The sequence below is a fragment of the Phalangium opilio genome, unplaced genomic scaffold, assembly GCF_054372755.1.
Source record: "Phalangium opilio isolate 3A_F unplaced genomic scaffold, DU_Popi_V2 ptg000041l_1, whole genome shotgun sequence".
Lineage (NCBI taxonomy): Eukaryota > Metazoa > Arthropoda > Arachnida > Opiliones > Phalangiidae > Phalangium > Phalangium opilio.
Window position 1 is genome coordinate 1620381 of NW_028324165.1, and position 144179 is coordinate 1764559.

Genomic DNA, 144179 nt, shown 5'->3' on the forward strand with positions numbered 1-144179 from the left:
CAACTTTCTCGAGTTGTTTAGCCTTTTCAATGGCTAGCTGCAATGTTATACCCTTAATTTGGAGTAATTGCCTTTGAACGTGATCATTATTTATTCCACAGACCAGCCGGTCGCGTAGGGTAGTGTCCAAATTATCATTGAACCCGCAAAACTCTGCAGCCTTCCTGATAGCTGCTACGTACGTGGCGACTGACTCGCCGGTTTTACGGTCCCTCTTGTAGAATTTGTAACGCTCTACAATTTCTGTAGGGATAGGCTCGTAATGGTCGTTCAGAAACTTTACCAATTCAGTAAAGGACTTCTCTGTCGGTTTGCTGGGATGAGTGAGGGAACGTAATGTACAATACGCGTCTTTGCCGATTACAGTCAGTAATATGGCTCGTTTATCCTCCAATACTTCAGCATTCTCGATATCGGTATTTGTAGCTCGTGTGCGAATGCCATTCGCGATAAAATATAACTCTAGACCTTCTATATAAATTGTCCATTGCTCCGATTCCGAATTAAAAGGTGGATAAAGTCCGAAATTACTTCCGTTGTTGTTAGCCATGCTTTGTAAGGGCTAAAAATCCAATATGGCAGCGGCCAGTCCTTGTAGAAGCGGAAGCGTGAGCGCGAGGCTTAGCGGTGCCTTGTTATACGCGGTAGTGCGGTAGCGTACAGCGTGTACGCGAGGCTTACGTTAGGCTTAAGTTCGTTTTCCTCGATGCGGTGGTCGCGGCGTGGTTAACGGCGCGATTTACTTTCCCGAAAAAAAAAACAAAGAGCGCGAGGTCGTAAATATCTCCGTCGCCAATTGTTAGGACGTTAACTATCCCTAATCTTAATGACATAAACGACTAGTATAACAGATTAATACTTTAATGGTAATCAATTCTTATAGTTACATTGGTTAATAGTTCAGCATGAACTGCTCGTTATCGAGGCGCGAGAGAGAGTAAAGCGTGCTTGCTTTAGGAGCAAGTATTAGGTTTTGCGTATGGTGGCGCCCTCACTTATTGACGGCGCGCTCTGGAACTAACAATGCAAACAATACTAACACCGCGTAACATTTAAGCTTTATGATTCAACCCTAACCAAGTGTCAATTGAAAGTTATTAAAAATCCAGGTTAGTTTTTTTTTTAAAGAACAACATAATGCAGATATTTCATACGGGTGGGCTCAAGTATTATTAAGCTTTTAATGTCCACATAGACAGGCCAATTAGAATAGATAGGTGCGTTGATGACTACATTATGAAGTCGGAAGTACGTATGTGTGCAAAGTGGGAAGTGGAATGTATCGAAATCTCTAAAAATGGCGACAATAAAATTAACCTAAAAACTTGACAAAACAACCACCATACATTTCATCATCTGGAAACTATACCAGAAGGGGATAATAGAAGAAGGATGACACACTCTGTATCCTCTTAATACTTCAGTTATGCATCATGATTCGGTTAGTAAGCGCTGTCATCAAAGAGGGTTACTGAATGTACCCTTAGTTTTTAGGGGCGTTTCATTGCAAGAAAAGGGCTAGAAAGAAAAAAGAATTAACTGTTGATTGACAAGAGGTCGTTTACCAAAAAAAAAGTATCATTAGGCTACACCGCTACAGAGCCTTTAAGTTTAATAAAAAAATTTTAATAAGTTTTATTATTAAATGACGCTTTTTACCTCTCCGAGTGACGTATGTCACGGAGAGGTTCTAATTTCGACGTGTCTGTCTGTCTGTCTGTGTGTCTGTCTGTCTGTCCGTTGTTACACCCACGTGACCGCGTTCGCAGTTTGCAAATCGGAGCAAACGTGTATTCAATTTCCAGACCGCATTTACAGTCCCGGAAATTGTATTCGACTTACAGGCTATTACTCCATTGCCTGTCTAACAACTCTGTTCATTTGTCCAGCCCACATGGACACCAGTCTGAACTTACTGGCTTCTAAACACCACCATCTTCTAGTCTTTCGCCCATTCCACATGGACACCAGTCTGTACTTACTGGCTTCTAAACACCACCACCTTCTCGTCTTTGTCCATTCCACATGGACACCAGTCTGTACTTACTGGCTTCTAAACACCACCACCTTCTCGTCTTTGTCCATTCCACATGGACACCAGTCTGTACTTACTGGCTTCTAAACACCACCACCTTCTCGTCTTTGTCCATTCCACATGGACACCAGTCTGTACTTACTGGCTTCTAAACACCACCACCTTCTCGTCTTTGTCCATTCCACATGGACACCAGTCTGTACTTACTGGCTTCTAAACACCACCATCTTCTATTCTTTGTCCATCCCACATGGACACCAGTCTGCACACCTGGCTTCTAGCACCACCATCATCCTTAAGGTTAAGACATACGCGGCGATCGGCTAGGGTTACGAGAAACGTCTAGCCTTCCATTGACGGGGTCTTCCGCCAAGGTTCACGCAATTGCGATGTTCTTATCCATAGCTGCGATTCGAAACCCTTATATACTACCTATTTGAGTAAGGCGAAGAAGCAGTCATATCCTTCAATTCAAACGTCAATATTAGTCAAGTCTCTCAAGGTTGTTTAATTATTCTTTTTTAAAACGATGTAACGCACAATAAGGCGAACAACTAACGAAGAAAATATTTCATATTAATTATATTTATTTTAATATTTAAGATAATCTCTTTTCTCAATTCAAAATTAATACGGAAAGAGTTAAAAAGCAGTCTATTTTTTTGTCTGTGTGTGTCTGTCCGTTGTCACACTAGTGCGCCGAGTTAGCAGTTCGCTTTGTTTTGATGTGTTAAGAAATCCTACAGAACCTTAATATTCACTTTTTCTATAATATAAAGTGAATATGTGGAAATGGTTTTCGTAGTTACGATGCAATTAGCACTTTTGTAGCTTTAAAGCTCTGTTTCATTTTGATATCCCAAGAATATTTTTTATAATTATTATTTGAAATGGATGTTTATATATTACTTAAGCTATACTACATCTGTTTATAGCATAATCCTTTCGTTACTGATATCAAGAAGAACGCTACTAGGTCGGTCAAATGAACTTTTATTAGTCAATAGGCCTAGTGAACCCAAAAGTAAACGCTTGGGTTTGGTTCTCGTTTCTGTAATGCAGAGACATTAACGGTTCAGAGTGGGCCGAAAGTTAAATACACTTTTAAATAATCGGGCTTAGATTTTATAATTGATAAAGCATCATGGTGAAAATCTAGGCCGCGTTCAGCAGAGCTCAGCGCTGTTAGCAGTGTCGTACAGAAGTGGATTTAGTATTTGAATTTTGACGTCACGGTGCTCAGCGCTGAGCCAGCGCGGTCACCAAAGAAAATAGTTGGGTTTTTGGATAACGTGACGTAAAACGCTTAGTTCTCAGCTTGGCGGTAAAAACATGGAGGTATTATTACAAATAGCTCTTGCCGATTCTGATGGGACTATACCTATTTAATTGGCGTGAAACCAGTTGATCAGGCGAGAATTTTAAGAGACATGTTAGTCTTTCTAATTTTAATTATAAAAGTTGTTCTTATCTATCACTATAAATATGTTATACAGGGTGTTTGTGAAAAGTCCATCAATAATGAAAGGGCGTATTTATTGGGCCATTTTGAGTCGAAAATGTTCTATGACATTTTGCCGTCCGAGCCACGGTTTTCGAGTTATGATTTGAATATTTTAGGGATGACCCCTTCATTAAATTAGCGCTGTCTTTCAATTTCTTAATTAAATTTAAGGGGTCATCCGTAAATTACTCCAATCATAACTTGAAAACAGTGGCCCGAACGGAAAAATGTCATAGAACATTTTCGACTCAAAATGGCCCAATAAATACGCCCTTTCAATACTGATGGACCTTTCACAAACACCCTGTATATGTATATCCTTATAGAGTAATTTCTTTCCCATATACGGCAACGTCCTAACCCTCTTTCTCTTACCTTTGTGATATCCCCCCTCCCCTTCCGGGGGCAAATAGTATTCTCTAGTACAAAGTTGCCCCTAACGTAGGGGATACACAGTTCACTCCCCCTTCAGTATTTGTTCATAAAAAAGAAACATTTCCATATCTGGGTAAATAAGTTTGAAAGTAGGCTTCATCTCGACTCGGAGAGGTAATATTTTGGTTTTCCCAACTTGTTTAAACTGTTCTAGAATAGACTCTTTTGAAAACTTGAGGGTAAAATAGATAATAATGTTCAACAACCTTGTTGTCTTAAGATGAATGCAAAAACAACTTGAGATCGCCGTCTTTAGATTAACATACCTGATTTTCCGTTGTAACCCTATATGAAGCATACTTTACTTTGCCCCTCGCCCTTTTTGAAACGGGTATATTACTGAAAATTCGTTCAAATCGTATATGAAAGGTTTTTTAAAACGCTGACAATACGATTACATTAATATCTTAAATGACCACAGGCTTCTAACAATTAGAAACAGATTAACTTACCTGAACTTGAGTTTCTTAAATAAGTTAGTAACTTTTCAAATAGATTGTAAAATATTATTAGAAAAAATACATTTTCAATTATCGCGCAAAATTCTCCGTGACTACAAAACATTTTACATAGGCAACTGGAACAAATTCATATTAAAGGGACTGTAAAGGAGCCATCGGCGGGTGGGTAAAAATTATTTGAAATACGTCACAGATATCACGTGATGCCAAGGTACAAAGGCTCCTCATGGAGTGGAACTGGACATCTAGTCCTTGTTTTTCGCGAGAATGCAGCGCCAATTCCACGAAGTGGTAGTTTTCGAAATGAAACGAACTAAGCTTCTTTGAACCACGCCTCTCCTTGGTCACGTGCCTCTGACGTAATTCAAATAATTTTTACCCACCCGCCGATGGCTACTTTACAGTCCCTTTAAATTCCATAAAAAGAATGCAAAAGAAGTCACGTTACTGAAAATAGACTGAAAAAAAAAAGACTCGCTTTACATGTAGCTACTTTAAAATTGTTAATACAAATACCATTAATGATATATTTTCGTGAATAAACTTTTCATTTGCACAAAATATATGAGTATTTTTAAACTCAGATTTTCTCTTAAATTTAAATAACGCTAAATTAACAAAAATTGTATTTTAAAAAATTGTGTTAATCTTTTTTAACTATGAAAAGTAACATTACTGTTACGTTGTTTTATATGATATGAAAATGAAACTCAGTTCAATTCAAATTAGTTCTGAAAATGGCGCCACAGTTTTGGCCCATTCATTCATTTCAGAAAAGGATGCAATACGGTTTTTGTCCAACACATTTAAAATGTAAATCCATCTATTCATGTATGTGTCTTCTACGTTTATGTACGGTCAGATTACTCTTCTGCGTAACTTTATGGTCGCACTGATCACATTTGAAGGGTTTTTCACCACTGTGAATGCGTTTGTGTATGATCAAATTAATCTTCTGAGTGCATCCATAGTCACACTGATCACATTTCAAGGGTTTTTCACCACTGTGAGTGTGATGATGCGCGATTAAAAGATTCTTACGATTACTAGCATATTCACACTGATCACATTTGAAGGGTTTTTCACCACTGTGAATGCGTTTGTGTATGATCAAATTACTCTTGATTGTGCTGGCATAGTCACACCGATAAAATTTGAAGGTTTTTCACCACTGTGAATGCGTTGATAAATGTTCAAAGAACTCTTCCGCGTGCACGCATAGTCACACCGATCACATTTGAAGGGTTTTTCACCGCTATGCATGCGTTGATGTATGATCAAATTACACTTCCACGTACTTTCAAAGTCACACTGATCACACTTGAAGTTTTTTTCTTTACCCATTCTAATGAGACGTTGTGGAGCATTTTATGTTCAGTTGAATATTTGAGCCCCTTTTTACGTTTCTTCTTCTTTGTTAACATAAAAAAGTGTGAACGTTTTGTCCAACGCATTTAAACATGTTACGGGTACAGAAGAGTACGTTCTTAACAGGCTTAATGTCTAGGGGTTCGTCGCATTACCAGTGTAGAGAAGAACTCAATCAAACCACTCCTAAAACTTCCCTATGTGTTACCGATATAAAGGCAGCTTGGTCATACTCGGAAAGAAGAAAAATTCATACCAACAACTTGCGAAAATATATATGTAGAGTAAAATTTGATCACTGAGACAATATACAAAATGCAAAGTTACATGAACTCCTGGTTATACTAATAAACGCATGATGAAATAAACGTTACAATATGATTGAACAGAAACATTCAGCCAATTAAACCTATATACGTCATATACCTACTAAGTACTGGAAAAATAAGTTTGAATTTGACAGTTTTCCAATCTCTGTTGTTTTAAGCCGATGAAGAAGTTAAAGTAATTAAAGAAGCAAATGAAGATCCAGGACTAGAGTAAGTATGTCACGGTAATTTTGCAAAATGGTAAATTATGCGGCGTTACAACAGCATATAGCTCCAAGAGTATTTTCTTTCGTTAATACAATTTAGAATGGATAAATTTAATGGATTGTTACATACATAGTTTCGGCCCATTCAGGTGATCAAATGTGGTTATTGTCCAACACATTTAAAATGTAAATCCATCTATTCATACAAGTGTCTTTTACGTTTATGTAAGGTCAAATGACACTTCTGCGTACATGCATAGTCACATCGATCACATTTGAAGGGTTTTTCACCGCTATGCCTTCGTTGATGTATGATTAAACCATTCTTGTTAGTGCTGGCATATTTACACTGATTACACTTGTGGGGTTTTACCCCACTGTGAATGAGTTGATGTGTGATCAAATTAGATTTCTGCGTGAAGGCATAATCACACTGATCACATTTGAAGGGTTTTTCACCATTGTGAATAAGTTCATGTCTGATCAATGAACTCTTCTGCGTGAATCCATAGTCACACTGAGCACATTTGAAGGGTTTTTCACCACTGTGAATACGTTGATGAATGTCCAAAGAACTCTTCTGTGTGAATTCATGGTCACACTGATCACATTTGAAGGGTTTTTCACCACTGTGAATGCGTTGATGTCTGATCAAATCACTCTTCCACGTACTTGCATAATCACACTGATCACATTTGAAGGGTTTATCACCACTGTGAATGCGTTGATGTATGATCAAAATTCTCTTATGCATGCATCGATAGCCACACTGATCCCATTTGAAGGGTTTTTCACCACTGTGAATGCCTAGTAGATGTGACTTCAAACGACACTTCCGACTGGATCTATATTCGCACCGATCACATTTGAAGGGTTTCTCACCGCTATGCATGCGTTCGTGTCTGATCAAAGTACTCTTCTCTGTACATTTATATTCACACCAATCACATTTGAAGGGTTTTTCACCACTGTGAATGAGTTGATGGATGTTCAAAGAACACTTCCGCGTAAATTCATTGTCACACTTATCACATTTGAAGCGTTTTTCTTCTTTACCCTTTCTAATGCGACGTTGTAGACCCCTTTTATATTCAATTGAATATTCGAGCCCCGTTTTACGTTTCTTCTCGAATTTACCTACGGAAAATATAAAAACCACAAATTTAGTATCAAAAATACAATTCCATTCAAGCGAATTTCATAAAAAAGGTAATGCGCACGAAAACGCAGAAAAAAGGTGAGTTATTGATCAATTGAGGCCTAGAGTAAACGAGCATATCAACAAAAAGGGGATGAAGATAAACTTAAATAAATGCAAATCCTAAAGGTTGTACTTTTAAATTTTCTTTGCTCGGAAATAAATTTTCGTTAAATCGTTTTAAGATAGGTTCATTAGAACTTTCTGCGAAATGAAACTAATTCTAAAGTATGTAGGACTTGTTTAATTACAAAAATAGGAGGTTCATAATTGTTATGAATCATTAAAGAGCAGATGCGCGAACATTTGTCGTAAGTCCCGCCATGTGGAGGTTAGACAGTTCCCCTAATCTTACCCCTAACGGTTATAAATATATAAAACATAAAAACGACATATATCATATATCATATATTTAGTATCGAAAATACACTAATACAGTAACATTCAAAGGAACTTCATTAAAATGTAATGCTGAGGCGACCGAAAAAAGTGTGTTTATGAAAAGAAGCCTCGTTCATAAAATACGTTAGCTGATGAATAAACGAGCATACATCAACTTAAATGGAGAAACCTTGGCTCAAAAATCGAACGGCCGTATTTTAAACTTCTCTTTGCTCTCACCATTAACGACGGATTTTCAGTGAATCAAATGCTAGGTAACGCCGCGTAAAGACAAGTTACCAATTTATTTATTGCGTTCTGGCTCCCCCTCTCTGTTAAAATAGTTTTGGTCGAAATAACTACCAGCGATAATAAGAAATGAGTAAAGACCCTTTGGAAAGAGGGTATTTTATTATTTTCCTTATTCGAGAGGATTAAAGGTCGTAAGTGATACAGTTCAAATATACGCTACGCATAGTCTTAAAAAAAAAAAACATAAAAGTGTGAAAGTTTTGTCCAACACATTTAATATGTTCCATATAGGATATAAATGAAATTTTACGCGGCCATCAAATCCTTTCTATTTGCCTATTCTTATCCCAAGCCTTCAGCGTTCTTCCTAAGGCACATCCAACACATATAAGTTTTTTTTACAAATTTGCAAATAAATCGAGGTGCGCTTCCAAAGAAACGCCAGGACAATAATCACATTTGAATATTTTTTCTGGTCGGCGTGTTAATGTTACGTTATAGATTTCATCCACACTAAGTTTTATCTTGAACTAAATATAACCTGGATGAAGTAAAAACATTTTGTGGTAGAAAGGACCACTCTTCACAAAAAGTTTACAAAGAGCTATTAAATATGTAGAATTGTGCAGGCGCACTTCTTAAAAGCTAGAATGCCGAGTTTTTAACTAGTTAAAAACCAACAAAATAATTTTAGACCCGGGTCCTGATTTAACCGATGGGCTGCTTAAAATCTGCGTAAATTTCAAAATCATAGGATTTTCGACGAATTTTGCCAAAACATTGGATTTTATAGGACAGTAATAAAAATATAGGCTTTTATAGGACGTTTTGGGGACCTGCAATGTGAATGCGTTTGTGTAGGATCAAATTACCCATACGATTACAAGCAAAGTCACACTGATCACATAAGAAGAGCTTTTCACCACTGTGAACGCGTTGATGATTGATCAAATTCCGATTATCTATACTGGCATTTGAATCGTTTCCCACCACTGTGAATAAGTTGATGCGCCGCTAAATTACTCTTCCACGTGCTTGCAAAGTCACACTGATCACATTTGAAGGGTTTTTCACCACTGTGAATGCGTTGATGCGCGATCAAATTACTCTTCCGACTGTATCTATGTTTGCACTGATCACATTTGAAGGGTTTTTCACCGCTATGGATTCGTTGATGTATGATTAAATTACTCTTTTTAGTGCAGGCATATTTACACTGATCACACTTGTGGGGTTTTACCCCACTGTGAATACGTTGATGAGCGTACAAAGAACTCGTTTGCGTGAATGCATAGCCACACTGATCACATTTGAACGGCTTTTCACCACTGTGAAGGCATCGATGTGGTTCCAAATGACTCTTCCGACTGCATCTATATTCACACCGATCACATTTGAAGGGTTTTTCACCGGTATGCCTTCGTTGATGTCTGATTAAACTACTCTTGTTAGTGCTCGCATATTTACACTGATCACATTTGAAGGGTTTTTCACCATTGTGAATGCGTTGATGAATATTCAAAGAACTCTTCTGTGTGAATCCATAGTCACACTGATCACATTTGAACGGTTTTTCACCGCTATGAATGCGTTTATGTTTCATTAAATCAAACTTATAGTTGCATGTATAGTCACACAGATCACATTTGAAGCATTTTTCTTCGCTACCCTTTCTAATGCGACGTTGTAGACCCCTTTCATATTCAGTTAAATATTTGATCCGAGTTGACCGTTTCTTCCTGAATTTCCCTACAGAAAATATACAAACCCCAAACATATAATTTAGTATCAAAAATACAATAATATTCAAGCGAAATTCATAAAAAAAGCCAATGCGTACGAAAACGCTATGTTGATCAATTAAGGCGTTAGCCTATGAGTAAACGAGCATATGAATTAAAAGGGAAGGAAATCAACTTAAATGGAGGAGAAACCTTGGCTCGAAACCCGAAAGGCTGTACTTTTTAGGTTTGGTTATGTTAGGTTAGGTTAGGTTTTCCTTCCTCTCAAACTAATTCAGTTTAATCGTTTTAAGATAGGTTCATTAGACCTTATTGCAAGATGAAACTGTATGTTTTAGTATGTATAAATATAAATCTTAAAAAAAATGAAATCATCAACTAGAACTTAAACAGTAAAAGACAAAAAGAGAATGAAGAGTGGTAGTTTTATGGTTATGGGTTTAGGCAAAGTTGTCGCACTTGCCAGGGCCGTCGAGAGGGGAGCAATTTATGTTTATGGTTATGGGTTTAGGCAATGTAGGCTAATAATTTAATAACAAAAATGTAGTACAGACAGCGTCTTGCAGTCGCTTAATTGTAAATTGATATTTTGTGAGTCAAAATTATAGAAGCGTAAAGAGCATCATAATTTTAATTAACCAAGCTTTGCATATTTTTGTTAGGATCTCACTTCTTTTTACCTCTCCGAGTGACGTATGTCACGGAGAGGTTCTTATTTCAGAGGTTCTATCTATCTGGCTGTTGTTATTGACTTACACCCCAAGGGAACGCGTTCGCAGTTTCCGAATCGAAGCAAATGTGTTCGCTATTTTCGGACCGCATTCACAGTTCCCGGAAAATTCAAAACTTGAAGCTATCCACAATTCAACTGGCCATTATTACTTCATCTGACTAGTCAATTGTCCATTCCACATGAACACCAATCTCCACTTATTGGCTTCAAACACCACCATCTTCTGGTCTCTGTTTTTGTCCATCCCACATGAACACCAGTCTGTACACCTGGCTTCTAACACCACCATCTTCTGGTCTTTGTTTTTGTCCATCCCACATGGACACCAGACTGTACTAACTGGCTTCTAACACCACCATCTTCTGGTCTTTGTTTTTGTCCATCCCACATGGACACCAGACTGTACTAACTGGCTTCTAACACCACCATCTTCTAGTCTTTGTTTTGATCCATCCCACATGGACACCAGTCTGTACATCTGGCTTCTAACACCACCATCTTCTGGTCTTTGTTTTTGTCCATCCCACATGGACACCAGTCTGTACTCACTGGCTTCTAACACCACCATCTTCTGGTCTTTGTTTTTGTCTATCTCACATGGACACCAGTCTGTACACCTGGCTTCTACTCCATCATCATCTTTAAGGTTAATAAGACATACGTGGCGATCGGCCAGGGTTACGAGAAACGTCCTGCCTCCCAATGGCGGGGCTTCCACCAAAGGTTCACGCAATTGCGCTGTTCTTATCCATGGCTGCGATTCGAAACCCTTATATACTACCTATTTGAGTAAGGCGAAACAACAGTCGTATCCTTCAATTCAAACGTCAATATTAGTCAAGTCTCTCAAGAATGTTTAATTTTTCTTTTTAAAAAGGATGTAACCCTGAATAAGGTGAATAACTAACGAAGAAAATATTTTATAATAATTATATTTATTTTAGTATTTAAGATAATCTTTTCTCTCAACTCAAAATTAATACGGAAACGGTGAAACAGCAGTCTATGTGTTTTTGTCTGTGTGTGTGTCCGTCCGTCCGTTGTTACCGTTGCCTACGTTAATCAAGGCCTGTGCGCGGCGTCTTTTTTTAATTTTATTTTGGCTATTTAAGTTACCAAATTCTCTCACCTGAGGCGCTATTAGCTGGACCTGTGGCGCTAATAGCTGGACCTAAATAATTTGAAATGTTCATTTTCTCGCGCTTGGAATTTAAATTTTCATTTTCTCGCGCTTGGAATTTTAAATACTCATTTTCGCGCGCGTTTCGGTCCAGCTATCAATGAAATCTCGCGCTAAAATAGGGAGAAAAATAAGAAGTCGCGTTTCTTAAAAGTCCCCCCCCCTTCGAAGCCACCGAGCACAGGAATTGATTAACGTAGGCAACGGTTGTTACACTAGTGCACCGCGTTAGCAGTTCGCCTTGTGTTGATGTGGAAAGAAATCCCACAAAACCTTAATATTTGGTTTTCTCATAATGTAAAATTAATATATGGAAATATTTTTCGTAATTTCGATGCCTTTAGTAGTTTTGTAGCTATAAAGCTCTGTTTCATTTTGATATCCCAAGAATATTTTTTATATTATTATTTGAAATGGATGTTTATATATTACTTAAGCTATACTACATCTGTTTATAGCATAATCCTTTCTTTAGTGATTACAAGAAGAACACTACTATGTCGGTCAAATGAACTTTTATTTGTCATAAGGCTTAGTGAACCATCAAGTAAACGCTTGGGATTGCTTTTCGTTTCTGTAATGCAGAGACATTAACGGTTCAGAGTGAGCCGAAAGTTAAATACACTTTCAAATAATCAGGCTTAGATTTTATAATTGAATAAAGCATCATTGTGGAAATCTGGGCTGCGTTCAGCAGCGCTGTTAGCAGTGTCCTACAGAACGGGATTTTGTTTTTGAATATTGACTTCACGGTGTTCAGTGCTGAGCCAGCGCGGTCACCAAAGAAAATAGTCGGGTTTTTGGATAACGTGACGTAAAACGCGTAGTTCTCAGCTTGGCAAAAAAAGAACATGGTGGAATTATTACAAATAGCTCTTCTTAAGGGACTATACCTATTTAATTGGCGTGAAACCAGTTGATCACGCGAGAATTTTAAGAGACATGTTAGTCTTAGTGTTTCTAATTTTAATTATAAAAGTTGTTCTTATCTATCTCTATAAATATGTTATGATACAATTTTTGTTAAGCCTTGGTACCTTGCACGCTTTATTGCGCTAGCGTCATTTTCAAAACACCGATGACCGGAGAAAAGCGGTCAGCAAAGCTATGACGACAGAGCTCACCGGTAAACGTTTTCCAAAATCCGCTGTCTTTTTGGTGCGCTCTGTCGAAGGCAGCCCAGATCAGTGAAAGGTCTGATCGTAATCGGATTATAGCTTCGTGTTTTCATGCTTTATAATGTGCGCATTTACTTTCAGTGCGTTTAGCCACAAATAAGCTTTGGTGTTATGTAACGTTAACAGTCATGTAGACAAACTAAGAAAATCGTTTAGGTGAAACGAGAGGATAGTGTTTACACGGCAACCCTGTTGTGAATATGGCTTTGAACATGGAGGGTATACAGTTGAGGAGTAGAAAATTGGGCCTTTACAAACATGTAAAGGTAATATCCCTCCGAAGTTTTATCTCTTCATTTCCCGGTTTTTCCCCATCGGATGATTTTAATGTGTACAAGTATATCCTTATTGGATGTAAAATGTCGTCTGATTTACAGTATCTTCGCTATGCTTTGTGTACTTCTTTAATATTTCATAAAATTAACTTCAGTATATGTTCATAAAAAAAGAAACATTTCCATATCTGGGTAAATAAGTTTGTAAGTAGTCCTCTTCTTGACTCGGAGAGGTAATATTTTGGTTTTCCCAACTTGTTTATTGTTATTTAAAGGGTATGGGAATTTACAATTTCATATCATATTTTAGCACGAAAGTGGTATTATATTACACTTTCAAGTCTCTACTTTCAAAATATCAAGTTTTTAATATAATTGAACCAAAGTCTCTATTTTTAAAATCCATTGGAAAATCACGAAAACTCAGTTTCAATATATAAATCATTTTGTCTTGTCAGCTTGTTCGGTTGGTTTATGACATCACTATGACGTTGAGGAAAAAAGCGCGAGCTATACGCGTCTTTGATAGCGGAGAGAGTGGCACCATCTCGCGTGTGTGACGTCAGAAACAAGAAAACGTTGTAGGCTTTGTAGCCTTTCTTAAAAAGTGGATTTTAAATAATTTCATATGAAGCATTTTCAAATGCATATTGCCAAATAACTAGAAATCGGAGAATTAAAAGCTTGATATTTTTGAATTCACAGTAATTAATTCTATCTTTTGCTATATATATCAGAGGTTTTTCAAACGAAGCTTCTCATACCCTTTAAGAAAAACCTCTTAATTTCGTCTCAACTCGGGGAGGTTTAATTCGGTATCCCAACTTGTTATAGGTAGCTTTTAAAGTGAGAACAAAAACCCATTTTAAGAAATTTCAAAATTTTTAAATTTTTTCTTACCAAGAAGTGATTTACTATAAGAAGGCATACGTCGCAATGTTTTACGCTTCTACTCTTACGCCGGTGTCGTTGGACAAGTATGCCCACCCCTTTCATGGCCGTCACTGCTCTGCGCTTTCCCAATGGATTCCGTGGGGATAGGTCATACAGACACGAATGACGTATCCCGAGTTTCCGACTAGAGAAAAGAAAAACTTCGAGCAAAGTAAACAGAAAATGGAGGTTGCCCGCGGTGCTGAAATGGTACGGCACTTGTTTTAATTGCCATTAAATAGTTGGTTAAAGGATTTTGAATACGTGTCTCTACGTGAAAATCGTTCGTTCTATAAGTGTTTCTAAATTGAATCACGTGTAATATACTTATGATTTCGTGAGTTCCAAAAACCAAACCAAGACTTAACGAAAAGGTAAAAGAGATAGCTGGTGGAAAATATAGAGTAAAATAAAATATAAAGTCTTGCCTCCGTTTCCAATTCCCATCACTCCTGAGGGGGCATTGTCGACTATCACGCGAGCACCGGACGTTATTTAATGCCTTCTTGTAGTAAATCATTTCTTGCCCTTACTTTATGATTTAAATGCTAAATAAATCACAGATTTTAGGTCTCTACCACTTCTAGAAGTACGTTAGAATTTTTATGATCGGCCCTTGAGTGAAATAAAAACGATTTGACGTAAGGTATTTCATAAACTATATTAGGTAGATACTTGAAATTTGGCGATAGAGGTAGGCTTATTAAGAACTTTTAGTTAATGGAAAAGAGTGTTAGTAGTGCTTTTGCCGAGTGCACGAAATCCTTAATTTCGCGGACCCACGGCTGTGAACCCAGATAGTTCCCTCCCAATGAGTTGGTGAATTTTTCTAGGGGCCCGACCCATAACCTTTCCCGGGGCCCGCAAAGTCTCTCGACGGCCCTGATTTAAATACACTAATACAGTAATATTCAACAGAACTTCATTAAAATGTAATAATGAGACCACCGAAAACAGTATGTTTATGAAAAGAAGCGTTGTTGATCAAAATCGTTAGCTGATGAATAATCGAGCATATCAATTAGAAGGGCATGAAAATCAACTTAAATGGAGAAGAAACTTTGGCTCGAAAATCAAACGGTCGTATTTTAATCTTTCCTTTGCTCTCACCATTAACAACGGATTTTCAGTGAATCAAATGCTAGGTAACGCCGCGTAATGACAAGTTACCAATTTATTTCGTTCCGGCACCCCCTCTATGTTGTCCATGATTTTTGGTCGAAATAAGTAGTACCAGCGATGATGGGAAAGCGGGCATTTTATTATTTTCATTATTCAAGAGGATGAGCAGTCGTAAGTGCTGCAGTTCAAATATACGTTATGTAGAATCTTAAAAGTAACATAAAAAGTGTGAACGTTTTGTCCAACACATTTAAATATGTTCCATATAGATAGTTTTTACACATGGAGGATTCATATCATTTACACCAGGAGGTCGGGCTGTCTGGCGGACAAAAACCCGTCTGGTTTTGTCCTCCAGATAGCTCATCGCAGGGCTCCCACCATGTCCCTAAAATACCTAAAACCCCCTACTTTTTTTGAGGTCCCTAAACCACCATAGAATTGTGATTTGGTCCCTAAATCACCATATTCATAGTTTAATATGCCATCAGCTTATAATATTCAACCCAAAGTCCAATTTACACATTTATATTTCTTATTTCGTTGAAAAACGAAAAAAAGACTGATTGTTAAGTGTGATAGAATTGTGATAGATAAAACGTAGTAATGTAATAAACAAAAACTAAGTCAGTTTTATGATAAAACATTTTTACAAATATCTGACTTTGTCTTTTTGTGAAAATATAAGTTCAAATAAAGATCCCATTTTGGTTCCTATTTGGTCCCTAGTTTAGAATTTTTTTCTGGTTGTGTAGACTTCAAACCCATTCAAATTGCCCATACGTTTTCCAAGTCAAGAGCGTTCTTCCTAAGGCACATTGATCACGAAGAATGGTTTATTCCACACTTGTAAATGGCTTGTTGTTTGACCAAATTAATTTTCCGTGTGCTTGCAAAGAAACGCTAATCACAATTGAAGACTTTTTCTAGTCCGAGATTCAATGTGACATTAAAGATTTCATCCATACTAAGTTTGATCTTGTATTAATATAACCATGAATCTATATAATAAATGAATATACAGCTAAGTTACGCTGTCTAACCTCTCTATAAGGTTTGGGCGGGGCTTAGCGAAAGGAATCAGCAGTCACGTGACTGCTAGTGTTAGGAGCGGGAGAAGGAAAAGGAAGGGGGAGTCCGGGGGTGTGTACATAGATTCATGATATAACCGGAACGAAGCAAACAACTTTTGCGGTAGAAAGGACCACTCTTCACATAAAGTTCACAATAAGTTTAATTATTATACATAAAGAATTGTGCAGGTGCAATACAGTTAAAAATGTAGAAATTTTATGGATTGTTACATACACAGTTTCAGCCTATTCATTACAGAAGAGAATGAAATATGGTTTTTGTCCAACTAGTTCAACAATGTAAATCCGTCTATTCACACATGTGTTTTCTACGTTTATGTTCTATCAAATGAGTCTTCTGCGTACATTCATAGTCACACCGATCACATTTTAAGTGTTTTTCACCGCTATGAATGAGTTTATGTCTGATCAAATTATTCATCTGAGTGCATCCATAGTCACACCGATCACACTTGAAGGGTTTTTCACCATTGTGAATGCGTTTGTGTGTGATCAAATTATCCTTACGAATACAAGCATAGTCACAATTATCACATTTGAAGGGTTTTTCATCGCTGTGAATGCGTTGATGTGTGATCAAATGAGCCTTCTGCGAACATCTATAGTCACACCGATCACATTTGAAGGGTTTTTCACCGCTATGAACGCGTAGATGTCTGGTCAAAGAACCCCTGTCCGTGCTGTAATATTCGCACTGTTTACATTTGAAGGATTTTTCGCCACTGTGAATGCGTTGATGTCTGATCAAATCACTCTTCATTGTGCTGGTATAGTCACACTGATCACATTTGAAGGGTTTTTCAGCACTGTGAAGGCGTAGTAGATGTGACTTCAAATCATTCTTCCGACTGAATCTATATTCGCATCGATCACATTTGAAGGGTTTTTCACCACTGTGAATGCGTAGATGTACTGTCAAAGCGCACTTCCGCGTACTCGCAAAGTCACACTGATCACATTTGAAGGGTTTTTCACCACTGTGAACACGTCGATGAATGTTCAAAGAACTCTTCTGCGTGCTTGCAAAGTCACACTGATCACATTTGAACGGTTTTTCACCGCTATGAATGCGTTGATGTTTGATGAAATCGTGCTTATACTTGCAAGAATAGCCACATTGTTCACATTTGAAGCGTTTTCCTTCTTTACCCTTTCTAATGCGACGTTGTAAGCCCCGTTTATATTCAGCTGAATATTTCAACCCGGTTTCACGATTCTTCTTCAATTTCCCTATAGAAAATATAAAAACCACAAACATCAATTATAATTTAGTATCAAAAATCCAATAACAGAAAAAAGGTAGTGCGTTCGAAAACGCAGTGCTACAGAATAAAAAAGGTGAGTTGATCAAAGGCGTTAGTCGATGACAGGGCTCCCACCAAAATCTTAAAAAAAAGTAGGGAAATAGGGGATTTTTCAGAATAGAAATAGGGTGAAATAGGCACCGAATTTTTTAAACTAGGGACCAAATAGGAACCAAAATGGGATCTTTATTTGAACTTATATTTTCACAAAAAGACAAAGTCAGATATTTGTAAAAATGTTTTATCATAAAACTGACTTAGTTTTTGTTTATTACATTACTACGTTTTATCTATCACAATTCTATCACACTTAACAATCAGTCTTTTTTTCGTTTTTCAACGAAATAAGAAATATAAATGTGTAAATTGGACTTTGGGTTGAATATTATAAGCTGATGGCACATTAAACTAGGAATATGGTGATTTAGGGACCAAATCACAATTCTATGGTGGTTTAGGGAACTCAAAAAAAGTAGGGGGTTTTAGGTATTTTAGGGACATGGTGGGAGCCCTGCGATGAGTAAACGAGCATAGCAACAAAAAAGGGGTGAAGATCAACCTTGGCACGAAACCCGAAAGGTTGTACTTTTAACTTTTCTTTTCTCTCAAATTAATTTTCATTCAATAGTTTTAAGAAAGTGTTATCAAATCTTATCTTTCAATATGTATTTTAGAGATTATGCCACTGTAGACTTTTCACCTTTGACCTCGTAATGTTTATCTAGTGATAAGCTTAAACTATAAAAGCAACGGTAGTAAAACCAACAGGGTAGTCTTTGTACAAGTCGTAAATAATGACGCTTAATAAACTATACTTATTAATGAGATCCGTATTAGTTTAACGTCCTGACAATCGCGAAGTCGCGAGTACGCTAACATTTCAGAAGTGGGGTAAGAAAACCCAAACGCGAATGAAATTAGGAATCAGTCGGTATAGAATGTGTCCGGTAAATACGAGTTTAGTCGGTACGTTTGTTCGGTAACCAGTTCGGTAATTACGGGACACATCGCAACCTGTCAATGTGCAGTGGAAGCAACATGAGGAGAAACGAATGAAGAAGAAGGGTCCATCGAAAGGAATACGAACCAGTGCAAGACTAGCGGAGAAGAATAAGATTGGTATTCCAGCCTTGAGTAAGACATCGTTTAAGTCTGTACAGGTTAAGAACAATCTTAAAGAAATTCGCAAGTCCAAGAAGGTTAAACATCCTAACGTCACGAAGCCCGACCCAAGCCAACCTCAGTCAAGCTTACAACCAAATTCAAGTTCTCAAGACATTAACGACGACTATTCAAGTAAATCAAATCTATCCACGCAGTTCGAAGAATTATCCAATAACGAATTAGACATAGAACAACGGGCTTACCAGCCAACGCCAAGAGATACGCCTAAAAGTCTTGCTCACGTTATTTTCAACAACGAAGTGATGGCTCAAGGACCACCACCAACTGGATTCGTTGCGATGGCGGATTTCGAGAAAGCCATGCAAGTAGCGGTCACCACTGCAGTACAACAAGCCTTAGCAGCAGTCATGACCACCCAACAAGTTCAACAAAATCAAGTTCCGATGCCACCGCCACCAACTCCAGTTCAACAACCATGGAATGAAGCAAACAAGTTAATCCCAGTATTTGATCCTGAGGTGGCCCCTCAGCAGTCTATGGAAACGTGGCTAGCGAAGGTAGATGAAATCGCGAACGCCTATTCCTGGTCGGAAAAAACCACAATCAGTCACGCTCTATCGAAGCTTGAAGGCAATGCAAGGGTATGGTATGATGGACTCGCCACGGTCAATCAGAGCTGGGTAGATTGGAAGAGCTTGCTTAAGGAATGGTTCCCCGCAACAAAGTCGATGCAGAGACTCTATCGAGAAATGGAACACCGAACCAGACGGAAGGGAGAAACGTTTGAGGCCTACTACCATGACAAGATTGCGAAGGCTGGTCTTTGCAACCTTTCGGAATCAGATATGGTGGAGTACCTAATTACGGGATTGATGGATGACCAACTTATTACCTCTCTGAGTGTTAGAGAGTACGCAAATCCTCAAGAACTTCTACGATTTGTCAAGCAGATGGAAGAACGTCTCCGTCTCTCCTCAAGCGCAAGAACAGGAAGGACCCAGGATAGGACTCAAGATAAATCTTATCTAACAAGATACCAAAATGGAGATAAACCTACAGAAGTTAACCATCAACGCAATCAGACGAGATTTCAAAAAGGTCCCAGTTCATCACGAAAGCCGAAATTCAATTCCAATGGAGAACCGCTCTGCTTTAATTGCTTAGAATATGGCCATTTCGCCAAAGACTGCTCTCAACCGTCAAGAAAGCCTCGTTGCAATCATTGTTCAAAGACCACTCATGAGTCCAGGAATTGCCCAAGCAGAGGATCCGCTCCGAGAAGTCAGCATGACGGGATAAACCATAATCTCTGCATCGAAAATCGGCAATCGGACCATGACAAGAATGAGAAATACTTCTTCGAGGTAACCCTGGATAGCAAGAAAATTCACGCTTATCTGGACCAAGGTAGTAAATGTGTGACTATCAGAGAAACAGATGCTCGAAACTTGAAATTCTCCTATGAAGAACCTCCGGCAGGATGTATCATTAATGGATATGGGGCTGGAGTTGTCAAACCCATAGGAAGAATCAAGGCCCATTTAAAAGTCGATCAAGCCGACGCCTCGGTTGAAGTTTTCATCGTTCCAGACGCAACCCAAAGTATCCCATTGATGATCGGGCAACCTTTCACGGAACAACCGCATGTCACATTAATCAGGAGGCGAAACACAGTAAGGCTCTTCAACGAGAAAAATGATGACGGCGACGACGACGATTGCCTACGTAAAATCAACATTCCGGAGTTACCAAAACCACCGCTAAATCTTTGGGCCACCAGAGCTACTGTCATCCCACCGAATTACATCGGTTTCGTTGATATGTATACCAACGAAACACGGGAAACGAGCCAAGAATTATTTCTCGATAGCCAAATGAGATTTCATCCGGGTCAAGAACACTGTATACCTCGCAGTATAATCATGGTAGACAAGGCTGGGTACACTACAATCCCGATTATCAACGTGTCAGAGCACGATCTCTTCATCAGCTCGGGTCAGAAACTCAGTCGAGCCGAAGCTTGTCGAGAGACGGAGTCGCAAAACTTAACCGTTCTCTTCAGAGATGTCAAGACTGTCAAGCCCATTCACCCAGAAGATGTTAACATTGGTCCCGACGTCTCCAAAGAAGAACAAGAAACTCTTGTAAGGCTCCTAAACGAGTATAGAGACTGTTTCGCGGAAAACCTCGGGGAACTGGGAAGAACAAACCAGGCAACCGCTCGGATTGAAGTCGAATCGTCAACGCCAATTACCTTCAGGCCATATCGATTGTCTCACGCAGAACGACAGAGAGTTCGAGAGAAGGTCAACGAATTGAAGGAAGCTGGGATCGTGGTCGACTCAAATTCGCAATACGCCAGTCCCATTCTAATCGTAAAGAAGAAAAACGGGGAGGAGAGGATCTGCATTGATTATCGAGCACTAAACAAGATAACCAAGAGGGAACCCTTCCCGATGCCGTTGATAGAAGATCAGCTGGAAAGACTGAAAGGGAATAAATACTTCACGACACTAGACTTGGCATCAGGCTTTTATCAAATCCCAGTTGACCACGAGTCCCGAAGCAAAACTGCGTTTATTACTCCTGATGGTCATTACGAATTCTGCTCGATGCCGTTCGGGCTAACGAATGGGCCGGCCATTTTCCAACGGATGATAAACGGAGTTTTGGGACCGTTACGTTACACCATCGCAATGGCTTACATGGACGACGTTTTAGTTCCCTCAAGCGACGTCTCAATGGGATTGAAACACTTACGGCAAATCTTAGATGTCCTGAGAAGAGCCAACTTAACCCTGAACCTGAAGAAATGCTTTTTCTTAAGTAAAGATATCGAGTATCTCGGTTACGAAGTTAGCGAGAATGGAATCAAGCCTGGGACCCTATTCTGTAATTTTCTCGATCCTTCCCGTAAACATTACGGTTCCCGTTAAGTTTACAGTTTTCCGTTTTTGGCATAACGGCCAAATGAAAATTCGAGAAAAATGCTATTCTATAACTTTTCCGTTAAGTAAAAACATTTTCCCGTTAATTTTTAAATTCCCGTTGAAATTTCATCATACCGTTTTCGTTAGGCTTAAGTTGAACTATTGACAGATTGTTGGCTTGGTATTTCTTCACTATTTAATTATTTATAAATTGTCAACTTAATTAAATTAACTTTTATTTATCACGAAAAACGCGTTGACACGCAAAGCATTGCATTCTTTCTTGCACAGCAACGCGAAGAATTTCCATTTGTATTAATCGGTAGGCCCATTTAAATATCACTCTCGAAACGTAATTGAAATTATTGCCAAAAATAAACACATATGTAAACAATTAAGTTTATACCACTATAATAGTGTTTTTGAAATAGGCTTAACAATGCTTTTTTAAACCGTAAAATCCCTAACGGATGCCTTCGAGCTCACGAAAAGTTAACGTTTACCGTTACCGTTAAGTTTTCGTCCAAAAAGTTACAGAATAGACTTTTTCACCAAACGGTTTTTGCCGACCGTAATCTTTACGGTTCACGAAAACTTTACGGGCAAAAACGCTTACAGAATAGGGTCCCGGGACTAAAGAAGATAAACTGCGTGAAGAACTTTCCCCGTCCAAGTAACGTTCACGACTTACGAAGATTCCTTGGACTAGCCAGTTACTTTAGAAGATTCCTTGCGAAATTCTCCATTAAAGCGGTGCCTCTTACGTCACTTTTGAGGAAGAATGTATCTTGGAGATGGGACGAGGATCAGGAAAAGGCCTTCAATAATCTAAAGGAAGAATTATCGAGACGACCAGTCTTAGAGCTTTTTCAATTTGGAGCTCCCACCGAAGTCCACACCGACGCCTGCCAGAAAGGTTTAGCTGCAATCCTCTTTCAAAAAGCTAACGATCAAAAACTTCATCCAGTCAGTTATGCGAGCCGAGCGACTACCGTCGACGAACAGAAATACCACTCTTATGAACTGGAAACACTTGCTATTGTATGGGCACTCGAGAAGTTCCGCACGTATTTGATTGGAGTAAAGTTCACGATCGTTACGGATTGTAACTCTGTTCGCAAGGCACTTTCCAAGAAGAATCTAGTCCCAAGGATTGGCAGGTGGTGGCTGAAACTGCAGGACTACCAGTTCGAGATCATTCATCGACCTGGAACGAAGATGGCTCATGTCGACGCATTGAGTCGAGCGCCAGTCGATTCTCCGGAAGAAACAGAATCTTCCGATGGGTTGGAAATTCTAAATACTCACATTTCGTTCGAAGATTGGCTTACGACGGCTCAGATGGAAGATCCGAAGATTAGCAAGATTAAGGATCAACTCACAAAAAGCGATGATTTGACACTCGAGGATCTCGACGTACAGCGAAATTATGTCCTGAAACATGGTCGACTCTTTCGCCGTACACAAGATAATAAAGAACAGATGGTATGGGTCGTTCCTAAACTTATGCGATGGCGAGTGGTCAAGAAACATCACGATGATTAATCAAAACGCGTCTTGGATTTAACCAAGACCTAAAAATATCGATAAGAACAACGTTAATCACTTGACTGAATGCGCAGATATTGAAACTTTTTTTTAATTAAAACTTACATGTTTAAGAAAGTAATGTTCCATCACCCTATTCCATTGAATAAACTTATTTTACTGGTAGTAAATTTTTCCCTCTCAATAATTTGAAAAATTTACTTATCTCGGGTTTTCGAGCACAATTCCATTCCCCGAAAACATTTTATAACTACATTTATTATCACTTTTAAGAGAGTACGTGTATGACATTGTGTCGTTAATAGGTTGCTAACATATCCCCGTTCATGCCCTGTACGCTTCATAGTGAAACCTTTTTTTAGTGCAAATTTCAACAATGGCAGCACATTCAATAGCGACGTTATGATATTTACTCTTGGTTAAACTGATTTATGTAATAGACCACTTCGACATGGGGTAAAACTTTGCCTTCCATCTCGCTCGATGGAAAAATCATAAATAGAACAGAGACGGCGAGGGGTGAACCCCCTGTATGTCCTGATACTGAGGATTGACATCTCTTTTTTTTACGTAGAAAGGGTCTATAGCAGCGACGGTTCTATGCCATGGCGTTTCTATGGTTCGCAAGCAGTAGGGGCGTGCATGATATTCGTAATTTTTTGATTTTCTTAAATTTCTTTGTTGTAATTGTTAACTTAAAGGGGCTGTCCGACCCCCTCTCCTTTTTTACCCACCCGCTATGTTAAGCTCTATGAGGAAGATCGTCGTTTGTCCCACTGTCCGAACAGCCCCTTTAAACGCGGTCGTAGCCTGAAAATTCTGACTTGGTTATTATGCAATATAGCCTGCGTCCACCGAGTCGCGTGATCTACGACGCTGTGGCTCGACTCTGCTACTTAGTCTGTATATCTTCTGTATTAACAGAAGTAAATCAAGTTCATTTACTTCTGGTATTAACGTTTTTTAAAGGAATATGGGATTTTTAAACTTGTCGCTGTGAATCTTCCTATAGTAAATGTAGTATTTCTAGTAGCCCCAGAGACTTCTGGTAGCACTCTGTAAGCATTTGGTAGAATAGTTTTATAGAAATTGAAATGGTAGAAGTTATTTATAAAATAAGATTTGTTCGAATATTTAAACTTCAATTTGGTCGAATTATTTCGTAGTTGTCCTATTTCAAGGCGAGGAATGCTCTCAAAAACAATTACAATTTGCTGACGAAAACCTTAAAAAGTACTATTCACACAAAATTCTCGAGCAGCTTAACGCGTAATTGAGTGGGCTATTGCCTTGGTGACGAGGCCAGCGAAAGACAAGGCATGAGAATGGCACAAGGCGCACTTCTAGCAAGGGGGATGTATACAACTATACATAATACATCCTCCTTGTTCGAATCGGGCGCAGCAGAGGCTAAAGCAGACTACCCTAAATGGTTTTGTCATTGTTACCGTGTAGCAGGGTGGGAAATAAGGATATTTTTTAAACTGGACACTGGGCCAGCGACCCCCCTGGCCTGGAATAAATAAACTGGTCCATGACCATTGACCAGGGCGCGTCGTCTGCTAAATTAAAGAAGTGGGTAATTAAAATAGTTGAGATAATGTCTGGACTCTGGTTACCCTTGAATTTTCTTAGTGGTCCCGTGGACCACTGACCCCCCTCCGATTTAATTTTTAAACTGGTCCAGGCAATTTTTAAACTGGTCATTTGCCCTGTGCCACCGCCTTATTTCCCACGCTGCCGTGTAGTTATATGGTATTTTCCACACGAAAACTCTTAAAAGTGATAATAAATGTAGTTATAAAATGTTTTCGGGGAATGGAATTGTGCTCGAAAACCCGAGATAAGTAAATTTTTCAAATTATTGAGAGGGAAAAATTTACTACCAGTAAAATAAGTTTATTCAATGGAATAGGGTGATGGAACATTACTTTCTTAAACATGTAAGTTTTAATTAAAAAAAAGTTTCAATATCTGCGCATTCAGTCAAGTGATTAACGTTGTTCTTATCGATATTTTTAGGTCTTGGTTAAATCCAAGACGCGTTTTGATTAATATCTGTTACTTCGGTCTTAATTTTTATTAATTTTGCGTACATGCGGTGGTGATTAATTTATTTCAGTGCTCATTCCCGCTAGCTGCAGAAAAGGACATAGTTTGTCATTCAATAGACTGAGAGTCAGTAGCTAAGGGGACGTCACATAAATATTTTTAGTCTTAATTTGAGCTGATGAAATTCGTAGATATATACGAGGGTGTGATGTCATGACAAAGATTTTAGTTCGACTATTTCTGATGAACCCAGACCAGAATATACCAGTTGCTTTCACGCTAATTTTGAACCCCATTTCCAATGTCATTGTGTCAAAAAGATCTTATTCAGAACGGATATTTCTCTTAACCTTTACACGAGATTCAACATATAGATTACCATCTTTTGTGATTAACTTTAACCTAATTTAAGAAACTAAAATAGTTATTTTTTTTTGTTAAAAATGACATTAAATAAGACAACTAGCAATAATTTGGCAATATTTCGGAGGAAAAGAAATACAGTTTTGTAGTATTTTGGAAAAGCTGGCAATATCATAATAATTATATAATATAAATATAACGCGTCTTAAAAAGATTTTCTATTCCGTACAGTGTGGTAGTTTGGCATATTTTACTTTTCGCTCTGTCCTTAAGTACAATTTTAATTGGATTTAGCCATTGGGATAGATGACAAATGATTAGCCAGCGTACTACGGGAGTCTGGCAATGGAACTGTGCTTAGATTTTTCATTGAATATAGGAAATAATAGGATCAACAATTTGTTAGTAGTATTTATGAAACTAATGGTAACTATTTTACCTTTGATAAATAGAGTCAAATGAGAGTTACAGTAGTTTATTGATGTCAAATAATAGTATTATTTATTTTATAAAATATAAATTGTAATTTTTTAAGGTTATAGCTGTTCAATAATTACTTTCAAATCATTAAAACAATTGCTTTAAGAATATTTTGGTTAAACCTTTTTTTTTAAAAGTTAAAACACGCATGATTATTATTTTATTGGAATGTGCTAAAGATTTATTTTAGAAACACATTTGGTTTGATAATTGCTACGTTTATTTATAGCATGCAATTTGGAATTATATTTCCCTGGTTGTTATTTATTTATGGTACTCATTATAATTATTTTCCAGTAAATAAAAATGTTGTTTTTCACATTTAAAGCTAATAGTTACGTATTTTTTAAAGGGTTTCATTCATAACTTTATAAGGAAAATTATTTTGGACACCAGAAAGGCTTTTGAGAATAATTAGTGATTGCGTCCTAACTGGCAAAAAATAGACCTTAACAGGGAAAAGCTATGAATAACTATAATTAATTTTAACTGAATCTAAAATGTAAGTTTCACTATGAATACATGAGAGGGATTAAAAAAATGTTCAAAGACAGTCATACGTGAAGGTTGGACATAAAAAGTGTGAAAAGTTCAACATAAACGTTAATCATTTTGTTAATCTCTCAAGTGAATAATTCGATGTTGAAAAAATATTTATACACATTTAATCCTAGGACTGTAAAATTGAGAATATATAATAGCCAGAAAAATAGTAAGCATGGGTTTTAATGTTAAATTATTTTAGGTATAAAAAAGGGAAGGGGGAGTTTGTTAAATAACTGCTAATATACTTAAAGATGCTTTTTAAAAAGGGTAGTGATTTGTTGGTGTAGAATCTGCAGTTTAGCTCAGAGAGTTAATGAAGCGCCTTGTATTTCGTTAGTGACATCTTCAATCCAGTTGATTTATTTTTTTTCTATATTTAATACTATTGAACTAAGATGGCGTTAGTGGTTAATGTCGTTAATTGGTAGCTTTTTTTACTGGTTCCATCGCGCTTGGTTTTGTTTTATTGATGTAGAGTCTGCAGTTTATTTCACAGTTAATGAGGAGCCTTGTGTTTCACTATTAAACTAAGATGGCGTTAGTGGTTAATGTCAATAATCGGTAGGTTTTTTACTAGCTCCATCGCGCGTGATTTTGTTTTGTTAATGTAGAATCTGCAATTTAGTTCAGAGAGTTAATGATGTGCCTTGTGTTTGGTAGCGACATCTCCAGTCCATTTTATTTTTTTTTATATTTATTACGTTTGAACTCAGATAGCATTACTGCTTAACGTCATTAATTGGCAGCTTTATTTTACTAATTCCATCGAGCTTGTTTTGTTTGGCAAACGTCCGTAAAATAACGTTCATAAGGCGTTTCGATGGAAATTTAAATTGAACTCCAAGGTTAATCACAGTTGGGTTTTTTAGAGTTACGAGTGAAGTACTTGAGGTTTAATCGGGTAGTGAAGGAGGGGGGATTTGGGGTATTTCACCACCCGCGGACACGGGGTAGTCAGTTCCTGTAGGGTAGGCATGCTGACAAGTCCCTTATTCCCTCAAAACTTTGTCGCCCAGAAGCTTGGCTTACAGGAGTGCGCCCAAACTCCCAACATAGTAAAGTACATAATTTTAGTAACAAACCATTGCTGTTCTAAATTTTAATAACGTTGAAGCAACTTTTGTTCAAAAAAGTTTTTTTAGCGAATTCATATCTGTTAGGAACTTCTATTGTGTTGATGAACTTGAAGGCAAGGCTTGCCAAGCCTTTATATAATTATGCAGGGAAACCAAATAATTGACATGTATTGTTTGGCTTGACGTTCTATAGACACTCGCTCAACCAATACGAAGGTTATTTCTTTGATATCTTTGCTTTTTTAATCCAAAGTCGCTCTCATTCTTTGAACACGCCAGTCTAAAGTGTCTGTTGTTTCTGCATAGAAGTTGAATATTTATATTTCTGGATCTATCTATCGAAGTCTTGTGGTGTTGTTTTTTATAATGATGATGATCATATTTTTTAGCTGTGTAGTTTTAACCTTTTATTATACTGGTAAAGGCTATGATGAATTATCTTTCTGTTGAAGCTTAGCAGCTGGCAAGTGTTGATACAATACGCTTATAATTGTACGAAAATAGTCTTTAAATTGCATGATTCAAAGTTGAAAATATGAACTGCTTGTAGAATTTATGTCGAAATAATTTTATTCTTCGTTATATTAGTTATCTAAAGGGCGGAGGGGGAGGAGGCAAAGGAAACTTTACCATTTACTGGCTATTATATGTTCATTTAAATATGAGATTTTGAGGGTCAATTTTTTTAAATTTTGTCAGGCAACTCTTAGCTTTAAGTTTGGAAACAGTGCTGCTAGAACATGACAATTATTGTTTTGCGCGTGGGTTACCAAAGGGACAATGAAAAGGTTATAAAATTTTGAAGAAAAAAAATTATTCCAGAAGGCTTTGCAAATTCTACACCTGTTGGTTTTACTCAATGCCACCCATCGCTCAGACTACTCCAGCTGGTGAGAAACACAAAGAGAATATGCAAAACTTCCTGGAATATTAATTGTAAAAAAAATCTTTTAGTTATTTTATTTACAAGGGTAATGTAATATATATATATATATATATTTTGGTAACCGCAATTGGGGAAATAATTCTCAAACTTTATAAAAACAAATTCTCCAACAATAGTAGGATATTAGTTAGTGGGACAAATTAATAAGTTCATATGGCTATTAAGTAGTTTAAAAATAAATTTTTGTAAGTGCTATTAGATTGGGTCGGGTACACATTATTGATAAGTTATACAAAGAAAAGGTTATATTAATAAATAATATTTAAACATAAAATCTTCGCTACAGGGGTTGAAACAGTATAATATTAAATTAAATTAATTTAGTTTATAAAATCTCGTGGATTTTTTTTGAACGGTTTGAAATTGTTAATGCAAAAAAATTATAAGCGTCTTAATGTTTAAAAAAATATAGCGCGCTTAAAAGAGAAAAATGGTAGTTGCGAAATTGATATTTAGAGAACTCTTCGAATATATTAATTTTAATCAATATTTATTTAAAATTTGAATAAGAGTGTTTTAATCTCAGCCCAAAAAAACTGTTCAATGTTAACTAAAAGGATGCGTTTGTGTCAAGACTTTCACCAGCTTATTAAAGATTATTATTTAATCACATGGCATTACCAACAGGGGCTACGTTTTTAACTTGTTTTTACATGAAATACCATTGGGGCAAGAATAATACAGCGTACTAAAATTACTTCATTGGAAAATTCTAAAGTTAATGCAACAATCATCATCCTTTTTCATAACAATAGCATGGCCCTACAATCCTCCCTACAGTTATTATAGTCTGGGCAACATCAAAATTTATCTCGAACCATTGTAAACCTTTAACTTGCTCGAGAATTAACAATTTTACCCAATCATAAAATACTTTAAAGGGAATATGAAACTATTAGTATATCTTTGACAGATATGATGCTCCTTTCTGGTACGAATATTGAAATTTTGATCCGAGTTTAGTGACGCCACATTGTCAACATCAGTCTCGAAATTCATTTCCATGGCAGCTTCCACATCAGCCATCGCGTGTTCGGTTTCGATAACAATTTCTTTCCCTTGCAGCGCATTTTCATCGTCCTCACTTTCTGCCTCCGAAATTATGGTTTCTGGCTCTTTCGCCTTTTTAGAAGCCTCCCGTTTCTTTTGAACTTCTTTGGAAACCGAGAGTTTGTCGTGATATTCTCTCATGTCCTTCAACACCGAAAGCGAGTTTTCGAAAGCATCGGCGTATGTTTCAAAATCGCCCAATAGCTCATTTTCGTCACGCCACGGTTTGAAGAGGATCAATAGAGCGTGACAATACTGTTCTTTCTCCTCTATCGGATCGTGAATGTAGTGCTCCACTATGTAGGGCTTAATTCTCTTTCTCATGAAACCCAAATTGTTTTTCAACTCGATTACATTCGCATTTTTCTCGACACCATCAGAGTGCTTCGCGTAATCGTAAAACTGACCAAATTCCCGCAAACTAATATTTTCCAAGCTGTCGGGACGATTCGGATACTTGTCGTCGACGAACCCTTTTTGGCAAGTGTCCTTGCTTTCGGGGTCAGTTTCCCTCAAACGAGCGAGTTCCTTGTAACCTTTCAAAATTCTCGATCGGTTTTCTTTCAAGTTAGTGTTTATAAATTTAGTGCTGTCAGACTTGTTGTAAAGGTCTTGGCCCAGCATCATATCGAGAGCTTCATAAATTCCTATTTGCTTGCACGTCAAAGATTTCAATCTATAGGCAAATAATTTTTTGGACAAACTTTCGTTGCCTAACTCGGCAAAAGTTTGATCCATGTCAGCCCGGTCTCCCTTTGTCACGTAAGCCGTAACATAGTTTGCCACTATTTCCGATTTGTCAGCGACAAATTGCAAATCCATGTTGGCTTTGGAAGCCAATAGTAGCGTGGGATTATAATCATTTATTAAATCTTCGTGCTGTTTTCTCGGCAAGTCGTACAGCCGTTTCTGCACCTTTTTCATCTTACGGTGACGAGTAACTGATCTAACGGCATTCATAGTCGCTACGTTTGTAACGTTACGAGGGAAACCGTAACGACACACTCTCGATCCTTTTTTAGAATTTTTCACCTTCTTGTAACAACTGGAGGTGCATTTGTGAAATTGAAATTTTTTTACGAGCCGGTGCAATTCTGGACTTATCGATGCGCTTGGCATCGAACACGTGACGTGTTTTTGCACGTAATCCAAAATAGTCTCGGCCGAAGAAGTTCCAATCTTTGGAGCGTCCTTGGCCCACAAAAGCATGTGATAGTGAGGTAAACCACGAGATTGGTATTCAACCCGCCAAAAATGATGTTCTATCATGCCAAGAACTGGATTCTGCTTACACAAGACAAAGTTGTTTAGCAGCGACCTCACTTTGTTGTGAAAGTGCAAATTTACGCTAAGCGGATCCAAATTCAACAATTCAGCCACCGTCATCGACTCTACTCCTGGAACGTCTGAATTCACTTTTCTCAAGTGATCGTGCAGTTCCATATCATCGTACTCGGCCGGATTAAAAGTTAAAAGCCAGGTGGGAGGACCAAATTCCCGAATCATCGCTAAAACGTTTCTAAGAACTTTATACCAGTAGTCCTTAGTTCCTCGAATATGACCCAAGAAAGTAGCTAAATTACTCTCAAGTTCTTTATCGCCAGATTCAACGCGACTGAGCAAATTTTCAACCCCAATAGGCATGGGTTTTTTTACACGAAGAACGTAGTTCAAACTGCTAGAAATCGCTTTCATTTCGCATTCTTGATAAGAATGGAACAAATACGCGTAATCTCGTCTAAAAATTGGACTCTTGTTCAAAAGACGGGATAAACGATACTCGGTTTCCGTTATTTTCCCAAATGGTCTATCATCGTGCTTGCCAAAGCGACCCTTAGGGAACAAATGAACAAAGCTCATGTATTCCAAGTTTTTGTCCCAAGTGCTAACTGGCTCGGCTTCGACGCGCTTCATTTGGTAAGCGCCAAGTAAATCTTTCGGTGGTTGAACGTTCACTGGATGAATAGAGTAATGATCGTACAGATCATTGGCTTCACCCTCAGATAGTTTTCGCAACAAAGCCTCGGGCTGTGTTAGAATTTTGTAAGCGTCGCCGGGGGGCAAGGCTAGACTGATTTCCATCCTGCTCCTGCATGTTCGAAGCGTTTTGGTCACCTTGGACGTCGTGACTACTATCCGCTGGTCCTTCTGTTGGAAGCGCAGCGGAAGCACGTGTCAACGCATCAGATCCATCATTAATTAACGCAAGTGGATCTGTTACGCTCAGTAATTCTTCGGGAGTCAATGAATTTTCATTTCCATCAATTTCTTGCGTGCCACAAATATATTCCTCATTCATTGTCGAAATGTCAATGTCTTTGTAAAAAGGGTTTATCTTTTTCAGCACACTGAATGCTTTCAACACTTTTTCGAGGCAAACAACCTGTTGCCAAACTTTTTTGTCCGCTGTGGGAACGCCATTGACCAAGATATGCAGTTCGTGATTTTTGGGCAATGTCTTGGGAATCATCTTTAAATTTTTCTCCACGGGAATTGGAAGATAAATTACTCTTCCCTTTAAAGCTTTAACCGTGCCAAACTGCATGTTGGAGTTGGTTTTGGTGCCTAACCGCACCACAGTGTGGAAGGCCTTCACAAGCTGAATTAAAACTTTCTCAAACATGTTTAAACTGGTGACATCTGGTGGAGGATTGTCAACCGCCAAGTTGTTCAGAAAACATCTGATGGGAACTTTACCCTTTCCCAAATCCGTAGCGCAGTAACGACATAGTAGCATGTCTGCTTCTCTCGTGTCGGAATTATTCATTATCCAGCCAGCTCTTAAAATCAGATAGGCCTCGTTCTCAAAAACAGCTCTGTTTACCAGTTTTTCTACTGCTCTTAAATCAGATTTTTTCAGTAATCTTAAACAGCAGTCGCAGGGCGTGTCGTGAAACTCGTTGGTGTTTAGCATTGCCCGAGCGAATTGATTCTCGTAAAGACTCAAGATTTCACTTTCATCGAGACTCGGCCGAGGAGCGTTAACGCTTCCTGTAGGAGCATCGGGTACAATTGCATTATATCTATTTACATAAAATAACGGTCTTACCTGACTAATTAGTCCATGGGGAGTTCAAATAAAATAGTTAAAAAAATATTGGCCCGCCGGAACTGGGCCAAAACTTCGTTTGAAAATTTGAAATCACAAAAAATTTGCATCCCTATAGCTCCAACTAGTTGCCACCTTTTCCTAAATATGGGTTTTTGAATTTAGTGCCTTCACCAAAAATTATGCCCCTTTTCCTAAATATGGGTTTTAAAATTTAGTTCCTTCAGCCAAAATAATGCGCCTTTTCCAAATTATCGGCTATTAATTAAGAAGATGCAGTCTCCACCCCTACGTTTTTACAAGACTGAGTGCGGATTACGGTATACAGGAGTTACGGTAAAAACATGCAATTTGGAAATTTTCGAAAAAAAATTAAAAATACTTGCGGCGGGCCAATATTTTTTTAACTATTTTATTTGAACTCCCCATGGTCTAATTAGTCAGGTAAGACCGTTATTTTATGTAAATAGATATAGTGCAATCCTACCGAGCATCGTTTTGTTCCTTATTCAAATTTTTTCCACGTGTGACAAGGATTTTTCTCAAATCCGCCATGACGTTTGTCAGAGACTCGTAATCACCACGTTCAATTTCAGTTGAAATTTTAGTTAAAGCATTGAGCAACGCTTTGACGCGATAAATATTATTCAGAATAGTTCTAATTCCCGAATAATGAGGAGCGAGTTCAGCGAAAGAACGCAAATTACTTTGGCACTCTTCGCTATCAGCGCAGTAAGCAGTGTGTCCTAGGAACGGAACTATTCTCACCACTACTTCGTCCCCATCTGATGGTATAGACAAGTTTGATTTTTTGCAAAATTCTTTTCTTAATTCGCAAAGGTCCAAATCAGACTCAAAAATTTTAGTCAAAGATTTTTCATTCGCATTGGCAACTGTGTTTACGAAAGCTAGTACTTTTGCAATGGCTCGAGTTCGAACATTACAAATATCACTGCATTCCCAGTATACAGTTTTGTTTTGGTTTTCAATAAACTCCCCTTCATTGATCACAAAATTTGCTTTCGGATTCTTCTCTTCAGTTTCAACAATGTTAAAAAGATTCGTAACAACTCCCGACTCATTAACTTGTAAAACTCGTTCTACGTTACTAGTCTCGTTATTGTTTTTCATGTCAACGGAATTTCCCATTTCATCAACAAACAATTCTTTAGTCGAACTGGTAGCACGGTCTTTCAGAACTTTTCGTACACGACCATCAGAATCCAGTTGAAAAATTTTGCCATAATGTGACTCATCGTCATTTTTCAATATTTTACCATTATTTCCAATCAGATAATAGGTAGTTTCATGGAAATAGGCCTCTTTCAGGCTACTGTGAAGCCTTTTTCCACCCACAACTTCTGCCAAATTGTCAGGATCAATGGACCCAATTACTTTGATTTTCTCGACAAAATCCTTAAATTCACTAACAACGGCTGTTAGTTGGGCGTGGTAAGCCGAATACAATTGCCTTTTTAAATGCAATATTCTACCAGCTAGCACTTGGCATTTTAGCTTGTAAGAGATAGACTTCGTGCGTCTATTTTTAGTCTCGGTGCCAGTCTTTCAGTGAGACGTTTGACTAGAAACCTTTTATAGCTTTCAGCAATAATTTTTTTGTTTTTCGTTTTGAAAATCCCCACATTAAGGAGTTTTTTCGCAAAGACAAATTTATCCCGTTTATTTGGTTTTGTATTTTTTGAACGCAAATTAGCTGCTCCACCTGGCGGAGTAGTTCTCTTAGTTTTTTTCCCTCTCTCAAGTAGAGATTTACGCCCCACATAGTTTTTTGCATTATTTCTTTTAAAGAACCCCTTGTTCTTAAGATAGTACCGTTTACACTTAAGTTGGTTGGTTTGATCATGTTTCAATGATTTACTCTGAACTTGCAATTTTAGCTTGGCTTCCGCTCTTCTTTTTTGCATTACTAAACGCTGATTTACTTTCTTTCGTTTTTCTCGAGAAAACATTTCAATTTTTCAAAAATGAGTGGAACTTTTTTACTGTATTTGTTATAGGTATACACAAAACGCCTTTGTACTTGCAAAAGGTACACGCAGACCTTTTTATGTTTGCAAAGGTACACACAGATCCTGTTGAATTTGCAAAGGTACACACATATCCTGTTGAATTTGCAAAGGTACACACAGATCCTGTTGAATTTGCAAAGGTACACACAGATCCTGTTGAATTTGCAAAGGTACACACAGATCCTGTTGAATTTGCAAAGGTACACACAGATCCTGTTGAATTTGCAAAGGTACACACAGATCCTGTTGAATTTGCAAAGGTACACACAGATCCTGTTGAATTTGCAAAGGTACACACAGATCCTGTTGAATTTCCAGGGGTACACACAGATCCTTATGTATTTGCAATGGCACACAGATTTCGTTAAATAAAATTGGAGTATATATATATAAAAATGAAAGAATAATGAGAACATACACTTTAAAAAGTAGGCTTAACGTGATTTTAAAAAAAGAATAAGGAAATCGAAATTAAAACAAAATAAGAATGTGTTAACTAAAATTACTTAAAAATGAAAGCAATAATTAGTCTTGTGGTAGAATATTTACCTTAGGGCATCAAGATTCTCAAAATCTCAAGAAAGTGGCGTCAAAATAGAAAGTTAGGCCTTTTAAGAGTAAAACCAAAGTTTACCAAACTGAAAGACCATAGACATAAAAGACTGAAAGGCTAGCAGGAAATTTTGTGATCATGGCAGCACTGCTAGGCCTATAGGTTAGTAAAAAATATTGTATAGGTTTAGGGACGGCCAGCTTGTATTTCGTTCGTACGCCGTAGAACTTGATAACAAGTTGGCCGTATCTTTGGCACCAGCCCACTTGATCACGCAAGTTGCACGCGCTTGCGTGATCGAGTGGGCTGTGCTTTGGCCAAACCGTCAACCGTCAAATTTAAAATTTGGAGGATCGAAAAACTCAAGTAAGTTTCATGAACAATTTAGCAATAATTTGTAATTTCACATATCTTTTTTAAACTAAGGCATATATTTAACAACTCGTTATTAAATTATATGACCAAGTTTAAGAAATCGAGTGTGAGCAAACTAATCGACGTTAATTTATTAAGTATATTAAATTTATTGTTAACTGGCCTAGGCTTAGAAAAATGGAAGGTTTGAGAGGTGCCACATTTAACGGCAACGTCACGTTGAACGTGAACAATTACGGTCGAGGTGGACGCGGTGGGCGTCGCGGACGCGGCGGACGAAATCCGCGTTGGAGGAGTCAGGGGAAACCCTATGAAAGGGTGTGTTTTGAATGTCGGAAGCCGGGCCATATTGCTCGAGATTGCCCTAATATTAAAGGTAGATAAAAGATCATCAGGTTGTGCTAGTTAATCGGTTGTTTAGTAGTGGCCAATTTTTCAATAATTGTTTTCCATACAAAGATTTTATTTGTATAAATAGGCATACCTAGAGTTAATAAGGAAGACCATTGTTTAGGTCAAATACGGTGATAGGACTAAAGTGATTTTAGGTCGAAAATGTAACTTGTACGACATTAAATCACAAGGAAAACTCCATAAATAGCTTATTATTAGAGTGCTTTATGAATGACCCCTTTCAGTATTTATTGGGGAGAAATATAATTTAGTGGTTATTACTAAAACACTCCAGTTATAAAACTTGTTTAGGGTGGCCCCTGGGAAAAATATCGTAGAATATTTTAGAATCAAAACCGCCCTTAGAATTTGCTATACTTCGTCCCTACCAGTGGCTACCATCCGATTTGGAACAGTGATTAAAGCAACGCACAAGTCACGTAATGCACCTTGTTCCCTTTCGCCGGAAGTTAGGCTTAGCTAAGGATTCATGGGGGTGAGTAAAGGGAAGAAATTCGTCTGTCGTCTGCTACATAAGCCAAAAATATGTACTGTAGCGGACGACAGACCAATTTCTTCCCGTTACTCACCCCCATGAATCCCGAGCTAAGCCTAACTTCCGGCGAAAGGGAATAAGGTGGATTCCCCTACAAGTTGAGTTTCCTTACGAACTCCAGTTTTGGCTTGGCGAAAGCAGAGACATTTGCAGGCTGGAATTATGCTGTTATAAATACCGCCAAGCAAAATCCGGTGTTCGAAAGGAAAGTCAACTTATAGGGAGCTAACAACTGGCTAGGGGAAGAGATAGTCAGACGTCACGCAGCCCCTCTCTGGTTGGCATTTTTGCGTGTAGAAATTAGAATACTGTTTCCAACCGTTAGGGGGGATGAAACTCCAGTAAGAGATGGAAGGGTGTGACGTTTCAGGGTCAGAACTGTTAGCTCCCTATAGGGGAACCACTTGACTTGTGTTTTGATGTAACTTTTAATTTATACTGAAAAGGATCCCTAAAAAAATCTTATCTTCAATCTTTTATCACGGATAAAGAATGCGCGTGAGGTTGAAATTTGTTTTCACGCTATAGGATAGGCAACTCCCTATCTCGGACGACAGCTTATTCTGCATATACTCTGTTACAACATCGGTTGTCAGCACGCGCAAACCTAGGTCTCTATGCAACGTAGCTTTGTACGTGCAGACAAGAGCCAAAACATTTTAGGAGATAGAACTAGGTTTGCGCGTGCTGACAACCGATGTTGTTACAGAGTATATGCAGAATAAGCTGTCGTCCGAGATAGGGAGTTGCCTATCCTATAGCGTGAAAACAAATTTACTCGCGCTCTTTTTTTGTCCATGCTTTTACTGTCATATTTATAATTTTGCCATTAAAATTTCTAATTTCCATTCTGGTGCGCTTTTCAAGACTAAAAAATCGTAAATTCCACCAGATTTCACTTTCTTAATGCACAGTGCGGCTCCAGTGGATCCCTACAAGGTGATTTTCCTTACCAACTCCAGTTTTGATTTGACAAAAGCAGGAGGGATTTGTGGGAGGGATTTCTCAGTGCTTATAAATCTCGCATACTACCCATCGTTAAGCTATACTCGCAGTTTAGGAGAGGGTCACTTCGTAGGGGATCCACTGAAACCGCGCTATGTCATAAAAGGAATATACCTGAAAAATGTTTGAATAACAAATTAGATAAACTGGAATCGCTATGGCCCACAATATAGGCCAGCTAAATTCATTAGAGAAAATTAATAATATTGATCCTTTTTACTTAAATTGTGTGAATAAAGGGCGTGAAGCGGAGAAAAAAGCCCCCGAGGGCGAAATTGAAAAAGCGCCAGAGGGCGAAAAGGCAAACGCGCCGGAGGGCGCGGATTTAAATGAAGTTGTGGTGGAAAAGATGGACACCCTTTCAGTGTAATTGTAAGTATTATTAAAAAATAACCTGTATTGAGTTGGGACACCGCAAAACTAAAATTACCTTCAATTAAGTTAAACATTAATTATTCTGAAACAGTGAAATTTCAAAATTTAAAGTAAGACTCAAGGAATATTTTGATTTAACCATGAAGGGCTTTCTATTGGTATAAACCCCAGAGTTCATAAATTATGTTCCATAAGTTTGTCACCAATTACTGAAAGCTTGTCATTAAGTGACCTAGGTCATAGATTCTAGATCAGAGTCCTGGTGAGGCGCTTTCAAAGGCTTAAAAATGCAGACTAATAAATAGGAAGATGAAAGTGGTGCAAAATTGACCGAGTGTACTTAGTTCTCGTTTGACCTTATCGAAGTAGCTCGATTTGTATTTAGCATTACGAAGTATCTCATACTTATGGAGCATTTCTTATTAACTTATGGTATTATCAAAGGCTTATAGTTGAAAACCAAAAGTATACTTTTATCATAGTTCCCAGCCCTTGTCTATAGCACCATGTGAAATGAGAAGCAAACGACCCACCTCAACCAATAAATAAAATTTTTGTGGTCAAAGATTTACAATATATGTAAGCTATAAGTACTCAATGTTAGCGATCCAAACTATAACATCGTCCACTTTATTATGACACTTGCTACGGTTGCAAGGGAAACAAAAACACACGGTTTTGTAAGCGTTATGGCGGTTTTCTCATATTACACGATGCTAACTCAATTCAGGGAATGATACTTTTTGTTTTTCTATGAACTTTTGATATTATACAGGTCAACTGCTTTCTTGTGTTCCAACTTATAATACAATCCTATGGTTTTTAGGTAGCATCATCATTTAACGTCAAAAATTTATTAACCACTCATCATTATTCATTAAAATATATAAACCATTAATCATCCAAACATCTTTTAACATAATTATTTCTCTAACATTACTTGATTTTACATGATTTTACTAATTAAAAATTATTTTAAATTTACAAAATACAAATTATTAACAATTATTCAAATTTATTAATAATTATTTAATTAAAAAAAACTGTATTAGTATTTTATGTTTTAAATTCCACAAATAAAAATACTTCCAAAATAAAACGTGTTTTTAATAATTTTCAAAGCTGTAGAGCCAAACAATCCTGATGTTATAATTATTTTTTTAACACAGTAAATCATATCAGTACTTTTTCAAAACAGTAGACATAGGACAAAGGTTATATTGTATTATAAATAGCCAGTGGGATTGATTTTAGCTATATCGCAATTAGAGCTCGACATTTTCTATCCATTATCCACAAATCAGTGGATAACCAATTATTTATAAATAAAGTTGTGGATATAATACGATTTAACACGCAAGATCTGTGGATAATTTTCAATTATGGATTAAGATAAAGTGACGTTGACAATGGAGAGATAAAGTCGAGCTCTAATCGCTGTTTTATGCCTATTCAATTTTAATTCTTTAGCTCTGGCTTCATCAATTTTTATAATTATTCCACTAAATCACATGTTGTATATTAACACAAATCATTTATACTAACATAAATGGGTGATTAATGTAATTACTGTTATGAAAAATATCTATTAAATAATAATGAATTTCTTCATCAACTTACGTTAATCATTTCGTTCCTAACATAATTAATTTTTCTTAGAGTGATATAAGAAAATATCTGGGGGCAGCACAACTAGATGCTCCCATAGTCGAGGGCCTAAGTTGAAAGTTAGGGAAATAAACTGTATTTATCGTAAAGAGATAATTATTTTACAAAATTAGAAATTATAATTTTTAAAACGGAGTTATGGACAGCAAAAAATTTTCAAATTTAACTGTTACCTAATAATTGTCACTAAATAATAACTAAACCATCCCATGATTCAAAGTTTAAAAACTATTGTTTACACTAACGCAGAGCTTTCTCCATCAGAGACCAGATTAAGGTAGTCCAAACCTCTTTAACAACCATCAATAATTAAACCAAAAAAATTTATTTATTTTTAATTTCATAAACACCTAATGATACTGTTGGAAAAGGCTGACAATTATACATTCTTTTCGTGGGAAGCGTTAGTACTGTAATTAAAAATCTAAAATGTGCATTATGCAAATGATTTATTTTAAATTTAATTTTAGTCACCGAGTTGATGTTTATAAAGCCCTTTTTGCTCATGTCTATTTTAAACTTTAATCGCAGATTTCGCTTACCATTTCACAAGCATAATAAACACTACTGAAGGACGCAAATCTATGTGTGATCGGTAACGGTGAACAATATAGCAATTTGCCCAATTAATCAGTTTGAACTTCATTTGCACATTTCTATTCGTTAATTTGAAATGTTGCGAGAAATTTGAATGGAATATAAGTACTTATCTCTTTTAGAAGATAATTGTTGATATTGATATTAAAGATTCATTGAGTTAAAAAAATTGGTATCAGTATTTCAATTAAGCTTTAATATCAACATCGGTTAATTTACTATATGGGCTCATGATGTTAGTTTGTTTATAAGATTAAATCGTTACTTCAAGTGTCACAAGACAATATCTACCTCCAAAATCGAGTGTTAGTAACTTTAAAACCATCTCCTCCTCACAGAATATCCGAGGGTGAATTTATTATATGTGATAATTTGACAAGGTGCACTAGCTCAGTCAAGTTTTGGCAAGGCCTAATACCGTTTTGCTTGGCTGCATGTCGCCGTCAAATTCCTTTTAAAGCATAGATCATATAGTATCCACCCTTGATTTTCATTTCGCAACACACGTTGGATTCGTAAACCTCGACACGCACTACGATTGGAAGCATTAAAATGCAAACACAACAACACACTGAGCGTATACATTTTAGTAAATAACAATTCTCACTACAGCTGTTTTTGGGGCTGAAGGAGCGACCGCGGCGATAAAGAAAAAGCCTCCGGCGGAGTCCGGCCAGTAACTTAAAGGGGGTAGTTTCGAGGGAACGAAATTCAAATGCAAGGCGCGTTCCATCAACAAAAAACATTGAATTCGTTTTACGCAATTATAATATTAAAATTTTATACAATTAAGTAATATTTAAGAAAACTAAGCACTACTTTCAAAGTCTAAACTTTAAAAATTCGACGATACGAGAAGGCGAAGTAACGGGCAACGAGAGGTAAACATTTTTTTAAATGGCAAAATTAGCGGTAAGCCAAGGCTTAGCGCAATTTCACGGGTTTCACCGCCTTAAAAAAAGTGCCAAGTTTAGAAATAGATTGTGGGACAATAAAAAGGTGGAAAATTATGAAATTGGGCTTATATTAAAGCTTGAAACCTACTTTATATTATATTTAAAATCCATCCATGAGCAAATCCTCAAAATATATGAAAATGACAACGAAAAAGGACCCACTCTCAAATTTTTTCACCTTAAAAAAATGGCGGCCACAAACGGGGTGAAAAAGGGGAAAAGAGCTATTAAAGCAGTCTTATCTCACTATCGATAGGCCATTTCAACCAAAAGGCATTAAGAATAAATAATCGGATTATTATGAGGCAACTATACGTAAAAAAGGCCAATATTGGTTGCGCTGATATATGCTAATAAAACAGTGTATCCATGCCAAAATATCGCAGATTGGGGTAGTTTTTGAAATTTAAAATTAAACATACTTAAAATTAATTTTTCACAAAAACCTTAAAAATGGTCCTAGAAAAAGGTTTAAAGTTTAATTTAAGACCGTTCCCAAAACTAACCAACGTATAGTTTTCCAAAATCACGAATAACCGATTTGTTTTTTTCGAAAAATTTCCCATGTTATTTCTATGGGAAAAATTCCTGTTTTTCATCAAAAGGTGTGATTAATTTTATGGAAATGAAAACCACCCTTAGCAACTTTATTTTTCATAAAATAAACTAATTTATGAATCTCTTTGAAATTTTAACCACATATTAAGGGCCCGAATTGTAGTTCTGTGGAATTTTTTCGAATGAATTAATACAATACAAAAAAAAACTACATCCAAACAAAAAACCCTCCTTATACATTAAAAGCAGTATGAAGTCTTATCTAAGAGAGCTACCGCTCTCTCAGAATATCGGCCATTTTGCCTTGGATAAAACTCTCACCAAGTTGAAAGAAAATTACTGGTTCCCGAGTATGAAGCAATATGTCAAGCAATACATATCGGCCTGTCTCGAATGTATTTATCGGAAAACCCCGTCTGGTCGCAAACCTGGATTTCTTCATTCAATCGAGAAAATTGGAGAACCATTCCATACAGTTCATCTGGATCATTTGGGACCATTCATTCGCAGTCAGAAAGGAAATTGCCATCTCATAGTAGCTGTCGACGGCTTTACCAAGTTTACACTTTTGAGACCAGTGCGCACTACGGGTATGAACCAAGCCACCAAATTTCTGGAGGACATTGTTGGAATCTTTGGCTCACCCATAAGAGTAATCACGGACCAAGGGACAGCATTTACGGGACATCAATTTGAATCCTTTTGTAACCATTCGAATATCCGACATATCAAAAACGCAACTGCAGTACCCAGAGGAAATGGGCAAGTAGAGCGGTTTAATCGTTCAATAACCCCAGCTCTAGCTTCTCTCTGTGAACGTGAAGATGAAAGAGATTGGGACCGCCATGTACATCAGGTACAATGGGGTTTAAATAACACCTTCAGCAGAGCCACTGGTAGCACGCCGTTTGGACTATTGTTCAATTATTCCTCCCGCCATCCTACTGGTGACCCAACAACGGACGCAGTCAGAGAAACGTTCGATGAGGGCATTATGAACCGTCGAAAAGAAGCGATAGATAGAATTCGTCAAGATCAAGAGAATCAGCGTCGCAGATATAACTCTAAAAGAATCGAAGCAGAAGATTATCAACCTGGAGATCTGGTAGTAGTACGTTCGGAAGCACCAGCTACTGGAGAACCTAGAAAAACCAGAAGGAAGTACCGAGGACCATACATCGTGACTAGGAAGCTAAATTACGATCGTTATCAAATCGAGGATTTACCGGATGCACCACGGAATCAGAAGTTCTATAGAAATGTGACTTCCGTCGACAAGCTGAAGAGATTTCAGATCCTGGATAACTCAGAAGATTCAATGGACTCCAGTAACGAAGATCTAGACCCCCTTGCAAATTCAAAACAACAAGATCGTCAAGGTTCAAGTCCAAGAAACACCAGTACCAAAGCTATCACAGACGTGACTACTGTTCCGACAATGGCCATAGCACACAGACCACCGGTGCCGTCCTTCTCCCAGAACACGATACGAGACAGTGATGACTACGAGGGCCGAGTGCAGCAGACCAGATCCCGACGAACGCTTAAGCCTCCCAAGTACCTTAAGGACTATATACTCCCTAGTTAAAACTTGATACGGATTGTTAAATATTATGACTGATTTTTAATGTATAACGACTTAAGTTTACAATTTTATGTACTATTTAATTGTATTAAGATTAATGTTTAGTTATTACATAAGTATATAATCAACCAGGTGGTAGATTTTAAAGGATGGCCGAATGTTATCAAATCTTATCTTTCAATATGTATTTTAGAGATTATGCCACTGTAGACTTTTCACCTTTGACCTCGTAATGTTTATCTAGTGATAAGCTTAAACTATAAAAGCAACGGTAGTAAAACCAACAGGGTAGTCTTTGTACAAGTCGTAAATAATGACGCTTAATAAACTATACTTATTAATGAGATCCGTATTAGTTTAACGTCCTGACAATCGCGAAGTCGCGAGTACGCTAACAAAAGGTTAATCAGAACTTATTGTAAGATGAAACTTATGTTTAAGTATGTAGGACTGGTTTAATTACAAAAATACGAGATTCATAATAGTTATGAATCACTAAAGAGCAGGACAAGAACCGAATACAGATGCTCGAACATTTGTTGTACGTCCCGCCATCTGGAGGTTAGACAGTTCCCGTAATCTTACCCCTAACGATTACAATGGAGTTGCAGACTTGCAGGCAATCATTTGATGATGAATAGCGAAATTACGTGAACATTTTGCGTAAGCCCCGCCCCTTGGAAGCTAGACGGTCCTAGTACCCCTAAGGATGGTAATGAAGTAGAAGCTAATCTCAAATATACGAAGTAGATGGACACCAGAAGGTGGTGGAGTCAGAAGCCAATGCAAGAGATTCGGTTTATGGGAATGGACGAGAGACTAGGCAGATGAAGGAATAGTGTGGATTGGCACTCAAGTAGAAAAATTAACATAGTGAAATACAATTTTTATCGACCATCGGAAAACACGAACACGTTTACTTCCATAAGCAACCTGCGAACGCGCTCTATTGTAAACAAGAGGTTCCAAGGAAACCCTTACAATTTTGTCGCGCTTTCTAAAGTATTTTAGCAATGTATAATCAGAAGCCGATTAGGCTTTACACATGAAGTACGTAACATGTGCCTGGGGGAGCTACACGATATTCTCTAAGCTCCTAGGAAAGAACCTCCCCTTACGCGGAGGGAAATAGTTCAGTAACACGGCTCTTTCGGATCCATCCGATCCTTCCGCCTTGAGAACCGATTTACCAGGTACATAAATTGGGGAACTACTATAAAGACTGAGTAGGGTGTCTAAAATATTCTTTAGATAAAACTATTCACAATACCAAAGATTATTTGGGAGTAAGGCGTTAAAATGTTATCAATCTGGGTAGCTTTTGCTTGGACTATTTAAGACGCCATGCATCTGTTTTTTACAATGAATGTTTTCTGTTCTCGCGGTTACGGCGAGCTCAGCCGCCGGCGGCTCGGGAATCGGGATACCGGCACCATACCGCTGTTACCTAGACAAGGCCTAGTGTAGTTTTAGAGTCTATTATTATTCGCATAGCTATTTTTCTGTTGAAATTAGGGAACTAGTATAAATATTGAGTAGAGTGTCTGAAATATTCTTTAGTTAAAACTATTCCCAATACGAAAGATTATTTGGGAGTAAAGCACGAAAATCTTTTAATCTGGGTAGCTTTTGCTTGGACTATTTAAGACGCCGTGTATCTGTTTTTTAACGAGGTATTTTTCTGTTCTCGCCGTTACGGCAAGTCCGGCCGCCGGCGGCTCGAGATGCGCCGCTCGGCCTCAGCCGCTGATATCTAGCCAAGGCTTAGTGTAGTTTTCGTGTTTAATTTTATTTGCAGAGCTATTTTTCAGTTGAAATTTAAAGAAAATCTTATAAATCTGGGTAGCTTTTGCTTGGACTATTTAAGACGCCGTGTATCTGTTTTTTAACGAGGTATTTTTGTGTTCTCGCCGTTACGGCAAGCCCGGCCGCCGGCGGCTCGAGATGCGCCGCTCGGCCTCAGCCGCTGATATCTAGCCAAGGCTTAGTGTAGTTTTCGTGTCTAATTTTATTCGCAGATGTATTTTTCTGTTGAAATTTAATGAAAATCTTATAATATTTAGTTGAAGACTTATTAAATGTCTCGAAAAATTTCGAAACTTTAGCTTTAAAACGTTAAATATTTTATAACGACTACCGAAATTCGCCTTCCGGGCTTCCCGGTTATGTCGACGGCGAGGTCGAGTCGGGTTCCCATTCAAGAAAATAGTAATAGCCGTCGCCGATTGGTCTGGCATTAAAGAGGTTATCTATGATTAGGGGGCTCATGATTGGTTAAAAGCTTTTTTGTTCGTCTGCTTAGTTTTTACTTCGGGAATATCATGAAATCCATGGCCAAAGCTATGGAAAAATGGGACTTACGTACTTTATGTGTGAAGCATAATCCGCTTTTGGTATAATGAACTCCATATTGATATAATAGCAAAGGATAATTATTACAAAAACTATATTTAGGCACTGTATAATTAATGCCTTACTTATATACAGTAACATTGCTAATTAATATTGAAATCGTATAAAGAATATCTCCTCAACAAAAGCCGAGATACAACAAACCCCAAAAAATCCTTATTTCTCAGCCTGTTACGGCTACAATGACAGGGAGCCGAACATAAAGAGGTCACACAAAAGACACGTGTCCTTGGAATGACCCATATTAGTTTAAAACACGTTTCTGCACAATTTAAATGAGATCATAGTGTTTAGCAGACGGCATAATGAATTTTATACTTTTTAGGACGGTCTGAGACAAGGACTAGGCAATATCCCCGTCGGCGTTACAGCGTCACTTTCGGCGAAAATGAGCCAAATAACGATGAAACCGAATTAAAAATAACGATGAAACCGAATTAAAAAATTAAACACCGTTAGCGGAATGCAGTGAGCAACAAAAAATGTCGAGTCCGCACGTTTAATTACCGAAATTCAAAGAATAACAGCGAAAACATGAGAGTGGAGGTATTTTTAGTAAGGTCTCAAACACAGTTATAGAAAAGCCCCGTCATGAGTCCCGAGGAACAAACAATACGAGCTTTTCCAAGACCTATGGCAAAACGCTGCCAGTAGGCATGGAGAAAGGGGGAGGAGTCGAATTGAGTAGCGTTTCTCGGTCACTATGCGTAGTAAGTTTCACCCCTAAGTGGGAGAATACTGTGGGGGATGGAATGGGGAAAGATTCTTGCACACTGTGGTAAAAAACCACCATGATGCTTCTTTGGCTACATTTATCACGCCCTCTCTTGACCATGTCTCGACTTAGCAAATTCAAAATATAGTGGCAGCATGGTTCCAGGCTTCCATCGTTTTAGATAATAACTTTGGCTTTCAGTATATGCCCATATTAAAATAATTAATACACGTGAAATATTATTTAATTCACAAAAAGCTTGCCTCCGTTCCTCCGTTGAAATCTACGCGCCACGAAGTACCAGAAAGCAATTAAATTAAACTCGCAACCATGGTGCCACAGACGGCGCCAGCTAACTAGGTCACGTGTGTTTACCACGATGTGGATGATGCGACCCCCACTATTTCAACCCACCCCATCCTCCCGTTTTTGTGGGAAATTATATCGCGGATCGGGGCAGAGTTCGGCTCAAGATTTCGACTCCTCCCCCCTTTCTCCATGCAGTAGGTAAAACCAAAAGACGGCGATAACACGAAAAATAGTTTAAATCACTGAAAATTAAGTTTGATTACCGTTAACGGAAGGCTTTAGAACTCGTTATGTGCAAAAATCAAACGAAGCCAACTCGATCACGCGCTCAGCAAAAAAATCCTTATTTCTCAGCCTGTTACGGCTACAATGCGGCTCTGGAGCAATGAGATAGATCTCTATGAGATAGATAGAGTTACAATTCAAATACTCGCGTATGCGTATTTTATTTAACACGTTTAAAAACTATCTTGACAGCTTGTTACACAGATTATAGCAGCAGACGTTAATAAAAAAGTTCTTAGGGTGGCGCCACCCGTATTTGATAATGATTCATGCTCGATGTCGATGAAAGGTGTATTGCGAAACGTCGATCTCGAGATCTCACGTTGTGACTCTAGGTTTCATATATATATTCTATCTCATTGCTCTGGAGTAGTTTAAAGAGAGCGAAGGCGAGACGACGATGAAGGCGGAGCTAATCTTCCGTTTTATGTCTCCGTAATATTTTTTCTCCATCATAGATGGCGACAAAATAAAAAAGACAGACAGACACAGAAACCTCCCAGACAGTAACTATCAATGACATATGTCACTCGGAGAGGTAAAAAGTAGCGTTGATTAATAATGTTTAACGAGGGAAAAGGTTATAGACACCCATAGTCAAACTGATCATATTTGAAGAGTTTTTCAGCGATATAAATGTGTTTATGTGCGATTAAATGACACTTGCGCATGAATCTATATTCGCACTGATCATATTTGAAGCATTTTTCTTCGCTACCCTTCAAAATGACGTTGTAGACCCCTTTTATAATTAGTCCGCCGACCTCTTTAGAGACCCTTTAAGGGTTTGTTTCATAATTCAAGGGGATGAGAGGTCGTTCAAATGATGTGCAATCTTAAAAATAGCATAACAAGTGTGAACGTTTTGTCCAACACATTTAAATATGTTCCATATAGGATATAAATGAATTTTTTTTTGGGCTGTGTAGTATTCAAATCCATTCTATTTGCCCATGCTTTTTCCAAGGCAAGAGCCTTCATCCATACTAAGTTTGATCTTGAACTAAATATAACCATGAATCTATATAACTATATATATATAGTTATATAGATTCATGATATAACCTGGACGAAGCAAAAAACATTTTGCGGTAGAAAGGACCACTCTTCACATAAAGTTAACAATGAGGTATTAAATATGTAGAACTGTGCAGGCGCACTTCATAAAAACGATAATGCGAAGTTGTACGAATAAGTAATGGCTAAGATAAGTAATGGCGTTGATCACGTGCATCTGCGTACGCTTTAACAATATAAGCAGTATAACTACTCAAAAGTGATGCCACTGTTATTAAGTATGTACAACAACAACGAGTGAAAATGAGAATAAATTAGAGGCTTTTCGCCCAAGATTAGTTTTCATCTAAATCTAAAGCGGAATAAGGTCCAAAATTTAAACACTGATTTTCCAGCAGGGAGCTCGTGTCTCCGTCATTCGCGATTTTCGGAGTATGATAAAAAACATTAGAATTGTTTAGCGACCTCCGAGCAGTTAAATGGAATACGCTATTAGGTTTTATACCGAGAAGTCGGAAATATGATTACTCAATCTAGGTACTCAAGACTATAAAAGCATAAAATGACTTACCTGCAATTTCCGAACGAGACGATGAGGTTTTACCGTCTGGAATCTTTGGAGTGACACCTTCTGTTGTCTCCGAGTTGGACACCGAACTATTATGTTGAACTGCAATTGGAACTTCGGGTAAATCGCTTTCCATAGAGACGGAGGGCAATTCTGCTAGTTCAATTGGGTTGCGTTCTACTTCAGGAACACACACTGGCACACTCAATGAGCTCGAATCGACAAACAGTTCCATACTTTCATTTTGTCTATCAGTTTCCTTTGCACCTGTCAAGGCGTTTTTGGATTTGTTATCATCAAGATCGCTTTCTAGGGCTGTTTCTAGTGAATCGCCTTCCACATTTGCATCCAAATGTTTTTCGGTTTCAACATTCAATTCAGGAAGACGAAATTCCGTCACTCGAGTTGTACTATCTTCAGTGTCCCCCTCTGTCGAGACACTTTGTGATTTAAGAAGAGAGTCGTTAATGTTAATATTGTTCTCAAGAGGTTCTCGCGGCGAATCGCTCTCCGTGTTCGTATCAGGAGACATTTCGAATTGGTTTTGGACCTTAATTTTACGTGAAGGCGCACTTTGAGGCAAACTGTAATCGTAATTCGGTTTAGGGACACACGGATTCGTATTTCGCTTTATAAACCCCATATTTTCAGAATTTATCGCGGCAATTTCAATTTCTGTGTTTGTATTGTAAACCTCCGCCACATATTGAGGTTCAAAAACAAGTGATTCTTGAATAATATCTTCTTTATCCAGAATGCCTTGGACACTGTGCATAACAATAGGAAGGGATAACTCCTGGACATTAATTTCCAAATCATTTTCAACGGGTTCAGTTTTCACGTATTCATTATTATCTAATTGATGTATTCCACTTTTCTCCTATTTTTTAAACAATTAACAATAACTTTCATTCTTAATGTAATTCTCTTTCCTATTGACTATGAAAGTGAAGGATGTTGCATACCATCAGATCTTTGATTCTCCTTTCCAAGTCTTTAATGACCCTATTGAGTCTTTCAATTTCGTCTATTTGCTTATTTATTGTTAATGTTGTTTTCACTCTCTCTTTTTCCAAGTTTGAAATTAAGTCATTGCACTAAATAAAATGAGATTCCATTACAATTGTTAACTATCTACGGACTTTCTATGGCTGAAAGTATTTTAAAGGGGCAAGGAGGGACAAGCAAGAAAAAGGGGAAACCAATGACACACAAGAAGGGGATCAGTAACAAAGGTCCTCGTTATTAACGACGGACATGTTACCAATCCCCTTAGATTAGAACCTTTAATTAAGAGACAACAGATTCGACAACTTATCCTGTGCATATAAAATTGGCTATGATACCAAAAGAGTCTCATATTTTTGTGCTTAATTTCACACAACAAAAATGCTCCCCTATGCTTTGAAAAATACCTCGGCTTCCAGTTTCGTAACTCGATCATCTCTAGCTTTAACTTCATTGATAAGATCATCTTTGCTTAAGTGATCATAGTTACATTCTTCCTCGTAGTCCATTTCCTAAAAACAAAGTTTTCGTAATTTTCAGATTGTCTAAAACAAAAGGAATATTGCAATAATTTCGCAAATACCTTTTTAATTGCCAACCTTTGAAGATTTACTAAACTCATTTCGGAATTTTGTAAGGAGAGTTTGTGAGATTGTAAATCATCCCTAAAATAAAATAATTTTTCAAAATGAAGGTACATCAAAAACGAACAAATACATGGTAGCTTTCGCTATCATGGCTAAGAAACACATGGCAAAGCTTAACTAGCTCAAAAGATTGTGATAATTATCGCTGCAACTTTGTTCAAGAGCTATTTCAGAAACCTTAGTGTGACGTCACCCACGCTATTTGCCCATAAAATCTAAGAATTACCAAACATGGCCGCCCACTGGCACTGCTAAAGTCAATCGTGTGACGTTTTACCTAGGTACTGACGTCACAATTGAGATAGCTCTATTCCTCAACAACCCCAGTACCTAGCCTTGTACTGATGATTTGTGTGTATGTATGTTTGTGATAGAGAAAATAGGGAATGGTTTTTAATTGCCATTAACAAGTTAGTTAAAGGTTTTGAACCTAACTAATTGGATTTTGAATACGGGTCTCTACGTGAAAATCATTCGTTCTATAATTGTTCCTAAATCGAATCAAGTGTACTATACTTATGATTTCGTGAGTTCCAAAAACCAAACCAAGGCTTAACAAAAAGGTAAAAGAAATAGATGGTGAAAAACATAGAGTAAGATAAAATTTTAAGTCCCGCCTTGATTTCCAGCCTCCCCCCACCCGTATTGGGGATTGTCGCGCACCGGATGCCTTTTTAGGCCTTCTTATAGTAAATTCCATCTTTTATCCATTCAAAATCGAATTTACGCGGTTTCTATTGAAACGTAACCTAATAAAACCTCTCCTGCTTCATCATCTTAGGCTAGAACAAAAAAGATGCAATGAAACAACTACTTTTTATTTTTAGGAATCTCAATTCAGTATTATGCCACTATTCTTGAACAAGAAGTCGGTAGACTGGTTGGACTACACAACCATTATCGAAACCTTTGATTACAATTTCATATCTGGATATCCGAAACATTTCACTAAGAATTACTTTGAATCACTTAAGTCATTTCAAAAATCAGTTAAGTTTAATAAATTAATATGATGGGTAATCTCTGAAGTCAAAAAACAAAATTATTTAAAGGTATGGACATTAATGTTCCTTTCTTTACCAGTCATTTCTTTACTCTTTGTGTTACTACTCTCTTATAAGAGAGAGATGGTGGAAAACATAGAGTAAGATAAAATATTAAGTCCCGCCTTGGCCTCCCCCACCCATGAGGGGGGATTGTCGACTATCACGCGCGCACCGGACGCCTTTTTAGGCCTTCTTATAGTAAATTCCTTCTTGGTTCTATGTTATGAGTTAACAGTAATTTTCCGACTTCGGACGGAAACAAGTTGTTTTGGACTTTTGTTAAAGGGTATGGGAATTTACAATTTCATATCATATTTTAGCACGAAAGTGGTATTATATTACACTTTCAAGTCTCTACTTTCAAAATATAAAGTTTTTAATATTATTGAACCAAAGTTTCTATTTTTAAAATCCATTGGAAAATCACGAAAACTCAGCTTCGATATATAAATTATTTTGTCTTGTCAGCTTGTTCGGTTGGTTTATGACATCACACGGGCAAACATATACGAGCGAGCGCGAGCGCGAGCTATACCCGTCTCGTGCTCTGTCTATGCTTTGATAGCGGAGAGAGTGGCACCACCTCGCGTGCGTGACGTCAAAAACAAGAAAACGTTGTAGCCTTTCTTAAAAACTTTTAAAAAGTGGATTTTAAATAATTTCACATGAAGCATTTTCAAATGCATATTGCCAAATAACTAGAAATCGGAGAATTAAAAGCTTGATATTTTTGAATTCACAGTAATTAATTCTATCTTTTGCTATATAAATCAGAGGTTTTTCAAACGAAGCTTCTCATACCCTTTAAGAAAAGATCGTCTTCCGGCCCTTGGAAGTATTGGGAAAGAAACAACATTGGTATCGTCAGAATTCCCCGTTAGATTGCGGTAACCCTCTAGTTTAGAATTAATTTGATTGAAGACTGCGAAGCCGATTTCTTGGAACGCCTACTTAGGGAAATATTTTCTTTATAGACCGGTTTGATGGGTTGGGGGCAAAATATTTCCCTATATATATATAGACATACTGGCTTTTCGATTATGATCTGTAAGTGTGTATGTTTGTGGTTTGTCTGTTAAGGCTGGATAGAACAAGGGACCTTTTCAGTTAGATGTGGTTGGTAAGACAATGTACCCCAACCGTTGGGCCATCTCGAATATTACCTTAGTGAGTTTGAAAACATGAATACTGTACTACATTAGCACATACGAAACCAACAAGCCCTCCCCACCCCAAGCTAATATAGCTATGTCAGTTGAAGGGGGGAAACGTCACAGTTGGGCCTGCCAATAAACGGAGCCGCTTTTCACCCTCCCTCCGTGCGGGCTGCTGAAGAACTCTATGCTAAATTTCCCGCACAATATGGCTCCTAAGCGGGGACTGGCGAAACCACGCCTAAAAGCTCTCCTTTCGCCCCGAATTGAAATAGCTCTATACGTAAATATTATTACGTATCTTGTATGAATACAGCAAAGCGCTTCATTCCTAGTTACGACTTACGAGGCAGTCTTCGATACTTTTTTAGTAAGGTCAAAAACGGATTTATGTGAGAAGAACGTTGAACGTAGCAAATTCACTACACATCCTCGCATACTTTATTGAGAAACGTCGTCTGCTTATATTTTGACTCCACCCACAAATTCTGTATATCGCGACTCTTAGAGATTGAAAATGTAATTTTTATCTCTATTTTAGTGGTTAAATATACAAAGAAAGAAAAACTAGATACTTAAAAAAGAAACATTAATTATTTATTTTCTTAACTTTAAAACTTAATTCCACTAAATGGGGAGTTATATCGCATTGTTGTCCACTTTGCCTTTTTGCCACTTGCGCAATTTCGGAACAAAATATTTAACCACGAAAATAAGAATGACATGGCTATATACAGAATTTGTGGGTGGAGTCAAATTATAAGCAGACGAAGTTTCTCAATAAAGTATGCGAGGATGGTACCAGAGGCTAAAGCTATGATCCCACGTTCTTAGTACATAAATCCGTTTTTGGTAAGGTAGTATCTGGTAGTAGTAAAAATAGTAGTATTTGTCCTAGACGGAAAAGTCGCCCTGGACACAGGGCAAAAAAAAAATACCGATGATGGAGAAAATACTATGGATAGATACATATTGAATCTACTCATGAGTAGGGATGCACCGATATATCGGTTACCGATTTATCGGCCGATATATCGGCCTATCTTTTTGATATCGGTATCGGCCAATATCGGCTTCATGTAAACCGATATTTCCGGGAAAAACTTGATAAGAAATAAGGTACTCTATGAACACTAATTGAAACACATCACACAAATTTAACCCCACAATTTAACATTTCCCTTTAAAAACGCAAGGTTTTCCACAATCTCAGTTTTATCCCATTGTTCACGACTATGAGTAAGTAATTTCCCTAGTTCCCCATACCTCCAACAAACAATCGAAGTCGACACTGACGCTCTCTAATGCGTTTGGTACGTGTCACTAATGTACACTTTGAACTTTTCACTTGTGGTCCATAAGTTTGCTTATAACGCTACTTCTTGTTGAACAAAAAAAGGAGCTGCGTTTTTACTAAAAACCAAGCAAGGATTTAACTTAGAGCACACCATTTTTAAAGAAGGCGGTTAGGCTAAAATATGTAGCGGTACCACATTAAACGAAAGAAATGTGACACATGTCTCTAATAAACCTAAGTAAAAACGTAAATGGTCCTAAATAAGGTTGATTCTACTCTTGGAAACAATATTCATGAAGAAATATTATTTTTTATGGGCCGATAATATCGGCCGATATATCGGCCGGCCGATATATCGGCTGCACCCATATCGGTGCATCCCTACTCATGAGGCATAATTCAGATATTGAGTTATCACGATTTCTTATGGATTTACTGTTTAAAAAATTCTCGATAATTCACCATTCCGCAGTATTATTAGCTAATAGGGAGCTAACAGTTCTGACCCTGAAACGTCACACCCTTCTATCTCTTACTGGAGTTTCATCTCCCCTAACGGTTGGAAACAGAATTCTACGCCCAAAAATGCCAACCAGAGAGGGGCTGGGTGACGTCAGACTATCTCTTCCCCCTAGCCAGTTGTTAGCTCCCTATACTGCAATATTCAGCAACGAGGGTAGATCCTATATCTATGGGTAGATCTCACATGCAGAACTGTCTAAATCCCCCTATAGCGAGAACATCTTACAAAGTTACACGAGTGGCTAAATGTGCGCCCCTTTCAATTTGCCCAATATTGTTGAAATTGCGGCAATAAACAAGCTAATCAGCAATAATTTGGAAAGGTAGCAGTATTCAGGGAATTAAAACATATCCACTTTAGGGAATTAATTCTATAGGTTACGGTTTGGAACCGTTACATGCCTTGTTGACATCCAAGTTGCATTATATTTCACTTACCAGCTTAAACGTTCGACCATAACTCGACATTCTTTAACAAATTCCATCACTCTCTGTACAGTTTCCCTGTTAAGGTAATATACGTAACATTTTAAAAATAATAAAAATATGGCCATAAACAAAGGCATAGTGTCACCGTCATAATATACATTCGTACTTACCAGTCAGGGACTCAGCAGGGCTGATATGAAGTTGGGAACACTTTTCCGGGAAACACTATCTAAACCTAATTTCCTTTTGACCAACTTTGACTGAATTACCCCAAATTCTAAAATAGTAGAAATCCTCCTATGCGTCGTCTGCTAAAAGATTATAACGACTTTTGGCTTCGACTCTTCGGGGTACAATAGTGAGTTAGCCGGGAGTGTGGCGCACTCCTGTAAGCCAAGCTTCTGGGCGGCAAAGTTTGAGGGAATACGACACATGTCGGCGATCCTTCCCTATAGGTGCCGACTGTCCCGTGTCCGCCGGAGGTGACTTACCCCAATTCCACCTTCCGTCACCTCCCAAGTAAACCTCATTTCCTTCCCTGCTTATACACATACGACCTAGCGGCCCCCGTCAGTGCTGGGCCGCGTAGGGTCTCCCGCTCAATTCTTCCTGGTGCTCAAGGCCTAACGGCTAAGCACTAGTGTTAGTAGGAGGACAAAAAAAAAAAAAATAGTGAGTTTCGGCATAAATATTATGGGTTAAAATTTAGAAACTCCAATAAACGTCGCAATTAAAGTAGGTTATTTAAATCCGTCTCAGAAACTAAATAAACCTAACTAAACTACCCTCCTTCCTTACAACTTAAATTAACTTACGAAAAACCTGAAATTAACCTAAAAACAGGCATTTTTTGAGTGAGAACCATCAATTAACACGAAACTGCATGAATCTATAAATACACGAAACTGCATGAATCTATAAATACACGAAACTGCATGAATCTATAAATACACGAAACTGCATGAATCTATAAATACATGTAAAGGCGCGAAATTCGAACATATTGGTAAAACAGTAAAAATACTGTAAAAATAAAATGAACTATACTAAAATTTATTTTGGATTAAAATTTGATCACTGAAACGGTACCAAGACAATATACAGAATGCAAACTCATCCTAATGAACCTATGATAAAATATACGTGACAAAATGAACAAAGAGTAAAATTCAGCCATATTTTTGGTCGAAATAATTACCAGCGATAATAAGAAATGAGTAAAGAGCCTTCGGAAAGAGGGCATTTTATTGTTTTCATTATTCAAGTGGATGAAAGGTTGTAAGTGCTACAGTTCAAAAATACGTTATGCATTAACTTAAAAACAACAAAAACAAGTTGGAAAAACCAAAATATTACGTCTCCGAGTCAAGAGGTCTACTACTACAAACTTATTTACCTAGATATCCAATTATATATCCTTTTTTTTTTTTTGAAGTAAAAATTTACGAATTATTGAAGCAGTATTCCAAGCATTGCGATATACAGTAAACCAGACGAAATTTTACATCCAATAAGGATAAATCTTGGACACATGGAAATCCAGTGGCGTCGCTAGGCCTTTTTTGGGGGGGGGCTATAGCCCCCCCCCCAAATTCCAAAGTTAGCCCCCCCCCCCAAAAATCCGTAAACCCTACCAAAAATTGCTGTTAGCATCCTAAAATTCTTTAGCAATATATAAAAAATTATAATGATAGATTCGTTAAGTTTCATCTCTGCAGAGATGAATTTCAATATCAAACAGTACAATTTTGAAGAAAAGAACAGATGGAGACAAGTAAAATGTTTCATGTTCTTTCGAAGGGAGTCCCAATAGTGTGGACTAAAAGCTAACCAAAACTAAAAATAAACTTAAGACGAGTGAAAATCCTTCATAATCGGTTCCGTTTTCATCAATAAAAGGTTGTATATCTTTAAAATACGAATAATTTCACGTTGACACAAAATTACGTAGTTTTAACCCATTATTATGCAATTTTTTTAATTAAGTTCTTATAATAACTAGTTTGCCCAGATTTAGCCCCCCCCCCCTAATTTCAAACCCTAGCGACGCTACTGTGGAAATCAGTCAATGGGGAAAAGAGCAGGAAATGAAGTATATAAATTTTGGAGAGATATAACCTTTTTTCTGTGAATCAAATGCTAGGCGTAAGTTACCAATTTATTTCGTTCTGGCACCCTCTTAGAGAGCTGCATGGAAACGGTAAATTTCCATTTACGGTGGTAACCATGGAAAACCGTGGGAATGGATGGTTTTTCTAGTAATGTCACATATTCGGATCGGGAATGGATGGAAAAAACCTCTATCAGGAGCAGATGACAAAGGAGTCTCGGACGCTAGCTTCCATAATGTAGAGGGCAATGGGATCCGCGAACGTCACGGTTATTAACCAAAATCATTACGCCAGTGCCACCTCTCGTAGGAAATTTGAGTTTTATTTTCGAACCAATAGCGTGGCTGCAAAGTCTCGAAAGGAGATCTGGGAAATCGCGTCTGGAGCCTCTCTTTAAAAATACGTATCGTCTGCTTATAATTAGCCTAGGCTTAACGAGTATTAAAGTTAAAAATGGATTTCAACGGCTTTTTAATCTTTTTTAGACTAAAATTGATAATGAAAAGCCCAGCGAGTAACGTATGTACACTATTAAAAAACTTAAATGTGTTTCAGTGCCAATTTTTTCTTAATTTCGTCTTGAATTAAATGATAGCTACAAGAGGTTGAGATAAGAAATCACTCACGATCTTTTACAACCCAAAAAGTAAGAGACAGTGATTTCGTTTCCAACCTCTTGTAGCCGTCAATTAATTCAAAAAAATACGGAATATTTTGGCTCTAAAACACATATATAACATTGTGTTTCGGCATCTTTTAAAACCTTGCTTTTATAATTTGAAAACCCGAGCCCAATCATTCCAGTGGGCACAAATTGTTAATTAAGCCTTGGCTTACCTGGGTTTCTCTGCTAGGTTGGACTTAATTTACTATTTAGTAGGTTTAAAGTCACAAAATGTAGTCTTATCTTTTATCTTAATACCAACGGTTACAGCTGTTTGAATAAAGTAATTATATTGTGTATATTTATGTCGCGATCGGATAAGACGAACCTCAGTAGCCACCGTTAGTCCGTTATTACAAAATAAATTCCCAGCAGACTTTGGTGCCAGATATAATCCACCAAAAGCATCGTCTGCTATAATGTCTGATAGCGCGTCTATGGCAAACGATACTGCTACAGCTGTGACGTACGCGGGTGCCATTGCCCTCTATATTGTGAAAGCTAGCGTCCGAGACTCCTTTGTCATCTGCTCCTGCCTCTATGGAATGGAAGTGGTTAAATTGATATACATTTTAGTTTGGAAATGGTTGATAAATGGATAGAACCTATTTTCTATGGAAGATCTAAAATTCTAAAAAGACTTAAAAAGGGGCCACAGAGTAATGGCAGCTCTCTGAATTTGACTATATTAAATTTTAAATACCTGGGCCTGTGGGTGGATGAAAAGCTCACATGGACTAAACATGTGGAATATGTTACTAAAAAGGTAAATATGAGACTATGGCTTCTGAGGCCGCTTCAGAAATACCTAGACACAGATTTCTTAAGAATTATTTACAATGCCTGTATAAAGCCAATATTACAATACGGCAACATATTCTATCATAACACCTCTAAATTAAATCAGACTAAATTAAGTTCTTTAAATAATATGTGCGCTAAACTTATATCCAATTCTCGAAAATACTCCTCTACGACTGCCGCGAGGCAAGTTGCAAATATCGATACCATGGACTTTAATTACTACTTTGACCTCCTAATATTCATGTTTAAAGTGAGAAATGGCCTCTTCCCAAAATATATAATAAATTGGTTCCCAAAGGGTAATAAAAATATAAGAACACGAGGAGACAAACATAACTTTTATTCTGAAAGTTGCAACTCTCGTATTAGAGACAAGAGCGTTAAATTCCAAGGCATAAAATGTTGGAATGAACTAGACAACAATCACAAAATTATAACTTCAATAACGCTTTTCAAAGATGCCATGAGCAACCATGTTGCACAGAAACTTAGTCAATGACGTTACGATTACCTGTAAGCAAAGTTAACAACTGCCAATTTAGGCCTCATATTTTTAAGCTAACTTATTTTATATTACTTTTATATTTTAATTTAACGCTGGACAACATTGTAAACAAGGGCTTCACCTTAATGTTTGCTCCAATAAAAGCCTTTATTATTATTATTATTATTATTATTATTAGACTATATATGACATAGGTGCCACCACTACTTATCTCAGTTTGTTGTAGCCTAGTTGCTAGCTAAGCTAACAGTACCGTCTTCTACCTCATCCTCCTATTACTTTAGCACACGAGATTCACGGCTATTTTAGCTGTCAATCAGTCCATTGTAAGTTTTCTCGGAATAAATATTTTGGGAAGTGACTTATGCTACTTGGCGACGGGCGAGCAAAAGTCCCTCAGTCCAGTCAAATTTTTCTTCATTTCCTCAGCCCCCTTATTTTTACTAAAATTCCCGATGAAGAACCGGTATTGCAGTGGTAATTCCGGGCCAAGCCAAGACGCTCAAGAGTTATATTCTTTCGAACACTATGGTATGGAAATGGTTTTCTGCTTTTGTTCAATTCTTAAATAGTTGGAAATGAAATAACGTTTCTTAATTGGGAATGGAAATGGTTGGTATTAGGAAACGACGGATCGGTAACAGATGGGGAGGTTGATGAAATCTATGGGTGGAATTGGTAAACAAAAATATGAACAAAAATGGAATGGAAATGGTAACGTTTGAAACTGAAATGCAGCTCTCTACACCCTCTGTCTATTGTCAAAGTATTTTTGACGGAAATAAGTACCAGCGATAATAAGTTAAAAGTGAAGACCCTTGGGAAACGGAGCATTTTAAGGGTTTGTTTCATTATTCAAGATGATGAAAGGTCGTTAAGTGCTACAGTTCAATATACGTTATGCATAATCTTAAAAATAACATAAAAAAGTGTGAACGTTTTGTCCAACGCATTTAAATGTGTTACGGGTCCAGAATAGGACGTTCTTAACAGACTAGGGGTTCGTCGCGTTACCAGTCTAGAGTAGAACTCAATCAAACCACTTCTAAAACTTCCCCATAGTGTTACCGATTTAAACAAGGCGGCTTGGTCATATTCGTAAAGGAGAAAAATTCAAACAACTTTCAAAAATATATTTAGATTAAAATTTGATCACTGAGACAATATACAGAATGCATGATATTGATACGTTACAATATTATAAAAAAGTAAAATTCAGTCATTTAAACCTCTACAACTACTAAGTATAGGAAAAACAAGTTTATAATTCGAAAATTTTCCTGTCTCTGTTGTGGAAAGCTGATGACGAACTTGCGAAGTTAAAGCAAAAGTAAATAGATTATAAAATTGATACCTATTTACTTTTGGTTAAAGTAATTAAAGACGCAAATGAAGATCCAGGACTAGGGTTCAAAAATTACGGCAATTTTGAAAAATGGTAAATTACGTTCAAGGTAAGTAACCACAGTTAAAAAAATTAATTATATTGATAGTTTTTAAGCGGCAATGAAAGTTCCGAGGAAGAAGAATAGTTCGAAAGAAGAAAAGCTCAAACGTTTGGAACAATTCGAAAAATGTACCCAAAATTTATTATTGTTTATTTTAGCATCCTCTATGTGAATTTCACTACATTTAATGTAAAATTAGTAAACTACTTCTGAAAATGGCGGTGTTACAACTGGATATAGTGCCCCAAGAGTCTTTTCTTTAAAAATGAGCGGCGCTTCCGTTAATACAATTTAGAATGGTGAAATCTAATGGATTGTTACATACACAGTTTCGGCCCATTCATTACAGAAGACTAGCAAATATGGTTTTTGTCCAACAAATTTAAAATGTAAATACATCTATTCATACATGTGTCTTTTACGTTTATGTACAGTCAAATGACAATTCTGCGTAAATGCATAGTCACACCGATCGCATTTGAAGGGCTTCTCACCACTGTGAATGCGTTCGTGTCTGATCAAACTACTCTTGTGCGTACATTTATATTCACACTGATCACATTTGAAGGGTTTTTCAACACTGTGATGCGTACATTTATATTCACACTGATCACATTTGAAGGGTTTTTCAACACTGTGATGCGTACATTTATATTCACACTGATCACATTTGAATGGTTTTTCACCACTGTGAATATTTTCATGTCTGATCAAAGAACTCTTGTCCGTGCTGGCATATTCGCACTGCTCACATTTGAAGGGTTTTTCATCACTGTGAACGAGTTGATGTCTTAACAAATTGCCCTTCCGCGAACTTGCAAAGTTACACTGGTAACATATGAAGGGTTTTTCACCACTGTGAATATGTTCATGTCTGTTCAAAGAACCCTTGTCCGGGCTGGCATATTCGCACTGTTCACATTTGAAGGGTTTTTCACCACTGTGAAGGCGTTGATATTTTATCAAAGAAGATTTCTGCGTGAATCCATAGCCACACTGATCACATTTGAAGGGTTTTTCACCACTGTGAACGTGTTGATGTGCGATCAAAACTCTTTTCCGCGAACACGCAAAGCTACACTGGTCACATACGAAGGGTTTTTCACCACTGTGAATGCGTTGATGAGTGTTCAAAGAACTCTTCTGCGTGAATCCATAGCCACACTGATCACATTTGAACGGTTTTTCACCGCTATGAACGCGTTTATGTACGATCAAATCATACTTCCGCGAACTTGAAAAGTCACACTGGTCACATACGAAGGGTTTTTCACCACTGTGAAGGCGTTGATGCGCGATCAAATTACTCTTCCGCGTAAATGCATTGTCACACTGATCACATTTGAAGCGTTTTTCTTCGTTACCCTTTCTAATGCGACGTTGTAGAGCCCTTTTATATTCAGTTAAATTTTTGAACCCCGATGTACTTTTCTTCTTGAATGTCCCTACAGAAAATATAAAAACCACAAACATCATTTAAAACATTATACTTATACTTAGTAAAATATAATTTGTATCAAAAATACAATATCATTCAAGCGAACTTTGAAAAACCTTGGCTCGAAACCCGAAAGGTTGTACTCATCCTTTCTTTGCTCTCAAATTAATTTTCGTTAAATCGTTTTAAGATACGTTCATTAGAACTTACTAAGCGATGAAACCAATATGTTATGATGAAGTATGTAGGACCGGATTAATTACAAAAATAGGAGGTTCATAATTGTTATGAATCATTAAAGAGCAGGATAAGAACAGATGCACGAACATTTGTCATACGTCTAGCCATGTCGAGGTTAGACAGTTTCCGTAACCTTACCCCTAACGATTATAAATATATAAAACTATAAGCATAAAGACGTATATCACTTATAATTAGTATCGACAGGAATACATAGATTTACAAGATTAGCTTAAAGCGGAATAAGAGCAAGGAGTTCGTGTCTCCGTCATTCGTGATTTTCGGAATATGATAAAAATACATTAGAATTGTTTAGCGACCTCCGAGCAGTTAAATGGAATACGCTATTAGGCTTTATACCGTGAAGTCGTAAATATGACTTCTCAATCTAGGTACTCAAGACTATAAAAGCATAAAATGACTTACCTGCAATTTCTGAACGAGGCGATGAGGTTTTACCTTCTGGAATCTTTGGAGCGACACCTTCTAATGTCTCCGAGTTGGACACCGAAATATTATTTTCAACTTGAATCGGAACTTCGGGTACATCAATATGAATAGAGACAGAATTCAATTCTGATAGTTCATTTCGGTTACGCTCAAGTTTAGGAACACACACTGGCACACTCAGTGACCTTGAACCGATAAACAGTTCCACAGTTTTATGTTGACTATTATCAGTTTTCTTTGCATCTGTCAAGGCGATTTCGGACTGGTTATCATCAAGACCGTTTTCTAAGACTCTTTCTAGTGAATCGCTTTCGACATTTGCGTCAAGAGAAAGATCCAAATGTTTTTCGACTTCAACATTCAATTCAGGACCACTAAATTTCTGCGATGGAGTTCTATTAACATCAGTTTCTCCCTCTGTTGACTCACTTTGCGATTTAAGAAGAGAGTCATTAACGTTAATATTGTTCTCAAGAGGTTCTCGCGGCGATTCGCTCTCCGTGTTCGTGTCAGGAGACATTTCGAATTGGTTTTCGACCTTAATTTTAAGTGAAAGCGCACTTTGAGGCAAACTGTAATCGCAATTCGGTTTAGGGACACACGGATTCGTATTTCGCGTTATAAACCCCATATTTTCAGTATTTATTGAGGCAATTTCAATTTCTGTGTTTGTATTGTAAAACTCCGCCACATATTGAGGTTCAAAAACAAGTGATTCTTGAATACTATCTTCTTTAACCAGAATGCCTTGGACACCATGCATCACGATAGGAAGGGATAACTCCTGGACATTAATTTCCAAATCATTTTCAACGGGTTCAGTTTTCACGTATTCATTATTAATTAATTGATGTATTCCACTTTTCTCCTATTTTTTAAACAATTAACAATAACTTTCATTCATAAAGTAATTCTCTTTTCTATTGACTATGAAAATGAAGGATGTTGTTTACCATCAGATCTTTGATTCTTCTTTCCAAGTCATTAATGACCCTATTGAGTCTTTCAATTTCGTCTATTTGCTTATTTATCGTTAACATTGTTTTCACTCCCTCTTTTTCCAAGTTTGAAATTAAGACATTACGCTAAACAAAATGAGATTCCATTACAAAACAATCTTCGGACTTTCTTTGGCTGAACGTATTTTAAAGGGGCAAGCAAGAAGAAGGGGCAAGCTAGAAAAAGGGGAACCAATGACACACAAGAAGTGGGTTCAGTAACAAAGGTCCTCGCTGAGTTTCTTGGTTAATAACGACGGACATATTACCAATACCCTTAGATTAAAACCTTTAATAAAGAGACAACAGATTCGACAACTTATCCTGTGCATATAAAATTGGCTATGATATCCCAAAAGGGTCTCATATTTTTGTGCTCCCCCTATGCTTTGAAAAATACCTCGGCTTCCAGTTTCCTAATTCGATCATCTCTAGCTTTTACTTCATTGATTAGATTATCTTTGCTTAAGTGATCATAGTTACAATTTTCCTCGTAGTCCATTTCCTAAAAACAAAGTTTCGATAACTTTCAGTTTGCCTAAAACAAACGGAATATTGCAATAATTGCGCAAATACCTCTTTAATTGCCAACCTTTGAAGATTTACTAAACTCATTTCGGAATTTCGTAAAGAGAGCTTGTGAAATTGTAAATCTTCCCTAAAATAAAATAATTATTCAAATTAAATTAAAATCGAACAAATAAGAAGACAGGTTTCCCCATACAATGTAGCTTTCGCTATAAAAAGCTAAGAAAAACATGGCAAAGCTTAACTAGTTCAAAAGATTGTGATAATTATCGCTGCAATTTTGTTCAAGAGCTATCTCAGAAACCTTACTGTGACGTCACCCAAGCTATGCTATTTGCCCATAAAATCTAATACAATTGTACTTTTTTAGTACATTTTAAAGTCTTCAGTACGTAAAGTACATTTTGATGTTTGAAAGTACATTTTCAAATTCCATTTTTTAACATTAGCGTCTATGGGGCGAAAATTACGCCGCAAGATGGCGCCAAAAGCCTTTCGTGCAGGGGGAAGGAAATTTTAATACCCCCAAAGGGAGAAAAGTACGTTTTCAAAAAGCCTCCCATTGGGGTAGTACGTTTTACTATTGGAGAATGTAGTCCCCAAAAATCTAAGGAACAACACTGATGGCCGCCCACTCAGTGTTGTTCTTAGCAATTTTGGGAATGTACTTTTCTCAACTCTAAAACGTACTTTTCCAGAAATAAGGAAGGGGAAAAAACGTACTTTTAACTTTCACCCCCTCCGAAACGCTTAGCGCGCCATCTAAGATACAAAATATCCCTGGAAAAAAAATTCCAGGGAAAGGGTTCAAAGGGTACAAAAGAACAATGGGTGATTTTTCCTTTTGGTTTTTTTGTCATGCGTAGACTTATTTTTTTAAAAAAGGAAGTTAGTTGAAAAATAAAACAAGGTGTCCGCCAGATTAAGTTCGTCCAAAAAAAGAATCAACTTTTTTAAATACTGAGAGATTAATTTCCTCGTCGTTATTCAAAAAGTGCAAAACCGTCCCCCACAAAAATTTAAAAATACTTCCCATTCTAGAAATTCCAAAAAGTACTAAATAACCTACCAAAAATACTAAATGTATTTTTCGTACTCGAAATTTGAAAATGTACTAAAAAGTATATTTGTACTACCAAGAACAACACTGCGCCCACTGCCAAAGTCAATCGTGTGACGTTTTACCTAGGTACTGACGTCACAATTGAGATAGCTCTATTTCTCAATCCCATATGAATACAGCAAAACGCTTCATTCTTAGTCTTTGATACTTTTTAGTAAGACAGTAGTAAAAATAGTAGTACTTTTCCTAGACGGAAAACCTTGCAAAAAAAAGCTATACCGATGATGGAGAAAATACTATGGATGAGGCATAATTCAGATATTGAGTTATCACGATTTAGTATGGTTTTACCAAGGAAGATGGAGATAGGGAAGTTTGGTCAGTATAGGAATCTCTCTTCACGAAATGTAGCAGGTCACGTGACTTCTATTCGGCGTTAGTATGAACTGCGCAGGAAACCGGTAGTGTCGCCTATCCTCAGCACGATGCGCGAGAAAAGTGCGGAGCATGCGCACATGCACATTCACGCCGAAAACGGGATTTTCGGGCGACCGGAGTTATAGCGTTACACGAAACTTCCCTATCTCCATCTTCCTTGGTTTTACTGTATAAATAATTTTCGATGATTCACCATTCCCAGTATTAGCTAATACTGCAATATTCAGCAACGAGGGTAGATCCTATACCTATGGGTAGATCCTATACCTATGGGTAGATCCTATACCTATGGGTAGATCTCACATGCAGAACCAAATCACACTGTAGCGTGGACATCTTACAAAGTTACACGAGTGGCTAAATGTGCGGTACTTTTGGGGGTAGAATGGAATTAAATTAACATTATTGTTGAAAAGGAGGCAATAAACATATGCTAATCAGCAATAATTTGGAAAAGATAGCAATATTCAGGGTTGAAAACATATATATTTTAGTAATATTTTGGAAAAGGGGGGAATTTTTCTATATGATAAGGTTACTTTATCTAACTAACCCAACCAACACTTGATTCAGATTAATTAGACCACGGATAGTTCGAAAAAAATAGTCCAAAAAGGGTCTAAACCCGCCGCAAGTGGGTCAAATTTTCTTTTGAAAATTGCATGTACTTACCACCATTAAGACCGCTACGCGCCCATGTGTGAAAACCATCTATTTTAGAAAAGGCATAATATTATTTGGGAAGTAAATGAAGATAAACAATAATATTTTGGAAAAGGTGTAATATTATTTTGGAAACTTAATAAATGTATACAATTTTTTGGAAAAGGCATAAGTAAATGAAGATGAACAGCAATATTTTTGAAAAGTCGGCCAATTATTGGGGAAGCAAATGATGGTAAACAACAATACTCTAAAAAGGCTTCAAAATGTTTTAGTTCTCGAATTGAGTCATCTTAATTAATTTATTATTTATTATCACCGATTTTTACGAGATTTGGTGGAATTATAGTAAATATATACGGCAGTAGGCAAGGGGCCTGCCTAAACAAAACTACCCATGAGAAACAACGTGTGGCCACCTCCAAGTGGTGTTTCTCGGGTAACGCTAAGTGCCACATATTAAGCAATTTTATTTAATTTTCCAAATATGTGACCGCCTTTCCAAAATATGTTGTTTATCATCCCAAATAATGTTACGCCTTTTCCAAAATATTGTGGTTTATCTTCATTTACTTACCAAATAATGTTACACCTTTTCCAAAATATTGTTGTTTATCTTCATTTACTTCCCAAATAATATTATGCCTTTTCCAAAATATAGTGGTTTATCTTCATTTACTTCCCAAATAATATTATGCCTTTTCCAAAATATTGTGATTTATCTTCATTTACTTCCGAAATAATCAACGCATTATAGCAAAATATCGTTGTTTATTTTTGAAATTGGAGCTTTCGTCAAATATTTTTCTACCCTGGTATGAGAATTGTAAATGATTCAGGGGTTGTTTAAAATTTCATAGCTATATTTCCGTCGCGAGTCCTTGTTATTATATTTACCCCCCCCCCCCGAGTAGTTTTTTAAGATTGAGGGCAGAATGCGTTTAGGCGCGTAGCGGTCTTAATGAGGGCAATTTTCAAATTTTCAAAAAACATTCCACCAAACTTGCGGCGGGTTTAGAATTTTTTCACTATTTTTTTTCGAACTCCCCGTGGTCTAGTTAGTCAGAAACCAGTGTTGGTTGGGTTAGTTAGATAAAGTAAAATCCTACCTGGATCAGTTACATGCCTTGTTGTTGACATCCAAGTTTTATTATATTTATCACTTACCAGTTTAAACGTTCGACCATAACACGACATTCTTTAACAAATTCCATCACTCTTAGTACAGTTTCCCTGTTAAGATAACATACGAAACATTTCAACAATAATAAAAATATGGCCATAAACAATCACTTAGTGTCACCTTGGACTAAGTAAAGCTTTACCGGGACTAGACACTCTAGCCTTTGGTAAGGCAATCCAGTTTGGCTCATAAAAGCCATTGGTGATCCCAGCGCACCTAGCGGGAACAAATGAAAGCTTGGCGGACAAACAAGATAGCACGTTTATTATTTTGTTACACATCCGGTTTACACGGCGCATGCGCGACTTTTCAACAAATCAGGACCCTTCACGAGTGATATTTGTAAACGGGCGGTTAGGACATTTAACGGGACGGCTAATTTCGAAGAAGCGGGCTAGATAAACGGAAATTTAAGTTTTCATTTAAGAAATTAGGTATGTAATAACGGTTAAACCAAAGAGAATATACCAAGAGGAGCGGAAGCTCTAGCATTTTTTAGTAGCCCTGAGTTTTAGGGTTCTAGTTCCGGTGAGTCACGTGAGTGATCGCGAAATTCGCGTCGTCTATTCCGTAGTCTGATAAAGTAGGGTTAGCTCATTAATCAACTGTTCTGTAGCTTCTGTTAACACTAAGACTCGGCTCTAAAATTTTGTCGATATGCAGACGACATATTCTAACCAATGAGAGGTGTAGCGAATAAGCCAATCACGAGAAACCGGATGTAGTTCCCTAAAACTCAAAAGCCACCAATTTTAAAAGCCTTGGCAAAGGCTAAAGCTTCCACTCCTCTTGGTATATTCTCTTTGGTTAAACACTGTATTTACCCAAAATGCAAAAATTATTCTCTATACTTTGACCCCACTTATGTGAAAGGCGTTAAATTTGTTCCTTTTCCTAAGCCTTTGACCAAGTTTGATTGTCAAAAATCGTTTCGAATTATACGCGCACGCGCGATGTATAACAAAATAATACACGTGCTATCTTGTTTGTCCGCCAAGCTTTCATTTGTTCCCGCTAGGTGCGCTGGGATCACCAATGGCTTTTGTGAGCCGCGTTTTTTATGGACTGTCTTGTCCCGGTGAAGCTTTACTTAGTCCAAGGTGTCACTAATGTACATTCTCACTTACCAGTCAGGACTGATATGACTTTAGGAACACTTTTCCGGGAAACACTATTAATCCAAAATTTCCTTTTAACAACTTTTACTGAATTACCCCAAATTCTAAAATAGTAGAAATCCTCCTATGCGTCGTCTGCTAAAACATTTTAATGACTTTTGGCTTCGGCTTTTAGGGGTAAAATAGTGAGTTTCAGCCATAGATACGTTAAAACAGGAATACATAGATTTACTACTTGGAATCTTTAAGAGGCCATAGACCCCACACAAATATCTGATTGACTGCGAGGGGAAGCGCCGAAAACTTTTAAACCACCTGCTCCTCCTTCCTCGCGTCTCATTGGTTATGCGAATGTGTGGGACAGATCTAGATCATGACCTATAAACATGGATGAAGGATGCGCGTGAAAAACATTCGAAGCTCAACGCGCGGACTTTCTTACAAAGAGAAGATGTTTTACATTTCTGGGCGCCATTTATTAAGATGGCGGCGGATTGGAAAAATCTTTCTTAATACGCGCCTACTACTTACGAGTAACGTTCCTCCAAATTTTCAGCCTACTGAGGCCAGCAGTTTGGGCTGGGCTAGAATTATCAGTCAGTCTGTCAGTCAGTCAGGACTAGTTTTATATAGATATAGATGTATAATTAAAAAAACAGGAAAAGACAAGAGAATTACTCTTGAAAAAATAGCAAAATATAGGTTGCAAATGTTTTGAAAGTAATAAGACAAGATTTACAAAGGAACTCTGGTTTAATTATAAGTTCGTAAGATATGTTACATAAATTTGTCACTGGTTACTGAGAGCTTGTCTCGAAGTGACGTAAATGAAACGTCATAGATTCTCGTAAAGCGACGCCTGATGAGGCCATGTCAAAGGCTTAGTACAGACTAAATAGGAAGATGGAGTAGAAAATGGCGTGTAGTCAATTCTCGCGTCGTTCTCGAACTAGCTCTCATTAAGTCTCTAGCATTTCGAAGTATAGGAAGTGTCATACTTATGGAACATAATCTTAGAAACATATGCTATAACTTAAAAACATCACAAACTTCCGTGACAAATATTTTTAGAGGCTTCCATAGCTTTAGCTACATACCTCATGGAATACTAAACTAAAACTTAATACACGATCGGAATATCTGAATCACAGACACAGAAGCGTTAGTTTGTATTGTAAATCCACGGTGGCTGATTGCTAGTAGCTAGTGGAAATCGGCATTACTTTCTGTCAAATTTCAATGTTTTGAGTGATATATAACAAAACTAAAAGTGAGAGCGCACAAAATATCTACAATTTCGAAAAAAAGGAAAATATTGGAATATTATCGAAATTATAGGAACTAATAGGAAGACATCCGAAAATAGGAAAAATTATAAAATTTAGGAAATGTGGTCACCCAGCACAGGTCTACGGAATATGTTTGTGCACAGGTCTACGTAATAATTTTTAAGCCTGGGTCTTCGGAATCTATTTGTATTATTGCATCCACTGTGCTTTGCACGTGAAAACGACGGGAAGGCAATTTGAGTTGGACTGGGCGAGAAAGCAATCAGGATTAATACTTCTATAATAGATGGTTAGGGCCTTGTTTGTTCAAACGCGGTAACTAATAAACGCGCAACACCACAAGACTTAAATGGAGCGCCTGCTTTTCAGTATAAGTTTTAAAATACTAGTTTCTAAACAGTTTTAATTCATATTAAGACTGAAATCACAGATATTCATAAAAACTCTCTTTGTAGACTAAGACGCGAAAAAGTAGGAGATAAGTGTAGAAAATTAACTGTTTGAAGTTACAGATATTCAAATTTTCAATTTTGAAGACGTGATTATAAAACATCAATTATTTGAAAAAATTTCTTATCTTAGTTTTTTTTCACAAAAATTTCAGAGAAACTACCTTGATACTACTGTTTATTTTCTAGAAACATTTGCTTCGATGAAGTTCAAATACTCGGATATCTGAAAAATAGAGCTAGATGAATTTATTTTTATATTTTAAAATTGAAAATATTGCGAACCGAAAATTACATTCGCCCTTTGACTGTGATGTAGTTATTAGAGTCAAAACGATCTGTAGCTTGATCGAGATCTTTTGAGAGATATACAACACGTCAATTTTTAAAACTTCGAAAACTTTGAAATTAACGAACACGTTTTGTTAAGTTTTCATGCTTATTTTATTTTGTCTGCTATCAACGATTTTCTGCCCGAATACTCAAACTAACTCTAAATTTTAAAAAGAAAATAAAATGCATACGTGTTCTATTTTTAAAATGATGCACGTGTTTAAGGATAAAATATTTTACTTAAGGAATTTAGGTGAAAAAAACTAAGATAAGAAATTTTTTCAAATAATTGATGTTTTATAATCACGTCTTCAAAAATTAAAATTTGAATATCTGTTACTTCAAACAATTAATTTTCTACACTTAACTCCTACTTTTTCGCGTCTTTGTCTACAAAGACAGTTTTTATGAATAAATAAATAGCAGCAACCCAGCCTTTACACATAGTGCCCTTTCCTTATGAAAATGAATCTCTCATTCTAGCTACCTTGCCCGTATTCCCTATCCCCATCCTCGCGCTATCTCCAAAAACCGGAGTAAAGAGAAAATATGTTTATCCGTTTCGATACGGCCGTCCGTCAAATCAAAGAGAATATACGGTCAAATGAACCGTAAAAGGGTTGCCGCGATCTAACCGGGTGAATACTTTGACGATGCCGATCTTATTTCTTTCCCAATACTTTGAAGAGCTTAAAGAGGATCTTTTCTTAACTATACGTCCAGACAAACTTGTTTTACGTCCATTCGAAGTCGGAAAATTGCCTTTAACTCATGCCATAGCGCTAATGTATTTCCTTTCGCAATTCTTTCACATTACGAGCTCCAACGTGGAAGCGGATCCTCAAAATGTGCTTCTCTCGCCGAGATACGTCGATTTTGAGTGGTTTTTAAAATCGAACCAAAAGCAATTCTTTCACATTACGAGCTCCGACGTGGTAGCGGATCTTGCCTTAATCGCTTTCTATCCACGCTTGTTTTTCGTGTACCCGGGGTTAACTCACACACCCACACCCAATCCATCAGCGCAAGCAGGTGTGATTATATAACCACACCTAGCTAAAAACCAGAGAATTTGGCTGCAGTGTGGTGATATAAGGGTTTGCACTCCGCTATTTTTCGATTCACTCACATCTTGTCCATATTGGCAAGTTTATAACGACCCAGTTCGCATAGTAACATAAGTAAGAGCTTTTGGAAAGCGAAAAATTTAATATGTACGTTTTCGTGTGGTAAATGCGTGCTTGGTAACATTTGGCTTATTTTTCTACCACGTTTATATCTTGTTGCGAAAAACCTACACACTATAAGGGTTTCCTATAATTATGGAGTATTGCGAAAATATATTTAACCAAGTGAATTTCCCTGTATCATTTCCATAAATTACTTATTTTATTTTTCTGCGTTTTTCTGTTCTGTTTTTCGGTTTCAAAAATATGTATGGTTTCGAAAACATAAGGTGGATTCATTAGGAATTTTAGTTTCTTAAATAATTAAAAAGTAACTTTTTTTCACTTTGATCGACTTAATTGAAAGGTTACCTTGACTCTTGTGTTCGATGGAAATTGAATATACTTAATATTAAGGAAGAACAATTACTATCTCTTTTTGCCTTTTTGCATATGTCTATGACATCTCTTTTTGCACAAGCCTATGAAGCCTGTTTTTGCACAAGTTTTGCACCTGTTTATGTACAAGTATATGAAATATAAACACAGGCCTACGGAATCTGTTTGCACATAGTTCTACGGAAGATTTTTATGCAAATGGTTATGGGATATTTTTGGGCATATTGATATAGAATATTTTCGTTGTGCAGGCTTTTCTGTCATATGAAAGAATTATATTTTTCCTACAAATTAAATACTGATTTTGATCAGGGATAGACTTAATTTTAGAAGTAGGAATGGAGAAAAGAGTAACGTGGGCGCGTGTCAGTCCCGGACCCCCTTCCACGGGACGGAGGGTTATGAAAGAAGAGGTAAAAAGGAATTACGTATTTTTCGCCGTCCTCATCAGAAACGTCATAAAAACGTAGTTTAAGTGAGCCAATAAGATAATTTAAACTTTTCGTTACGTGTTGGGGGAAGGGGCTCTACTGGGCTATGAGTCGGACTGAAGTGAACACTAACCATTCTCCATTCCTTCTTCTAAAATTAAAGGCCGATTTCCATCGAAAAGAGTTCTAGCGAACTGAAAACCGAGCATCGAGACTAACAATGGAGCGACCGTGTCGATTTTCAAATCCCCGCTGCGGTAAAAGATGGAAGGGTTCTAGCTAACTGAAAGCGGTGCAATGTGGTTCTAGCGAACTGAAGATACACAATAGAGAATTTCCTTCAGGGGAAAGCAAAAATTCGAGAGGAAATAAGTTTAAAAGGATTTCTATGGTTCATCTTCAGTTCGCTAGAGCCACATTGCACGGTTTTCAGTTACCGAGAACCCTTCCAACTTTCGACCCAGCGGGGCTTCGAAAATCGGCACGGTGGCTTCATTGTTAGTCTCGATGCTCGGTTTTCAGTTCGCTAGAACCCTTTTCTTTGGAAGTCGGCCTTTAAATCTATCCCTGTTAATATAGAATTGTTTCTTTTTTCGCTAATTTAAGTGAAAAGAACTATTGAAGAACACCTTTTTTTGGGTTTTGGCATTTTTTTACATCATTGACTGGGTCTCAGGAAACTCCATGAAGAATTTGAATCTTGTATCTCACTCGGAAGTATAGGATTAAAATCCTCGGAAGGAAATATGTACTAACATCCGTCTAAGGGATTTTATATATACAGTATAACTCCCTCCTGAAGTTCATCGTTATATCTCACCAGGAAGTATAATAAAACCCCCTTGGTAGTAAAAACAGTCTGACATCCGCCTCAGGGATTTTATATATATATATACTTTTCAATCAATACAGAATGAGGTCGTGTTTAATAAGAGTTAAAATTGAAAGATCGAAATTGACGCCCTGTAGTCACTATTAGAGAGCTGCATTTCAGTTTCACACGTTACCATTTCCATACCATTTTTGATCATATTTTTGTTTACCAATTCCACCCATAGATTTCATCAACCTCCCCATCTGTTACCGATCCGTCGTTTCCAAATACCAACCATTCCCAATTAAGAAACGTTATTTCATTTCCAACTATTTAATTATTGAACAAAAGCAGAAAACCATTTCCATACCATAGTGTTCGAAAGAATATAACTCTTGAGCGTCTTGGCTTGGCCCAAAATTACCACTGCAATACCGGTTCTTCATCGGGAATTTTAGTATAAATAAGGGGGCTGAGGAAATGAAGAAAAATTTGACTGGACTGAGGGACTTTTGCTCGCCCGTCGCCAAGTAGCATAAGTCGCTTCCCAAAATATTTATTCCGAGAATTTGACGCGAAAACTTACAATGGACTGATTGACGGCTATAATAACCGTGAATCTCGTGTGCTAAAGTAATAGGAGGATGAGGTAGAAGACGGCACTGTTAGCTTAGCTAGCAACTAGGCTACAACAAACTGAGATAAGTAGTGGTGGCACCTATGTTATATGTCATATATAGTCTAATATAGTCAAATTCAGAGAGCTGTCATTACTCTGTGGCCCCTTTTTAAGTCTTTGTAGAATTTTAGATCTTCCATAGAAAATAGGTTCTATCCATTTATCAACCATTTCCAAACTAAAATGTATATCAATTTAACCACTTCCATTCCATAGAGGTTTTTTCCATCCATTCCCGATCCGGATATGTGATATTACTAGAAAAACCATCCATTCCCACGGTTTTCCATGGTTACCACCGTAAATGGAAATTTACCGTTTCCATGCAGCTCTCTAGTCATTATAATAGCTAAATATTGCATATTAAACGGTTTTCAAGGAAAAAGATTTCCGACTCGTTTCAAAAATTTAATTGCGATAAAAATAGTCTCTTACAAATACAGAGAAACTGAAACACAATTTAATAGGTAAATTTGAAATCGCCTTTACCAGAAGTGAATTGATGTTTTTTTATCACAATGTTCCTGCCTTTGCTAACATTTTCTTTTTCTTTTTCTTGTGTTGACAACAATAAACCGTAAAACAAATATACGAAGCTTCTATAGATTGCACGATTCAATTGGTTTTTCTCTTAGGCGTGGTAATATTTGGGATATGCAAACAACAATAATAGTATGCTACATTTTAAATTACGCTTAGTGTAGTAATAAAGTCGATAAATACATCTGGGTGTGGTTGTTATTAGAGAAACCGTTTCCATTCAAATATAACAGGGTTCATACAAAATTTCAAAAACCGATTTGCCTGAAATATTTAGGTTTACCATGCATGTCGCTTTACATTATTTTTTATAATCAAAAATAACGGACCTGTCAACAGAATTCATGAGCCAAAGAAATAAACATATTTCTGCACACTTGATATCCGTTTCATATTTCTTGAAATATGGTTATGTGTTCTGCCAGAGGTGGATTCTGCTAATGTTTATTTCGTCAGTGGGTAGGTTTTAGTAATAGCCTTTTTTCTGATTTTTAAAAACTAAAATTAATTTTAATAGGAAATTTCAAAACAAAAATGTCTTTCTGATATTAAAAGATGAAATTTTATTTTCCAAAAATAATTCTAATTTTCTCTCTGCCCAATATTTCAATGTTCGTAAAAGTCCGCTAATATCAGAGAGGAGAGAGAGGAGATAGAAACCAGCTTTATAAAATCTGCTGAAAATGGGAAAATAGGGGGTAGTAAAAACTATTTTCGGTACGTTTAGTTTCAGTACGCATATCCTATGCGCATGGGGGCGGAGACCTACTCTTATTGTCTCTGTCATCTCCTACGTCAACTATGCTCGAGAAAGCTAAGCTCAGGCATTACCCCCGTTCTTACCACGCATTGATCACTACTGCCTATTCTGATTCTCTATCCGTCTCTCTCTCTCTCTCTCTCTCTCTCTCTCTCCTCTTTGCTAATATTGTACAGCTTTCAAGGCCCGTATATTGAGTTGAGCATACACCCGACCCTTTATAGTTTTACTATATCTATGGCATACACGGCTGCGAAAGTAACAACAAATCTCGAAATGGACAGAGTTACATTCTTATTTATAACAAAATAGTCTCAGACACTCAGGTCGAAATTGGATGGTTCTAATTGGGTATACAGTAACTAAATCTCCTTATTAACATTCGCGATTGCTTCGTTTAGTTGGTCAGCCATCTAGGTTTTTCCCCTAATTAGCTTTCGATCTAAAATTATTTCTTTTTCATTCGAGAGAGCGTATAATATAATGAAAAATTTACAATAGTAATGAAGGTATGAATTCATACACTCTGCCAAGACAATGACAGTAGGCTCTCAAAATGTATTGGAAAACTAGCATCATCTAAGAGATTTGGAGAAATGAAAAGAGAAAAATTCTAGATCAGATTCTTCATCTAAAACTCTACTATGAAGGGTTAAACTAATGAACTTTCTCCTTTGAACGTCTTGCAATGCAGAAAAGGCTGCGTGATATCGAGTTTCTTTTGTCTTTATTTGAAAAGAGCCCAATTTCTATGTTCGTTTATTATTAACCACGATGCTCAAAGCGTAAGGATTAAATTGAAGATAAACGACGGCGTAAGTGACCACCACCCCCAATAAAGTCAAAATTAAACGTCTGTTAACTTCAAAACATCCCCCAGCTCTCATTTCCAAACGATAAGATTCCAGTTGGGTTAAAAACATTTGCATCTCGGCGCCATACCCATTACAAATCGCGTCATTTAACGAATCAACCGCGACCATAACGCAGTTTTTGGACTCTTCCTTGATCTTTGACCCCATAATAATCAAAACGAACGCGTGGATAATATCTTCACCGTAAGCTACGAAACAGTAGACCATAGAGAGTCGATCGTATTTCAATGCAAACAGGTAATATATGACGGTCGTACCGTTCAAGCAAAGAGCAACAGCTGATGTCGCCATAAAAATAAAAATTACAAAATCAAAGCTTTCATTGATGCTATAAACACTTTTCGAAGCCTTTCGAAGTACACTTCGAGTCACTTCCAATTGAAAATGGCACTGATGTTGGTGTTTAAAATCAATTTTTCGAATAGAATTGCCAACTTCTTTTAAAAGTTTTTCGCTCATTTTCACAGACATTACATAGGGTATTGAAACTAATAGACCAATAGTTAGCCAAATTATTGGATAAACTATGGCGTAAGTGCCAAGTACTACATTGCGAATACTCGGAGGTACGTTGGAAACGTCACAACCGAAACAAAATGATGTCAGCAGTTGGATAGTAAGATTATTATAACTGCCAAGATCCAAAACATACTTCATCTTTGGTAATTCGAAAGCGCACAATATTGTCGTAGTTACGACGTAAAGAAAAACAAGTATCATTAACATAGACAGTCGATGCTTCAATGCGTAAAAAGCAACGGGATTCACAGTTAGTAATTGATTTTTCAAATTCTGGATGTTTATTAAAATTTTATTCCGTTTGGTCAGAAGGATGTAAAGAAAAAATACACTTTTAATCGAACTTACGAGGAACCCGTACTGCTCTCGTAAAACAGACTGACGCATTAATAGGTTTCGTAACACAACAGCCAAAAAGTACTGGGAGAAAAGAACTGAAATTACAATCCAAAATTTCGTTAAAAACACGAGACATTTTCGCGCGACTCGTTCCATCGCGAGCGTCAATATTAGAACTAAATGTATTTTAACAGTACCGTTTCATTGGGTGTGGTCAGTTAATGATTTTTGAAATTCTTCAAAAAATATGCCTCATTATTCTTTCGTAACAATGAAGATTGTCGTGTCAATTGTAAATATTAAAACATCATAAGAAAGAAACTCCAAACAATAGACCTTTCAGTATTTTAAATACGCAACCAACTTTTAAATTGAATTTTCTGGTGAAGAACGGCAAGTACACGGAGTTCAGTGCAAAAGTAAAAGTTTCTGTATTGCCACGTTACGATTGAGTTATGACGCTATTGAGTGTCATATTCTGTAAAGATGAACTCTACTGTTTAAAAGATTCCTGAGGGGCCTGCAGAACTCTTCAAAGGAATTTTGGTTAAAAAAAAACGAGGACGAGAAGTTGCGCCTAGAAAAAAGTTAGAAGGGAATTGAATTTGAACGAAAACTTAGGCCTAGTTAAGACGTGATTGAAACTCGAGCTAAAATCCACAGCGATTAAGAACATTTTTGGGCCTTAATTACTGAAAACCTAGAACGCAAACAATCAATTTTACAGAACTATTATTAAAAACCTACTAATATTCATCTAAAAATAACAATTTATTTATTGTCTTCATACGGAAATGTTGGACGTAAATTAGTAGTACACGTATGAGCCAAGTCAATAATAAGTTCCCGCCCCACAATGAATTAAGTTTGGATCGTCCGATATAAAGAGAAATATGATCCTGTCGTATATAGTCCTGAAGTTACTGTATTTTTCAGAATTCGATGACGTAATTAGGTAACTTGAATTAAACCTATCTTCAGAAAACTGATATCATTTAAAAAAGTAATGAATATTAAATGGTTGAACAAATAATTATTGAGCTTTAATTCTTATGTGTGAAATAAAATGAGTCAAAGTTACGAACCAAAAAAAAAATTAAATTCACATACCACAAAAAAAAAACACTAATTTTTAAACATTTAAGTTATTTTAAACCAGGAATAAAATCTTATAATAAAGATTGGGCATATTTTCGCTCCCTTGTTTTCATTCAAAACTTTTCGCATATTTTGTGATGTTTCTGAGATTTTACATCTGTTTATGAGGTTTCGCTATATCTACTTTTATTACCAATAAATGTTTCCATATAGTAATATTTCGGAAGAATATGAAACCGTGTTAACTTTTTGTCGTACCGAAATCACATTCTAATTTTAAACTTTGGGTGAGTAGGAATATTTAGTATTTTAATCCATTCTTGTACAAATTCACCATTCCCTTAATCCATCTGTTTTCTACGTTCGTGTTACGATAAATGTAGCTTCTTCTCTCAAGCTGCAGCATAGCAACAGTGAACAGGTTTAAATGTAAATGTGTTGATGTTTGATCAAATTACTCCTCTGCTTACATTCAAAGTCACACTGATCACATTTGAATGGTTTTTCACCACTGTTAACTCGTTGATGTCTGATTAAATTACCTTTTTCCTTGCATCCAAAGTCACACGATCACATTTAAAGGGTTCTTCACCAATCTGATCAGATTACTCTTTCTCGTGCATCCCAAGTGTGAATGCGTTGATGTCTCTTCAAGTCACTCTTGTCCGTGCACCCACAGTCACACTGATCACATTTCAACGGCATCACACCATTGTGAATGCGTTGATGTTTCGTCAAAGTCATCTTCGACCTACATTCAAAGTCACACTGACCACATTTGAACAGTCTTTCACCACTGTGAATGCGTTTATGTTTGACTAATTTAGACTTTTCGTTGCTGGCATAGACGCACTGATCACATTTGAATGGCTTTACAACACTGTGAATTTGTTGATGTCTTTTTAAATAACTCTTCCTCGTGTATCGAAAGCGACACTGATCACATTTGAATGGTTTTACAACACCACTGCGATTGCGTTGACGTCTGATCAAATGACACTTCGTTAATCCTAAGTCACACCCATCACATTTGAAGTGCTTTTCACCACTGTGAATTCGTTGATGCGTGGTGAAATTTCTCTTCTGTGTACATTCAAAGTCACACTGATCATATTTGAAGGGTTTTTCTAAACGGTGAGTGCGTTGATGAATGATCAAAATTCTACTCTGTGTAGCTTCAAAGTCACACTGATCACATTTGAACGGCTTTTCACCACTGCGAACACGTTGGTGTGTGGTCAAATTTGTCTTCTGAGTACAACGAAAGGCACACTGATCACATTTGAACGGCTTTTCATCACTGTGAACGCGTTGATGCATGGTGAAACTTCTCCTTTTTATACATTCAAAGTCACACTGACCACATTTTAACCGTTTATCTCCAGTTTCAATGTGATGTTGTACAGTCCTTTCATCTCGACCAGAGGTGTGGACGGACTTGTTGGAATGTTTTTCCCTGAAACTTTCTACACAAAACCAAAACAAAATTTCATCAAAGAAATCCTTCGATGAAAAGGGAGAAATCCGGACTACTCCGGTGTATGAAATTCAAAAAATGTGTATCCTATGAAAAACACATGTAACATGTTAATGTTTTTCATAGGATCTCACTTCTTTTTGTAGTAAATATAGCTTCTTTCGGTAGTTATATTAAAACAAGACCCTCTCGTTGTACTTCGTTTGCCAATATAATTGCTAACGTTTGTCCATATTTACGCTGAATTACCCCTTTCGACCCCCAGAGAATATGCAAACAAGTTGGGAAAACCAAAATATTACCTCTCCGTGTCAAGAAGATTATATAAACTTAAGTATCCAATGAAAACGTTATTATGTTTCTGAGTTGGGGTTTCCCATTTTTGTTGTTGTTTTGAAAAATATATCGCAATGCACGGGCCTTGATAGATATAGGAGGCAATGAATGAAATATATCACAATGCACGGGCCTTGATAGATATAGGAGGCAATGAATGAAATATATCACAATGCACGGGCCTTGATAGATATAGGAGGCAATGAAGGAAATATATCGCATGCACGGGCCTTGGTAGATATAGGAGGCAATGATAATCTCTCTCTTTGCACGAGAGGTTTATCTTTAATATTTAAATAAATATAATTATTTTTAATTATTTTAATCTTCAATAATTAACATTAATAATAGTTAAATCGTTTAAAATAAAGTTATACCTATTATCTTCTCAAACTTTGCTAATATTGACGTTTAAAGTGAAGGGTACCCCTCTTGCCCGCTTTTTTCAAATTTGGGGTATATATACGATTCGTTTCCATTATAATAGTAAGGAAAAAGCGCAATTGCGAAACCTCTGGTGGTCGATCCCACCTTATGGAGGCTAGACGTTTCTCGTAACCCTAGCTGATCGCCGCGTATATCCTAAAACCAAACGATGATAATGGAGTAGAAGCCAATGATACAGATTGGTGTCTATGTGGAATAGACGGAAGACCAGTGGATGGTGGTGTTAGAAGCCAGTGTAAGTGCAGACTGGTGTCAATAGACCCTTAAAGAAAATAAACAAGCTGGACACCTTATATCGCGAGTCGGGATTTTTTCGAATAGAGTACCAACGCCATATAGTGGCGAAAGGTTTCGTTGAATAAATTATAAAAACTTTACTAAGCCTTTGCCAAAATCTAAAACTGTGTAATTTCAATGACAAGCTTTGGAAATCTCCTTACCTTTCTACGATTTGAGACTCCATTGTGAGCTTGTGGTAAAGCGAAATCTGCTCAAAAACAGTTCCTACATCACTTTCACCTGAAACTTCAGTTCCCAAGTTCCGCCATTAAATTTTTAAAGTACACTTCCTTGCCACTACTGCGCAAAATCGGCCCATAGCCGTCTAAACCAATCAGATTAATATACTGATTACCCAGAATGCTCTGTCAATCCTCAAAAGACGGTTGGGAAATTTGAACGATTTTCTTTAAGGGTCTATGTGGGATTGACAAAGGACAGAAAATGGTGGTGATTAGAAGCCAGTAAGAACAGACTGGTGTCCGTGTGGGATGGACAAAGACCAGAAGATGGTGGTGTGAGGAGCCATTTCCGTGACTGTGAAAGCAGTTCGGAAATGGCGAACACGTTTGCTCCGATACGCAAACTGCGAACGCGGTCACGTGGGTGTAACAACGGACAGACAGACAGACAGACAGACAGACACACACACAGACACGGCCGTTACAGAACCTCTCCTGGACTACGTCACACGGAGAGGTAAAAAGATTGTACGCTATATCCTATTGTAAGAATGTAGCATCAGTTACGACACATTTCTTTTAAAGTATTACAGCTATTAGCTTTAATATATATTTAACTTTCAGTTAACTTTGGACCGTTACGTCCTTTCATCAAGAACACACACTATTTCTGTTGAAAAGACGGCAGCGCCATCTACTTTTAAAATAAAGAACTAAAGATCAATTTTATTAAAATCTCAGGATGTTTTAATTTTTCTGTGCTTTATAAAATAAATGAAAACTAAATCATGAATTTTAAGTTTCTATCTCCCCTAGAAGTACCCTAGAATTTTGATGATCGGTGAGTGAGTGAGTGAGTGAGTGACAAAATAAGGAAGATTTCACTTTCGATATTTCGAAAAGCATATAGGGTAGGAACTTGAAATTTGGAAACTATTGCTAGGATTGACAGTCCTCGCGACAAGCAAAATTTCAGACTTTTACCTATACCCATCACGACGTTACAGTGGGCTTAAAAGTGTCGTGAGTTGCTTCGAGAAAAGGAAAAGGATGTCAGTGCTCGACTTGGCGGGGAGCGCTGCCGTGCTCCCAGATAGATAAAAACAAAAAGTATACTTGATCGAAGGATCAGTCTTTGGCTGTTTAGGTTTCAGAGTTTTTAATATGATACATATTAACATATTTGATTTACCAAAAGCCTCTTTACCTGTCAAAATAGTGTCGACCCCTCTGCGTATGTGTACCTTCACGACCGTAGCACATGGCACATGCGTGAGTAGGCTCATGTAGTAACAGATACCAAGTATTAACGTTTGGATCGCCACCATAGAGTACTATTTTTTAAAATCCTTTCACCCCCAAAAACCTATTATCGGAATAGTTGGTTCGCGTAGAGGTTGAGAGGAGGGTCATTTGCGTTTCATTTAACATGGCGTCTACAACCAAAGGCTGAGAACTGTGAACGAAGTATACTTTTTGTTAATTTCAATGAACTTTTGCCGAAACGGTCCCCACTTTCTAAAACCATCGCCAACATTATTTATACAGGCCTGAGCGCGCTATCTCCGTGAAGGGGGTCAAGGCGTGTTTGGGCACCACGCATAGATGTCGCTTTTGAAAACCTTAAATCTCTAAATTACCCGCGAATTTTTAAACCCAGTAAAACTTTGAGATTCAGGGATTTGCGTAGATATTGAAAATCACGAATTATAAGAATCTTAGGGAATTGTTTGCACTTCTAAATTTAAAATGACGTTTTTTCAATCACGTAGGAATGTTACAACATGAAATATCTTATCACTTTTAAAACTAAGAATAAAATATTCTCACATTTAAATAAAATAGCGTCACATATTAAAAATATAAATAAAATAGCGTCACACATTAAAAATATAAATTAAATAGCGTCACATTTTATAAATAGGACAAAATTAGTATCACATTTTAAAAACATAAATTAAATAGTGCCACATTTTAAAAATATAAACAAAATATTGCCATGTTTTAAAAATATAAATTGTTCTCATTTTAAAAATAGGAATAAAATTGTTTAAATGTGGCACTATAGATAGTTTTCACACATGGAGGATTCATACCATTTACACCAGGAGGCCGGGCTATCTGGCGGACAAAAACCAGTCTGCTTTTGTCCTGCAGATAGCCCAGCTTCCTGGTGTAAAAGGTATGAATCCTCCATGTGTGAAAACTATCTATAGAGAGAGGCAAGAGCAGGGGCGGACTGGCCACGGGGGCTGGTGGGCAATATCCCACGGGGCCGGAGGCAAAATAAGGGTTTGGGGGCCGGTCGGTCGGCCACGCCGACTGGCCGTGGCGTTGATTTAAATGTCTTAGTACTAACTGTTTGGAAATTTTTATTTTGAATCAATTCAAAAACAGTTTGAAAAAAAAAGATAGGAAAATGGGGAAGAAGCCTCAAGAAGAAGGTTATGAGCTTGCAAGGCAATGCAAGCCATTGGACTTGTATTTTTTCTCTATGATATTAGCAGCCTAGGCGAAAGATAAGCTTTACGACCGCTCTTTACAAATTTACAATCGTAAAAAATTGGTTCCCACCATCCCACGGCCCATGCCAATATGGCCACAGAGAGAAAAGTTTCAAAACATTATGAAAGGCTTTATGGGGAAGGGGGTTTCATATTCGGTAAACAAAGTAAACGTACCAACATTTTTTGTTGACTCGAAGCGCTTTTCTTTGGATTTCAAGCGAAATAATTATACTGGGTTGATTTTGCGCTCTTCATTAGTTAATTGAACTTAAAAATGCAATTTAAATACCCTTATCCTTACTGCAGTAAACTATGAATACCGACATAAGATTAACCGAAGAAAGGCCTGCCCCACCCGCCTGACCGACTCACGAGTTTCCTATACAATTTCCGGTTTCGTAAGCGTTTTTTCCCGTATTACTTTCGCCATCTCACTGCCTATTCGTTAGATGTTTCAGCTAGCGACCAATAAGACCTTAGCCACACAAACAACACAGCATACAAAGTTTTTAAGAGCATTTGGCAATCTATAGTTTCTTTTGTCATTCCGTGACAAGCTCTCTTTGAAATATTTGTATGGAATTTGCCGAAGTGACATACTTATCGGAGATAAGTTATAAACTTATGACTAACCTATATCTGGCTTACGAATATTTATTAACATTGTCATTTAGCCAAGTTAGCTGCGAAAGAGCATTTTCAAAATTGAAAATGATAAAAAACAGACTGAGATCGTCCCTTGGACAAGAAAATCTTCAAGCTTTGATGTTGATTTCGGTTGAAAGAGAACTACTTAACAACGTACCATTTAGCGATATACATCAGTATGTAGTAAATTTTTCCCAACTAATGAGAAGTATTTTAACATAAAATGCTTTTAATCAAAACAGTGTGAAAATAAAAAGTTGCTACTACTGAAACGATTTTTAATTACTTACTGTCAATTTGAATTGTTAATTACTGTCAATTTAAATTGCTAATTAGTCACATTTAAATGTTATTTAGTAACATTTAAATGTTACTTAGTAACATTTAAATTGATAACTAGTCACATTTAAATTGTTAATTAGTCAGAAATGTTTTAGCCGTTTTACAGGATTTTATGGTTAATTCACCTCATAATGTAAAAGTAAAACGTGGCTGGAGAACGGTTTTGGTCCTTTTGGAAATTGGGGGCCGCTATGATAGGAAATTTTAGGGGCCGCGACCCTTCAATGCCCACCTCACGAAAACGCCGCCAGTCCGCCCCTGGGCAAGAGGGTTGTAGTTTAATATGGCTTTTTAGTCTATAGGATAAGCAAAACAATCATGCACTTTGTGAAGAAAGCATGAAACTTTGCACAATGATAAATAAGGGTATTCCAAAATAATTCGAGATTAGAGCCCACCTCTAACTCATCTGTGACATTTGTGACAAGCTTTCAAAAGTCCCCATAATGACATATATATTTGAATTCTGAAATTTATGAAATTCCCCAAACTTCGATGCAGAGCGATATGCGCCCCGCCGGGACAGGCTACAAGGGGGGCGCATGCTAAGAGCGAGTTTTTGAGATTTTTCGGATCGCGCCTGGAGAGAAATTTTTTCCATGGAGGTGACGTCAAACGTGGGCCAAGTTCGTATAGACTCGCATTTTTTGGAAGGCTTATTTTTGCAAGAACATGTCTGTCAGATGCATAATAAGAAAATACTGGTTTAGTTCTTCATAGTCGAGGTTTGTCGAGAAAAATACACACTATTCTTCATAATATGATGGCACTAAATTTAATACGGATTTAAATAAAACGGGTAACATCATTCTCACTGTATAACTAAGAAGAAGAAAATGTGAAGGACTATCTTTTACAGGGATCTCAGCCATAACAAATTCCTTATAGGAAGAATAGGATTTTATAGGAGAAAAATGTGTTTTTACAGGTCAATATAGGAATAATAATGCTCAATTATAATACTATTTTGGCTTAAACTACGTAGAAAAACCTCAAAAAAAAATATAAATTGTATTTTACTTTGAAAAGAGGAACTTAATTAAAATACAATATATAAAAAATTTCGTTTTCTAGTCAAATGTGATCTCGATAAAAGAGCTCGAAATTGGTAAATTTTATTCAAAACTATACGAAAACATTGACTATGTCAAAAATACAGGGTATTATAGGACCGTTCATGAAATTAAAGGATAATTTAGGACAGGTTAAAAAAATATAGGGTTTAAGGGAAAAATAGGAACGCTGTGTCCCCTGCTTTTATTCAAAAATTAGGTATTTTTCTCAAAGATGGAAGATGAATGATCCAAGTATCACTAATCGCTTATTTATTAATTTTAAACAAATTGAAATTACAGTCATTTCCTCAAAATAGAAACGTTTAACAGTTTAACCAAAAATTTATAATCATCACATAGATTTTTATCAATTTTGAACATCACATAGATTTTTATCAATTTTGAACATCACATACATTTTTATCAATTTTGAACATCACATAGATTTTTATCAATTTTAAAGTCTAGCTTATACAAATGAAAAATAATCACCGTAATTTATCATTTCTATCGACTTATGTTTTACCCGTTTTTCAAAATAAGAAAAATAACTCATGTTAATATTTTTTTCATTTTTTTAGCTCTTGCTCTATTTTTTTCTTTTAATTCTTCTTGGTGTAATTGATTTAAATAGTTCATCCTTATGATAGTTCTCATTCGTATAAATGAATGAATAACATCAGAGGGATATAAACACGCTCCATCTCTCAAGATTTTCTCAACAACAGATTTAACTATTCCCCTTTCATTACTTAAACCCTTATTAACCATTTCATTTTCGCGTGCCACAAGAAATAAAGATTCATAGATCTTAGCTTCATTTAAAAATTCCGTACTTGGTTTCACTAAGTGGTTAAGAGACAGTTGCGAAACCCATGATGGTAAACTGTAATTGTGCTCAAATGTAAAATTACTTTCGCATTTCAGATCTAAATCGGGATATTTCTCATAGTATTTCCTAGCTACCCAACCAGATAGATATTCCATTCCCCCTTCTTCGAACTCTCCAATTTCTTTTGGTTTTGATGATTGTAAGCAACCCAATTTAATACTCTTTTTGGGGCGTGATGCGCAAGGGTTTAAGTTCTCATTTTCACTTGTTTCAAGAATATCAATTTCACTGGCAACTTCCCAGTCTTCGTTTATTTCATTAAGATCTTTATCGTCAAAAGCATTTTTTAAAATATCTGTAATGAAATATTCTTCCGCTCCTTGAGAAACCGTGTTAGAGTTCCCTTGAACAACCCCTGGATTTTTTCCCAACATTATCATTCGCACTCTGTAAATAGCATTCAAAGGCGTTGGGTGGTCATCGAGACCTCCACGGGTTCTCAACTGTGAGAAAACATTTTCCAAGCAATCTTGGTTCAAACGGTGGGTGAGCAAATATTTGATGTCGTATTTTCTTCTTAATTCATGATAAAGGTTGATTAAGGAATTTATAGATATAATTATTCCTTTTTGGAACCTTAGAAGGGTATTTTGGGACTTGCCAACACATCTCATTGAGTTTACCATTTTCATCATTTTCTCTAAAGCTTTTGACTGCTTTTGAATGTGTATTCCAAAGCCGCATTTCATTTCTTTTTTATCGGTTTTCTTGTAACTGTTGAAAATATCAAACCAGCAATCGACTGTGTCAATGAAATTAGCCAGATCTAAATAAGACTGTAGTTTTTACCTCTCCGTGTGACGTAGTCCAGGAGAGGTTCTGTAACGGCCGTGTCTGTCTGTCTGTCTTTCTGTCTGTCTGTATGTCCGTTGTTACACCCACGTGACCGCGTTCGCAGTTTCCAAATCGGAGCAAACGTGTTCGCCATTTCCGAACTGCTTTCACAGTCACGGAAATGGCTACTCTACTTGAATTTTCACACCACCATCTTATGGTCTTTGTTCATCCCACACGGACACCAGGCTGTACTTACTGGCTTCTAATCACCACCATCTTTTGGTCTTCGTCCATCCCACATGGACACCAGTCTGTACATCCTGGCTTCTAAACACCACCATCTACTGGTCTTCCGTCTATTCCACATAGACACCAATCTGTATCATTGGCTTTCACTCCATTATCATCGTTTGGTTTTAGGATATACGCGGCGATCAGCTAGGGTTACGAGAAACGTCTAGCCTCCATAAGGTGGGATCGACCACCAGAGGTTTCGCAATTGCGCTTTTTCCTTACTATTATAATGGAAACGAATCGTATATATACCCCAAAATTTAAAGAAAGCGGGCAAGAGGGGTACCCTTCACTTTAAACGTCAATATTAGCAAAGTTTGACATGATAATAGGTATAACTTTATTTTAAACGATTTAACTATTATTAATGTTAATTATTGAAGATTAAAATAATTAAAAATAATTATATTTATTTAAATATTAAAGATAAACCGCTCGTGCAAAGAGAGAGATTATCATTGCCTCCTATATCTATCAAGGCGCGTGCATTGTGATATATTTCATTCATTGCCTCCTATATCTATCAAGGCCCGTGCATTGCGATATATTTTTCAAAACAACAACAAAAATGGGAAGCTCCTCTCAGAAACATAATAATTTCTTTTCTCTGTATATGAAATGAAAATATGGATAATATTGCGCTCCTTCTTTAATGGTATGAATTCTTGCCTGTCTATTAATATTTTACGTAGAAGTAATACGTTTTTAGCTAAGTCTAGAGAGGATAAACATAAGCGAGATTGTTTCGGAAAAAAATACTGCTTCCACTAATGGGTTTATACTCCTTGTTACTGTTGTATAGAGTATTCATGATAAAAGCTTAAAAAATTACTAGAGGACAGACTTTTTATCCTCTTGTTTTATTCTTAATAAGAATATAAAACATTTATTTTGTATCAAAAATTATTTTTTGGTGCTAAAATTGCTTTAAAAAAATCCAAACGGTTAGGCATTGGTAAAAAAGACAAATGATATTTTTCAAATCTAATGAGATAACGCCCATCTAGTTCAAAATTGCCCTTTTTTTATCCGCGGGAGCCATTCTTAATGAGAATTTCGATGCTAGTAGGTTGTCAATTAAACTACCGGTAAATTATTGTTGTTGGAAATTGGATTTTAAGTCAAATTAAGTGGTTGTAAAGAGCCAGCAGGTTTTTGCCGCTTTTTGTGAGTATTTGATTTTTGTATGTAAAATGGAGGAAAATAATGTTGAGACTTGAGAGTAAGGATGAAATGCGGAAAGGTCGACGTTTTCATTGGATACTTAAGGTTATATAATCTTCTCGACACGGAGAGGTAATATTTTGGTTTTCCCAACTTGTTTGGAATTTCCTAGTCTTCTTATAGCTTCGGAAACAGAGTGAGACAGCAGCTCAGCTGCGGCTCTTACACAATCAACGTGATGTTTATTAAGCTTTGGACATGATTTTAATTCATTGCAGTCTAATCTCAAAAGAGCAATAACTGGCTCAATGTCAATATTTCTTCAACCCAGTATCAATTAACCAATTTCTAATTAATTTGAGCAGATGCGGTGCATCAGCAAATATAAAAATTGCATCGTTAGGACTAGCTGGATTTTGAAACCATGTCTTATGCACAGAGATCCCGAGGGAGTTCCACAAACTAATGTTCCCGCCCCCCATATCATTAACGCAAGCAACAACATTAAAACCTGCTTTATGTAGTTCAGTTATAACTTCAAATAGTATTGCTTTTGTCATTTTTTGATCGAACCCCAAATAAATGGGTTGCTTCCATGTTGAAAAAAGACTTAGCCATAATTACTTGAAGTTGGTTATATCTACCCAATATCTGATCGTGCCTGGAATCATATTCAAAAACTGAACGTATTTTGACTTCATCAAAGGTTATCACAATAAGCTTTTCTAATTGTGGCAAACTTTTAGCCCTTACAGCCATAAGATTTATCAGGTCAGTGAGGATACCACTACTGAGATCCAATTTTGAAGCGTATCTTTTTAGCGTTGCTAAATGTGGCAATGGTATACCTCTTTTTTCCCTAATGTATATATACGCTCTTTTACTAAGGTAACGAAGAGTGAACGCGTTAGCTAAATCTTCGTTACTCCAGTAGACTTTTTCTTCCCACTTAGCATCTTTATTTGACTTTTGGAGAAAATTCGGTGTAAAATAGATTGGCTTTGGTGATAGAGATTTTCGAATTTTGATTCACCTTATTCACACAAAAAAATCTTGACATTGAAAATATACCACCTTCGGCAGACGCGTTGCTACAACACGTGCTTTGAATGGCTTTTCAGGGTGGGCACATTTGGGGGCAGACATTGGAAAAACAGCCGGATCTACCGGACCCGTCTAACTTTGGGTGGACAAAACTGGTACAACCAGATAATACCATAGAATGGCAACCAACATGTTTGACAATTCCACCAGCCGCAGAAGCTTGTCGCGAAATGGTAAAATGTGGGTGCCTAAAAGGTTGTCATGGCAAGTGCAAATGCGTCAAAGCAAATTTACCTTGCACCGCACTTAGTAAATGTGGCGGATGTGAAAATGAATTAAAAAAAAATAAATAAATGAAAAAAATATATATTGAAAGAGAGCTACTTAAAATGCATTTAAATTTGTCTCTTTTAAGTATTAAAATCAAAATTTTGTACATTCTCGATATTTTAAATAATTCCATTGCTTTAAGAAAATATTATATCTATCCGTTAAGGCTGCATAAATTGCGTATGTTTTCGCTTTAGAGACGGCCCCTATGGAAATGCCTCTAGCCTGTCCCGGCGGGGCGCCTATCGCTCTGCATCGAAGTTTGGGGAATTTCATAAATTTCAGAATTCAAATATATATGTCATTATGGGGACTTTTGAAAGTTTGTCACAAATGTCACAGATGAGTTAGAGGTGGGCTCTAATCTCGAATTATTTAGGAATACCCTTATTTATCATTGTGCAAAGTTTCATGCTTTCTTCACAAAGTGCATGATTGTTTTGCTTATCCTATAGACTATAGTCGGCCTCGGGTAGATCTCTCTCCAGACCGCTAAATGGAGACCTCTCCGTAATACCTTTGGCCACTCCTCTACATTCCTCCTCCCTGCTTGCACCATTTCAGACGAGGAATAAATGTTGTGCGCGTTTTAAGGCGAGTGGAATATCCAGGAAGCGTAAGCTTCTATTATAAATGATGACACCTATAACTAGTCGCCTATTTATGTATTGCGCTCTCATAGACGGCAAGAGGTTTACAACAACCTTTAGACGATAGTTATCACTTGCGATAACTCGTTTAAAAAGTTTGAGATTTGCCCCCCTGGTTGCGTGAGGCACGGTAATATTTTTTTCAGGGAAGGCAAAAGGAAAGACTTTGCCCTAAAAAGGGCATCTTTTGCAATACATTTTTAGTGAAAACCCTTTTTTTAAAAAGTAAGGTGGCCCTTAAAAGGGCCTTTTTTTCAACAGTTTAACGTCATGTTTAGGAATCCCTTTCGCCAATATTTCTATATTCCCTATAAAACAACATTTCAGCGACATGTTCCAGAGAAATACAGCTTCTCCTCGCTCTCATCAAAAACCCAGCTACCGAAAACGTTCTCTCTACATCCGCCGACGTTGCTGGAGCTGACAAATATATTTTGGCCAGTGTCGCTAATATGGGGAAGTCTTTCTCGCGCATTCTCCAATAATCTAGGAACACGTCTTCTTGTTCCGTTCTCGGCTCCTTGAAGTAGGCGCAGATCTCCTTCATTGGAGTTTGTTCCTGCCCACCGCTGGCTGTTGGCAGGTTTAGCCGGCTAAACGGTGAGAAGGGCTTGGGTACAGGATTGCCTGGATTGGGAGTTTTGGACGCTTGCTTCAAAACTTGCGTCTGAATGCAAATTTCGGCTCGATTTTTTGGGAGACAGCTGAAAGCCGGATAGTCTTCAATCCAAACCGGATTTGTATAATCACCTGTAGATGAAATAGCCAAAAATTATGGTTAGAACCCGAAACGTTTCTTAATCCTATGCTGGATTATATTGGCATATATGTTAACAATTTGAAGCAATAAATACTTACTCTCAAAAAGCAGTAGTTTTTGTGCCGGGTCCAACAGCGATGCCATCACGTATGTCTCATCACACAATGTTGTTGAAAACCTTGTTTCAAGGTTTTTCAACAAGTTCCTTTTCAGATCCTTGAACTTTTCTGCGGTTGAATAATAGACGTCTTGAAATACCGTTAATAGAGTTCCAATTACTTTTGGGGCCATCGGTTGGCTAGCCTGGAAATAGTCAGTGGCTATTTTCAGAGGCCGCAACAGCTCCAAGAGTTCTTTGGCTTCTTCGAGGTCGTCTTCTGTCGGAGGTTCTATGTCGATTTTGGCCGAATTTTTAGAGTCCTTTTTGGCGTAGTTAATCACATAGACCAGTCCATCCAGCATGTTCTCCTGTTTAATGAGAAACACAATTTTTATTAGATTTGCATTGATAAAACATCATACAAAATCATTAATTAAAAACTAACTATATCCCGCGTTGTAACTATGGAAAATTCAGATAAAAGTAACCTGAATTTTTTCTCAAAATTTATTAAAGATTTCCATTCATCAATATAAATTCATTAAATTATGGTAGCCCGGCCATTTCATTCTTCCTTTAATATCTTACCTCAACAAACCTCTCCAGTCCGTAAAACAAAGCGTTCCAACGAACTCCTCCCATTAACCTTAAATCCCGGCCGTTGGTTTTGGATTTCAACTCTTCCGTGTGCTTCGGAGACCGACGAAAAAAGTTAATCCATGAGTGAAGCTTGTCCAATAGGGGCGTCACTTTATCGTCGCTTTTCAATGAGTCGTTGACGACTAACTGTAACGTGTGGGCCACGCTGCGTTTCCTATCCCACGAGTTATATTCGATTTCGCCAAAGTCCTCATCCTCTTCGGCTTCTTGAGTTTCCCCAAGAATTGCCACCATTGGATCCCAAGCTACAAAGAAAACAAATTTTACACAATCATTATTTGAATAAACAAGGGTGAAGAAACTTTTGAATTTTTTTTTACATACCGTCGTCTAGTTCAATACAGGACTCCGTATCGGATTCCGGGTCTTGATATTCCACTGGCCACGTTTCCGGCAAGACGTTCTTCATATTAAGAGCTTTCGTGATGTTAGCTGCGTTGTCCGCAACCACGCAGCAAATCTAAAAAGCATGATTAGTTGCTATTACACGACTCTAAAATAAAATATAAAAGTGCGTTCTTTTAAGTACCTGGGATTCATTGACACCGATTTCCGCCAATGTTTCTTGCAATTTCTGCAAAATTGCTTCCCCAGTGTGACTTCCGGGGAAGTGGGAAAACCCAAGAAGAAGATTTTGGAAATGCCAAAATTCGTCAATAAATTGACACCTAGTCCCCAAAACCGACTGACGACGCCGGCTGCTCCATAAATCCATTGAAAGGTGTACACTCTTAATATTATTAAGGTGACTCTGTGAGAAAAAAATATTATTGCCATTAATATAAGCGCATACCGAGGTTTTAGACTCTAAAGAACACACCCCTTAGATGTGATTCGTTTATTAATGAATATAGATAAATTAGCCCTTACTTTAATTTTGGGCTTCAGTTCAGCAACCGCGCTCTCTAAATCCCGAATCACAGCTCTTCTTGACTGCACTGTCAGGTGCGGCGCCACAGTCTCCATAAAAAGGCGAAAGCCCTTTCCTTCAACAATTCCGAATGGAAGACCATTTAAACTAACTAAGTCGACCATTCCCTTTTTATAGGCAATTTGGTCTGAGTGTGAAAGTTTAACTTTTTTCACTGTCTTAGTCGGGATTGACTCTACCCACTGTGCCGGTCTCTTTCCTTCTTTTTCTCTCAAAACTACGCCTGGATGCAAGTTCCGCAATGCGTTTGGAGTGCAAAGCATAAGTCGATAATACTATTTAAACTGATACCCCGCATTAAATTATCAAAGAAACATACCTTTAAATGGCGTTCGAAATTGTTGGCGCAGTCCGCTGAAATTCTCCCTTTTGATCCGCAATAATTACACTGCAACCGAACCTTCTTTGAGGGTACTCCGGGTGACCTTTCGTAATTCCCCTCGTACTTAAAGTGTTCTTGGATAATGTTTTTTCCGAAATTACCTTCCAGAAACCTATTCTGGAAATTCTCGTCCAGAGTTAAGATTAACTCATCGCTAGACGGCGAAGACGCCGAAGAGCTGCTTGAAGGGCAGATGGAAACATCCCCGTCACTAAGACTACAGACACAATTTAAAAGTAAAAAAGTTAGAAAATATGGCTGTACTTTAGTACAGTTAAAGTCAACCTAAACTAAAGGGCAGATAATTCAGGTTTATGGTACATTATTAACTAAGTATAATTATAAAATTAATGTAATCATATCATAAAATATTTAATTCAAAATGATACTCGGTTTGAAGAAACGTTGTACTAAGTTGAAATATTCGGGACCTAAGCGTTCTAAATATTTTAATTGAATCAATTTATTTAAATAAATATTTAAATAAACATTTCATGCTCATAGTTAAATTTTTAGTCAATATAACAAAACTAACTACATACAGGTGCGTTTTAACCAAGATATTGATCCATCCAATCAGTTACAGGAGAAAATATTTTACTTATCCCAAAAAAACTGAACATTCTAACCATTTAAAGTAGGGTAAATATTTTCAAAAAGATTTATTAAATAAAGATTGAATGTTATTCTTGGCATTTGTAAGAAAAATATTTAAAAGAATTAAAAAAATATATAATCTCCCCGAACTTCTAAACAGTATTAAAACATTCTAACCTGGCGTATAAACTTTTAAATCGAGAACGAAGTGTGCTTCTCATCGATAAAATATATAGAGACTAAAATTAAAGAATAAAATAAACTCACCCATTATCCAAATCTTCAGAGTCTTGATGTTGAGACATCTCGGGAAATTCTTACAAAAATGCAAAATAAAAAGAAAAGGGATAAAGCCGAAAAAAGGTCAGTTCTAAACTTCGAAGCTTTCGTCTTGGTTGGAAAACTCAAGAGAAAATGTGATTCTGTTTGAGTTCTGGCGACTTTTTATACCCAACGAAGACCCGAGGGGGAGTAATGATTTCACCTTCTCAACCTATGGGGTGGCCTGGGCTTAGCCCTTCGTGCTACTGTCCCCCATTACTCCGAGATGCTGAACCCCCTGAATCCATGCTACTAGGAAGGAAACTGCCCAATTTAGAAAATCTCCATAAAATTTCAAAAATTATATATTTCTTTGTGTATCCCTCACATTGGAATAAGAAAGTTTTAACTGACTTAACATATTTTAATTAAATTTATACTGTAGAACTCTCATATTATTGCTCCAAAAACCTATAATCTTACTTCAATTTTACTTGGTTTTATATTTTAGATAATTATGGCAAACGTTGAAGAAAATAATTATGAACTTTTAAACTAACCTTAAAGTTTTACGTTCATAAATAATCATGAATCCGGGAAAACTACTCAAATAACTGGCATATTTAACATCTTCAACTATTTCTATTATTAATGCCTTCAAAAATAAAATTAGCACAAATTTTGTAATTAATTAAATTAGAGAATTAAAAGCAAGGTTCAGTTTTGTAAGAGGAAAATGTCCGACAACTCGTGCAATGCATAACTTATTTAAGATAAAACATCATAGAAACTACATTCATGAGTATTAACAAAGCGTTTTGAATGTATTCTTCAAATGTATTTAGTAGCGCTATTTAAAATTAGTTAAAAATCTAAATATATGACATTTATTGATTAAATTTAGTTTATTCACGTTAAATTATCAAAACTATAAAAAGAAGTGTTTTATTGATACTTAAATATATGCTGCCTTCCAATTAAAGGCACGGTGAAGTGAGGATAAAGCAGACAAAAGAATACTGGGATCAAGTCGGATTGAAAACTCATATTATAATAACCTGCTAAATACGTAAACAAATGATGAAGTTATCATTAGTTTAATGAACGAAAATCTTGAGTGTTATATACTCTTTATATCTTAATTAATATATAGTAGCGAGGCTTTAAAAAGACTGCAAGAAAAGGGGGATTTTTCGGTAAATTGGAAAATACGCTGAATGACGAGCAGCCCGCCCGTAACGCGCCAAAAGAGATATTCAGAGGATATGCCAAGAGTTAGTTTTAAAAAACTTCATAATCTATATAAATGTCACTAATTGTTCAGCTCTAATGTATTTAGGCCTAGTTATCTTGAAAAAAAAAACAAAATGGAAAATTGCTTGTTTAATTAAAAGGTTTATAATATTTTCCTCTTTGAAGCTCCAGTGTACTGGGGGAGGGGGGGGAAATCGTTCTACAGGAGCTCATGGGAAATGCCGGCTATGTGGTGCCGACAACGAAACTCTGACCCATGTCCTTCAGGAGTGCGTAGCGACATGCCCCGACCTTGAGGCGCTAGAGTGGCGTGCCAAATGGGGTGATGCACCCCTAGGTGACGTCCTGGGTCTGTCGGGCTGTCAGTGGGATCATCATGTCGTGACGGCTATTTTGAATACGTGGTGGTCCCAACACCAGGAATGGCGTCGCGCCCACCCAGCCGAATCCGCCTCGGACTTTAATGGCTTTAAAGCCTAGTTTGTTTCTTATTGTTTTGTCATGAGATTGTTTTGTTATTTTGTCATTTTTCTGTATTTTTTGCTGAGCTCCCCCAACAGGGGAGCCGCCCCGCTTTAAAGGGGTATACTTTGTATGGCACCCATAATAAACCTGTAAACCTGTAAACCTGTAGGATGGAAAACGCCTTTAAGTGGGCTACTGTTTTTAAAATTTTATCCCTAATTAACATGCGTTAATTTTTTTTTTGTTAGCAGCTATAAAAGTTGTAGGCTGGAATTCTAATCTATAGCACTATGTCGTTAAAGTTTCGTGGAGAAAACAGAACTTTCCCGTGGGTTGGAAAAATCTTGGAATGAAGGGAGCACTCCTCCCTTTTCATGAGAAAAGGTAATTGCTTGTCAACGATAAACCCTTTGGCGCCCTCAATTCGCCGGAGAGGTTCGAATGGGACCTTATCTTTTGTGATCGCTAGGTAATCTGGCGCGCACCGAAAACCAGCGTCATCAAAACGAGGGACTACTGAGTTCAATCTAGATCGTCAGAGCATAAGGAAGGTAAATTTTTCCCGCCATTTCTTTAAGAAGGGGAAAATCTGCTCGACAATAGAAAGTGGCGGGGAAAAATAGAATAAGAAGCATAGTTTCTTCATATGTCAATTGAGCACTATAGTCTCTAGCAAACTTTAATCGTCACTCTTGACTTTTGAATTTGCCGCGAGGAAAATTGTGCAAGTGTTTTAGAATAGCAATTAATTCTATTTCAACCAAAACCTGAGATTAATTACAATAATGTACAAATCGTCTAGAGTGGTACGTTTGTGTGTAATTTTTCCGGTTAGTTTTTAAAATAAACATGAGTAGGCTTAACATTAAGCCATATATTTTAAAGGGAGTATCACAATAAGTAATTGTACTAGAATATATAGATGACGTTAATTTGCAGAACGAAATTTTCAGACCGAACAAAATTTGAATTTCACGCCCGCGAGGGGGTGTGGTTTAATTAAGCTAGTGGCACCAGGTCAAGGAATATTTTTTAAATTGTGAGGACTACCAGTCGTTATAAAAAATAGAAACCTCTAATAACGTTTAGGGAAATAAAGATTAATAATTAAATTCCGGATCAAAAGTACATGTTGTTAAAAGCTAAAATATTGTTTTAGTCTGGTTTCTCATCGCATAGTGGCATTGCTTAAGGGGTTTGAGGGCTTTGAGAAAGTCTCGTAAAATCAAATAAACATTGCGAAGTTTTCAAATGACAGAATTCACTGTTTTAAAAACAAATTAATATATGAATGTAAAAAGGTCATGTATTTCCTTTAATGACTTTTTCTGGCTTTCTTTTAAACCGAAATATGTCAAAACTTCTCTTTCTGTTGCGATTTGGGAAAAAGTTTCGTTTACAATTTTGTCTGTTACTTAAAGGGTTAGCGACACAATTTTTGAAAAACGGGTAGTTTCGTTTTTAAAACATCTATTGAATTATGATAAGCTTATATTCCAAGTGAAACGATAGAATAGTTGGAAAGAATTCAGTATGTATACGCTTTGGAAACGGGGTTTTGAATAAGACTTAAATCAGAGTGTAATTATAAACTGTATATTCTGATTCAAGAAGATCCGTTCTTTCAGAAAGGATTATTATGATAAAATTTTAAGATTTTAGATTTTTGGTGATTCTAACCCTTTAAATTATGTCACGCAACGATATTGAGTTTAACTCGCGTTGAGTGCGAAGTGTAAGATACAGGATACATCACTCAATTAATACAGTTACAGCCTTTTAGGAATCATTACCGAATATGATATTTCATTTAAATAATAACGAGAGGTAGCTTATAACTTCAACTAAAATTAGATAATTAATCGTAATGATAACTTTCCCGTTTCACCTTAGATTAGGGACTGAAGGAATTAGGACACGTTTACGTGAACCATTAGAAACGCTTAGGAAATAAGTTATAGGCTCATAAATACCTTTTGAAGGGCTATCTGGATTATCATGTAGATCTAAAGCAATGCATTTTTACTACAATAACTCGAGTTCCAATTTAAATATACCATTAGTGATTAACCGAGTTGTGAGACGCGTTGCGGCGGCCTCTTGTACTAGAATCTCAGCTTTGGCGCCTTTTACAGATATTTCCCCCATCTCCCCCCTCACTTCGGACTTCCGGAAGAAATCGCTGGATATATTATTCTTATCGGCCTGAGTAACTTATAGGGAGCCATATTATTAACTCATGGTAATATATGCAGTTTCGAATATAATTTTGAATCAATCTTTAGTAAATTTGCCTCGCGTTAAATATTAATCTCAAATAGTATATTCGACCAACCCCTACGTATAGCTATCTTGTATATATTTGAGGAAGTGTTTTGATTGTATGTTTATTCTTTATGCAAAGTCATAATTGTGAACCAAAATCGTCCAAAAAGCGTGGTTGATCTCGGTAATACAAGGGAAAGGATTTAGTTCCCTTGCATGGTTTGATTTAGTTCCTCAAAGTTGGATACGAGAACCCCTACAGTTTGTAAAGATAGTTATAACATTTTAACTTTATTAATAACCCCTATGAAGCTTCTGTAGGTTAAAAAATAAGCTTGAAGTTACGGTACGGCGATTGCGAAAAAGTTTTTAGCCTCAAAGCTTCAAAATGTTTTATACATATATTTGATAATATGGACAATATTTATATAGGTCGTAAACTATTTCACCAAATCACAGCTTTAAAATGGAGGAAACAGAGTAAAGACCGAGGGGCTAATCACTATCAGGGAAAAGCAGGCCTTTTAAAGATTCCACTTAATCTCTTTATATAGTACAGGCAAAGGTTCAGCGTGTGCCTTGAGTGAGCGGCCCCTCGGTAAAGAAACTTTGAATAGCGCACTTGGCCATTAACAAATAAGGTGACGGACGATATCTTCTTAGATCAGTGGATGCCCTCCTTATTAGATGGGCCGGCCTTAGATTGGTCCCAATCTCACGCTCGTAAACCGCGTACAAAGTTAAAGTTTTTATCTTGGCAATAATCTTTTGTTGGCAACCTAAATGCTTGGTAAGAACATGTCAAAATCTGAGATGTACAGTATGTGCCTATAATTATAGGACGCGGTAGCCACAGACCACCGACGCCTCTCTCTCTCTCTCTCTCCAATATAGAAGAGACGCGGAATATAGAGAAAGGGTGCTTTGACCATTTTAAAGTAAATGTATTCGGGACATATGAAAAGAAAGGGCCCGACTATGAGTCTCCTAAAGCATTAAGGTAAAAGCTACCAACGACTATTTCTTTTCAAGTTAGAATCTACAGATCAGAGGAAGCTCCGGACACAACCCCGACCTGCCCATCCCAACTAGGCGCCAACCCTTATCTCCTGCCATTATCACGTCCAGCATGACAAATGTATCAGTAGAAATGGGTATAGCGAAGCTTTAAACTATTGAGTTTTACAATGGGAAACTTTCTAAACCTTTCAGTGTAATTTGGAATGTTATTTAATTTTTGTTACAGAGGTTACTGGTTAGTCGAATTGAAATGAGGGCCGGTTATTTTGGCGCGAAATGTGATTTGGGGGGGGGGGTTATTGGGGAAAATTAATTCTCTGGAAATTTGTTGCTTTAAAATATTTCAATACCTAGAAATACAAGTCTGTCGTAAAGGGAGGGTGAAGTGGAAAATAAAGTGATTTTTAATCGATTCTTCTAGGAAATACCTCTGAATGATTTTAAAAACCAAAATGGATTCAGATTTCATCAATAATTTAACCCTAATACCTTCGACCAATCGCGTAACGCCCTGCCTTCCAGTTAACAAAATGTGCAAGTCACGCTCAATGTCGCGTTAGGAGTTTTCACATCGCGCGCAATATTTATCACATCTCGTGCAAAATAATGCTCGAAATAGAGCGTGACCAGTGGCGTCGCTAGGCCTTTTTTTTGGGGGGCTATAGACCCCCCAAATTCCAAACTTAGCCCCCCCCCAAAAAAATAATCCGTAAACCCTACCAAAAATTGCTGTTAGCAACCTAAAATTCTGTAGCCGTATATAAAAAATTGTAATGATAGATTCGTTAAGTTTCCTCTGCAGAGATTAATTTCAATATAAAACAGTACAATTTTGAAGAAAAGAACAGATGGAGACAAGTAAAATGTTTCATGTTCTTTCGAAGGGATCCCAATAGTGTGGACTAAAAGTTAACGAAAACTAAAAATAAACTTAAAACGAGTGAAAATCATTCATAATCGGTTCCGTACTCTTTATCAATAAAAGGTTGTATATCTTTAAAATACGAATGTGTGATATTTCAATACATTTTTGGTAACAACCTCTGGAAGGTGGCCCTTAAAAGGGCCGTTTTGGGGGCTGTTTAATACGCCGTGCCCAGGAGAAAAAAGTTCTATCAATGAATAATACTGGCCTATAATTAATGTAAGCTTAATATTATGTGTGTTATTTCAATACATTTTTGGTAACAACCTCTAAACACAGTGGAAGGTGGCCCTTAAAAGGGCCGTTTTTGGGCAGTTTAATATGTCGTGCCCAGGAGCAAAAATTTGCTTGCCTTTTCAATATAAAAAGGGCAAGAATCATATAAGGTGGCCCTCAAAAGGGCCGTTTTTGGAAGTTAGCTTCCCGAACCTTTCTTTTCGGTTTGCGCCACTGGCCTAAGTGGCCTCCTCCTTCCATTTCTTTTTACCCATTCTTTGGCAGGGGGGGGGCTGGGTGGGTTGAAAAGCTTTTCGAAATCCAGGAACCAAAAGCTTTCAGGGGTGCGTGGTCTTTTTTTGACCGATCTATGTCTTGAACATACGTTTTGACGCCGCTTCTGCTCATTTTCGGGTAAAGATGAGTAGTACTATACAAAAATATTTTTAAACACCGCGACTGAATACGATTACTAATAATAAATCCATATACCCCATCGCAGTCTTCGCAAGAATGGCCAGGTAGGGGGTCTGTAAACCAGAAATGTGGTTTTATTTTTGTTTGGGTTCTAAGAATTCCCTCCAGATCCATGAATGTATACCATTTCTCAGTCTTGGCGGATGGTGTTAATTTCGGGAGGGTAATTGAGGTTTTCCTACCCTTTTCTTAGTATCAACCTTGCTTTAAAGTGAAATTCCGGGTGGCTAGTGCTTCCCAAACACACCCATAATATCGGCCGGTTCTGACATTTCTACCTTGAATACAAGTTCATTCGTTCATTATTTTAAAAGGAGATAAAAGAAATGTTTAGGTGCATTGGAATGTGGTCACCGAAGAAATGGAGATAGAATTCAGTCTCGTCGAGGGGCTACTCACTATTATGGTTACTGCAGTGATTATAACATTATTTAATCGCCACTTGTACCCAGAACAACTCGCCAATTACACATGGCAAAGGTAATTGTAAAGCGATTAACGAGTCATTTCATTTCAGAAAGAAGTATGTTCGAAACACTTCGCAATTATCACACGATATAAGGAATTAGATCGGGATAACCAAATCATTTCACGTCAGGTGTTAACAGGATATAAAAAAGGATCACGTCCCTTTCGTTTGAAGAACGTTCAAACCAATGTACTTTTTCAGTTTTTCCAAGAAATAAATAAAAATGCTCATTATATACTCTTGTTCAACCTCACTTGACAGTATTGTAAAAGTTGAGGAGCATTAGCCAATATATAATGGCAAGTACGGTTTCTCAAGTGCGGATAAACAGGAGTATAGATATTTGTCTCCATAGTTTCATTTTAAGTTAAAAATATCAAATCGAAAAAAATAGTGAATCTTTATAAAAGACCTTTCTAGTCAAAGCAGGAGCAGATGACAAAGGAGTCTCGGACGCCAGCTTCCATAATGTAGAGGGCAATGGGATCCGCGAACGTCACGGTTATTAACCAAAATCATTATGCCAGTGCCACCACTCGTAGGAAATTTGAGCTTTATTTTCCAACCAATAGCGTGGCTGCAAAGTCTCGAAAGGAGATCTGGGAAATCGCGTCTGGAGCCTCTCTTTAAAAATGCGTATCGTCTGCTTATAATTAGCCTAGGCTTAGCGAGTATTAGAGTTAAAAAATGTATTTGAACGGCTTTTTAATCTTTTTTGGGACTAAAATTCATAATGAAAAACCCAGCGAGTAACGTATGTACACTATTAAAAAACTAAAATGTGTTTCAGTGCCATTTTTTCTAAATTTCTTCTTGAATTAAATGATAGCTACAAGAGGTTGGGAAAAGAAATCACTCACGATCTTTTAAAACCCAAAAAGTAAGAGACAGTGATTTCGTTTCCAACCTCTTGTAGCAGTCAATTAATTCAAAAGAAATACGGAATAATTTGGCCCCAAAACACATATATAACATTGTGTTTCGGCATCTTTTAAAACCTTGCTTTTATCTTTTGAAAACCCAAACCCAATCATTCCAGTGGGCACAGATTGTTAATTAAGCATTGGCTTACCTGGGTTTCTCAGCTAGTTTGGACTTAATTTGACTATTTAGTAGGTTGAAGTCACAAAATGTAGTCTTATCTTTTATCTTAATACCAACGGTTACAGCTGTTTGAATAAAGTAATTATATTGTGTATATTTATGTCGCGATCGGATAAGACGAACCTCAGTAGCCACCGTTAGTCCGTTATTACAAAAAAAATTCCCAGCAGACTTTGGTGCCAGATATAGTCCACCAAAAACATTGTCTGCTATAATGTCTGATAGCGCCTCTAGGGCAAACGATACCGCTACAGCTGTGACGTACGCGGGTGCCATTGCCCTCTATATTGTGGAAGCTAGCGTCCGAGACTCCTTTGTCATCTGCTCCTGGTCAAAGCTACTAGCCTTTAGCACATAGAGAGTGAGAAAATGGATTGAAAGGCGTGTGTATGGCATTGGGAAAAGGGAATAAAGGAATCAACTATAGGTGATTGGTTGTCAAACTATTCAGGTGGTCGAAGCTACCCTGCCCTTATTTGAAAAAAAGGGGGGGGGGAGGTACCTCCTTCTTACAGAGAAAAAACTTAATAGTATTGCAATGTTAGGGGGTTTCAGTTTAAACCTTTGCCCTCTTAAAACTCCGAACCCCTTCTTGGTACCGCAGTCCCCAGGATAATCATGGCAGTAAGACTATAGAGTAATGGCACCTCCCTGCCTTTGGCTACGTTACGCTCTATGAGAAATTAACATGGAGTGCCACTACTCTATATAGGGGCAAAAAGAAAACCCAGTCTGGCGTTTTTCGTCCCCCCGTTTAACATTCTTAAGCTATCCCTACCATCAACGGTCACGTGGCGCGGGCATCATCCATGGGGGAGGGGGGTTTGGCGAACCTAAAGGAAGCGTGGCTTCGTCGTTGGTGCGGTAACGGATGGGGGAAAGGGGGGAGTAGAAAATTCGTTAGAAATAAACGGAGTTGCAAGCTTTTTCGCCTAGGCGGCAGCACATTTTCTCGGCGTTTGGAGCTACACAGGAAAGTTTCACTAAAGGGGCGCCAACCGAGCAGAGTTCCCCTTTAATTGATAAGATCACGTGATAACAGAATACAGATAAATAGCCAGGAGTTGTTGTATACGGGGTTAGTTAACGACCGCTTCACGGCATGAAATGTATACCCTTTTTATAGTGTAAATAAATAATGAATAACTAAGTCAGTCGCAGTTGAACATTAACTAAACACCGAGTATCGGTGCCGATACTGATATGGTATCGGTACCGGTTCATACCTACTCATTACGGACTATACAGTCTCTTATAAGTTCACGTACTTGCACGAAATAACGAAGGTTGTCGCCTTATCGTGTCTTGGTCACTGTATTCCGCGAGCATTGATTGATACTGACATTCATCTTAAGAACTTTATAGTGTATTCGAAAGAGACGCTGTATAGCCTTTGATCATTGTTGGGTGGTGTACACCCTTAGCACGTTGGAAACCACAAGTAGTATTGCAAAATTATTTTTTCCCTTGTGGAACCATACTGTAGTACTTTATAGTCAATACTCCAATCTTCTCAGCAGTATGTTAAATAACTCCAACCATGTATGGATTAAATTTCATTGAGTCAAAAATTGTGTTATGCGCTTCAAGAACTGATAAAACTTTTTCAGTACATTTTGGTGATTATCCCACTTGACTAACAGTTTTTAGGGAGAGTGAAGTGGAAAATCAAGTGATTTTATATAGATTCTTCTTCTAATTATAAGACCATTCTGCATAGTGAAACATTCAGGAAATATCTACGAATGATTTTAAAATTCAAATTAGGTTCTGATTTTAAGAACAATTTGATATAAGCCCATCCGACCAATCGCGTAACGCCCTACCTTTTTGTTCAAAATATTCTCGTGGCACGCTCCATGTCTCGCGCCACGATTGTCACATCGCGCGCAAATTTTATCAAATCTCGCGATGAATTTTGTTAACAAAAAGGCAGGGCATAACGCGATTGGTCGGAGGGGCTTATTTCAAATTATACATAAAAACTGAACCTAATAAGAATTTTAAAATCATTCGGAGGTATTTCCTGAATGTTTCACCATGCAGGCTGGTCTTATAATTAGAAGAAGAATCGATAAAAAATCACTTGATTTTCCACTTCACCCTCCCTTTAATATCCTTTGTATGCTCGAATAATTGAAAATGATATCGGGTTGTATACGTGGAATTGTAAATCTAAATCCTTTGTTTATCCTTCATTAAATTGCAAACGCTACGTTGCGTGTAGGAAAAAATGGAAATGAACGTAATTATAGTATTTAATTAAAATATGTCGACCTGAAAGAGATAGTGAAAACGGTATCTTTCTGCTCTATCTACGCAGTATGTTAAATAATTAATACTGTTTATGGATTAAACTCTCTTACGGTAAAACAATTTGAAGGATAAAACACACGTTAGTGTTTCGGTAGATTTTGGTGACCGAACCGTGACCATATGTGAAAAAAAAAAATGTTTGCTCGTAGAATTGCAAATTCACGCGTCTGCAAAGATATCGTAACTAAAAAATGTCGCAAAATGTCTGGTCGAGAAAATGAAAATCAAAGTTGCAGGAAAAATGTATTCACTTTTGTTATATTGAAAATTCTGCAATTTCTGGGATTAGTTAGGTTTGGTGAAAAGCGTAAACGGTTAACTAAAAGAGGATGGGTATCCTTTCTGATTGCAAATTCGTACGGATTACACTTGATTTGTTGGGCAATCGAATTCAATTTTCGCGTCGAATTAGGCGGAGTTGATATTTTGTATCAAATTACGTATGCATCGCGTGCTTTTGTGGCTTGTTATATTATAAATATCTGCCTATTCAGTAAAACATTTAGCGAGAATTTCGTGAAAATATGCACACTGACAAAAATTACCATTGAAACAAATTCTTATAGAATTTTTGTAACGCTCGCTTTAACGTCTAACGTTTTGCTCATTTCGACCAGAATTTCCGCATTCGCTCAAGGCAACTTTGAAGATACACTTTATTACATTGAATGCATTCTTTACAATTCCCGGTATTTAAAACGGAATCTAGATTTAGCCAAAATCGTCGCTTCAGTTGATGCTGTCATTTATTATTTAATCTTAACTGTACCGTATCTTTTTCAAATTATCTTGGCTTTTCAAGCTCACGTTGTGCGGTTTCGAGTGAATGAATTAGCTAATATGATTAAAAACCCTGAAAATAACGTTAAACACATCGCGGCCATTCATACAGACGTTGTGAAAATGCTTGAAGATTCGAATTCAACTGCAAAAATATTTTTATGTTTGTGGCTAGTCGAATTCTTTGTTAACGTCGCTGTTAACGTCTCGATTTGTGTAATGATGCAAGGATCAACATTACACAATGTTTCCGAAGTGATATATACCTTTTTACCGCTAATTTCTACGTTATATTTATTGGTTATTTTGTCGACTATTAGCACCTGCGACTCTATATTAATTTCAGCTTGCCATTTGAGAAAAATGTTCATTGGTCTGTCATTTCACGAAGCGACCTTAGAACGATTTTTAATTTACAAATTTAAATCGGCTCCGATGAATTACTCGGTCTTGAATTGCGTCAGAATTGACGTTGACTTTATTCAAAACTTGGTGATAAGTTCCACTTCATATTTGTCATTCACTTTGGCTTTGGTGGAGAAGAAACCATGAAGAATTCAGTGATTGTAGTCACGAATTAAGCAATACGGGGGTTCACAGTTGAAAACCCACGACCATACCTGTCCACCATAGCTTGAAATCAGCTCAGCTCACGTTACTTTATGAATTATTTCTCGCGATAAAGCAATTTACCCAGTTGAAGAAAGGAACCAATGTTAGTGTTTTGGAAGATTATGGTGATCGTGAACCGTGACTAAAAGTGTTTAAAATGTTTGCTCGTAAAATTGCAAAACATCGAGACTAAAAAATTTGCAAAATATTTGGTTGTGGAAATGGAGATGAAAGTTACAGCAAAAAAATGTGTTTGCTTTGGTTATATTGAGAATTCTGCAATGTCTGTGATATATTGGGTGTACTGTACCTCGTATGAGCAGTTCTCGAAATAGCAACCGCGATTACAAAAAAACAGCGGCTTTGTTCAAAGCTGCTGATTTAGAAAAAGCGGCTGCTGTTTTAGAAATAGCGGCTGCTATTTTGGGAAATAGCAGTGTTTGTCTAGAGTTTCGAGCATTTCTTAAAAATATGCTCGTTGGTCTCAAAATCTACCTTTCTCTGTGATCATTTAATCAGAAATGTGACCGACTAACGGATCGTGTTTTTGAATTTATTTTTAAGTACACTTAAATAATGTACTATTCTTCAGACTGTATCAGTTTACAATTCTCATACCAGGATAGAAAAATAATTCGGGAAAGCTTATTTTATTTCGGAAGTAGATAATTGTAAACAATATTTTTTTGGAAATGGCATATTATTATTTGGGAAATCAATGAAGATAAACAACAATATTTTAGAAAAGGCGTAACATTGTTACACCATTTTCAAAATATTACTGACCTAAGTCTAACCAAACGGGACAAAACCTAAAAAATCCAACCGAACCCAACCCAACCCAACCTAACCTAACCTGACCTGACCCGACCTAATACTATTTAGTTGAAATAATCAATTTTAACCTAACCAAATTATCCATATCTCACCTAGTTCTTTTTGAGTTCATATAACCCAGCTGGGCCAGCTTACACCATAATAAACAACTGTCGTTTTTCACATATCTGTTTTCCGCTCTTTAGAGAACTGCTGTAACCGTACGCCGCGTTTACGAGAACCGCTGTATCGGTAATTGCTGTAACGGGTAAACTGCCATTTCGAGAAACCGCTATTTAGGGAACTGCTGTTATGAGAACCGCTATTTAGGGATCTGCTGTTATGAGAACCGCTATTATGAAATCCGCTCATACGGGAACTGCTCATGTGAGGGCTTCCCGATATACTAGGTTTGGTGTAAAACGTAAACACTTCACTCAGAGAGGATGGTTAACACTTTTAATTGCACATGCATTACACGTTATTTATTGGGCAATCAAATTTAATTTTAGTGTCCAATTTGGTGAAGTTGATATTTTGTTACAAATTATGTATTTAACGCGTGTACTTGCGGTTTGCTTCTTAATTAATATCTCACCCTTCAGTAAAACATTTAGCGTCAATTTCGTAGAAATATGGAGACTGACGAAAATAGCCATTGAATCAAAATCTTTTCGAATATTTGTAACACTCATTGTTGTCCAAATTTTTGATAATTTCTATCAAAATCTCTCGATTTTACGTAAACTAATACAACCTTAGCTTTTCGCGGTATTTAAAACTGCATCTAGGTCTAGGCAAAATTGTTTAAAAACGTCCTTTTTCTAAATATAATAGTAAAAACGTACGGGATTAGTTGAATTCTCACAGCTGGGAGAAGTAAGGGTAAGGTAGGGCAAGAAGTAATATCAAAAGTGGATGAGAGGAAAAGTATGAAAATGGCCAAAAGTCGCGAGTCATCAGAGTTTCGCCGTAGTTGACCGTTTTATTGGCGTAGCTATACTGGGCCTGTTCACTCCCATAAAATAGGTCTTGTGTTAATTCGCGGTTACGCGGTTACCGTCGTGTGCTATTGTGTATGCGAGAACTTCCTCGATTTGTGTTTGTAGGCAGGACAGAGTAGCTGGTAATGTTTTAAAAGGTATTTGAAGGTCTAATATGGATTTAAGTAAGGTCATCAAGGCAATAGAAGAGCACATAAAACTAGATACGTTTAAAACAAATCTCGGTAATTTAGCTATAGCGCGAGCAGCTTGCGTCGTGATGCGCGTGATCGAGTGGGCTATGGTTAAACCAAGGAGCATAAATGTCTGAAATCTACTTTCAGTCGCGAGTTTGCAAGTCCATCAGTTACTAGTAAACTAAATAGTTATTGGCGAAACTTTGATGTCCGCGTTTTTTAACACAGGCTCTATGGCCATTGTCATACTTTCCCTCTCATCCACATTTGGTAATATCTAGTTTATTAGGGAGAAGGAATGCCTAGGTATTCGCGCGCCATAGTCCCAGTCCCCCTTTCAAAATACAAGGGGGGACGTAAAAGGAGGCCGGGCTATTTCGCCTCTCCTCAGTCAGAAAATACGTAATTTTCGTCATTCGCGTCGGGCTGACGTGAGTTTTCAAGAACCAATGAGATGCTGGTTTTAATTTAGAGGCGGGGATTAACTCCGGACCTACGTTTGGACTGGCGAGAATGCTGGAAATGTGGTGAATTTATACCTTCTCCCTACAGACACTCCAATTGAATGAAATCCATTTGACGCAAGAACCTAAAGGCTTCGACATCGGATAGATTAAAAATAATCATTTACAGGGAATTCTTGAAAATTCACAGTTTGAAATTAACTTTACAAATGTCATTACAAAAGTCTTGCTTAAAGTACTTGCAAGTTTTTCAAAAGTTGAATAGAGTAGAATGTTTCGTAACGACGAACAATCGAATTTAAATATCCTTAGCGAATTAAGAGTTTTTCCTTTGTTTCCTCAAATGGAGGAAAACATTTTCGATAAGCTTATATAAAGCATGACCGAAAGTTCCGGGTATTTCCTACTTGAAGGGTACGTGACGCACGTCCTGACTAAAATTATTATACATAAATAATTTGTGTAATATTTTAAGTAAAGGAAAAAGTACTCTGCGAAAGTTGATATTTTTATTAATCGACACATTTACGTTAAATAAAAGCAGCGGAGACTGTTTATATCCACCTTCTTCTGACTTTGAAACACTAATTCAAATAAAAATTTTGGAGTTTTAGAATAGTGACAGTCACGATTATTTAAATTTTTGACCAACAAAAATGTTTTAGTAGTCAGACCAGGAATACATAGATTTAGTACTTGGAATCTTTAAGAGGCCATAGACCACACACAAATATCTGATTGACTGTGAGGGGAAGCGCCAAAAACTTTTAAACCGCCTGCTCCTCCTTCCTCGCGTCTCATTGGTTATGCGAATGTGTGGGACAGATCGAGATCATGACCTTTTAAGCTGTCGTCTGCATCAGTTTCGGCTCCGAAATGGTCGGAAAGTGCGAGAACTTGGAACAGTTTGACGTTAACGACTTTTTTGAGGTGGAAATTTCTCTAACTGTAACTAAAGTCGACGATTTAAAAGTTAGTGTAGCTCGAAATAGTGTATTGAAAACGAATGCTATAATAATTTCGAGAAAATATGACGTTACCTCCCCTTAAACCCTAAGCCTTTGCATAAGGATACTTATGTTTTGTTTTTGTATAACTTTGGTGAAGAGTGGAAGGAATTAAATTTTTACTCCACCCAGTGAGAATAGTAATATCGAGTTTTTAACGGAAAGCAAGTCTCGCCCCTTTTTTTTAGAAACGTAATCCTTGGTCTACTTGTTCAGACGACGTATCATGTTTACATTCGGGTTCACCACACATAGGTCGCGGGCGCAGGTCGCAAAATACGTCAAATAAATTGTGCATGACGTCAACGGTGACGGTTTCTACACCTCCTCCCCTTTCAGTCAGACACCCAGGCCCATAAAATGGCCTCTTAAGGATTACAAGTAGTAAATCTATGTATTCCTGGTCAGACACATTACCTTATACCAAAAGTACATAGATATAAAAACATAAAATGCGCTTCATTTAAGTCTCCTCGCGCCGTGTAATATGAGAAGCCATCCTTTATCCCAGGTTAGTGCCGACCGTGGCACAGGGAACAAGCCGTGAATAGGCTCGTAAAGTAGCAGATGCTACCTCTAGTACCAAAAATTAACGATGGGATCACCAGCATAATGTACTACTTTCTATAAACCTATGACATCAAGAAGCTCTTCCCTGATTGGTGAGTTCGTGTAGGGGGTTGATAGGATGGTAGTTTGCTTCTCAGTTTATATGTCGTCTACAGTCACAGGGAGGAAATTGTTAATGAATTGTACTTTTTGTTTTTATATCTATATACTTTTGCTTCTACCAGAAGAATATAATACTTTTATTATACGCCTCTGGTTATACATGTAAATGGAGGTGAAAATTAAAAAAATAACACATAAATTATTTATTATTTGTTTAAAATGTGCGGCCGTCTTTTAGCAAGATATTAAAGGTTAAAGTTCAACGGAAAAATATTTCTTAAAATAGGGTTTACTTTCAAAGTTTGCTTTACGTTAAATCGTAAGTTCATAAGATATGTTCCATAAATTTGTCACTGGTTACTGAGAGATTATCATGAAGAGACGTCAGTGAAACGTCATGGATTCTCAGAAAGCGATGCCTGGTGAGGCGCTGTCAAAGGCTAAGTACAGACTAAATAGGAAGATGGACAGCAAAATCGAATGTAGTCAGTTGTCGCGTCGTTCTTGATTGAAATAGCTCTAAGTTAGCCTCTAGCATTACGAAGTATTGGTAGTGTCAAACTTATTGAACATATCTTATTAGCTTATGGTTAAATCCCCACTATTTAGTACCTACTTTGGTCCGCTAAAGTTAAGGGTTATGGATCTCCAAAGATCCACGTAGTGATGGGCAAAAAAACTCGAGTGATACGCAATGTTAAATATCATAAAACCTAATGATCATGACGTGCGCTTGAAATCGAAAATGATGACGATGATTTTATAATATAGTTTTTAATTTTTACACTACCCTATGCCTTTATATTCCGTGAAGACAATGCAAATAATATATAATTAATAGCAGAAGTAAGATAAGGGACTAGAAGTATCGAGCTAACCAAATTCTTCACTTGGCGAAAGTGAATATTCTTGATAACACACCAACGGCTTGCCCTCTGGTAGTGGTTTCTGAATTTTCCCACCAAAACGTGAGACGCTCGCGGTGGTAGAGGGCCGAACTAGATTCAAGCACCCGCGTCTGTGTTTCGCCGCTTTAGGTTGAGGGGAAGGGGGTAGGAAATATTTTTGGAACTCGACCAATTTTTACCTCTCCGAGTGACGTATGTCACGGAGAGGTTCTGTAACGATCGTGTGTGTCTGTGTGTCTGTCTATCTGTGTGTGTGTCTGTTGTTACACCCACGTGACCGCGTTCGCAGTTTCCAAAACGGAGCAAACGTGTTCGCCATTTTACGTCCATTAACTTGGCCCCCCAGGTTCTCAAATCGCCACCAAACATACATGGATCAATTGCACCAAGCATGCACCATCATGCACCACCCTTAACTTAGCTTGCACCACTACGGTTCGCCTCTAATTAATTAAAGATTTTGGGGGGCTGACGAAATGACAGCCCCCCACGTATCCGAAATGGAAAATTAATGTCATATTCTATGTGCACCATCCTTGCACCAACATGAACAGCCATTTTTATTTTTCTCAATGTTAATTTATTACTAAATACTGAGATCGTCACCAAACATAGATGGATCAATTGCACCAAGCATGCACCATCATGCACCACCCTTAACTTAGCTTGCACGACCACGGTTCGCCTCTAGTTCATTAATATTTTTGGGGGCTGACGAAATGAAAGCCCACCAGGTATCCGAAATGGAAAATTAATGTCATACTCTATGTGCACCACCCTTGCACCAATATATATCAACGATATATCTAAAGCGAAAGAAATGATTATTGGATTGCCTTAACATAATGGAAGGTGTTAAACTCTCCCATTAATATTTCTGTCACCCGTCCACAAAAAGGATTTCACGCATTCAATCCCGCTCCTCTTTTTAAACATTCAAGGAAATCGAGGTTAACTTTAAATGCTAAAGCAAGTATATACTGATGGTATATTTTTTTTGAATGGTCTTAAGGCGGTGTTTATCACGATCCCAGAATTTACGTGTATTTCTCCAGAAAGCGAAAATAATATTAAAAGCAAAAGTTAGTATATAGTATCTTTATATATTTAATATATTGTATTACAATTTAAACAGAAGTAAATTTATGAACGCAAGGATTACGGCCCAGGTAATTATTTTTTAGGTCAGGGAAACGAGGGGCTAATCACTTGGATTTTCTGTTCTTCAATTAAGGTTTAGGTATGCGTTATTGTGGGGCTACTCACTCAAGTTTTCTGTTTGTGTCGCATTATTACAATTATAAAAGAAGTTAAATTATTGATGTACAGATTACGGGCAATCATTTTAACTCAGTTAAAGATAGCGCATCGAGGGACCAATCAGTCTAATTTTCTGTACTTCAATTTAGGGTTTACTTATGTGTTACGATTAATCATTTTTGCACTGTAAAAGGGTGCGCAAGTTTCCTATTTGTGTCGCACTATTATAACTATAACAGAAGAAAATGAATTGAAGGTAGGATTATTAGTAATCATTATATCACACTTAAAGGTAGCGCATAATTTTCTATTCATTACGATGTGGCTAAAATTATGAGCCCTGCCCTTGGGTCATTTTGCTTGTTTCTTCTTCTTCTCTCCCGTTGCTTCTGGTCCCATAAAACTTTGAGGTCAGACTCCTTTTGGTAAACCGATTTCCCTTTGCCAATTTTTCAAAAACCTACTATTTCCAAAACATTTTCTTTCAATTCTGGACCTTTTTTTTACTAAAGGTGCAATAACTTCTGTTCTATTTATTTTTACTTAACACAATTTAGCAGCCTTACGTAGTAAAGCAAGGGCTATTCAACGGTGAAATCAGCGAGGTTCTATCACGAAGCATTGTTAAGTCATTATAAATATAAAATGAATATTATTTTTTTTTGGGGGGGGGGTTCCATTCAAGGCGAGTTTTGGTCATGTGGACAAATGATATATTGGAATATTCTACCATCGTTAGATACCTCTTGGAAAATGAAATCTTTTCGTATTGCAAAGTATGACTTTCAAGATTTCGTAATTCAATTTAATTAACGTTGCACTCGAATTTACGCCTTTATTAATACCAGAGTTTTCCCTAGTACACTGGCAAGGGAAGGGGTGTAAAATTTTTTTTTTCGCGAATTGCGTGTCTCATGCGCACTTCTAACTACCTCTAATTCAGATATTTTTATTGCCATTGCAGCAAAAGTTAAAAAAAATCTGAAAATGTATTAAAATCAAGAATTTTCATTTTGGTCTTTAAAATAAAAACTAAGAAAAACCATATGTTTTTTAAGATCTTATTTTAAAGATCTTTCCAAGAGCTATCTAGGTAACGATGGTAGAATATTGCAATATATCACTTGTCCACATGACCAAAACTCACCTTGAATTGAACCCCCCGAAGTGGTGCAAGCTAAGTTAAGGGTACAGTGCATGATGGTGCATGCTTGGTGCAATTGATCCAGTGAGAAAAATAAAAATGGCTGTGCATATTGGTGCAAGGATGGTGCACATAGAGTATGACATTAATTTTCCATTTCGGATACCTGGTGGGTTTCATTTCGTCAGCCCCCAAAAATATTAATGAACTAGAGGCGAACCGTGGTGGTGCAAGCTAAGTTAAGGGTGGTGCATGATGGTGCATGCTTGGTGCAATTGATCCATCTATGTTTGGTGACGATCTCAGTATTTAGTAATAAATTAACATTGTGAAAAATAAAAATGGCTGTTCATGTTGGTGCAAGGATGGTGCACATAGAATATGACATTAATTTTCCATTTCAGATACGTGGGGGGCTGTCATTTCGTCAGCCCCCCAAAATCTTTAATTAATTAGAGGCGAACCGTAGTGGTGCAAGCTAAGTTAAGGGTGGTGCATGATGGTGCATGCTTGGTGTAATTGATCCATGTATGTTTGGTGGCGATTTGAGCACCTGGGGGGCCAAGTTAATAAACGTCCATTACCGAACTGCTTTCACAGTCGCGGAAATGGCTCCTCTACTTGAGTTCTCACACCACCATCTTCTGGTCTTTGTCCATCCCACACGGACACCAGTCTGTACGTTTCACTGACGTCACAACAAGATTGGGAGAAAAATGTGACGCCGTATTTGATTCACTGGCACCATAAGAAGATTGTCCGAAAAATGCGGTGGACGCCATGTCTGATTCATTGACGCCATATTTACTGGTGCCATCTGGCACGTCAGATCTGGCACGATGCTGGCACTGTCTGACGCCAGTGGTGTCGCTCGCCCACTTACCTACTACTTTCTTTCCTACCTGTTTGTTACATCTCTCTATTAGGTCAGTCTTATATTATATAAAAAAGACTTGGTTTGCCCAAGCCTTAAAAACAAAACGATAAGAGTTTTTCCAGTTGACTGAAGCGCGGATATTTTTTTCTATTGAATTTTAAAGACAATCCGTATTTTACTACTCTTTAGAATTTAATTCAATCACCTGATTTTACTGCTAATGGATTAGTTTCCTATAAATTAATTGAAATAAAAAATTACTTATCTCAGATTTTTCAAGAACATTTCTATTTTCCTGAAACATTTTATCATGAAATTTTTTCTTTTCAAGGGAGAACGTACTTTATATTCAAATAATACTCATTAATAATGTATTATATGTGGTATTTTCGAATACAAAAGGGGGCTGTTATCACCTTTCTTATATTTGATAAAGGGGTTCGTTTCTTCTTTAAGCACAGTCACAATTATTGAACTGTGTATATCAGTACTTGTGAGGAGGATTTTAGAAGTGTTGGTTGAGTTGCTGTTTAGTTGAAAACATTATGAAAACTTGATGTGTTTAAAACCTTTTGAAAGAAAAAAATTCTCCGAAATTAAAAGAAAAGTGTCAATTAGATTAAATTTACACGATATCCCTTAAAAATAAATGTCATGATAAAATGTTTTAGGAAAATGGAATTGTTGTTGAAAAATCTGAGATAAGTAATTTTTTATTTCAATTAGTTTATAGGAAACTAATCCATTAGCAGTAAAATCAGGTGATTGAATTAAATTCTAAAGAGTAGTAAAATACGGATTGTCTTTAAAATTCAATAGAAAAAAATATCCGCGCTTCAGTCAACTGGAAAAACTCTTATCGTTTTGTTTTTAAGGCTTGGGCAAACCAAGTCTTTTTTATATGATATCTGTTCCTTCAGCCTTAATTTGTATTAATCTATTATAAAAATAATTATATGGTTGTCAAACGTCATTAATTCTATGTTCCAGTAAGATGTTCGTGAGCATATTGGCTCACACCGAGTGCCTCTCATTATTTTATGGGAAAGTTTAAATAATTTGGAAGGGGAGTGGTAAATTAATTCACAATTGGTAGGCGGGTGGTAAATTAGTTCACCATAGATAGGCGGCTGGTAACTTACTTCATGATAAAAAGACGGTTGGTAACTCAATTAACCATTGGTAGGCGGTTAGTAACTCAATTCACCTAGTTATTAATCTGAACCTAATCTTGTGACCCTCAAAATAAATGTCTTACTATTGATAACTGGTTTTATGCCACATCGTAGTATACGATGAGGCTCTTAATTTGACCCGAGCCGTAATAGTAGTAGTTGTGACCGGAGTTTTCGCTTTCGTTATCGTTATATTTTAGCTTAAAAGGAACTCTATATTACCACAAACCACCCATAGGGGTAACTGGGCTCGGTTAGAGATCCAATTTTAATTAAAAAATTTTCAAATCGCAGCCGGGAATCGAACCCGGGTTGCTCACGCAGTTCAAAGACATTCTACCACTGAGCCATAGAGATTTGTTAGAAACCTCGAGTTTTTATGATTTGGTTTTATCTCTAAAATGTCGGGGTGATGTGGGGTGGGGTACCGCTTAATCTGTGGGGTCGGATACTTTTGAATTTTTATATGTGGGGTCGGATACTTCTGAATTTGTATGTTTGGGGTTTTTAGCCACATCAGTGTAAAGTTTAGTTGACCTTTTTGTATATGTTTAAAAAAAGGAGTTAATTTTAAATCACGCGCCAGCACGCGCACATTTCATTGAAAGTTTGTTATTTTATATACTAAGATTCTTCATCAAAAATAGACAACGAGCTTTCCAAGACTCGATCCTGTAATGTTTTGCCTCGAATGCAAACGCCTTATCCATTACGATACATGCCCGTATTTCGTAACAAAAAAAAATAATCCAAACATTGTATTTATAGGATTATTTCTTTTATGATGTATGAAAGATCTGTAAAAATAAACACCGAACTTGCCAGGACTCGAACCTGCAATCTTCTGCTCCGAAGGCAGACGCGTTATCCTTACGCCACAAACCCGTTGGAGACTGAACAAAATGCTATGCAAATAGTGTAATATATGTAACGGTTTAACCATGATTTTTAAATTAATTAAAATAAAATACTTAGGCTTAATTGTTCTTAATCAAACTTTAAAAGTTCAACATTCCATAGTTGCTTGATAATTCAAAAGTGTTCCGAACCTTAACTTCACAGTAGTTTCTGAGTTATTCGATGGAGTGGACCACCAAAAATCCCATGCTTTTTCTATGGGACGCTAAGCCTAAAATCTGTGAATTATTTCTTTAACATTACGGGAGGGTGTGGGTTCTTATCTAGAAGGGCCTACCGGCCCTCTAGAATTACCGGTACGAGTTAACCTAGAGTTGGTACTAGTAAAGGTTAAGTTAACTAGCATTCCCACCTTTTTTCCGCATCTCTATTAGGTCACTCTGATAATACCGGTACGTCTAAGCCCAGAGTTCGTACTAAAAAATGTTAAATTAACTTGCTTTTCCACCTGTTTTCCCCATCTCTATTAGATCACTCTGATAATACTGGTACGATTTAACCTAGAGTTGGTACTAGTGAAGGTTAAGTTAACTTGCTTTACTACCTGTTAGCCGCATATTGTGCCCTCCCCCACCGACAAACACACGTAGCTAATACGAAATGATTTTGGTTACTTGTTTTTCCATTTTTATTTTTATTTATTTTTTTTTCAAAATAAATCCTTGACATTCTCCGAATAATGTTGTTTGGATTTCTTCGGTGCCGGCGCCACACATTCTTCGTCTCCCTGTACATTTTCTTGCACTTGTAGTTGGATATTTCATTATATTGGATATATCAACAATTACTATTCTCCCCTTTATACTTACTAGCTGGAGCACTGCTTTCTACTTCAATTTCACCATAGTGTTCACACATTAGGGAACTTTCCCCATCGCCTCCCTCTTCGCCTGCCTTTTCGCCTCCTAAAACTTTGGGTGTATTGTAGATTTTCAGTTATTTCTGCGAAACGTATAGTAGTAGCTCTTAAAACTTACTTCCAGCATCAGACATTGTTGTAGTTATTATATTTGCTATTTCTGTTACCGTCTCCGTTTCTTTTTCTGCAGTTTAAAATTAGTAAATTTTCAATGGAAGTTCTTATTTCAAAATATTTACCTTCCATGAGTCCCGTTAACTTTTTCATTACACCTACCAAAGTTGGAACCGCGAACCTCTTTTTTAAGGCCATTAAGTACGGAATTGCGGCACAAAGGTCTTCAACCTTATCCATAAAATTATCGGTAAATATTTGCCTCAACATAGACACGGCTGCCTCGTTTTCGCCATTGATTTTTATTTTTTTTTTCAGTTTTTCTATATCTTCTTTAGTTGCTTCCATTTCTTGTTTATTTTTTCTTATCTCGAATTCTAAATTTATCCGATGTGAATAGAGTCTCTAGAAAAAATAATTCAAGCAGAATATATGTAGGTGCTACTTAAGTAACATCAATGAAGAAATAAAACATAAATGAAGAGATAGTACTTACCAAAAGCTTTTTTTCCATGTTTTCCAAACGCGTTTCAAGATCGGCAAGGTCCTCCTTTGTAATATCAATATTTGAATCGGATTGTGAGGCAGCCGACGATGAGGCAATGCTCCTTTCATCCTCGTTGTCCGTGCTATCTAAGATTATACATTAACATGATGATCAAAACCAAATATTAGAGCCACATCGTTCCCATAGTCCAGTTCTTTTTAGGAATACTATTCTGTTGAAAACAAATTATAATTCTAACAATTTTGTAGTGGAAATATCCTTAATTTAATTGTGCCATAATCGTAATAGAACGAAAAATATCAAAAATGAGAGTAAATAGCCGTCGACCCGCAACCTTAAGCAGTGCTAAAATGATTACCCCTAAAGACGCAACTCTTAATCCGCGTCCGTTTTAAAATTACCAATGCATATATCCCATGAAATAAAAAAATATCATTCGTGAATAGCCCCTCGACGCGCCACCTTTAACAGTGCTAAAATGATTACCCCTAACTCAGACGCAACCCTTAACCTCAGTTTGGTAAAACACCTAACTCGAGTTCTTTCCCTATTAAATTCCGAAACTTTTGTTCCTAAGTGAGAGAAATTTAAAAGCGATCATGACACTTTGCACATCACATCTTATAAACTTCCAACATCACATCTTATAAACTTCCAACATCACATCTTATAAACTTCCAACATCACATCTTATAAACTTCCAACATCACATCTTATAAACTTCCAACATCACATCTTATAAACTTCCAACATCACATCTTATAAACTTCCAACATCACATCTTATAAACTTCCAACATCACATCTTATAAACTTCCAACATCACATCTTATAAACTTCCAACATCACATCTTATAAACTTCCAACATCACATCTTATAAACTTCCAACATCACATCTTATAAACTTCCAACATCACATCTTATAAACTTCCAACATCACATCTTATAAACTTCCAACATCACATCTTATAAACTTCCAACATCACATCTTATAAACTTCCAACATCACATCTTATAAACTTCCAACATCACATCTTATAAACTTCCAACATCACATCTTATAAACTTCCAACATCACATCTTATAAACTTCCAACATCACATCTTATAAACTTCCAACATCTCATATTATAAATCCCCAATAAACGAAAAAATTATTACACACGTATCCATTATTTAAATTGAAATAGTTCTTATACTTACCCATTTTAGATTCAGTGTAAAGGTTCCAAAATTGGTTTGTTTTTCTAAGTTTCCTGTAAGGGTATTTCAAAACTTTCCTAAAGAAGTTTTTACTTGCAAGACAAAAAAATGTGAGAATTCCAAAATGGAGGAGTTTTGCGATACAATTGACTTTAGAAGGGATAATGAAGAGAACAAAGAGACCCTCACTGGAATTGGTTTTCCTGATTTAATTTAAAAAATTACTTAATGATTTTTTTTCTCTAGAAATCACGGTTTTGGGTGTAACTAATGGGATCACATCTAAACAAAAACTAATTATGAGTGACCCCATTCCTTTTAAGTTTTTTAGGATCTTTGTAGATGCACGTGAACTTTATTAATTATTCTACGATTGTATGGTCACACTGGGTTTTCACTGGGCGTTTTTCGCTTCGCAAAAAATTGCTAAAACGTAAATTACGCTGCAGTGGTTTTTATTGACGCGTCTCAGTTTTCACTGGATGAAAAACGAGAAAACAAACCCCGCTAATTATGAGAAAATTTCGGCGATTGAAGTCATTCTGTTTTCTTTTATCCCAAAGGTATGGATACTTCCCAATTTTTCCTATTAGTAATTTCGGATTGAATTTCGACACTTAAATATCACAAAGCAACTTGGCTCTAATTTGTATAGTTTCTAATTCACAACCAAGGCTTACCACATACGCTTAGCGAGTGTAGAGCATAAAATGGCGACGCAAATCAAAACCTTTACCCTTGGAAGAGGGAAGTACTATGGAATGGAAAACACGATACCTCTAACCATAGCCCACTCAATCACGCGCGTCACGACGCAAGCTGCTCGCGCTATAGCTTGCGTCGTGATGCGCGTGATCGAGTGGGCTATGCTCTAACATAAGCCGTACGTACCCAGGCGCGGGACAGGAGGGGGGGGCGAATTTGGTTGAACGTCAGTCTGTAGCGGCACCTAGTGTTGAAATTTATTCTTATTTTGTGAAATTCGTCTGCTTTTTTCAGTTTCGAAAAAAATAAATTCAGTGACGGGCCGCACGGGCGGGAGGCACGGTTTAGGCTAAAAGAGATGTTTAACTTTTCTCTTCCAAAGTTTAGCAACGCGCAATTCACAACGGTTTTTATTATTTTGACTCTGTTTAGTTATGGAGAAGTACTGCTGTTACATTAATTGTAAAAGTGACTTCCGATATCATAAAAATATAAAAGTAAAAGATGCGGCTACTTCAAAATTACTCTTAAAGGTGGCAGCACTATATGACGTTCAACCAATTGCGCAATTCGGTGTCCCGAGCTTGGGTACCGCAAGATTTCCCTTCAAGTTACTTCCCTCTTCCAAGCTTTACCCATGTGTTCACTGTTCAATGATGTTAAACCAAGAAAGCCTATGATTAGTCTGTTAGTGCATAAAAAAAAACGCAAAGGAAGAAAAAACGAAAAATAGAAAAGAGCCTTCAACGGCAAAACGCGTATTTCGCAAAAACTTTTGTAAATTTTTTTACATTTACGAGAAATTTTGCGAAAAACGCCCAGTGAAAACCGAGCTAGGCTTCGTTTTCTTTCTCAAGTTAGGTTCCTAAATACAAAGATTGAAATTTAAGTGAGGCTAAAATTTGATTGCGATTATCCGTAACCCCTGATACCCTGGGAAATACCTCTCAAAAATGGTGCTACAAAATTCAAAAATGCCAATCGAGTTTAAAGATTTATATCTTAAATGAATATGAATTTTTGAAAACTGCTAATTTTTATTTGAACGTCAAAATATAAAAATTAGGAAAATCGCCGAGTGGCAATCAGACTTAAAATTTGACTTACGATCGAAAGGACACCACGCAAAGTGACGCAATAAATGTAAACTTATAATTTGAAATGTTTAAGTTGAAATCAATATCAAGGTAAAAATATATCACGCATTCCTTAAAAAAGACAAAATAGATATTTATCGGACTCGAAAAAAAAATACTGGCAATCGAAAGTTCTACTCTGATACTAAATCAAAAACTGGCAAGAAAGCTTAAACATTCCAAAGATAGCTTATTTCTTCTTGTCCACGGTAGCTTCGAATACCGGTGGCTAGCTTTCCTCGAGCCTCATGTTGAAAAACTAATAGCATGTCCCTAATTCTAACCTTGGCCATTAGCTAACATGCTTTAGTACTTCTTTACCGGCTTTATATAGTATGCTACAATAATATTACTAGGGCAAGTAAAGCTCCAGTTAACTTGCTTTACTACCTCTTTACCGCCTCTACATGGTGTGTCACTGTGATATTACTGGGGCAAGAAAAGCTCCAGTTAACATGCTTTACTACCTCTTTACCGACTCTACATAGTACATCTCAATGATATTACTGGGGTAAGTAAAGCCCCAGTTAACTTGCTCTACTATATTTTTACCTCCCCTAAATGGTGTGGCACTGTGATATTACTGGGGCAAGTAAAGCTCGAGTTAGCTTGTTTTATTACCTCTTTGTGGCCTCTACATATGCCTTTGTGATGTTACTGGGGCAAGTAAAGCTCCCGTTAACGTGCTTTACTACCACTTTGTCGCCTTTACATAGTATGCCTTCGTGACATTACTGGGGCAAGTAAAGCTCTAGTTATCTTGCTTTAATACCTCTTCACCGCCTCTACATGTCTTAGTGATATTATTGGGCAAGTAAAGCTCCGGTTAACTTGCTTTACTACCTCTTTACCGCCTCTACATAGTGTGTCACTCTGATATTACTGCCAGGGCAAAAAAGCTCCAGTTAAATTACTATATTGCATTTATACCGCCTCTACATGGTGTGTCAGTGTGACATTACTGGGGCAAGTAAAGCCCCGGTTAACGTGCTTTACTGTGTAAGTAAAGCTCCAGTTAACTTGCTTCACTACCTCTTTACCGCCTTTTCAGTATGTCTCTGTGATGTTACTGGGTTAAGTAAAGCTCCAGTTAACTCTTTATACTACATTTTTATCGCCTCTACATAGATTATCACTGTGATATTACTGGGGCAAGTATAGCATTAGTTAACGTGTTATACTACCTCTTTACCGCCTCAACAGTATGCCATATTGCTATTTACGGGGCAAGCAAAGCTAGAGTTTACTTGCTATACTACATTTTTATCGCCTCTACAAAATGTTTTTGTGATATTACTGGGGCAAGTAAAGCTTCGGTTAACATGTTTTTTACATAGTATGTCTATGTGATATTAAAGGGGCAAATAAACCTCGAGTTAACTTGCTTTACCAACTCTACATAGCATGTCTCTGTGATAATACTGGGCAAGTAAAGCTTGTTTTAACTTGCTTTTCTACCTCTTTACCCTCTCTACATAGCATGTCTCTGTGATATTACTGGGGTAAGTAAAGCTCCAGTTAACTTGCTTTACTACATTTTTATCTCCTCTACATAGTTTGTCACTCTGATATTACTGGGGCAAGTAAGCTGTAGTTCACTTGCTCTACTACCACTTTACCGTCTCTACATACATAGATTACTGGGTTATATAAAGCTCCAGATAACTTGATTTACTCTCTTTACTTCCTCTTACATAGTGGGTCTGTGATACTGCTGGGGAAAGTAAAGCCCCGGTTAACGTGCTTTACTACCTCTTAACTGCCTCTACATATTATTTCACATTACTGGGGCAAGCAAAGCTCGAGTTAACTTGCTTTACAACATTTTTACCGCCTCTACAAACTGTTTTTGTGATATTAATGGGGCAAGTAAACCTCGAGTTATGTTGCTTTACTACCTCTTTACCGCCTCTACATAGCATGTCTCTGTGATAATACTGGGTCAAGTAAAGCTTTATTTAACTTGCTTTTCTACCTCTTTACCCCCTCTACATAGTAAGTCTTTGTGATATTACTGGGGCAAGTAAAGCTCGAGTTAACTTGCTTTACTACATTTTTACCTTCTCTACATAGTGTGTCACTCTGATATTACTGAGGCAAGTAAGCTCTGTTGAATTATTGTAGTTCGCGAGTGTGAAATAATAGCCACTATTGAAAACGGTAGTTAGTTAGTTTATTATTTAAAACAAAGAGTAAAGCATGACTATTACGGCGGGAGGTTTCACTAGACTGATTAGGAAGAATCAGACGATCTCTAGACTACAACTAGCCTTTGACACACCCCCTAGCGGAGCGCTTTAACACAATTAGGTCAAATCCTTTTTTATATGTCTATTTTCTTATACTCCCCCTATTTGACATAATTTAATATTTCTTTACAACATTAATAAATAGTTAAACATTTAGTTTTAGCAAATTACAACAATTTTGCAAAAGACCTTTCGATAATGCTTTTGTAAAAATATCTGCTACATTATTTTTAGAGCTTACATGTTTAAGTATAAACGCGCCTTGTTCTAAATGCTCCCTAACAAAATGATATTTGACATCTATATGCTTAGATCTATGGTTTTCTATGGCATTATTAGCATAACACATGGCAGATTCATTATCACATAATACTAAGGGGGTTTTAAAATTTATATTAAACGCGGTTTTGATTTCATTTGTTATTGGCATCAACCATAAAAGTTCCTTGATAGCTTCGACCATGGCCATATATTCCGCCTCCATCGTTGACAGGGTTACTGATTTCTGTTTGAACGAACGCCATGAAAAAGGTGATGATCCAAAATAGCAAACGTAACCGCAGGTTGAACGTCTGGTATCTACATCTGCGGCATAGTCACTGTCTGAATAAATGGTTAGTTTAAATTCATCATCACGGTGGAAATGTAGTCCATAGTCTTTGGTCGAAATGACGTAGCGGGTTAATTGACATAAGTAACGCCAATGTTGAAATCCGGGATTAGAGTTAAACTGTGATAACGTCACGACTGCATGCAGAATGTCAGGTCGGGTTCTTTGTGCCAAGAACAATAAAGATCCGATGACAGCTTGATAAGGGTACTTCTTCATTCGTTCTTGCTCATTTGAATCCGTCGGACAATCTTTTCTGGTTAACTTGACAGTTGATACTAATGGTAGACTGACGGGTGCTTCACATACGATGTCGTACTTTTCTGCGATCCGTTTAACGTAATTGAGTTGGTGAAGTTTCAATCCCTGCGGTGTTTCTTGAAATTCAACCCCTAAGAGTTGTTTCAGCGGTCCGAGTTGCTTTAATTCATATACGCTAGTTAGATTCTTGTAAACTTCTTGTAAATTTTTATTATCACAGGCCAAAACGACAAGGTCGTCAACGTAAACCAATATAATTACTCGCATCGGTATAAAATATACGCAGTTGGTTCCTATTAATTTTCGGTAACCGAGATCTTGAAATGTCTTGTCCAGTTCTTGAAACCATAATCGTCCGCTTTGTGGCAAGCCATACAATGACTTCAATAGTTTTAAACAATGCGTGGATGTATCAGCGGCTTCGTAACCAGGAATTTGCTTCATATAAACGTTCTTGTCTAGCTTTCCGTAAAGATATGCATTCTTTATGTCCATGTGGCAATGCATCCAGCCAAAAGTAACGACAAAAATAGCGATGAATAGTCGTATGACTGAGAAATTCACAACCGGCGAAAACGTTGTGTCATAATCCTCTCCTTGTACTTGATTAAATCCTTGAGCCACTAATCTCGCTTTATATCTTATGATTTGTCCTTCGTTATTCTTCTTCATTACGTAGACCCAACGACATCCTGTGATGCGTTTTGTTGTAGGCTTGGCGACGCACTCGAATACTTTTCGTTCTGTTAAGGTCTTTACTTCTTCGTCCATTGCCGCCTTCCAGTATGTATGCTCCGGCGACTTCATTGCTTCCTCATAGTTCTTAGGTAGAATTATTTCAGCAGACTGAGCTTCATAATATTCGTCGTTGTCTTCATTTTCCGTGGGTTCGAGGTTAGGTGGTTGTTGTACTTGTGATTCCTGGACATTGTGCCGCGAAAAATCAAATAAGGACAAGTCCATCTGCAGGTTATTTTCCTTCATATAACGCTTAGCATCGTTTCTAGTACGTAGTTTCCGTGGCTTGACTTCTCTTGGCACATCTTCCTCCTTCTGTTTTCCTTCAGCTGTGATTATATCATCGTGCCTCTGTTCTTGTTTCTCTTGTATTTGTTGATGTCCATTGTTCTCAGGTTCAGGTTCTTCATTTACAGTGGCCTCTTCGACCACTGGATTATCCCATTGAATTATTATTTTTCCTTTCTCCTTTTTTGTTTTTCCCAACTCATGCATACCCATTCGCCCCTCATCGAACGTTACGTGCTTTGACTCTTGTATTGTTTTCCTATCCGGGTACCAGACTCTATAACCTCTCGTCCTTCCAGCATATCCAATAAGAACCCCTTGTTTCGCTCTTCTTTGTAGCTTATGCCTTCTTTGTTGCTTGTGTACATGAACAAATGCCAAACATCCGATTGTTCTTAAGTGTCTTGCGCTTGGTATTCTACCCGTCCAGAGTTCGGCAGGAACCTTATTGGCTAGCTGAGAGTGTTTTAAACGATTCTTCAGATATGTTGCTGTACGTAATACTTCAGCCCACAACGAGATTGGTAGTTGAGCTTCCTCGAGGATGGTTCTTGTCATATCAATCAAGGTACGATTAATGCGCTCGGCCACGCCGTTCATAGATGGTGAGTAGACATTAGTTGTCTCGTGTTTTATTCCAGCGTTGCTGCAATATTCGTCAAAGGCTCGGGAACAATATTCTCCACCATTATCTGTCCTAATTCTTTTGATGCGTTGACCGATGATATTTTCGACTTGATTCTTGTATGTCATGAAACAATGAAGGACTTCATTTTTCGTTTCCATAGGGAAAATTCGAATATAGCGACTGTAGTCGTCGACAAAAGATACGTAATATCGCGCTCCTCCAATAGAGATAGCGGGAGCCGGTCCCCATACATCCGAATATATTAACTCTAAGAGCTTCTTGCTTCGAATCTCCTTAATCTTTGGGTGAGGTTGAGCAGTACTTTTACTCAGTCGGCATGGTGTACATACTTCAAGTGATCCTTTAAATTCCGACATCCCTTGTAGCATTCCATGTTGTCCCATATACTTTAAATCGGCTTCATTCACATGACCCAGACGTTTGTGCCAAAGCGCTAGCTGCTCTTCATCTTTTGATTTCGTAGCCTGATGTGCTTCTATCTGACGTTGCCGTCCCTTCTGGATAACTTCAGCTTCAAGGACGTAGAAATTTAATTTGAGTGCTGCCTGAAACGCCACCGACCGTGTAGGAAAATATGCTATGAAACATCCGTTTTCAATTACACCTTTAAAACCAACTACATCCATCAATCTTGCCGATATAAGATTCTTCCCCATGTTTGGTGTATGGATAACACCCTTAAGTAGTAGTTCCGTCGTTCTATTTCCTTGTACGATCCGCAGGCATATATCACCCCATCCAGAAGCTTTCGACTGCCCTTCACCAAGTATAACATTGTTGTCGGATTGTGTGTACGAGCAAAACCAATCTCTTCTATTGCAAAAATGATGAGTCGCAGCTGAATCTATCACCCAATCATTTGCTGATAACGTCGTACAACATGTTGACGCAAAAAATGCTCCATATCCAACATTAGTCCTCGGTTTTTGTGTCTTACGCGTTTTCTTCTCCGATCGACACTCCATCGCTTTATGTCCTTTTCGCCCACAATTGTGACATGTTCCTTGGAAATATCTTTGTTGTCTTCCTCTATCCGCCCTGCGAGGCTCTGAAGACTCCTCATGCCGTTTGGATTGTGTCGAAAAGGCTGTTGCCGTTTCTTGTTGTCTCAATTTCTCCGCCTGACGATCCTCTTCCGCAAGTAATTTCTTCTGGCACAAATTCTGCATCAGTTGAGTGATATATCTGTTGTACCAGTGCCTCATATGATTCTGGTAGCGAAGCGATCAACTTATATGATAGGTCTTCATCTGTTATTTGGCGACCCGCGTCTTTCAACAGACTTCGTGTAGTTATCAGTTGTCGTATAAAAGCTTCCATACCCTCTGCCGGTGAATACTCCAATTGGTAGAATTTTCTTAGTAGCATGCCTATTCTTCCTCTGGATACAGGTTCAAAGCGATTTTTACCTCTCCGAGTGACGTATGTCACGGAGAGGTTCTGTAACGATCGTGTCTGTCTGTCTGTGTGTCTGTCTGTCTGTCTGTCTGTCTGTCTGTTGTTACACCCACGTGACCGCGTTCGCAGTTTCCAAATCAGAGCAAACGTGTTCGCCATTTCCGAACTGCTTTCACAGTCACGGAAATGGCTCCTCTACTTGAGTTCTCACACCACCATCTTCTGGTCTTTGTCCATCCCACACGGACACCAGTCTGCACTTACTGGCTTCAAATCACCACCATCTTTTGATCTTCGTCCATCCCACATGGACACCAGTCTGTACATACTGGCTTCTAATCACCACCATCTTCTGTTCTTCGTCCATTCCACTTGGACACCAGTCTGTACATTCTGGCTTCTAAACACCACCATCTACTGGTCTTCCGTCTATTCCACATAGACACCAATCTGTCTCATTGGCTTCTACTCCATTATCATCGTTTGGTTTTAGGATATACGCGGCGATCAGCTAGGGTTACGAGAAACGTCTAGCCTCCCTAAGGTGGGATCGACCACCAAAGGTTTTCGCAATTGCGCTTTTTCCTTACTATTATAATGGAAACGAATCGTATATATACCCCAAAATTTGAAGAAAGCGGGCAAGAGGGGTACCCTTCACTTTAAACGTCAATATTAGCGAAGTTTGAGATGATAATAGGTATAACTTTATTTTAAACGATTTAACTATTATTAATGTTAATTATTGAAGATTAAAATAATTAAAAATAATTATATTTATTTAAATATTAAAGATAATCTTGTTTCTCAACTCAAAATTAATACGGAAAGAGTTAAAAAGCAGTCTATGTTTTTGTCTGTGTGTGTCCGTCCATTGTTACACTAGTGCGTCGCGTTAGCAGTTAGCCTTGTGTTGATGTGTTAAGAAATCATACAGAACCTTAATATTCCCTTTTTCCATAATATAAAGTGAATATGTGGAAGTATTTTTCGTAATTATGATGCATTTAGTACTTTTGTAGCTTTAAAGCTCTGTTTCATTTTGATATTCCAAAGATTTTTTTTAATATTGTTATTTGAAATGGCTGTTTATATATTATTTAAGCTATACTACATCTGTATATAGAATAAGTCTTGGTTTAGTGATTTCATGAAGAAAGCTAGGACCTAGACTCCGGCGGGTATATTAAGTGTCATCCGCAATAGGCTTAGTGAAACAAAGAGTAAATAATTGAGGCCTGAGGTTAAGTAAACTTTGGGCTTTGATTTTCGTGTCTGAAATGAAGAGACATCAACGGTTCAGAGTGAGCTGAAAGTTAAATACACTATTAAATAATAAGGTTAAGGTTTTATAAAAGAAGAAAAGATCATGGTGGCAATTCGAATAGTAAAAGGGCTAATGGTGAACGGGTAGTAGCTACAGACTTTTTATTCTCTTTATGGTGCGCATTGACTATCAGTGCGTCTAGCTACAATTTAGCTTTGGTGTTATTTAACGTTAACATTCATGTTGGCATACTAAGAATATTCTTGAGGTGAGACGAGACGATAGTGTTTACACTGCAAACCAGTTGTGAATGTAGCTATCAGAATATACGGTAAACAGCTGAAGCGTAGACTTCATTTCCTGATCTTTTCCCCATTGACTGATTTCCATGTGTAGAAGATTTATCCTTATTGGATGTAAAATGTCGTCTGCTTTACTGTATATTCGCTATGCTTGGAATACTGCTTCAATATTTCGTAAATTTTTACTTCAAAAAAGAGAAATAATTCCATATCTAGGTAAATAAGTTTGACTCGGAGAGGTAATATTTTGGTTTTCCCAACTTGTTCAATGTGTCCCAAGCTGCCTTAGCTCCATTTATACCGTCAATGATAGACCTTACATCCTCCGTAAGCGTCATGGCTATGATTGAAAACGCCCTCTCTTCTCTCAGCTCAATAGTGCAATTTTTTGCGCATATACAGACCTTGGTTCGCGGCATGCTTCAATTTAAGGTTCTAGGAAACGTTCTGGACGTTGCTCATTTAAATCTTCTTTATCTATTAAAATAGTTAAAGGTATTGATGTGATTCCGTCTCTATCTTTCAGCACAGAACCAATTAAACCCATTTATAGCTTTCATCAGTGCCGGATTAACACAATCGTTGGCCTAGGGACTGCAATTATTTATGAAATTGTTCAATTGAACGAAGTTATTCTCAAAATTTCAAATATTTATTTTTTATGGGTGAGCGTGTAGTGAATTTTGAGTTTCTTATCGGGTTTTCGAAATGAAAACGTTTCTTGTCGGGTATCCGAGAGTAGGGGTGTACCCAAATTGTTTTCGGGTATACCCCGGTAAACGGGTTTAGCAGAAAAATGGTTGTCGGGTACCAGTAGAGCATTATTATAAGTTAGAGGGAATATGTAACGGGTAAAATTATTATAATGGACATCTGTCAAATAGAGAAAGTTTTACAAGGCTAATGATTTTTCTTTTCATCTTCCAAAGGTGGTGCAAGGTTTTTCACAGTATTTCTTTTTTTCTTTAAGTTCTGGTTTCGGTTTAATTAAAAAAGGTTCATTAGTCACACGGAAAAATGCTTATTAAATAATCATACTATTCTTTATCACATTGGTTTGAAAATTGTGATTTCAACAATTAATTAATGGGATGAAATGGGTTCGGAGACGAGTCCAGCTGATGAAAATTTTCAAGTTTTATTCTGTGTCTGGATGAATCTGCCACATAGAGATTAGATTTGGTCCAATAAATTTAACATTGACGTATCACACGCTGAGTAATTGAAGTATTATGTGTCTTAAAGGAAAATTTGTACTGGGAGGAGGAGGGTGCCACGCCCACTTTGTCCTCCCTCCTTTCCTGACTAAGAAAAGCAAGTTCGAAATTTCGAATTGGTAAATATTCAAGAAGAAATAATTTAGTATACATATATTAATAGCTTAAAGGCCGGGAAACGGCGAGAAGGGTTCTTGTCAAACTGAAAACCGTGCATCGAACTAACAATGGGCGACCGTGCTTCAAACTTTTTAGGGGTTCTTGTCAAACTGAAAGCCGTTCAAAGCGGTTCTTGTCAAACTGAAGATAAACAATGGACAGTCTCTTAAATTTTGTTTCCCCGACTTTTTGCATCCCCCATTTAAGAGACTGTCCATTGTTTATCTTCAGTTTGACAAGAACCGCTTTGCACGGCTTTCAGTTTGACAAGAACCCCTAAAAATTTCGAAGCACGGTCGCCCATTGTTAGTTCGATGCACGGTTTTCAGTTTGACAAGAACCCTTCTCGCCGTTTCCCGGCCTATAATGTGCACTTCAAAAATCGTCTAATAATATAATTTCTATATTCTTAAATTGTTTCTTCTTATTTTATACACTTTGTGCTTAATTTGGGATTTGTGGGAGAGCTATTTTGGAACGTTACGTTAATATCAGTGTTCAGGACTGAAACAAAATACTTTGATGACTTGAACGAACGTGCAAAATTGAGTTTAATTCTTTTAATTGTGGCGTGTTAATTTGGCTTTAACCTACACTGAGCCTTCATGATAACTGGAATAATTGAATCAGATTTTACTTTAAACTTAAAAGCAAACTAACATAATTAAACAAAAACTCGCAGATAAGTATTGAGCTTTATTGAATATTGATTACATCGATGGATAATTGGAGATTGTGTTTTTAAAATTGAAAACGTGACCTTTTATATTGAATTCAAGAGGGGAACGCTCGATTTTTTGTTAATTTCGGCCAAGGTCTGTATATGCGCAAAAAATTGCACTATTAGGTTGGCTCGTACAGACCCAAGGTCAAAAAATTGCACTATTAGGTTGGCTCGTACAGACCCAAAAAATCTCGGTTTTTCGGAGCTAGGCGCGAGAGGTAGAAATATCTCAAAACATACGAAACAAGGCGACGCGTACCGCTTGAGGATTGAGAGGGCGAAGTGTCACGTGTGATGAAAGTGGGGAGAGAGAAATCTTTCGCTAAACGGTTAACGGTTCCTGGCCGATACTTTTGGGCGCGAAACAGCAAATATCCTCCGCGAGATCTAGAGTCCGAGGCTCCGACAACATACTTCGGGAGTCGGGTGAGTGAGTCACGGCTGGTCGGTAAAAGTTTTTCCGGGTAAATATACACGAGAATCTCTAGTAAATAATATAATAGTTATTTAAGACTACCATTAATATTTTTTTTGGCTTTGAAGCTAACGGCCAGTGATTTTGTTTTGACTATAATTTGTCGCGTATTAAAATATCCGGTAGGCCTCGGTTTCGGCTTGGGCACCAATCGATTCAGCTTGTCATGTTTCACGAGATAGAATAATTATAATATTAATAATAATCAATTATAATTATTATAATCAATAGTTCGCACTAATTAATATACTAGAATAGTTATTGTTATTTTGTACCATGTGCAGGCACCTGAAATAAAACTTTATTCCAACTTCCAAAGTAATTAAACAGTCTCTGAAATAAATGGATTTTATGAAATTTACTGTGCCTATATTTATATTTATTTTTACTCTTATAAACACATTAACCGATCAACTAAAATTCATAATTAAAAAATACTCGCACAAAAATTATTTGTACTACAACATTTACACTATAACGCTGTTTCTGAAAAGACTGGATGGCTGACTGACAGACATACGTAAGATATTTTATAAGCCCCTCCGTGCTAGCTTTGTAAACCAACGCGCTGGCTGTCTGGAAAATCGAAAACTCGACGAGCGAAAAGCGCGTATGGGCCCCCCTTGAACGAAATATTAGTTCTGGTTTCTGATATCGAATTTTCTTCACAAAGTTTCGAAAGAAACGCTTAAGGGATTATTGAATAAAAGCTAGTCCATTATTTGCCATGAACTATAATTACTAGTTAAACTAACTTTCCATGAAACACCTATAATGGTCTTTAAATGGTATGTACTATGAGGTTAACTATAATAGAATTCAATCTCAGAAAGGGTAAATATTCTCGTAGGAAACCGAGTTTTTCCAGTGTTAAACTTTCGCTTCTCCAACACTTATAATGTTGGTTACCAAAATTATTGATCAGATATTCTCAGGGTTTAATTTGCCGCTAAGGGATAAATATGGAACTCCATTTAACTTCCATAATTGCGTCCAGCTTCATGATTTCTTTATATTGCTCCATTATACTTATAAACCCACGGTACAGTTTAAGAAAGCAGTGGTTAACAGAAAGTGCAGTTCACGGGGTGCGTAAAGACGCGATAGCCAATGTCCGTATGAGGTCATGCGCGTTATACAACTCCAGAAATTCTCAAATTAAAAATTGGAATTAAAGGCGAGTATCAAATTTTCATTCTGTTCAACTATTATCACTTATAGATTTGAGAAACTCTCAAATGAGAGGCTAGTTAGTTATTCAGCCTTACTTTTAATACTTTATTGTTACCCGAGTATAATTAATCTATTACCAGAATACTTGTACCCCCTTCCGATACTCTACAAGTAAATTATTCATTACCCGAACTCGATTCGAAATTCATATATTACTAGAAATTAAATCTTTGAAATTTTGAGAAAAACTTAATAATTCCAAAATTCATTAAAGTCATATTGCTCCTGGTTATGGACAGTGGGGCCCCAAAACGCCTGCCCCGAGGTTTTTAATCAGGCACTGCTAAAAGCTGTAAATGGTCTTTACTGGTTTTGGTTCGAAAGACCCAGACGGAATTACATCAGTATACATTTAACTATTCTAAAATAAAAAGTATAGATTTAAATGAGAAACGGCCAAATCGTTTCCAAAAACCTTCAATTGAAGCACCCAAAAGAGAGATGTGAAGTTACTGTAATTTTTACATCCACCGGGTAAATAACCGATAAATTACTGATGAACTAAACGGTAAATTAACTCTATCTATAAATTACCGGTAAATTAAAGATTAAAAATTCTGAAAAAATTACCGTTCTGTCGCAAATTTATGGTAATTTATATTTTGAAATCCCTATACCGTCTGTTAAAACACGTTGACTGCATGGTGAGCACTTTATATTTGGTTCAGGCAGGCCTTAAACACCGAGAACTAAGGGAAAATTGACGAAATACAGAACTCTGAAGCTAGAAGGGGTAATTTTATCGTCTTTGGCAGATAGTGCACTTTGTTTTACTCAAACAGTTTTTGACTGTGAGCGCGAAAATTTTGAAACTGTACGATAGAAGTAAGTTTAAATAAAAGCCAGTCTAACATTTGCCATAACTACAATTACCTTAAGCTAAACTAACTTTCGGCGAAAAACCGACTTAATGGACTTTGAGTGGTGTATAATAAACTAATCTGCTTTTGGTAGAATTCAATCTAAGAAAGGGTAAATATTCTCATATAAACCCGATTTTTTTATTGTAAATCATTCGCGCGTCCTATATTCTTCTAATGTTGGGTAGCCAAATTATTGATCATATTCTTCGGGTTTAAGTCGCAGCCAGGGATAGATTCAATTTTAGAAGTAGGAATGGAGAACGGTTAGTATTTACTTCAGTTCGACTCATAGCCCAGGGCCCCAGTATGAAGCTAATGTTATTTAGAAAATTATTGATCAGATTTTCCGGGCTAAAGTCGCCGCTAAAGAATAGGTATAAAACTCCATTTAACTTCCAAAATTGCATAAGCTTCATGATTTCTTTATATTGCCCCATTATACCATTCATTATTATACTTATAAGCCTACTACAAGAACGGATATCTAGTTTACTAGGGAGAAGGTATAATATGCCTAAGTATTCGCACGCCATAGTCCCAGTCCCCCTTTCGCCTCTCCTCATTCGTCAGTAGTTCTCGTCATTCGCGTCGCGCTGACGTGAGTTTTCAAGAACCAATGAGATGCTGGTTGTAATTTAGAGGCGGCGGGGATTAACTCCGGACCTTCGTTTGGATTGGAGATAACGCTAGAAATGTGGCGAATTTATACCTTCCAACTAGTAAACTAGATATAACTTCTTAACTACTAGACCCGTTACCCGATGTACGTATGGGGTGACTGCGCTTTACAACTAATGAAATTCTCTATAATTTGCACTTAACCTTATATTGAATAAATGTTGAATATTATACAAAAATGAGTACTCATTTATCTTGAGCTCGATGACCCGGAATTTTAGGTAGAGCGCCGCATCTAGTGGGGTTTTACCGATTAAGAGTTTAGAATAGGCAATTGATTGGCCAAAATTGACGTCGGCTAAAGTAGTTAAGCAAACCAAGAGTTCACGTGACAGACTGACAGTATAGTTTTATAACCAAAATGGTGAAATTCAGCGCGAGATTTGAATTGAAACTTTTAATGAAGTGTAGCGCGTGATAAATATATAAAAAAAACTTGAAACCCATAAAAAGGTCAACTTAACTTTACACTACGAGAAATGAGATACTAAACCTTTTCAGCCTTTGTTAGTGCTTAGCCACCAGAAGCGCATAAACTCTAAAAGGTTTCATTATATACCTTATATTTCCAAAATACCCCTTTCGAAATCATTTATTACCCGCAATGGGAGACAACTAATAGAATACGTTCATGGGTACTAAAAAGGTCGCGGAGGTATATAGTACCTTCAAAATACCTTTATTTTTAACAGTGAAGAACTGCGATAAATCTCTCAGCAACACTTTCCAGCCTTTGAAGATTTCGCATTGTCCAGTCAAGCATTAGTGGACCCAAAAATGGCTTTGAACGAAATTGAATTTGTTGGAAATGATCGGTATTTTAAATACAGGTAGAAATACAATTTTCAAATCCAAAATGTTATCGTTGATTTGAAATTTAATTTATTATTAAAGGTACACCCAAGAGACAATTATTAATTGTTCGATATCTAGGTATGATGGGGTGAGTTTATTAAAATTCGGTGACGTTGTTGAAGCGAGCCTTCAGTGTCTCGGAATTAAAACTGCTTTCTTGATGACAATTTAACTTTAATTTGTTGTCAGCGTTCGACGCATTTTCAGGAACAGATGAAGTTTATGGCAGAATATTTAAAACGATTCTTCAACATCAAGTAAATTTGACACTTGCAAATCGATTCGACTAATATTTGGACCGAATGAGGCAGAATTCACATTAATGATCTAATCACGGGCTACTAAACCAGGAATAGATTTATTTTAGAAGTAGGAATGGAGAACAGAGTAATGTAGGCGCGCGTCAAAGTTCCAGACCCCCTTCCCCGGGAATTTATGAAAGAAGAGGCGGGCCAAAAACTAAAATTTGTGTTTAGTTTTCTTGTGTTCTTGAAGAGACATTAACGGTTCACTGTGAGTCGAGAGTTTAACACACATTGCAAGGAAAAGGTGTAGTTCCTTTAGTAGAAACAAGTGTCATAACATATCTTTGATTTAAAATAATCTGCATTCAGCCTAAATAGTGTAGTAATTCACAATCATGAAGCTTGAATAGTTCATTAATTTTATCTTCTGCAATTGCTAATCAATAAAGAGCAATCTAGATAGATAAGTTTGTAGGTAGTGATACTTTCGACTAGGATGGCTAATATTTTTAGTTCAAATTGAATGTCATTATTGATTTTAGAGAAATTATAAAATATTCAAGAAAAAAAGTAGCTCGTGAAATATGGCAAAAACAAAAAATGATAATTACTAGGCCAAGCCTTTCAATCATTCAGATTGGTTTTTTTTAAATTAAGTTAATTTTGAATCGAGTAATTGAATTTTGTGTCTGATGGGGATCTTTTACAAAAGTCAAAACCAACTATTCGCACACCCCGCCAAATTGATTATACCGAAAGTTCATGATTACGTTTTCCCTAGTTCTATACGCAACCTTAAAGAGCTCTCAGAAACGAATCTCAGCTTAGAGAATGTTATAAAACAATGATAACATTCTATTGTAATTAAATTTTGTCGACAACTTTTAGGCTGCATTACAAAAAGAAATATGTTGACTTCGGTCAGTATTTTAAAATAAACGATACGCCAAAATTTTCCGAGGTATGCAACTTTTTACCTATATTGAAACACTGATCAAAAACTGGAGCACAAATTATTTATCGCTTATACGACGATTTTAGACATATCAGGTTATCGCTAAGAAAGAGACAAGCTCTTTTTTCCGCAGTCGATTGGATCATTACAATCCATCTCCGCCAGTCGGAATAGACGAGCTGATTATCGTGTCTAGCCCCCAAGTGACAGTCACGTCCAATTCCTGGTCCTTCTTAAATATGGACAACGAAGTAAAATTTGTTCAATACTTAATACCCAATTCATTGAGTTTTTTTCTTGGTTAATTCAGGTGGTGATTTTATTAGCGTTAACCTTGGGACTTCTGTCACTTTTACTCGTCATTCACTCCATCGTAACCAACAAATACAAATCGGTGCCCACCAAGAAAGTTGCCAAGAAAATGGCCCGAGAAACCTTGAAAAATGTCTGGGAAAACGCCTCGCTCTTGTGCGCCGAACGTAAGCAATTACGTCAACTCTAATATTTAAATAAAATGAATTCAACTTCGTCATAAGCGAAACAGAGATTTATGTTTTGTAGCGATTCCTGCTGTTCTGCCTCACATTACTTGTCGTCTGCTCGCTTCTTCTTGGCTTATCGGAGTGACTTTTCTCCTGTTCTTCTTGGGTTGTTACTTGCGCACGGACTTCTCGACGGAAAGCTACAACTGCATCGACACTCTCTCGGACTTGATCAAATCGGGAATTGCGCCTAGATTTATAAGACCCGAAGATTTGAATAATTTTATGGCCTTGGTGAATAATCTTCTTCGTGTTAAGTACTTTATTATTCTGATATCATTGGTTTGTATCAGGCGGCCCAGGACCCAGTTGTTATGAAATGGATAGATGCACACAAGAAGAACATTATCAAAGATACTTTAACATTTCGATATAATAATATTGATGGATACATTCCAATTTTTTCAGGGGAGAAAGCTCTGATCATAAACAAAGATAATATGAATTTATATTTTAAAAAGTTTGCGGATAATTACGAGATGAAAGATCTCTTCTTAAAAAACGGAGGATTTTACTTTTCGCAACAAGTTCTTAAACTCGATAACAAACACATAATTTTCAACACCTCGTGGATCAAAAGCACACCACAATTGAACGCCCAACTGGTGTAAGTAAGAATTTTATCAAAAACGATTATTAGCCTTAACGCCTGTTTTTTTTTTCAGAGTAGAACCGATGTTCGAAAAGCAAGTTTTCAAGTATCAGGAACAAGCGAGAGATTACACTATTGATCAATTAACTTGGAAGAAACCATGGAAAAGCACTGAAGCCTTGGACCTGAGTAGCGTCAGCATACCTTTCTACTTTCTTCTCATGCTGTTGTTAGGAACAGTAGCCGTTGTCATTACCGAAATAATCTTTAACTAACTCCCTAAACGTTCAATAATAAATAGTTAAGAACACGAAGAAATGGATATACAATACAAGACACAATTTTTATTTTTTTTTTCGAACAATGCGAAACGAAGAAATAGCTTCGTGTTAGGTCGTTTTAAATTCACTCTCTAACATATAGAGCATAATTATGCAAATAAGATTTGAAAGTAATTAATTATCATATGACCATCTAATTATTTTAGTAAACGTATTAGTCGCGAAACACGGATATTCTGGTAGAGTTTTAAACGCCTAATATGCATAAATCCTTGAATAAATGAAGAATTCCTCATTCATACATTAATATATCATTCACATGCTAAAATAGGCAATCGTGTATGGCATGCACATGCCCTCATAACTATCAGAAACGCGTGCGAAGAACGTACGTTATAATTTCAAGGGTCACCGTCTCCACCCTGTAATGATTGAATTGGGTACTTAACATTGTCCACGTTATATATTCAAGGAGACGATTAACTGCTTACTCTGTTTTAAGAATCTCGTCCTCATTGTTAAAAATCTATATTGGTACATTTTTGTTTTGGCTCGAGATTGGGTTAGGGATATCCGAAGTATTTTCTAAAATTCATTACCTAGACTAGGGTTCACTACCTTTCCTTCTTCAGTCTCTGTTCCGTTTGATCCAACGATCATGAGTTAGGAGAAATTTCGTAAATCATAAGTAAAATAATCGCAATAAGTATGACACTTCAAATATACCCAATGCTAAATGCTTCCCTTTGGGAAGGTTTCTCTCAAGGGAAACAGAATAAGAAAGTTCCAGGAAACTATAAAACTTTATTCTCCATGGCGCCTAAAAAATGGTCGCTTCAGCGACAGTATTTGACAAAAAAACATCGCTTTGGCGTAAATGATGTTTTGCTCAGAAACAGACCGTCGTTTACCTTTTTCATTCAGTGACATACTTTTTGTTTTGCAAAATGTTACTTATGGTTAATTATTGGTTAATTCTGTTATATTCATGTAGGGAAAAATTGTAATATGCATAAAATTGTTACAACTGTAGTTTGTCCCTTATTGAACATAAATATTTATTGTGTACATAACTATTTGGACACTACCCATTTATCGAACATAAATATTTATAGTGTAATATAACCGTTTTGGCACTATAACCCTTCATTGAGCATAAATATCTATTGTGAACTATAACTACTTTGAAAGTACCCCTTTATTGAACATCTTTGGGTGTAATATAACTATTTTGGCACTATAACCCTTCATTTAGTATAAATAGCAATTGTGAACTATAACTATTTTGACACTACCCCTTTAATGAACATAACTAATTATAGTGTAATATATCAAAATTGTAAATCTACTTTTAAATATGTACACAAAGCGTCCTAAAAAATCTAAAATATAACTTGAATTACTCTAATATTTCTAGTAAAATTAAAAGTAACCTTACCTTATTGGGGTGGTGAAGTGGTTAGCACTTTCGCCTCGCAGCAAGGGTCCCGGGTTCGATCCCGGACTGTGGCACCGGGTGAAAAACCTGGGAACAAATCCTTCTGTGTAGAGTTTGCAAGTTCTCTCCCCACTTGTTAAAAGGAGTTTTCCTCCGCGCTCTTACCCGGTTTCTCCTTTCTATCAAAACTTGCTGAGGTTAATTGTAATAGTTAGTATAGGGTGCTGACGGTTAGCTGTGGCATACGGGCTAGCCACCACCCCTCTATGCAATGTAAAGGGACCCAGCTGTAAACAAGCCACAGGCTTAGGGTGGAAATCCCATCATAGAAAAAGCTTGGATTATTATTATAACTATTTTGACACTAACCCTTTAATGAACATAAATATTTCATGTGAACTATAACTATTTTGACACTAACTCTTTAATGAACATAGTGTAATACAACAAAATTGTAAATCCACTTTTAAATATGTTCACAAAGCGTTCTTTAAATTCTAAAATATAACTAGAATTACTCTAATATTTCTAGTAAAATTACAAGTCGGGAAAACCAAAATATTACCTCTCCGTGTCGAGAAGATTATATAACCTTAAGTATCCAATGAAAACGTCGACCTTTTTGCCCTCATCCTTTCCCGCGCTTTGCGCTTCCGCATTTCATACTTACTCTCAACATTATCTTCCTCCATTTTACATATAAAAATCAAATACTCACAAAAAGAAGTGGCAAAAACCTGCTGGCTCTTTACAACCACTTAATTTGACTTAATATCCAATTTCCAACAACAATAATATACCGGTAGTTTAATTGACAACCTACTAGCATCGAAATTCTCATTAAGAATGGCTCCCGCGGATAAAAAACGGCAATTTTCAACTAGGTGGGCGTTATCTCATTAGATTTGAAAAATATCATTTGTCTTTTTTACCAATGCCTAACCGTTTGGATTTTTTAAAGCTTTCTAGCACCAAAAAATATTTTTGAATGAGGATAAAAAAGGTCTGTCCTCTCGTAATTTTTAAAGCTTTTCTCATGATTACTCTATACAACAGTAACAAGGAGTATAAACCCATTAGTGGAAGCAGTATTTTTTTCCCAAAACAATCTCGCTTATGTTTATGCAATGAATGAAATATATCACAATGCACGGGCCTTGATAGATATAGGAGGCAATGAAGGAAATATATCGCATGCACGGGCCTTGGTAGATATAGGAGGCAATGATAATCTCTCTCTTTGCACGAGAGGTTTATCTTTAATATTTAAATAAATATAATTATTTTTAATTATTTTAATCTTCAATAATTAACATTAATAATAGTTAAATCGTTTAAAATAAAGTTATACCTATTATCTTCTCAAACTTTGCTAATATTGACGTTTAAAGTGAAGGGTACCCCTCTTCCCGCTTTCTTCAAATTTTGGGGTATATATACGATTCGTTTCCATTATAATAATAAGGAAAAACCGCAAATGCGAAAACCTTTGTTAGCGATCCTACCTTAGGGAGCGGCTAGACGTTTCGCGTAACCGTAGCTGATCGCCGCGTATATCCTAAAACCAAACGATGATAATGGAGTAGAAGCCAATGATACAGATTGGTGTCTATGTGGAATAGACGGAAGACCAGTGGATGGTGGTGTTAGAAGGCAGTGGAAGTGCAGACTGGTGTCAATGTGGGATTGACAAAGAACAGAAGATGGTGGTGGTGTTAGAAGCCAGTGTGTACAGACTGGTGTCCATGTGGGATGGACAATGACCAGAAGATGGTGGTGTTAGAAGCCAGTAAGTACAGACTGGTGTCCGTGTGGGATGGACAAAGACCAGAAGATGGTGGTGTGAGAACTCAAGTAGAGGAGCCATTTCCGTGACTGTGAAAGCAGTTCGGAAATGGCGAACACGTTTGCTCCGATACGCAAACTGCGAACGCGGTCACGTGGGTGTAACAACGGACAGACAGACAGACAGACACACACACAGACACGGCCGTTACAGAACCTCTCCTGGACTACGTCACACGGAGAGGTAAAAAGTGAAAATAGCACTTGACTATTTGGGCATGGGTTAAGGAATAATCAAAAACTCTTTCATCCAGTAAAACGTTCTTGTTCAAAACCAGGTTAGGTTAGGTAAGGTTGGGTTTGGTTATTAATATCTTCATTGACTTTTCAAATAATATGCCTTTTCCAAAAAAATTATTGTTAGGTTAGGGTTAGGTTAGGTTAGTAATATTTTATAAATCATTTAACAATGATACGCCTTTTCCAAAATATTGATGTTTATCTTTATTTACTTCTCAAATAATATGCCTTTCCAAAAAATTACTGTTAGGTTAGGTTAGTAATATTTTCTAAATCATTTAACAATGTTACGCCTTTTCCAAAATATTGATGTTTATCTTCATGGACTTCTCAAATAATATGCCTTTTCCAAAAACATTATTGTCAGGTTAGGGTTAGGTTAGGTTAGTAATATTTTATAAATCATTTAACAATAGTACGCCTTTTCCAAAATATTGATGTTTATCTTCATGGACTTCTCAAATAATATGCCTTTTCCAAAAAATTATTGTTAGGTTAGGGTTAGGTTAGGTTAGTAATATTTTATAAATCATTTAACAATAGTACGCCTTTTCCAAAATATTGATGTTTATTTTCATGGACTTCTCAAATAATATGCCTTTTCCAAAAAATTACTGTTAGGTTAGGATAGCAATATTTATAAATCATCTAACAATGTTACGCCTTTTCCAAAATATTGATGTTCATCTTCATTGACTTCTCAAATAATATGCCTTTTCAAAAAATTACTGTTAGGTTAGGGTTAGGTTGGGTTTGGTTAAGTTAGGTTAGTAATATTTATAAATCATTTAACAATGTTACGCCTTTTCCAAAATATTGATGTTCATCTCATTGAGTTCTCAAATAAAATGCCTTTTCCAAAAAATTACTGTTAGGATAGGGTTAGGTTTGGTTTGTTTAGGAGGACGTCTCTTCCTCTTAGGAGCGGTTATTCACTTCAAGTACAGTAAAACGGCTGGCTTAAAGTATTTTCATGATAAATATAGCATATAATAATAAATCAATATTAGCAATTGGTTTTATTATGTCATAATCTGCTGATTTATTACTATTTTGTTCTTATAATCCTTAGTTTTAAAATAATAATTTAGAAAATTTTTGGATCATGTTTTTATTTTACGTAGGCCTTAAATTGTTTTAATTTTATTTAAATTTCATCGGGAAAAACCCGAAGTGCGGGTTTTTCGGTGCAATGGGATTGTCCCATTGGACAGAATCGTAAATCAGCCAAAGTGCGGGTTTTTCGGTCGAATGGTATTGGTTTCGGTTGATTGGGATTCGGTGCAATGGTAGTGAAGCGCCAATCTTCACTATTGGGACTTGCGAAATAGAGATATAATAGACTAGTTGCGGCAGAAGTGAGATGACACTAGAAGTGAAGGGCTCTAGCATTGATAGTAGATCCTGGCACTAGTGAACAAATTTGAGGATTTTATGCCGCTTCCCACGCGCCTACATTACTGAGAAAAAAATTGGTCGAGTTCCAAAAACATTTCCTATCCCCTTCCCCTCAACCTATAGCGGCCGAACACGGACGCGGCTCCTTGAATCTAGCTCGGCCGTCTACCACCGCGAGCGTCTCACGTTTTGGAGGGAAAATTCAGAAACCGCTACTAGAGGGCCAACCGTTCTTGTGTTATCAGGAATATTCACTTTCGCCGAGTGAAGAATTTGGTTAGCTCAATACTTCTGGTCTCATCTCACTTCTGGTTGCGGTAGAGAGGGGTATAGACCGTGTATCCTTCCCTCTGGTTGCGCTCTTGTGAGAGGGGATACTGTACGCGCCCAGTAGGGGGATGACACTGAGCTAAGAGATAGACGAGTATGACGTTTGCATACGTAGTACTGCCATTACTCTATTGTTTAACTTTTTTATTATCTCACATATCCCGCACGAGTGTCCTTTTTGCCGGGCAGCTTGTTTAAAAAAATACCTATGATAACCTTCTACAAACTTTCTAAGTACTCTTTCTATTTCATTCTTATCATGTTCTGAGCATCCTCCAAAACTAAGTTACAGTATTCTTTTTTAGCTCTAACAACAGCAGTGTACCGCATCTGAAATATCTTCCCGTATTAAATAGTTACGGGCTATTCTCAATACTATGTACAGTCTACTAATTTTGCATGATCTTACGTATTCAGTTTGCTTTGTCAAATAAAGTTTGTTATCCAGTATTATACCTAGAACCGTTGCAAAATTAACTCTTTTAATGGCTATATCATTGATGTGATAATTTAAGTGGGTTAAATTGGTTTTTCTGCTGAAGCTTACAATAAAGGTTTTGTCCGCATTAAAGCAAAGGGCGGCTCCGTTGATGCCCCTGAAAGATGCCTTTTCTGCTACACGTTGGCTAAGCTTGGCAAAGGCTAGTTAAACCAAAGGCAGGAACCAATGGGACCTAGTGCATTAGGTCTGATTGGGTCCTGCCTTTGGCAAGGTAAAATTCGTGTCCAGAAGATTAGCCAGCATGCTAGGGGTGATAATGGAGCCGCCTGTTACTTTAAGTGGTAGCTAGTTCTTTTTACCCTATTCATTTATATCCTGAAGGTCATCGTTTAATGAATCGCAGTCGCTGATAGTGTTGATTACCTTAAACAGTTTATTGTCGTCGGCATAGGCTAGTAGGTTACTGTTTCTTTTAATCTGGTGGAGATCATTTATAAAAATTAGGAAGAGCAGTGGACCAAGCGAGGAACCCTGCGGAACTCCACGGGTGATTTGAAATGTCACATTGGTAAGTGAGTTGTTGACATTTATAATATTTGTACGTTTTTCAAGGTAACTTCTCATCCATCAAAGAATGTCTCCTCC

General features: G+C 37.0%; 5 protein-coding genes and 1 long non-coding RNA gene across 12 annotated transcripts; 2 read left to right on the forward strand and 4 right to left on the reverse strand.

Moving 5' to 3' along the window:
* Positions 1-4466: 4466 nt before the first annotated feature.
* LOC149679242 (uncharacterized) lies at positions 4467-55115 on the reverse strand. Its single transcript, XM_089835809.1, has 9 exons — positions 54965-55115; positions 50444-50525; positions 50268-50372; positions 49818-49949; positions 48856-49732; positions 9130-9918; positions 6539-7475; positions 5664-5780; positions 4467-5598 (listed from the first exon to the last, which is right to left on the reverse strand). The coding sequence occupies exons 1-9, from the start codon at positions 55090-55092 to the stop codon at positions 5259-5261; spliced, it is 3507 nt and encodes a 1168-aa protein (XP_089691935.1). The 5' UTR covers positions 55093-55115; the 3' UTR covers positions 4467-5258.
* A 5296-nt stretch (positions 55116-60411) lies between these two features.
* Positions 60412-68669, reverse strand: LOC149679243 (uncharacterized). Of its 4 annotated transcripts, none has more exons than XM_089834909.1 (8): positions 68313-68501; positions 67609-67882; positions 67473-67538; positions 64190-64271; positions 64014-64118; positions 63569-63700; positions 62592-63483; positions 60412-61932 (listed from the first exon to the last, which is right to left on the reverse strand). In XM_089834909.1, the coding sequence occupies exons 2-8, from the start codon at positions 67785-67787 to the stop codon at positions 60887-60889; spliced, it is 2502 nt and encodes an 833-aa protein (XP_089691035.1). In that variant the 5' UTR covers positions 67788-67882; positions 68313-68501; the 3' UTR covers positions 60412-60886. The 4 variants fall into 4 exon arrangements, with proteins under 4 accessions (XP_089691035.1, XP_089691034.1, XP_089691033.1 ...); XM_089834908.1 differs by having other exon boundaries at positions 67957-68501; XM_089834907.1 differs by having other exon boundaries at positions 67609-68501.
* Positions 68670-90131: 21462 nt separating this feature from the next.
* On the reverse strand, positions 90132-94607 carry LOC149679244 (uncharacterized). The gene is made up of 8 exons (XM_089834911.1): positions 94419-94607; positions 93492-93771; positions 93112-93408; positions 92771-92992; positions 92566-92701; positions 92170-92486; positions 91580-91949; positions 90132-91471 (listed from the first exon to the last, which is right to left on the reverse strand). Exons 1-8 carry the CDS (start codon positions 94454-94456, stop codon positions 90996-90998), a joined length of 2136 nt encoding a protein of 711 aa, XP_089691037.1. The 5' UTR covers positions 94457-94607; the 3' UTR covers positions 90132-90995.
* A 22720-nt stretch (positions 94608-117327) lies between these two features.
* LOC149679245 (uncharacterized) lies at positions 117328-120936 on the reverse strand. 3 transcript variants are annotated; one of them, XM_089834913.1, is made up of 7 exons: positions 120100-120936; positions 119420-119472; positions 118206-118342; positions 117835-118114; positions 117714-117779; positions 117546-117647; positions 117328-117480 (listed from the first exon to the last, which is right to left on the reverse strand). In XM_089834913.1, the coding sequence occupies exons 1-7, from the start codon at positions 120102-120104 to the stop codon at positions 117386-117388; spliced, it is 738 nt and encodes a 245-aa protein (XP_089691039.1). In that variant the 5' UTR covers positions 120105-120936; the 3' UTR covers positions 117328-117385. The 3 variants fall into 3 exon arrangements, with proteins under 3 accessions (XP_089691039.1, XP_089691041.1, XP_089691040.1); XM_089834915.1 differs by having other exon boundaries at positions 120107-120935; XM_089834914.1 differs by lacking the exon at positions 120100-120936 and adding an exon at positions 119923-120088.
* Positions 120937-135070: 14134 nt separating this feature from the next.
* LOC149679246 (uncharacterized) lies at positions 135071-135437 on the forward strand. The gene is made up of 3 exons (XR_016365913.1): positions 135071-135201; positions 135266-135314; positions 135416-135437. It is a non-coding gene; the product is annotated as an uncharacterized LOC149679246 (long non-coding RNA).
* A 137-nt stretch (positions 135438-135574) lies between these two features.
* Positions 135575-140686, forward strand: LOC149679247 (uncharacterized). Of its 2 annotated transcripts, XM_089834917.1 has the most exons (6): positions 135575-136432; positions 136513-136677; positions 136737-136905; positions 136988-137202; positions 137262-137575; positions 137634-140686. In XM_089834917.1, the coding sequence occupies exons 2-6, from the start codon at positions 136666-136668 to the stop codon at positions 137833-137835; spliced, it is 912 nt and encodes a 303-aa protein (XP_089691043.1). In that variant the 5' UTR covers positions 135575-136432; positions 136513-136665; the 3' UTR covers positions 137836-140686. The 2 variants fall into 2 exon arrangements, with proteins under 2 accessions (XP_089691043.1, XP_089691042.1); XM_089834916.1 differs by having other exon boundaries at positions 135575-136677.
* The last annotated feature ends 3493 nt before the right edge of the window (positions 140687-144179 follow it).

Bases quoted from the DNA above. Each gene is read 5' to 3' on its own strand.
- LOC149679242 (XM_089835809.1), bottom strand. From the start codon at position 55,092: ATGCCTTTGTTTATGGCCATATTTTTATTATTTTTAAAATGTTACGTA. The intron at 50,373-50,443 runs GTATTTGCGAAA...CTTTGTTTTTAG, and splicing joins AAAGGTTGGCAATTAAAAAG to GAAATGGACTACGAGGAAGA. The intron at 5,781-6,538 runs ATAGATGGATTT...ACGTCTCATTAG, and splicing joins CGTAAAAGACACTTGTATGA to AATGGGTAAAGAAAAAAACT.
- LOC149679243 (XM_089834909.1), bottom strand. From the start codon at position 67,787: ATGCGCCGTGTAAACCGGATGTGTAACAAAATAATAAACGTGCTATCT. The intron at 67,539-67,608 runs GTGACACTAAGT...TTATCTTAACAG, and splicing joins AAAGCTTTACTTAGTCCAAG to GGAAACTGTACTAAGAGTGA. The intron at 64,119-64,189 runs GTATTTGCGCAA...CTTTGTTTTTAG, and splicing joins AAAGGTTGGCAATTAAAGAG to GAAATGGACTACGAGGAAAA.
- LOC149679244 (XM_089834911.1), bottom strand. From the start codon at position 94,456: ATGTCTCAACATCAAGACTCTGAAGATTTGGATAATGG. The intron at 92,702-92,770 runs GTACTTAAAAGA...CATGCTTTTTAG, and splicing joins TCGGTGTCAATGAATCCCAG to ATTTGCTGCGTGGTTGCGGA. The intron at 91,472-91,579 runs GTAAGTATTTAT...TTTCATCTACAG, and splicing joins AAAACTACTGCTTTTTGAGA to GTGATTATACAAATCCGGTT.
- LOC149679245 (XM_089834913.1), bottom strand. The intron at 118,115-118,205 runs GTAAGTACTATC...TATTTTTTCTAG, and splicing joins ACATGGAAAAAAAGCTTTTG to AGACTCTATTCACATCGGAT. The intron at 117,648-117,713 runs GTAAGTTTTAAG...ATACACCCAAAG, and splicing joins AACAATGTCTGATGCTGGAA to TTTTAGGAGGCGAAAAGGCA.
- LOC149679247 (XM_089834916.1), top strand. The intron at 136,906-136,987 runs GTAAGCAATTAC...TATGTTTTGTAG, and splicing joins CTCGCTCTTGTGCGCCGAAC to CGATTCCTGCTGTTCTGCCT. The intron at 137,576-137,633 runs GTAAGTAAGAAT...TTTTTTTTTCAG, and splicing joins CAATTGAACGCCCAACTGGT to AGTAGAACCGATGTTCGAAA.